Source organism: Pelmatolapia mariae, linkage group LG12 (genome assembly GCF_036321145.2).
Source record: "Pelmatolapia mariae isolate MD_Pm_ZW linkage group LG12, Pm_UMD_F_2, whole genome shotgun sequence".
Lineage (NCBI taxonomy): Eukaryota > Metazoa > Chordata > Actinopteri > Cichliformes > Cichlidae > Pelmatolapia > Pelmatolapia mariae.
Window position 1 is genome coordinate 22,930,771 of NC_086237.1, and position 133,103 is coordinate 23,063,873.

Below are 133,103 nucleotides of genomic sequence, written 5' to 3' on the forward strand. Positions count from 1 at the left end.
TAACCCACACAACCGTCTCTGGAGTTTAGAGAGAATGGAAAGAGAAAAAAGAAAATATCCACTGAGTGGCAGTTCTTTGGGTGAAAATGCCTTTTTGAAGTCAGAGATCAGAGGAGGCCAAACTGCTTCCTGCTGATAGCAAGGCAACACTATCTCAAATAACCACTCATTACAACCAAGCTATGCAGAATACCATCTCTGAATGTGCAACACGTCAAACCTTGACGCAGATGGGCTACAGCAGCAAAAGACCGCATTCTGTGCCACTCCTGTCAGCTTAAGAACAGGAAACCAAGGCTACAATTTGCACAGGCTCACCAAAATTGGACAAAAGAAGACTGCAAAAACAGATGAGTCTGAATTTATGCAGCAACCTTTGAATAGTAGGATAAGAGTTTACCATAAACAGCATGAATGCGTGGCTCCATCCTGCCTTGTATCAATGGTTCATGCTGATGCTGGTGGTGTAATGGGGTGGGGATATATTCTTGGCATGCTTTGAACTCCTTAGCATTGTTCAAACCTCACAATTTACCTTGGTATTGTTGCTGACCATCTGTATCCCTCTATGACCAAAGTGTACCCATCTTCTAATGGTTGCTTCCGGCGAGATAACGCACCATGTCATGAAGTTCAAATCATTTCAAACTGGTTTCTTGAGGATTAAAATGAGCTCACTGTGCTACTGACTGCCTCCACAGTCACCAGATCTCAATCTAATAGAGAACCTTTGGGAGATTTGCATCATGGATGTGCGGCTGGCAAATCTGCAGCAGCTGTGTGATGCTATCATATCAACATGGACCAAAATCTCTGAAGATTACCTTGTTGAAACTGTGCATTAAAAATTAAGGCAGTTCTGAAGACATAAGAGGTCCAATCAGGTACTGGCAAGGTGTAACTAATAAAGTGGCTGGGGACTATTATTAAATGCAAACTAAACAATAGAAGTCATAAACTGGTAGCAATTATTGACACAGAAAAAAAGGAATCCTTTCAGCATTTCCTCAGATGGATTAAACCACATTACCACATCTCACTCCTGTGGTCTAATGTCAGGTTTTATTTATCTTTGGGAGTAAAATAGCAACATGTGGATTTTTAATCATTCAAAACCTAACTGGAAAGTATTTTCTGTAGAAAAAGCACCCAAAAGACAAAAAACATAAAATACAGTCAGTGTTTACTGTTCTGTGCAGCAACGTACAAACAGTATAAAAATGAACAGTCATAGATTGGAAATGTAAACATAATATGTGACTTTTAACAGTAATGAATAAGTGAAAATGAAATGTACAGCCCATCAGCTGTTGTGTAATGCAGTAACACAAACACACAGTAGATGTGTGTTTAAAAAAAAAAGCTATATAGGGCAAGGAGCCAATTGCAATGAAAACACTGCAGCAAATAAGGGGAAGTACATAATGGAGGGACTGAGAGTTGATTATGCAAATACCCCAGCTGCAAAAGAACACGGAAGGCTATTGTCTTCCATTTGCATACTTGCTTGACAACTATAACCTGCTCATCATGCCCACCATGTTCAGAATAATGTCTCTGTATACGTGTAATAATGTAAATAGTGTTTCAGTTCAAATGAGGGCTGTGTCTGCCTAAGCTGGAATTCCTAGCCTGAGATTGTCAAAGTTTGGAAACTATTTAATTAATATCATATAAAAATGGAAAGAAATAGACTTTCTATAATAGATGTGTCCTCTTTGCAGACACTGCTCCCCTACACTTTAGAAAATGAACATTTAAATCAGCATGTGGAGCGTAATTAAGAACACACGGGGGAGGACTTTACAAAACACAAAGTAAGAAAATTAAAAGTGAAAAAGTTCTATTCTATAAGTCTATAAATATTTATTGATATGTTTTCATAAAGAAGTATCTCTTATTGTAAATATAGGTGCAAAGTTTTATTACTAGCATAAAAAATGCAATAATATTGTAATTATGCTTCTGCTAGCCTGCTACGATTGTGTTTTTGAAAGTATATGGCACTGTAAATGCTGAAATATTCTCGCTTTCTTATATCCCTGAGTATTCCGACACTGATGTCTGAAAAGGAGAGGTACAGTACATTTTTGTGCGATTGTCCATTCTTATGTGACAAGTACAAAACAAATTACAGCTCCCTGCTTACAAAACACATTTTTTGCTATCCTTTTTTGGTCTCAGGGTTAGTTTCTAACAGCATTTAATGTCTTTAACTCAGCAATTCTTTATCCAGTGTCTCTGCATGTCGTCTGTCCTGTTACACAGAGTGTGCTGCTTTTATATTCGCGACAGCTTTTCTGAACAAAAGGCACAGGAGACGCGTGCAAATTAGTACACTTATTGGCCAAATCGTTCCCTGCAGAGTGATTTCACTGATGCTGATGGCTTTCTGCTGTCTCCTCATAACAAGGACAGCGCTCATCATCTGCGGGAATCAGTGCCTGGGTGACAGCGGCTCCATCTCTACCGCGAGATCATGAGACTGAGAACCTTTGCTCAACTCCACCGCCCGCGGGACCACTGTGGACCAGCGATCTAAGGTTGATAACAAGGAAGATTAAATGAGTGTGTGGTCCAGATGAGTGTGCATTGTATCTGTCTGTTTATTTAACCATGAGAATTCAGCGAGAATCTCTCACCTCTCCTCAAAGCTCTAACGCCCTGCTGCAACCCGTTGGCTTGGATGGTATCACTCTTGCCCGGATCCTCGTTAATTATTGCCAGGTTCTGATTCCAGTGACACCAGTTAACCTCGTCCACCCTGATTACACAAAAGGACCCCATTAGCAATGAGATTTCTTAGATGTAGCGCCGGCGCTGTTGGGTGGCACAGATTACAAATCAGACAGATCACCTGAAACACCAGCGCCGATCAGGTGTGCCATCATAGTTCTTCCCCACCGTCACCATCTCTCCAACTCGAAAAGACTTGCGAAGACAGACCGGGAACGAGCGCTCGATGTCCAAGATAGTCGTTGCCCACTGGGAGTATAAATTATGAAAAATATTTGAAGTAAACAGAAACTATCATAACAAAGCAGATTTTGAAATTCAGCAGTAAAGGTGTAACCACAAGGGCAGCTTAATTACTGGTGGTTGTAAGTTAGGGAAATATAACACAACATTTTGTCAGTGTTCTTTTACAGTTAAATACTCACAGATTTGGAACACTTTGCCACCAAAAATAACAACATGAACTGATCTCATAAGTTTTAAAGTAAAGGCAAAATTATAGCCTAAAAAAAGTAAATTTGGGATCCCAGAAATGGGTCTTCTATCACTCTTAATTGTTCTTAACCCTCTCAGGCTCAAATTAACTTTTTGTTGCTAATGCACAACCAAGTCCTGCAGTGGTACTTCTGAGTAAAAAAAACTCATAAAATATGTATGTGGGGTAATCAGGTTGTTAGTTTTTAACTGTTGCAAATCGGCAACGCCTGCCTCGAGAGGGTTAAATGTTGGCATTTACTTGTAGAAGATGCTGTCTGTTATTATTATCAACATTATTATTATTTGCTGCTTTTTGAGTTATATTTGTATTGACATATTGTGTCTAATCAGGGACAAGGTCTGCAAATTAGCGAACTCCTACATCAGCTGCATTTTTGTTTAAAGCAATGTTAATATCTATTGTCCCTGTTTTATGTATATATAAATAAATAAATAAATAAATATCAACAAATTCTTGATAGTTTGCCATAAAAAAAATTTGTACATGTTATTATCATTATGTCTAGAGAATAAATCTTTGGCAACTATATGCTTCACAAACTGAAGATTTCCACAGGATGAACTGCAGCCTGATCTCACTGACACGTTTGAGGGATGCTGCAGCCCTCTCAATCACAACATAGTCATATTCTGAACTCTGTCATCTATTTGACTCCACCAGTGTATGCCCATGCTACCGTGTCGTTTTGTCAGTTTGTGCTGTTGGCATACTGATATGTTTAATCACAACGAGGAAAGTAAACAAATACGGGTGGCAGGTGTTCATACACTAAACATGGGTCATTTTAGGCCGTTGCTAGGTGGCTGTTATGCATGTATAATTCAACTTCTCTGGATATGAATGAGACGTTACTGTGTGAATTTAATACGACTCAGTGCTTTCATCAAGTGTTGTAGGTGCATTAAGGCAAAAAAAAAAAAAAAACAGGTGTGAGCTTGTTGCTAGGTGGTTGCCAGGTAAAGTGATGGTGTCATAATATATCACACATAATTCAACTTTTCTGGATTTCTGGATGACGTTAGTTTGGTGAAATGAAAAATGATACAATGGTCATATAAGGTGTTATAGGTGCATAAATGCTAAAAAGAGGTTATTTTATCATCATCATCATCATCTTTATTTATAAAGCACTTTAAAAACAACCACAGCTGACACAAAGTGCTGTACTAAATAACTAAATAATACAATTACATAAGATATAAATAAAAGCCAAATAAAAGAAGAAAAAAAGTAAAATAATTACCTAGTTAGTTAATAAATGGTTTAATTTAAAAAAAAAAAAAAAAAACTAAGTCTCACTATGGTCAAAAGCCAAAGAATAAAAATGGGTTTTAAGACATGTTTTAAAAGTGGACAGTGAAGGGGCCTCTCTAATGTGTAAGGGCAAGTTTTTCCATAATTTAGGAGCAACAATAGAAAAGGTTCTATCCCCTCTGAGCTTCCTCCTGGATCTCAGTACTTTGTTATATGCTCTCTTTTACGAGTTTCTGTTATGAGTCGTGCTGCGGGATTTTGAACCAGCTGCAGACGTGAGAGCAACGACTGACTGACCCCCACATAAAGTGAGTTACAGTAGTCCAAACAGGAAGAAATAAAAAACGGGAAGAAAAAAAAGAGCATTTTAGTCTGTTGCTAGGCAGATACTAGGCAACACGATGCTGTCCTAATAGCTGAGTTAGATAAGAACCTTCAGGGGCCTAAGATGCACCTGTGCTCAAGTCTGGTTGATCATGTAGGAGGAGCGGGCAGACAAAATAAAAAAAACACAGACACAGACAGAGGTGCTTTGTATTACAGTAAGTTATGGTTCTATAATTTTAAATAATCATCATGCTCTTTAAAATAAAACCTAACAGTAGACACTGAGATCACAAATGTGTTAGGAAAGTAGTTTCTTGAGGTCAAAAATCAAGTGTGCAGGAAGTTTATTTTCTCATTGGCTTCTATGTAATCAAACTTGTTTATGCAAGCAGAAGAGTTGCCCCCTACTGACAATTATAAGGCTTTAATTTCTTTTCCATTTAAATGATATGTCGTCTTCCACAAACAACCGACTCACCTGAAGCTTCCAGATTTTTTTGCTCTCCTTGGAGACCTGACCCACCGTCTCCCCCATCAAAGCGATCAACATGTTGAGTAGCAGCACGAAGGTGAGAATGATGTAAGTAACTAACAGGATGAGAAAGACGACTGGATTCTGCGCACTGTAGATCATGTCCAGGTCTCCCATCCCTATGGTGAGCTTGAAGAGGTCCAGAAGGAAAGTGCTGAAAGTGGTATTGTTCCTGCATGCAGAGGAGGTTGGTTGGACGGTTGGGCAACTACCATTACACACTGGGCACACTGTCAGCAGAGATACCAAGGCTGTGGGATGGAAACAAAAGGCAGGTTGGCTAAGAGTCTGTGAGCACTTACAGGAACATTCACCTGAGAGGCAGGTGAGAAGATTTCTACCAGTCTGATGATTATAAATATGATGCTACAGCCAGCAGAATGTGTGATTATCATAAGAATTGAGAGCAGTTACTAAAAGTCTGACAATTGTATAATTTTTTCAAGGTGCTGTTGTTTTTCTTTAGAGCCAGCGCTAGTGGCCTCATTAGACAAACATAAAAACCGGTAACCGATGCAAACCCCCGGTAGCTTACCTGATGCAAAACCGATCATGAAGAGCACATACACCAGCAGAAACCTGAAAAGGTCCTTGAAAAGAATCTAAGAAGAAGACAAACGTTAAGACACATGCAAGCCTTTGGATTTCATGCATTTTTTAAATTAGCTGTCCATTTTCACAGTCTAACCTTTTGTATCATGATGCTGTAGGTGCCCGTGAGCTTCAGGCCTCTGGTGAAGTAAAGTGTGTTCATCCAGCCCAGGGCGAGTGCAAACACCATGACAGAGACGTAGGCCTCAATGCCAGACAAGTAGAGAGCAGCTGTGACTATAATCAGTACAGAGTAGATGAAGCTAGAGAGGACAGAGAATAACTTTGTCAGTAAACCAGTAACACTGCTGAATTGTGTAATACTGAAGTAGGGAGGATGGCAGGAAGATACGACTGCTGGCATTTGGCATTTTAACAGAATGTATACATCACGGCTAATGATCTAAATCAACACAGTTCAGAGAGGATGCTCGACATCCTCTGCTCTGTGTTTGGATCATGGGTTTAATTAAAGATTCAAAATATAAAACATGCCAGCGAGGAGGCTGACAAATTAATTAGATGACTCAATTAAAAGGATGCGAAATTTGCCTCGGGTAAAAGCCAGCAAACGATATAGCGGAGGTGAGGATCAGAGCCTGCGAGTACAGAGGATGGAGACTTACTACAGCAGTTGAAAGGATCCATCAATAAATAAAGACTTCACCCCAGGGCACTTTTTCAGGAAAAGGTCCTTAATCTGCAAAAAGAAAAAAAAGTGAGAGAAACATTTCCACAGTGACAACAACACTGCTGAACAGGCTAAAAGAGACTGGGAGAAAGCAGCAACCAAGCGATGGTCAGAATATAACAAGAGGTCAGAGGGCACACACTAACATTTGTGAGGAAGAAGAAGATTCCTGATGCCAGTGTGACAATCTCCCCAGCCAGCCGCCAGTAGTCAGACGATGTGGTACGTGGGTATGGAGGCTGGAAGGAAGAACATCTGAACATCTTAGCAAAACACACACGAAAAGCATCATATGCAGAATATTTATAAGGAAAAAAGTGACTATGACCAAACGGTAAATTAAAGGATTAGTTTATCATTTTGGAGGCCTATGTGTCTTCACTTCCTCGCTGAGAGTTGGATGAGAAGATTGCTATCAATCTTATATCTATCAGAATAAACCCCAAGCCTGCAGCTTTTATCTTAGTTTAGTATTAGCATGTAATCCCCCGTAAGATGTCAATTTGTCACATTTTACTCTGGAGTTTCACATTTCAAAGTTTGGATAGAGGTATGCTCACTGTTTCCCCCCTGTTTATGCTAAACAAAGATAACTGTCAGCTGCCTGTAGCTTAATATTTATTGTAAAGATATGAGAATGCCATCAATCTCCTTATCTGCCTCTTGGCAAGGAAGCAGATCCCCCCCCCCCCCCCCCCCCCCAAAAAAAAAAAGTAAATATTCTTATAATATAGAGCACTGAACGTCCTGTTAGTGCAGAACTGGAGCAAATATGGAACATAAAATTGCTGCTATAGCAGAGGATGCATTGTATTTTATACATGAGACAGAACATAAAATTAAATCCCTGCAATGATAAATGAAAATATTCAAGTGGTGTCTTGAAAAGTCATTTTCAGTCATTTCACACCTACCATTCCATCTGTTGGTTGGTAATAAGCCACCAGGGTGAATATGATCATGGTGATGAGGTAGGAGAACACACTGATGTAAAAAGTGACAGCAGCAAACCTGTTCCATTTGGCCCTCAACAGCTCATTGATGGGCTCCACTGCCAGCATCTCATGGCGGTTCTGACAACAGAGGACCAAAAACATGATGTTAATAGATGTGATGAAAACATAAAAACATAAATAAATCCTGATATTTGTATATGTACACAATGTGCCAGGTTTCCTGTGTATTTTTTATGCTTATTTTAGATTTTTAATAATCAAACGGTGGGCTCAATAACCTTAATTTAAAGTTTTGAAAGAAAAAAAACTAAGAAAATATTGTCTTTGTTTACCTCATTGTGACTGGTGTAGACAAGGATTTCCAGCACAGATGGCTCCTCGCCACATGTATCCAGTGAAGAGAGATCATAGAGGGAGGAGTACACCGGACCATAAGCCCAGTCCTTAAACTTACGGGACAGATGACGAACTTCCTCGTCTTTGATCTCACGTCGGATAATGTGTTGAAAAATCTGGAGGAACATGAACAAGGTGGCCTAAGCATCTTTGATCTGGACTTTCTATAATAAGGGAAAATGATGCTTAAAACATTTTATCTACCCCTATCTTGCCCAATCTGGCAGCCATCATGAGAGGCGACATGCCATCATTGTTCGGCACTGTCTCCAGGTTGCAGTCTGGGTAAAGCTTGGCAGTCTTGATTAGCAGCAGGTCGTACATCTTTGTGAGGAAACGCGTGTTGTCCTTGGTGTTGTCTGCAATGTGCACCAGCGCGTGCAGCACCGTGTTTCCACGTGAATCCTGGCGTCGCAGGTCAGCTTTCTTGTGCGGATTCTCCGTCAGGTAGTGCACTATGTCAGGCTGGTTCGTGCAGGCAGCCAGAGAGAGAGGCAGCTCACCTGGGCAAACAGACAGAGGGAGTGTGTGTGTGTTCACTTAATTCTGAAATCACAGGAGATTATTAGGAAAGCTGCATTTCAGATTAAAAATAAGCAAACCAACAGGAGGGTTAATTAGGAACTGTAGTTGGTGTCTGTATGTCCCTGCAAAGCATACAAAACATGGATCAAAGATCTGACTTAAATCCCCCCTATGAAAACAGCACAATTAGCAGTTGTTTGAGGGAGGGGCGCAATGGGGCCAGAGTGCCAAAAGCAGCTGCTGAAAATGAGCCGTTGCCATGGGTGACAGATTACTTTGTCACCTCGCATAGAAACGCTCCTCTTCATGGATTTGCACGGGTGCATGCAGAGTGTTAGCGTGAGTCTAAATCCCATTAGCCATCAGCCCTGCCAGGTTCCTGTACACCTCACTGCAAAGCTCCGCAGCAAATTACTCACACTGTGCCCGGACACGCTGGGATTTGGGAATGACAGCCATGCTAAGTGCAAATAGAAATCATCCCCTGTTTGATGAGTAAGGAGTGTGATGCTCGATTGTGACCATACAGACAATTTTTAAATTTGGTTTGGGTAAAAAATACAAATAAAATTGAAAAAAATAAAAATAGAGCCCATAATGTAGCAAATCTACTTTTCTTTTGACGTTTTAGGAGAAAAACAATGTGCATCATTTATATTGTTCGATTGCAATTAAAAATTATAACATGTATATAAAGACATTTTTTTCTGGGTACTTCACACAGCTGATGTCAAACCTGTTATATACTGTCCCTTAGTAACATCTGAACATTACCCAGCAGAGGGCGGTGTTGGGTTTACTTTACCGGCTCTGATATAGTTTCCCTACTGCTGTTAGCAGGTCAATGAGGTGCTTTGCACCAGCAGAGGATGTTCACATTTCTCAAAAGCAGGACACAGACACCTTTCAATGGATGCAGTCCTTGAACAGCTGACATAAGGCTCGTCTTTTCATGTGTTTTCAAAGCGTCACTTATGAAAGTTCCTCAATATGTCAAAAAAAATCTGGGTAGAGGTAAAGGTGGAGCTCACCACTGGACCACAGCAGTACCCTGAGTGTATTGGCCCTGCCAAAATGTCACTTCATTTCTCCATGGAAACAGCTGTTTATTTGCCAGAAAAATACTCCATGCGTTAACTACTTGATCTTGGCAGCTCCTGCGTTGCGCTGATGTGAATTCTGCATTGTAAAAAAGCTGAATAACCGCTTATGAGCAAAGCAGTGAGAGTGGAAATTGAAAATGTGACCGGTGAAGTCATACAAACCTCAAACAAACCACCCAGTTATATAAATATTATATGCATTTCCAGGACTCTGTGTATGTGTGGCTGACTGGGACTGGGAATAAGTGTGCTAAAAGTAGAAAAACAGAAGCACATAAGTTTTTATGTGCTTACAAAGGTCTTTACCAAAGTAGAAGTAACCACCCTCATCTTTGGGCTGGAAGAAGCGTCCCCTCGCCTGGGCATGAACGTCAGCATCCTTTTCCACCAGCAGCTTCACATACTGCTTACAGCGTCGTTCGATGGCAATGTGGAGCGCTGTCTGGCCTGAGAACGCCACCAAACCCAGCAGAAGAAATATTACGTTATGTCATACCACTGCTTTGTGTTAATTAAATCAATGTGGAGTAAGGGTTGGGTTTGTGGACAGGTTTTCAGGAGCTCAAAGTTTTAGTAACTGTCTTCTACAATAACTCCCAAAAGTGCAAAAAGGAGTAAAAGCTCAGAGGTTACACTGAGTGGCCTAACAACTCATTTTTTGTCACAAGGTGCTACTGTCTCACAGCTAACAGTGTAAGGAGTGAAAGCCAAACAAATGGTGTCTGGACTGTAAACAGTTGTTGTTTTCTTCACCATTTCTTCAATTCAGGGTTCCAAGACATTGCAAACATATTAACTATAAACACATTTTCCCCTGCCAGCTGTAACTCAGGGCAAGAAGAAGGGACAGCAGCCCTATATACTAACCGCAAAATTCACATTAATTTAAAGCACAAATGCATTTTCTGCAACTGCATGTGGTCGTTTTGGGATTATTGTCATACCTCTGTAGTAGACGTCCCTGAAGGGCGTATTTATGAACTCTCTGAGACTCCCATTCTTCTCTGCTATGTCCACCAGCACTGGGATGGTGTTGTTCTGACGGCCATAAAGGTTCATCAAAGCTTTTGGCAGACATGTCTTACCTGTGTATGGCTCTGGTAGAAAGAAAAAATTCAAGAAAAAGAAAAAGAAAAGGCTTTAATCCGGACATAGTTTGTTTAAAAAGGGATTTTATTTCTTTATTTAATCTAATCTAAGTGTGATACAAAAGCTTCCAACACCCCTTTAGGCCTCCACCATCCAAGGCTACCCAAATCCTATCAGATGTACTGTAGTACACCCCAGAACATGTACACAATAAATTAGCCCAAGGTTTGGGAATTGCTGGAAATAAATCAGTATTTGGGATTTACAGTAACAGGCTGTTAAAGACAGGGGTCAAACAAGCCCTTTTAAACAAGCTATTATGAGATTCTGAGCCTAAAAATAAAGCACTATTTAAACTCTCTCACAGAGGCCACAGTTTGCTGTGATTTCTCTCTGCTGTCTGACATAAAGCTCCTCAGACACACACAGGAAGCTTTGCACTGGGTCAGACAAAGACTCTAACGTCATTCCACCTTTTCCCCTTAATATTGTCGGAGTCAAAACCAGATAGAGACAGAGAGAGGCGAGGAAGTGCAAAAGGTCAAAGGAGCCAGAGGACAAAGCTGAGTGCAGAGCTGACAAAACTTAAAAAAAAAAAAAACCATTGGAAAGAGTAGGAAACAAATATGAATCACCTGCATCTTAAAACTTACCTCTGAATTCCTCATCGGTTAACCTCTTGTTGTTACTTTGCAGGTACTGCAACAGGCCCTCAAGTTCCGCGGGGTCTCCACGTGACACACAGTCGAAGAGAAGCGAGCGGTTGAATACTTTCACGACTTTTGGAGGATCAGAGCTCTGGCTCTCGTCACAGGATGCCTCTGTTTTACTGAGATGACACAGAAACAGGATTTACGTTGCGTTACAAGAGCAGGAACTCCCTGTGAACCAGTGAATTTTTAATTATATTTCACTTATAGAACATTAAGATTTTTTTTTACTTACAAACTATATAAACAATCAAACAGCCTTCACTGCTCCAATAAATAGACCTCTGTGCGTATGGGGCAGGTAGGGCAGCCAGGAACAGACAGCAGCCTTAATATTACCTCAGCGGCTGCAGGGGAAACAACAACATGCTCTCTGTTGGGTTTTAGGGACTGTGCTTCACACACAGTGCGTCTCTATGTGTACAAACTGCACCACTTCATGTGGCACACCTCTGTCTACAGAGTGGCCAGTGTGGGAGGATTTTGTTTTTAATGACAAAATTTTTCCAAACTAGCCCTTTTGTCCACAGATAAAAATCCAGTATATTTTAACGACAGAAAGGTAAACGCCTAAGGCGAGATGTTTGAATCATTTTCCATGTTTCCTGGAAGCACACAAGTGCTGCAGTTTGAGAACAGCTTAGATCTTTTCTCTCACCCTCTTGGGAGCTTCTTTCTGCGTCTCTTCTGGTTGCTTGAGTTTCCGTAGGTGCCATAGTCAAAGAGTGAGTCCATGGGTGCTTTCTTGGGAGCAGGAACCACATTTGACTCATATATGGTGGATTCCAGGAGGTCCATTGGGTTGGATATGCCCTTCTTGAAAGCACCGTGGAACTTCATCCGTAGGTACTGTCTGCTGTCTGCGGGGTGGCCTGGCTGGGCCGGCTCCAGGACTGACTCCTGACTCGAGTCCTGAGTTGCTGGGGATCCATCCTGGCTCTCGAACAGGTGTGAGAGCTCAGATAAAGGGAAGGCTCCATCACCCTCAGGCTGAGCAGCCTCACTGTCTCCCAAATCCACCGAGAGAGTGTCTCTGGTTGGTTCAGAGCTGATGGTGTTGGCCTTGGGCAAGGCAAGGTGCCGCCTTTTGAAGATAGCAGATCGCCCCTGGAATACAAATGATAAAAATGTTGTGAGGAAGCAGTAGGTTCTTTAAATGTCACAAACGTCTTGTTTAAAACAAAAAGATAAATATTAAATCTGTTTATTTATGTAGAAAAATAACTTTTTCTAATATATTAAATAACTCAGAAAGTGCCAGCTAGAATATTTGATAAGGATCTTTGGTCGTTTCATTATTACTATTATTTTATTCCAAGCTCTTGCTTACTATTACAAGAGAGAGAGCTGAGCTGTATTTAATTATAGTGGACCTGATCATTTTCTCAGGTCACATTAGGAAGGAGGATATAAGACACAAGCACAGTCTCCAGTGGTCACCACCGCCAAGCTGCTTGCTGAAGGGTAAAAGCCTTAGAAAGGCGTCAGTGACTCCCATTTATATGCTGTCTGTATGAAATGGTATTAGACATGCAATTTTAAAAAAACAAGTTGGTAAAAATCCCAAGATACTGATCAATACATTTATAAAAACCAGATTAAATACTTTATATGGCATTTGCTGTGCAGGGTTAAAATAAACTGTAATATGCCAGTTTTATTTAACGCTGCACAGCAGTGCTTTTAACATTAGACAATATGATGAGCAAACTGCACTCAGCAATACATTATTCTGACTAAAGAGAAGATGTATTAAGACTACAATTACCACAGTGGCACTTGAAATCCACATTTAAAGCATAAAGTAGATTTAACATCATGCATTTAGGAGTGCTCTGTACCTCATTCATCCCTTTTATCACAATGATGTGCCAAATTCCTCTTCGGGGGAAAACTGGAAATGATGCTGAAGCATGTGGGCGCTGTGCAGAGCAAAGAAAAGTAAGCATCAAGTGAAACAGTGACAGAAGAGTACAGACGAAACATCGGTATGTCCCTAGTGATACAACAAGAGTGTCTGTGTTTAGAGGAGGGATGTATGGAAAACTTTAAAAAAAAAAAAAAAGGAGCAATGCCAACATCAGTATGAGTCTTGACTCTCATTGGTCGGTTGAGCGTGTTTTCTCTAGAAGGCAGACTCACACCACCTTCCTGTTTAACACAGAACATTTACTAAATGAATGCTCTGAATGTTTTCCTATTACAGATGCATATATTATAGTATCTCTACACAAAACACATGCACACACACAGTACAGCTGCAGCATACTCTCACACTTTGTGCAGCATGGACTTTAAAAAAAAAAAAAAAACAGGTCTTCCTGAATTTGCTCAAGACAGCCAACCAATCTAAGCCACACTCTGCTGTAAAAGAAGCAATACAAACAAGAAACCTGGGGTCCCACTAAAGCATGAGAAATGACTCACAGCCTCTTTTGACACACTGGATTATCATGCCTTTACACCTCAGTGGGCATTTGATGGTAAAAAGACAGGAATAACAAAAGGCTGCCCCTGATTATAAGAACACTGAAACACTAAGAGCCAAGACTGCATTACTAAGGGTTTCTGGATCAGAGTGATAGGATGGGATCATAAAACATCAAGTTGATCCAAGGCTCATATTATCCATTAATGGGGTCGAGAAGTGGAAATTCACTTTTGAAAGTTTCTCAGTGTGAGTGACACTGAGGGTCCCCTCAGGGATGTGGGATTTCCTGCTTTGCCAGCTCTAACGTGACATTATCCAGAGCCACAGAGCGTGACGACTGTGCCAAACGAGCGCACGAAAGACGAGCAAGCAAAAGAACAAGATTAGAATTATGATTTTGAGTAAGTCTTTAGCTGAAATAGATTTTAAGAGTTCGAAAGATAATAGCGTAAAAAAATACAAACATCTAATCTATATTTATTCATAAGTGAGAAAATAAAAGAACACGGGGAAATGTTTTCATATTTTAAAAGGCACAAAAACGATGTTAAAAATAAATTATAATGAAAACTAATAAGAAGAATAATGAACATACAAATTCATATCACTTTTTCTACACTCAGGTATTATTAAAAAAAAGTTTGTGCGCAACTCTCATTAATTATTCAGCTAACACAGATACAGTAAAATATTTAATTCTTTATTTCTTTAGCAGAACAAGCCGTTAAAGAGTATGGCATATTCCTTACCTTCCTCTAACCAGTAAATCCAGTTTTCATTTTCTTAGAAATGTTTACTGCCTGCTCCGTAACTTTATCCCGTAGAAAGTTTGGACGTGTTTTCTCTGATCTACTGTGCGCTCCTTGAATGCGTCTTCTGCTTTAATGCAACTCCAGGCATCCAGATGAAAGTGAATCACCTAAAACAGTTGCCCTCCCTCGCGTATACGGTTGCCGTTAAAGTGTCACAGAACAACGGCCGCTTTCACAAACTTTGGGTGGGACAAAGTGACCACATCCTTGCCTCAAAGCTGGAGCCAACACGGAAGTTTTAAGGTGAAGTACCACGTGTGGCCGCTAGGTGTTGACTCCAATGCCGCTCGAGGCTGACTTCACTGAAGTCTCCGGATTTTTCCTGGAATTACAAAGACACCTGAGCACAATTTACATGCCATTACAAGCCACTATGGTGCACCAGGAATTTTCTCCTCTTCTTGTACCGTCATAAACAACAGTTCCGAGCTGACTTTATCTGTTTCCTTGTTTGTTTGTTTTTTGTCTACACTACCTCTCATTCTGTCATATCAACATTACTGTGCAAAAGTCAGGAGTCATTCTTTATATTTTGGTTCCAGTGAGCGAAAATATAAAGAATGGAGCCACAATTCATGTCATCTTTTTAAAGTGGTTTTGAGCAATAGTTCTCCAGGCTTTCTGAAGGTCTTTTTAAAAAAATTATTTGGACATTGGATGCTTTTTCAGTCCAGTCCTTGCACCTTATCATTTTTACAGGTATGCTTTTTGTTTGTTAAGCCACTTAACACTGACCTATGACCCTTTCATGCATAAAAAAGACACCTAATTCAAGGGATCAACCAGTGTTTTGTTTGACAGCTTAGGAAAGAAACTATTTTAAATTCTATCTTTAGTCTCTTTGTCAATAGCAGCCTGTCACAAAAACATATAATTTGTGCTGATTTACTCAGCTGAATCTATTAAAAATGTCAAGATAACACAGTTTGACAGGCACAAAATAGTATTTTGCACTAACAATGTGGTCTCAGTGAAAGGGTGGCTGTCAAGAAACCATTCTTATGGAAGGGAAAGAGAGAGAAAACGGCTAAGGTATGCCAAATCATACAAGAACTGGACTGGGTAGGACTTATGGAGTACTGGATTTAAATGTGAAATTTTTGGTTCAAATCATCATTGTCAGAATGTACAGAGGAGGTCAGGGGAGAGAGGTGCAACAGTGTCTACACCCATCTGTAAAACACAGAAAAACTTGGTGCGTTTCAGGCCGGGATGTTGTAATCTTGTCAAAACTGATGAATTATGATAGCAGAAAAGTGCTGTCAGACTTTGATCCACCCTGCAAAACCATCTGGAAAGCATCTGATTGGCAACAGCTTCAATTTTCAGCATGACAATGATGAAAAACGTAAATTTGATAGAATTGTGCAAAGTCTGTTTTTTGCCTTATATGCTGTATTTCCATTAATATTTGCACATGGTTCAATAAATCACTGCACTTGTTTTCTTTTGCACCACACTATTCTGGAATTTTCATTTGATTTTGAAGGAGTCTAATTTTATGCTAAACCAAAGCAGAGACTGAAAGTTAAGTTAATTGTTAACCTGGCTTTCTGTGCCCCAAACACATGAATGCACTGCTGAAACAACATACCTTCACACAGCAGCAGTTTGTCAGATTCTGACACTCTATTCCACTCTTCAAACTCGCACAATGGAGCGGAGAAGAGTTTACTAAATTCCTATGAGGAGTGTGTGGCAAGCTCAACAAAAGGAACATGAGGCGCTATACAAAAGAATAAGAATGTCTGAGCAGCTATCAAAACAAAGAGCCACTTCTTTTGATGTTGTCATTTACTGCTTTTAAAGCTGCTTCACTGTGTATAGTTTATCACTGACCCCCACAGAATGTAAATAAGCTTTAGCATTCAAGGTTAGCCCAAGCACTGTGATTGCTGTAAAAATAGAGATGTCTTATTGTAAAAATATTGACAAACAAAACTGTCATTGGTGGTCACAGAGAAGATTACTATCAAAAAGTATTTCATTACTAGTATAGTACAAAATTTGAGCCACCCTTCATTTCTTTAATATTTTGCTAGAAAAATTGGAAACAAGTGCAGCGATTTAGTATAAACATTAAACGTGGAAACACAGTATATAAGGCCAAAACTGAGTTTATAAAATTCTAATGAGCTTGAAAGTCAGCATTTGGAATGGCCATCTTTTTCTTCAACATAACCTGGAAAGCCAAGATTTCCTGTATCTTAATCCATGTTAAAAAAAAATCCCGGTGAGGAAATCCAAGTAAGCTGATTCTGTTACTGTAACTAAAAATTTCACATTTAGATTCGTCACTCCATAAAACCTGTTGCCACTGATTTTCATTCCAGTTTTTGTGTAATTTTGGCTCTCTGTTTCTCTTCCTTAAGAATGCCTATTTGACAACCACCCTTCCACTGAGATCACCTTATTGGTGCAAAAATACTATTTCATGCCTATCAAACTGTGTTAGCGTTGGCATTTTTCAGCAATTCAGCTAAAGAAATAGGGAGAAATTATATGTTTTGTGACAGGCTGGTAGTAGACAAGTTCCTAAAGATAGAATTTAAGATAGTTTCTTTCCCAAGTTGTCTCTTAGGTGGAGTGACAACACTGGCTCATCCCTTGTGTCGGGTGTCTTTTTTATGCATAAATAGGTCATAGGTCAGTGTTAAGTGGTTTAGCAAACAAAAAGCATTCCTTTGAAAATGATAAGGTGCAAGGACTGGACTGAAAATGAGTGAAAAATCAGCCAATGGTTAAAGAAAACTTTGAAAGACCTTCTAAAAGCGTGGCGAACTATTGCTCAAGGCCTCCTTTAAAAAATGACAAGAAAGTCTGGCTTCTTAGAAGCAAAATATAAAGAAATGGGGGTTGAACAATACACATTAATTACACATTAATTACACACATTAATTACACAATGATAGGGAACAAATTAAAGAAGACAAATAATTTCATTGATAATCACACAAATTGTCATTTTTTAATACATAATATGAAAGAACAATATTCGTTTTCTTGTACAGTATACACACTGCAACATAATGCGAGAAGACACACCACACTCATCAATCATTTGACATTTATTTGAAATTACTCCTTTAGAGATGTCAAAAACTGCAATGAAAAACCTTTTTAAAATGATGCTTAAAGGGTAAAAAGCGCCTTTAGAATGAGAAACACTGATGAGGCACCGCTTTAGAAAGACAGCACAACTTAGCATAGCAGCTAAGTATATGTTAGGCAGACTTTGCCTTCAATAGTGACGGACGTATAAAACAATAAAAACAATCAAACACAGAAAAGCTGACACAGTCGCTTAAATGAGCCGTACCTCCAGCTTAAGGCACAAACAGGTGTGTGCAATAGAGAATGTTCATGTAGAGCAGGAATAGAGAGAGGAGCCCTAAATACTGGAAGTCATGATAGTGATTGCTGGTTATAGTGCAGGTAATGATTAAGTTTAACTCCAGTCACAGACAGCTATACAATACAGTGTTTGGTGGATAAGCTGAAACATATGGATTCTTCTCTCTGTGTATTCACTTCAGTGTAACTACCATAGAGCCCTTAGTTAGAGAGATATTGCTTAAAGGTAGCATGACACTATGATTGTCCCATTATAATGGCAAAATTAAACTGTTTCCCAATTGATATTGTTTCCTCCGTGTGATTAGAAACTTTCTAATTCATAATTAATCTTGTATTTTGTGATGACTTGTTACAGGCTGATTAAATATATCAGCATCATATATCCCACACATTAACGTCTTGGTCCTGTCTGGTTAAGTTAACTTTGATTCCTGGTATAGTTCTAACACATTTCTGTGTACTGAGTACTCATAAGAATAGATATAAACACCCAACAATAATTTAAAACCTGAATGCAACATGAATGTTCAAACACAGAGTAAAGAAATGCAATTGTTATGTAAAAACAATATTTACTGGATAGCTATATTTGGATTTCTCGTCCCAGAATCAAATAAGATTGAGGAAAAGATTCACCAGCAAAGCCAGAAGTGAATATTATGCTCTGTCACAGTGAGCTGTCTTTGAAACATGCGGACTGCAGAGCTACTGAACATAAACGACTTAATGATTACATCACTCCCAATGAGGAAAACGCAGGGAAGTCCTGCATTTACACTGTGTAGTCTAGATCAGCATTCATCTTATTGTACATGTCATATATAGCATCAACAGTTGCAGAGAAGTTGATGAGAAATTTTCTGATTTTTTCCAAGCAGTCCTCTTCCTTGACATCCCGACCCTTGGAGAGGGCTCTCAGGAAATCGGACTTATACGGAGCAGCAAAAAGAGCCGCCTATAAGAACAAGCACAGATTTTATTCACAAGCCTACGCGTCTAATGAGCTTATGACACATTTATTGTATAAAAAAAATATTTGTAGCTACTTTGAATGCACCTTGAACAGTTGTTGCACAAACCAGCCGTGATATCTTTTAAGTGCTATTTCATAGGCTTTGGTGACATTGACTCGGATAAGGTTTGGATTGTTCTCGTCCTTTTCACCGTCCACCAGGCTCTGAAGGAAAACTTGGATGAATTTTAGACCCCTTTTGGACAAGAAGACATGCACAGTGATTATGGACGAGGACTTTTCTCAGCTTGACGAAGCAAGTGCAGCACAACAGTCTAAAACAGGGATGTCAAACTCATTTTACATCACGGCCACATTAAGTGGGTCAGAAGAGTGAAACTCCACTTTCTGTCAATGTAAAGACTTTTAACTACACAGTCAGTCCCTAAGATATATTAATAAAAGATGAAGAAGTGTCGTTTCAACAGAAAATCTCAGTTTTTATAATGATAAATGTGTAAAATTACAGAAAAAGTTCTGCTAGCACTCTGCACAGACAAACGATGAATTCTTTTGCTGTGGTATAAATGGCTGTTGGGGATTCTTTATCAGCAGGAAAAGATGTAAAATTGATAGTTAAAAGTATTTTTAAAACTACATTTTAAAATATAGTTAAAAGTTTAAAATATATGCCCTCCTTCATGTTTTAGAAAATTGTCCACCGGGCCTACTTGGAGTCTTTGCTGGGTTGATTTTGGCCCCTGGGCCTTATGTTTGACACCCATGGTCTAAAATGTAGAATTTCTCACACCTTTTTAGCCACATAAGTGCCAAAGTTGCTCCAACTTTGGGCCATTCTCCTCCATGCATTTCCTTCTCTGCCTCCAAAATCTGCTGGAGAGTCTTGAACCGTCCGGGGTTGCTATCATAAACGGACTTGATTTTCTGTTAAATAAAACAGTTATTGTATCATTGTATCATCCATTAGCAATGTAGAAGTCAAGGGACATACTTACTGTGATGTTACCCGATATGTCAGCCTTGATCGGTGCGAAAATAGTAGAGCCGAGGCAGTCTGAGGAGGAATATTTACACAGGCTGTGACTCGCAATTAAAGAAGTCAAAACTTATTTCCCCACACATGTGAACAAAAACTACTGAGCTCATATGAGATGATGAACATTCTCTTTGGAGGTAATCAACATCTCCTACTAATTAACACAAAAGCTAAATTTGAATCTGTATTAAACTTGACTTAAACTCCAGTTTGAATGCACAGAATCATCTGTGGGGACTTATGAACAATCTCACAACCCCTTTAGCAACTTGCTGTTAACAAATGACAAGTTAGATTTTTTTTAAATTATAGTTGTCCTTCATGATTACAATGGTATCCCAAGAGCTTAATCTCATGTTTGCTATTTGACCTGTTCATACTTGTAGACTGTTGTCTTTAAAAACCTAAGTGGTTTACACATTTGCCCCTGATACGCTTCTGAAAGCAGACACAAATCCCTTTGGAGTTGCATCAGGCATCTGGTTTTTTAAAAGAACTGAAAACTACCAAATCAAATAAATAGAGCTATGTGCTGTGGCGACCCCTCGTGAATAATGATATAGCTTTAGTAAAATGATGGAAAAAGCATGTGCAAAGTGCCAGTGTTTTTTTTTTTGCACCCTCTGGTTAAAAGTTTTAAGCCTGTGTAATCTCTGACTGCACCCTGCATCAGTGCTGCACGGCAGGTATGTTGTAGGGTGACAGGTGAGCATTGACTCTACAACTATGATTATAAATAAATAAAGTGCAGGGTTGTTAACTGAACATTCGTTAAGAAAGTGTTTTTCCTTTATTTTCCCACCAGTGACAGGTCAAAATGTCTGCGGTGACAAAAATCTGCTGTTGGACAGCGAGTATCAGACACATCACAGTGTTATCATTTGGTGTCTGTTAATTAGGCGATGCCGAGTGAATAGTAATAATGAACAACAAGACATCTCGAGTGCGGACCTCACATGGCTCATGGCTGACCCGCTAACACAACAGACAGCCTTTAGCTCTTCAGCTGTTAGTGGAAACTACCCATGACTAAGCCTTTTCTATTGTGCAATGCAGTGTAATGCATCGCCACAACACTAATGGCATCATTTAATGTGTCAGATGCCTTTAATTTCCATACACTCCATGGGGAAAAGGTTTTTGTACTAAATATTGGACTTCTGAAACTAATTATTTATCTACTAATTATTTATTACTAATAACAAGCATAAAGTAAAACTTACTAATTGAAATGACTCAAAATGATTTGAGGCAAAGCCATGATGACATTTTACTACTAACTTTTAGTACTACAGGTTAAATAGCAACTCTCTATTTAGATATAAAGAAAAACAAAATACACTGGTGTGTTGAAACAAGACTAACAGGACAGTGAACGTGTCAGTGGAGTGAAGTCTATTAGGACACTAATTAGGCAAGAGAGTTTCAGACACCTGTGTGAATGTACTATAAGTGTGCGGGATGGTAATGGCCTGTAGGAAAGTTGGCTCAAAAATTTCTGGGTCAGGAAGAATAATGGTGACAAGGAGGAAAGAGCTTAATATCGACATCAGACTTGGTTCATCTCAAGGGTTTCACGTGGCAAATTCAATGGAGGGACTTTGGCATATTAATAGAGAATGAAGCCGCACAAAGATGCCCTGGCGTACCGCAGCACCGGTGAATGGGCATGGGGAACTCAACACCGTACTAATCAATTTTCACAACTTAAAATCCAGGCCAGTGGAGTAAATTATGCATGCTAAAGGATTGTGGACAGGTTGGTGGAGAGAAACACGATCCAGAAAAGATTATCATTAGGAAGAGCAACATCGTTTTGTTAAACGAGATGGAAGTGTTGTGACAGATTTATCCTCACCACAAGTTCAGTGTTTAATAATCAGACAAATTCTAAATGAAGATTCACAGCAGTGGAAAAACACGTCCATTGCATGGGTGGTAATTTTAACGTAAACTGCACATTTTGTGCCTACTGGACCAGTTTAACAGTCCTGGAAGTATAAAGCACGATCGGTCCGTGGCATTAATCTGGAAGCCTTTGAGAGGTTAATCATAAAAACCACCACAACTATACATTTTCCCTGCTGGGATCTATTTTTTAAATTCGCAACTTCATTTGCAGTCCCATTAACATAGTCTCCCCTGTGTCACACTGTGGAAACTTCACTTACCAAAGAATGGTGGAAGGTATGACACAGCTTCCAGAAAAGGTCTTGTTTCCACCTGTCTGTCAGCTGGCAGCTGTCTGAACTGGTGCTCCATTAGCAGAGCCATCTCTTTAGTCCGGATACACTCCTAACTGTTGAAATGATAGCAACAGGCTGTCAGTCCTCCACTGCAGCTTCACAGTGATAGGAGGAGGAGAACACACAGAGAGAGAGAGAGAGAGAGAGACATCTCTCTCTATTCAAACACACACACACACACACACACACACAAATCTCTCTCACACACACACACATAGAGAAACCTCTCTCTTTCTCGCCCTTACACACACACACACACACACACACACACACACACACACACACACACACACACACACACACACACATGTCTGGTTTGCTATCCTCGTGGGGACATCCCATTGACATAATGCTTTCCCTAGCCCCTTACCCTAACCCTAACCATTAAAAATGAATGCCTAACCCTAACCCTTACCCTAAACCTAACCATAACCTAATTGTAACCCTGACAGTAAAACCGCATTTTGAGTGTGAAAATTGCTTTCAACCCCAAGGGGACCTGGATTTTGGTCCCCACGGTGCAGAAAGTCCCCACCAGGATAGTAAAAGTCAGATTTTGGTCCCCACCAGGATAGTACGAACCCGTACACATATCTCTCTTTCTCTCTCTTACACACACACACACACACACACACACACACACGGAAGTCACCTACACTGAACTCCTGGCTGCAGAGGAGCTCATGTGATCGACCTGTTAGTGATAGATCCGGGCCATCGCCACCTGCCGGGGTAAGAGGGCGGATAAACGGTACCAGACAGAAGAAACAAGTCCAGAGTAAACAGCACCTGATGTGCTCCATCAGCTGACACTGGTCTTCCTCTGTGTTTAATCGCATATGCTGCTTTGCTGCCAACTAATGGAGTCTGGTGGAATATCGCTCTTTGGATCCACTTAATTTCTCTGTTTATCTGTTAGTTAGTTATAGTTATCCCAGGATTCGTGCAAGCATATAACAACTATGTAATATCTTACTGTAAGAGACAGACAAAATAGTATCACACATGAACTCCACAGTTTGGTATTTTACGTAGATTATTTTATTTTAGTCCTTTTTAGTTTTAACATTTTGTGTTCAATGTAGTTTAGTTTGCAGAGTAGGTTTGCTCGTTCTTACTGTTAATTATTAGTTTCATATAAGTTCTAATTAATATTATTAATATCGGTAGTAGTAATAGTACTAGTGGTAGTATCAGATAGATGTGTCGAATCATATCTAATGAAAATTTAAAGGAAAGTTACAAAATTTCAACACACTGACCGAAGAGATAATCACATAAAATCATGACTTATCGACGACGACAAAGACAAAGAAAATTCAGTGGCGGAAACAAACTTCCAATTATGCGTTTCGCGTTTTCCGCCGCTAACTAAATTTGACCTTCACTTCATCCCGTAGCGTGTGAGTAACTAGGAAGTGTATGTATCGGTAACTAAGGAAAGCTGTAGTGAGTAAATTTGAGCTTTCCTTGTGTGAAAGCAAAACGTCGATTTTTTTTTTATTAAAAGCCAAGGGGAGGCAATCCAAGGTACCACCGAGAGGTAAAGTGGCTGCTATCGGTGTAGCTAAACGCTCCTTATATCCGAGTGCTGACGGGTAGTTAGAGCTGGTAGTCTTTTGTTCTTATTGTTTTCTTTATTCTTTACGGCCGTGAAATTATAATTTTTTATGGGCAGAACACCTATAACAGTGGCGATATTGAGCTGTCTTCGGCGTCAGCATTTGTTAAGTAACTAATTACTTTAAAAAGCAGCATTAGTGAATATATGATGGGGCCAAGAAACCTTTGACTTGTGATGTCTGCATTCGCGCATATTGACTGGCTACATGCCCTAATGAAACTATGTCTGCACTGTTATTTTTAGCAAATTTAATATCAAGCTTTCATTTGTGCTAACTGTTCAGGTTCATGGCTCTGCCGACACTTTCGACCCGTGTGCCCAGTCGATCTCGGGTCCTGGCCGACCAGCTGGCCCGGCAGCGGGAGCAGGAGGCCCGGTGGCGGCAGCAGTGGGAGCTGCATGCTCAGTACTTCAGAGAGCAGAGCATCCGCAGCCAGAAACAGACGGTGTGGAGCTCCCGTCAATCCTACCAGCAGAGGTAACTTCCTCCAGCATAGATGCTGGCACTCACACGGTCTCCGAAACGTTACACAAATATTGAAGCAATCCAACTAAATAACTACACATTGCTTTATATTTGGTGATTTTATTTTTGTTGCCTCCTTTCATTTTCTTGTCATTAATTTTACATGATTGCCATAACGTATTCCAGCATTATCATCCTGTTTCTCCTTTATTGCCCTCGGAGATGGCTCTGTAAGTAATCACGCCATGTCATATATAAGTTCTGTGTTATGAAAAAAGTGATAGTACTTGACACTACTCCCTACCTTCGAGCAGCCTATGGCAAAACTAGGCTAACCTTTATGTTGAAGCCTCGATTTTACAACAGCCAGATTGGTCTCATCTCAGGCTGGGAGCAGACTGACGCCCAGACCCCGGCACTTTAAAAGTGATCAGAAAAAGCTTAAAATCTAAAACCTACAGGAATCCAATGTGGTGAAGCCAGGATCATCCTGGAAATACCATAAATACTGGAATTACAATAAATAAATGTTTTCATGAATTTCCTTGGACTATTAGAATATGCTGGTATGCTAAGAGAAGTAGTGTTCAGTTGTTTGTTGTATTGTGAGTATACCATAGTGTATCTTCCTTTAAATCTGTGTAACAATATATATATATGTATGTCATATTTGTTTGTCTGTATAAATTAGTTTAAAAAATAGATAAATAGCCTTATGTTATTATATTTATTGTGTTGCTCTTTGTCATCAGTTGACAAAAATGCTAGTATTTATTTATTTTATTTTTTTTTACCCAAGTATTTTTCTTCTTTTTGTTTTCAGTATGTCAGCATACCATAAAGACAGACTGAAGGAAGAAAAGAAAGCCAGCTTGGAGCAGCGCAGGAATCGACTCAGGGTAATGCTGCAAGAGGAGCAAAACCAACTTGAGGCAGAGCTCCGAGAGATGGTGCCCGACAGGAGCACGTTGGCAAGTCAGTTGGTGCAAAAAAGTGAAGAGCTTCGCACGGCAAGAGAAGACAGAAGAAAGAAAGTTGGTGGAATATTGACCACAGTGTTGTGCCATGTAAGTTTGCAATCCCCCGTTCATGTTTTTTTGTCATGCCTAGCTTGCACAGGAGCTGCTGAGGGAGCACTGGAAGAGAAACAACCAAGAGCTGAGAAAGGTAGGCAAGTTTAAACTATTGATGCAAATGTGACAAGTTGCCGAGCCCCATACCTCAGACCTCGAGGTGTTACCACTGATGAAGTGTTTGACAGCTTCAGGAATCTAGTGACCACCCCATACGTCTAGAGAGTTCACCAAGTAGAGGAAACAGACACTTTTTGTCAAGACATCCATTTGATCTGGAAACCTATATGGCCTGTGATGCAGATATTCCATGACTTTCTGTTAACCTGATTCCAGTGTTGACTTAAGAAAAAGAAATGTTCTGGTATCCCTTCCACCCAGGGTCAAGGTCATCAGTATCTCTGTCTCAGCTTTGTCACAACTCACTCTTTCAATCTGTCTGCAGCTGGAGTCAGGATTACATAAAGATCACGTTGTCAGCCAATGGCAGGAGCAGATATCTGAGAAGAAACAGGTAGGTGGATCATTCCAGGCACCAGACAAAGTCAGTTCTGTTCATTTCAGTGTTTTAATAACTTTGATAGCCAGTATTGAAGAAGTTGCTTCAGTACTTCATAGTATAGCCCTTCTCAGGCCGGTGTTGACACATATGACCCACAAGTCATTATGTTTTTATGTGGCCAAGTTTTTATGTAATGCATCTATTTTTAATTGAACAGTGCTCGTGTACTCTGTGAGCACAGTATCACGGCCGCAACCTACTCTGGTCAGCCCCTCAAAGGTGGTGCATAATTAAGAAAGCTTTGACACTTACTGTAAGTGACCCAGCTTGTCAAACATGCAGAAAGAAGTGGCGTACCAGGAGGAGACGAGATGCTTTGAAAACGAGTACGAGAGGACCAGAAGAGAAGCTCTGGAGAGGATCAAACAAGCGGAGGAGAAAAGGAAAGACGAGGAGCGTAAGAGAGGGGAGGAGCTACGCAAGCAGATGGAAGAACTGAAGCTGAGAGAAGAAGAGGTATTCAGAGCATCAGCAAACAATTTCTTCTGTGCAAAACCACCTTTGCAGACTTTTTTTGTAAACAAGATTATTTTTTATTTTTCTCTTTCAGGCCACTCGTCTGAAAAAGGAGCAAGAGGCTCTACTGTTGCAGCAGTGGGAGCTGGAGAAGATAGAGGAAGACAGGAGGAAGGCGGAGGAACAGAGGAAGAAGTTTGAGATCGGGTATGTGAAGCTTGTTTTCCAGATGACCAAACACAAAGAGTGGTATGATACTTCAATCTACTGAGGTACTTTACATATGGGATTCATGTTGCACTAGGCGTTTCTTGATCCGTCAGTATCGAGCTCAGCTGAGAAGAAGAGCCCAGCAAGTGCAGGAAGAACTGGTAAATCATTTTTTTACTTGCAGATTTTACTGTGTAATATTCCAGATAACCTCCCCAGACCTTTTCTTTGAAATCCTTTTTATGACACCAGGAGGCCGACCGTAAGATCCTGGCAGCCTTGCTTAAAGGAGAGGAGGAGGACAGGAGGCTGGAGACTGCAAGAAGGGAAAGAGCTGTCGCTGACGCAGCCTGGATGAAACGTGTGATTGAAGAGCAGCTGCAACTGGAGCGTGAGAGGGAAGCCGAGTTTGAAGTCTTACACAGGTGAGCGCCAAGATTTAGTAAGCCTCAACTCTCCAGAAAGGCACACGTGCGGCTCTGTGAATACAAATCAATGTATCCCATTTGTTCATAGGGAAGAAGCTCAGCATGTTTGGGAGAAACGAGAAGTTCAGTGGGAGAAAGAGAGGAAAGCCAGAGAACGGCTCATGCATGAGGTAAATTTCTCTTGGAGTAAAACTTGAAGTAAAGCTTAAAGACGTGAGTTCAAATAAAAGTTGTCCTGTTTTGGGTTTTTCCTGTCTTTTTTGATAAGGTGCTTGTGGGGAGACAGCAGCAGATAGAGCTGAAAATGCAGAAGAACCGTGAGGCTCAGGAGGAATCTCTAAAGAGACGAGAAGAGCTTATCAAGGAGCTTGAGTGGGAGAGGGAATTCAGACGTCGGGAAAAGGAGCAAGAAGAGGGCCGAAGGACAGCACGGATGCAAGAGATAAATGCTCAGGTTGGATACATTTTTTTTTTTTTTTATCGGGGGGGGGGGTTCCCAGGTTTTTTTCCCCAACTACGCATTAACCTCCTAGGACCTGGCGTCCACATATGTGGACATCCCATTTTGGGTTATTAAGACCAAAATACTCAATTTTGCTCTACAAGGGCCTTGATATCCACTTACGAGGACATTATACTGCTACTGTTCGATCGAAATTTTATACGAATATCCTCATATGTGGTTCTCATTTTTCTTAGAAACAAAAATCAGGTAAAAAAAAAAATATCTGGTAATTCTTTGTTTTTACATTCATCAGGTCCCAATCAGCCCAAATATCAAAGAGAAATTAAAATTGCATGCCATGAAAGAGGCAGGTTAAGAAATCATATGTGAAGTTGTTTGTGTTCATGTTACGTAGGTGGAGCAGCAACAAGAGGCGCAGTGGGAGGAGCGGTGTAGGAAAGAACAGGAGGAAGAGGAAGAACGGGAAGCCCTTCGAATCCAAGAAGAAGAGCTGAGGCTTGAGATGCAGAGGATCGCCAAGAAAGGATACCAGGACAAGGTAAAAGAAGAGTGAAGCAGCCGTATTCATGATTCCAAGTTTAAAATTGCTCTTTAATATTAAAATATGCTTGAATCGTCTCTTTCAGATTCACAGCAGGCCACGATCAGCCTGGACATGAGAGACCTGCCAGACTGAAGTGAAGCCGAACATGAGCTGTTGTATTTTTTCTGTTAGGAATTAGCCTTAAAGGATATTTCATGCTTTTTAAAACAGCCCTATGAAGACTTAAAGGCCATTTGTCACTGTAATTACGCTGTTGGTCAACACTGAGCATGAAGCATTATGTGTTGTCAAATGATTTCAAAGTGACAGATGCACGAAGAAACTCTCCGTCCAAATTGAGGATAAAAACGTCCAATTATAAAGTTAAAATGAAAGCTCTCACCCATTGCAGTCTTTGAACACATCCTGTTGAAGCAGGCCTGCAGTGGAATTTTGTACATCTTTCACTTCTGTTGTACATTAGTGTTTTTTAACAGCCAAAAGAAAACTTTGTTCTTTGAAAGGATAAAACGTAAAAAAAAAAAAAAAGTAGGCCACATGTGCCTCCTGTCATGCCATATTGATTTAAATTCAGTTTCCATTTGTTGGACTCGAATCGATTCGTCTCTGTTTTTAGAGCTCTTGAATGTCTATAAATTTTCTATTCTGTGTGTATTAAAGCTGTTGCAATCAAATCATTTGAGCATTTTGTATTTACAAACCACAACCAGTTTTAGTTATAAATTAAGTTTATTTAGAAAATAATTATTTCCCCAAAATGCACCTTCTGCTGCATCACGCATCCCTGCACTCCATGCAAGCACAGAGATGGACGTTACTTAGAACAGATTTCAGAAGGAAAATGAAATCTGCAACACCTGGCGATGATGAACATTGGCTAGCACAGTATTACAGGATCCCATATGTTGCACATTACACACAAAACTAGCAGCAACAGAACGGAGCACAATACACGTGGACATACATACAGTATGGTTACTAGCACTAAATATTAACACCAAGAGTGGCTGTAGTGTACAGTGCAATGGGTAGCCTATTAGAAACACACCAAATAATCCTAACTTGATGCAACAACATCTCGGTGCTGGTGAAGATGATAACTTGGCCCCTGAACAAGTGTTTCTTGCATTCATTGACTTGACAAATGGGCACACATAAATAGCTGCAGTAAGTGCACTGCAGACTGGATTACACTTGGGCAGGGAGCAGGTCATATAAATAACTTTTTTTTTCTCAGTGTAACAAACATTATCAGCATTGCACTGAAACTGAAGTGTGCGTAAAGTCTTCAACTTATGGAAGCTAACAAAACCATACGCTCGTTTTTTTTTCCTTTTTTCATATTAAAACTTTACAGTGTAGTGATGCTTAAACAGTGCAATATATTAGAGGAAGCTCCTTTTGCTACAAGAGTGTTTGTAATAGCATCCAATGATAATGATTTCATGGCTCATTTATGGTTTTTCAGCATCCATGCGTGGCTTTGGTTTGATAACACTGACCACTATCATATTAATTTACTGTGCTCTTTGTCCTAATGCAAGGCATTAACTCTTTAATGATATTTTGTAATTCTAATTATCAAAGACAAAACAAGCTATTTCCCCAGCATGTTAGCTGGAAGGTCACACCCCCCCCCCCCATCAGAAAATGTGCTTCTACAAAAGCTGGCTAAGTTTCCGACTTTTCCCTTGACGCCAAGACTTTGTCCAACTTTGTCTTTAAATATTTTCAATGCTTATTCATAAATAGTTAAAAAACAAGGCATGCATATACCACAGATACAAAAAACAAAAACAATAAAATAATTATAAATGTGTATAAAAACAAAACTGAGATGCTGACTTCTTTGCAGCCCTGTAAGTGCTGTTAGTTGGTATTTTCCTTTGTGGTGATGGTGACAAGCTGCTTGGCGGCCTTGGCAATGTCATAAGCACATTGGATGACCTGCTGGGTGACCAGCTGCATGTCCGGTCCTGGGCAGCCCTCCGAAGGCACCGCCTTCCGGCACTCGCCCTGAAGCCTGCACGCACTGGAGGTCAACAAGCGCAGAGAGCCTCTCACCGTCTCTGAACGCGGCTTCTGCAGAGGAAGATTAAATGATCTTAATAAACATAGAAAAAGTCTGCTCACAGGCCTCTTCAGAAAGGGGGTGCATCCAGGTGTCAAATAACAAACAAATAACAGATCCATTCTTTGCAAGAAAAAATCAATTTACCTTGGGAAATAGGGCAGCCATTTCTGTTACAGCCACATGTATTCTTTCTGAGCAGGGTATGAAGCTGTGAGGTGAAAAGATTGAAGTCACAGTCAGAAAGTAAACCGAAAGTAACAAATATGATGGTTATAAAAGTGATACAAATGATCAATTAGCTAATCACCACTGCAATCAGGTTACTTTAAAAAGTGAGGCGCAATTTAGTTTTCAGAACACACCATGCACCATCATCATCACCAGATTACCTACAACATGCCATTTAAAAGACATTTTAAACTCGTACGTAAACAGCACTTTAATTCTACAGTAAAAAATGTCAAGATCAAAAGTCAAATATGCTGTCAGCTATACATCACTGCACAGATGCAACTTACCTTTTTTACCTAACTAAAGCAAAGTCAAAGTCAGTGCTTGAAGATAAAACATGAAATGAATTGATGGTTGAAACTCGGCATACTCAAGCATGCAGCACAATATGAAAGAAAAAGAGAAAGCTTGTTAGCAGGTGAGGCAGACCAGAAGAAGAAAGTGTCTGAGGGAGAGGAAAATAAAACTGTGCCTGGGAGGCAGGGACAGAAGCCAGAGTACCAGGAGGTGGGGTCAGGGGACCGGAGGCTGAGCGGCTGAAGGGGAGAGGGGGCCTTCTCAGCCCAGGGTACCAGAGTGCTGAAACATCCCAGGCTGTGCCTGAGCCGACGCACGCCTTCACGTTCACATGGTCTGATGGCAGGAGTGATTGGTGGCGACACCAAAACAACATGATAACAGCGGAGCAGAGAGGAAGTAGAGTGAGGAGGAAGAGTGACAAGAGCAGGACAAAAAAAGGGGGAACTGACAGGGCTTAAACTGAACTAATTATAACAGAGTAGCTATGAATGTAGGAGGAACTTGAGGTTTAAAATGAGCGCAAGGAAACGAAAGTTTAAAAAAAAACACACATATATATAAATCTGATGCAGAACTAATAAAAAATAAAAAAATAAATTAAAAAAAACCCTTTCATCTCATTCTGACCTGTCATGTTTGTTCTCCTGAGCAGCTCGCAGCAACTCCTGGATATTCTTGGTGATCTGTTCGGTCTTGCGGATGACGTCCTCTGTGCTGGGAAGCGTGGGGTCAGAGTCCATCTCCAAATCATCAAGTTCAGGGATAGAGCTACCCTCCCCCAGCCAGCCACTGCTCCTCAGCCTCCCTCTCCTGCAGAACCTGCTAAGTGGGTGAAAAAAACAAAACAAAACAACAAATCAAGCCCCCTGTTTTTTGCTATTGAACTGGACATGAAGACCACTTTGCCTCACTGACTTCTGGGTGATTTTCTTACCCCGAGTCATCCAGCTCAGAGTCATTGAACGTGTTGTCATAGTCACTTTCTGGCATGCTGCTTTGCTTCTCCAATTTTGAAGCCTGGGAGGGAAGAAAGAACAATATGAGAGAGGTCCAGCATTACTGACGGCAAAACCCAGCAGCAGCTGTGGTGAAAATACATTTTCTTCATCTAAAAAACAAAAACATAAGACTCATCTGTGTGCTGTGCCAACATGAAACTGCACAGCCACATCAAAGTGGAGTATAAACAAGTAAAGGTGATGCAGAGGACTGAATCAAACAAGCCAGTAAAGCTGTAAAGCAAAAGCACATCTACAGTTTAAAGATTTCACATTAGTAGAGCAGATTATGCTGAGATCAAATCATTTATTTGCATTAGTATGACACTTGTTACCTTTCCTAATACCTTATGAAACCTCTTGAAATGCCAAAGCAAGGCTGGATTTACGTGTGACATTTGAAAACAGCCACACAGAAAGCAACAAACCCTAAAACGTTACTTTACAAGTGCGACACAAGATTTTCTCCTCCAAAATAAAGACAAGTAAACCCCAGAGAGCCCATACTTGCAGATGTGAAGTCAGAGCTCAGAGGTGCATGCCACACAACATAGGCACGCTATCTTCATACCATATAGGGTTTGCTGTGATCTGATAGCGTGACTTAACTTTATGCAAATTCACACTCAACACTACATCTAAAAAAAACAGGAAGTTCACTGTACTACACAACATGTTCATACTCTGACAGTCTGCGTTCAAGAGTCTGAGCAAAATCCTCTCTGTGCATGCAATAGTAAATGCAGCACATTGTGGGATTATCTCATGCTTACATAAATTGTCCTCTTAGCAGATGATCAATCGCTTCACACTGCAAACCACTCACAGATTTCCACTGTTTGGCTGTCAGAGAAGTAAAAGCAAAGTAGCCAAGATTTTGTGAGAAACAGGGCATAAGGAAACTTTGTCTTATTCTTAGAGTATTTCAAATGAAAAAAAAGTCCAACTAAAACAATATATAATGTGCAATTTCTTTCCTTTGTCTTCACATAGATTGCTAAAATACTTTAATATCATCTCGTATACCAGTTTCTAGAACACAAAAAAAGCAGTGCTGCATGACAAGCACAGGTTTCTGTGCAATGCTCAGCAGTGACGCAGAGGTTTTGCCTTTACAAAACCCCACAAATTGTTTAGTAGCACAATGAGGATGATGCTGATGAAGGCAGGTATCTGGCGGTGAGGACAGCTGATGGAAGGATGGCTCATGCAGGGCAGATAAAGAGCAGGAGAACAGAGGATGAACGGGTAGAATTGGGCTCCGAGGGGATTTGCGGCGTCCCGCGAGACGCAGACCGAGTTAGGATGTACTTAACCTTTTGAGCACTGTCGTCCTTCGACCAAGACAAGGTGGATGGAAATGAGGGAAGGGATGAAGAGGTGGTCACAAAAGCGCCCCTTTCCGTCTAAAGACAGGGTTCAAATCATAATGTAACACACACACACACACAGAGATTTCTTAAAACGAAAAGACCTGTTTATGCAGACTTACAAAAAGGCTGAATGGATATTAAAAAATACTGTGTATGGAATGGAGTCGATGCAAAGCTGTGCAAAGACCGTGAGCACTGAATTCAAAATAATAAAAGTCTTTCTTAGCTTAGGATAAATCAATAGTACAAAGACAATGCAATGGAGCTTAATCCTCCTATTTTTATTCCCTGAGCTCCACTGTTTCCTTTCGGTGTACAGTGCCCTAAAAAATATCACTGAATAGCCCAGAAACTAGCTGATAAAGGAAAAAAAAAATACCAGAAACTATAAGTCACGGGCTTGGATTAAAACCAAACAGAGCAGATGGAAAGTTAAAGTGAGTGTGTAAATGTATCATGCATTACAAAAACACAGAGTATTTGTATGGCAGTTTAATACTTTATCAACATAAAAAACACAGTACAAACCAACATAAACCATGACAGCATGTTTCTGCTTGTACAACTAAGTCTTGTCTAGCAAAAAAAATAAAAAAGCAGCACTCCCATTAACAACAGATGTTTGCAGATGTGTGCGTGTTATTAAACTGGACACATATTGTGATTGCTCTGGCTCTATCTAACATTGCATCGCATTGTGGTTTTTAATGAGTCAGTCTTTGAAGTAGCCAAAAATTTAAAAAAAACCAAAACAAAATAAAACGTGCGTAGTGGAAAACGAGTAAGGAGAGACACAAACACAGGCAGGGGAAAATGTCTGCAGACAGGATGAAGACATGAGGGACAGTCACTGAAGGAAAATGGCAAAGGAGAGCAGGGAACAGGTCTTACTTACATGAGGTGGGAAGGGTTGCAAGGTGGGGATTCCCTCCTCTGAGTAGGGAGTTTCCCCTTTAGGGAGATAGGGCTTCAGGCCTGAGCCGGTCTCATACATAGACATGGGCCGACTGGCCCGTGCAGACTGCCGGCGTTTCAGGGCAGAGGGACTGGAGGGGTCAGGGTAGTCTGTACCGCTGGGGATCTGATAGATATTGGTAGTGACCTGCCGCCTGAGAGAGGTGTTCTCGCTTTGCAGAGATTGCAGCTGGAAGAGATGTCAGCAATACACTAAGAGGGGCGCTTAGCTTTAATGCCACTGTTTCTCTAGATAGCACTATTTAAATTTTGATAGATTGTTGCCGCTCCTACTGCCAAGGATATAATTTGGCAGAAACCACCAATCTTTCCAGATACAGAGTTTGAAACATGTTCTTTTCTGGCACGTCACCAATATACAAAACCTGAAGCTGTTTTCACAACTATGAATGAATTACAAAAAAAAAAAAGTCCATAGCTATGCAGAGAATGCTCGCTCAAAGCTCTGATAGATTTTCATCACAACACCCCTCCTATAGAAAAGTGTCGTGCTGAGTACCCTTCACTAATCATTACTAATCATTGCCATTCATATTCAAACAGCTTTAGATTCCGTTTACTTGATGACAGTATCCAGTAGTTAGGCATCTATAGTGCGGAGAAATTCAAATTCAAGGTCTCGTCTGAAACAGCATCAAAGGAATAACATGAATTTTGGTTTGGGTGGATTCTTTTTGCCTATCAGTGCAAAGCAAGTGATAAGCAAGCAAAAGATCATTGTACAGGTAAGAAACACAGGTGCAGTTCAAGTCAAAGATTCAGCTGCAAGGAAAGGTTTGTGAACGCTTTGGAATAATCATGATTCCTGCATTAAAAACTAATAAACATGGTATGATCTTCACCCAAGTTACAATTATAGACCAACACAATCTGACAAAACCAATTAAAAAAAAAAAAAACTTTTTTATTTTATATATATCGAACACACTGAATAATCCCTCCCAGTATAAGCATGAAAAAGTAAGTGAACCTCTATGACACAGATTTCTCCAGAAGTACTTTAAGTCACGTGATCCAAGTCAGTCTATGAACAATATCTAGGAGGACTATAGAGGTTTAGGAGGACTAGAGGTGGACAAAGCTGGAAAATACTACTAAAGCATGGATGAAAAAACCTTTGGCTTAAATTAAACAGAAAAAGTACAAACTACATTAGGACTCTCTTTATGAATGAATCTTTAAGAGAATGGTGCTGATTGAGAGACTTCAAGCTGTCCTAAGTAATCACAAAACTTACATTTGATAGAAGACCACCTGGATGTCCTGTAGTACTTCAAGGATAATATGGATATCTTAAATGATATACTACACACCAACACCAGCTTTGAAGTATGGTGAAGAGAGCATCATGGTTTGGGAATGCTTTGCTGCCTGAGGGTCTGGAGGCTGAGGTTGAATGACGTAACAAGGCAATGGAGACAGGCTAATTGAAAAAGAGGACAAGGTTTTTCAGGTTTTTGAAAATGCTTCAACCTCTTCAGATGTTTGCTCTTCTTCTTGCACCTTGGGTGAAGTTGTCTCAGAAACCTTTACCCTGTTTCCCCACCTTTTTCAAAGATCACGTGAGAATCCGACTTAACCCAGATAAGATGTTGTAGCACAGCCCAATGCAGGCTGTTCAAGATCTTCCAGAAATCCTGATCCAGAAATCCTGAACTTTTGAAGAAACTGTCCAAAATTTCTCAATATTGTGCAAATCTCATAAGAAGCTACAGGAAACACCCGCTAGAAACTACGGTTGGTAAAGGAAGTTCAATAACATTAAAGAGTTCACTTATTCCCCCCCAAACCTGAAGTAAGTGCTAACTCAGTGTGTTCACTAAAGTCAACGAAAAATACAACAGTTTGTGTATTTTTGTTGCATTTGTGGAGAGTCATCGTGTTGGTCTATACCTGTGACTGAGATCATTATCGGACCACATTTTATAGCTTAACCAATGCAGAAATCCAAAGCTTTCCACGGTTCTTCTTCCAGGTTTACAGTACTAACAGACTGACTCAGGAATTATAAAGGGATTCAGGGATGCTCTAAACATCAAGATTTGATCAAGAATACTACAACTACTTTAAAACTGTGATGAAGATTAACAGCGATAAAGCTAAAGATTGTGCTTATGTGATCACGAACTGATATTTAAATATAAAAAGCTAACAAAATAAGAAACATTTGTCCTTTTGAAACTACAAGGTACCACCACAGTAAGCCAAGAAAAGCCACAGTGCTGCACGTTTTCTCTACTACATCTCTATCTAAATGATGCTGTGTGCTACCGTTTACTGCAGGGGGAGAAACAACAGAAGACTGAGTGCAGCTACGTGAATGCTCTAGATGCTCTTCATCAGCTCTAAAAGTAAAACGACAACATTGTAACATCACTGTTACTTTACCCTGGGTAAGCTTTATACCAGGTTTACTTTACCAAATAAGTAAATAGTAACTTAATAACTTCCAATTTGGTTTAGTTTTAGCAAGATAAAACTGTATAAATCTCAAATGTCTCCCATTAAATCATCAGTTGAGTGTAACAGTATAAGGTGAGGTGTTCTGTGAAAAATAGCCAAACAAAAAATCCACATGTGCTAAAGCATGTTCCCAAAACAGCTGGAAATCATCCAAAAACATTCATTGCAATAAACACAGTATATGTGACAAAGCAAGGCACACACATACAATTTCAGTTAGTCACTGTGTATTATCAAAGGGATTAAAAACAAAACAAAAAAAACAAAACACCATCATCAATTATATCATGCTTTTTCTTCAAACATGCTTGTTAGTAACATTAGACCGGCTTTAACTTTAATTTATAAATTAGGTGGGAAAAGTGACTTTGGTGTTAAACCAAAACACACACACACAAAAAGGAAAAAACAAAACAGAAATCTCTGGTTTACATTCAGACTCTGAAAATTGAACATGCTGGCCATAACAGAGGGTGGACCAGCAGGGTGTCACAGCAGCCTTATCGTACCACAGAGCATTCCTATTCAGGTGGTTCGGCCGTGATTACTAAACACAGGCTGGGCCTCCACACCAGAGAGCGTTCGCACTGTGCAGGAGAAGTGCTCTGCTGACCGCTGTGCCCCCGCCCCTTCTAGTCCGGCCCTCGATGTTAGTGATCTTACGAGTGGAGCGCGGTGGGTACCTTTTTCTGCATGAGCCTCAGCTCATCGCTCAGACTGTTGTTTGCTTTCATGAGTTGCTGGATCTTTGCTTCAGAGGCAGAGAGGGCGTTTTTCACCTCCAGGTATTCTTGCATAGTGATGGGTCCGTCTGAGAGGTCCGAGTCCAGGCTCTGTTAAAGACATGCCAAACAAAACAAAGAGGTGAATGATGCAAAAGAGATTTCATTCAGGGTTTTAGTTTGTGAAAATACTGTCTGGGTACCTTGGTCCTGTCTCCTTTGCTTGATGGGAGTTCTTGATCTGTATCCTCATCAGATGCCACACTATCATAGTCAGGCTGGTCATTGTCCTGGCTATCACTACAGTGTCTGACGGCCACGTTCTTCATGATAAGTTCAACATTGTCTAGGACAAACAAGAAAAAAACAACTTGTGCTTTTACTCTATATCTTCATGAGACTCGGGTGTCGGGGATATTTTTAAAGAAAGTAACAAGAAGACACCGACCTTTGGGACTGACTATCGGATTCCCTTGCTGTCTGCGCTTTGCTTCACTTAATATGTCAATGACCAAAGTTGCAAATTCATGTGCATTAAATCTTGCAAGCTTTTGTCGCCCCTAAATAACACACAGAAAGAAAGAAAAAAACCACAAAGAAATTACACAAACAATGCACAAACTTTAAGGTAACAACAGAGAGAAAACCAACACAACCACATGTTTGCAGGGGTGTTCTGCACAGCTGACTTGCCTGGTTTCGTGTCGATGAATACTCCGGATTCACAGGAAGGAAAGGAACCACAGTTGTCTCTGTGACCAGCGTGCTGTGATTCTGTGTTGCCAACCACACTGCAGAGAATGAGCAGAGTGCTGTTTAAGGCACGAGTACAGCTGCAATGCTAGTGGAGGTGTTGAAGAGTGCGTGTGAATACCACTATAGATGCATTTGAGTCCTCTGGTAAGGGGTAAAACTCTACCTGCATCAGTCTCTCGCCTGTCCACTTCATCATACACGTCCATGGCCAACTCCTCAAATAAATGATTACTGAGCTACATTAAATAGAAAAGAAAGAAAAATCACACCTGAGCAAACTTCAGGGGAGAATATTTAAAATGAAACACAGTGAAAACACTTACAGACTGCAGTTTCTTTTTCGCTGCCTTTGCAAGTTCCGATAAATCTGCACTGCTGCAAACAGAAAATTGTGTTTGTGAACATTTGTTAATAAATTCGTAGGTCTGTAGGTCTATTGCTACTATAATGCAGTTTATTTTCAGTAATACTTACATGTTCCTGATCCCAATAAATGAAAGCAGTTAAAACAGATCACATGTGTCATTTGCCGTGCAAAAGTATTTTTCTGCTCTTTTTCTGCTTTGAAATTAGAGCTAATAATGAAAACTACTTCCCTCGGTCTGTTTCCTCTAAAAGACTACAGCAAGCTTAACTTCATGTCAGAACAAGACTCACAACTAAAACAACCATCACTAAATGCCTCACTGCATTCACTCTGCTGGCTCAGTTCAACTTAAACTCATTCACTCAGGCGCATGTTAATTGGTAGACATGCATCATGCTGACGTACAGCTTCTGCTTTCTTACCTGTCGGCCATTTGTGGAACGATGAAGTGCTGGCCGCTTTTATGATCTGAAAGGAACAACATGAAAGTTCTGGATAAGTGCCAAAATCCTTCAGGGCAATTACAGGAAATGTATTCACTGTCTGTTAATCACAATTTCAAATCTGTATTTAGCTCATAAGCAAATTTGATCAGCTGTAGAGCCACATCACTAAAACACCTACAGCACTGTGCAAAAGTCTCAAGCCACCCCTTATTTCTTTATACTTTCAAAGTAAAAGAAGAAATAGGTGCAGCTATTATATAGTATTAATGCAAAAACAGAATTCTATTGAGCTTGAAAGTTAAAGAATAAAGGGCCTATCACCACCTTTATTCTTTAACACAGCCTGAACCTCTTAGGCAGCTTTCTTGTCATTTCTTGAAGTAGTCTTCAGGAATAGTTCTCGAGGGTCGTTGAAGGACATTCAAAGCTCTTCTTTGGATGTTGGCTGCCTTTTGTTCTGTTCTCTAACAGGATGATCACACACTCCTTCAATAATGCTGATGTCGGGGCTCTGGGGAGGCCAGTCCAAGACTTAGCATTCTATTGTGTGTTTTTCAATCCAGGTCTGCTTTTACTGCATTGCAATGTGTTTGGGATCATTGTCATAATGAAAAATGAAGCTGATGCCAATAGGATGTTTTCCAGATGGCACTGCATCTGATATTAATGTTTTGCTTTCATGAGTCCATCAATTTTGATGACTAACTAAAATAGAGCCCCAAACCACGACAGAGCCTCCGCCTTGTTTCAAGCTCTAGGCACTCACTTTTGTACCTCTCTCCTGACCTCCTCTGTATATATCAAAGATGCTTTGAACCAAAACGTTCACATTTTATTGACGCTATAACTGTTCTCACTGATTTTCAGTCCTGTTCTTGTGTAATTTTGCCTCGGCCTTTTCTCCCAGTTTGAGGCTTCAGTGAACAGTAGATGGATCAACTGAAGGGCAGGATGGATCTCTCAGGTCCTGTGTCAGGTCTGTGCTGGATTGTTTCACATTTCTTGAGGATATGACTTTTAGATACTGTTCGTCTGCTGTTTTTAGGTCTCCCACTTCTTCTTTTGCCCTCCACTAGTCCAGTTTCCTCAAAATTATTAAGTCCACACTGCACAGCATGCTCAGATATGTCAAGCTTTCAGCCAGTGGCTCTTAGAATCACTTTGTTGGTGCAAAAATACTATTTTATTTTTACAAAAACATTTGGCTCCTTGGAAGAAATTTTTTTTTTTTTTATTTTAAATGAGGAGTAGGTCAAGAGTTCTTGCACATTGCTGTTCACCCAGCAGCAGCAGCAAATACTGCTTTTTCAGCTTTTTTTAAAATTTTATTTTAAATGACACATCACCGCTTACCTGGTTTTCGTCCACACAAGTAAAACGCCAGTCGATCGGTTAGTTCATACTGAATTTCCACCAGCCTGTCTGCCAGGTCGTTGTGGCCAGCTTCTCTACAAAAACATATTTAAAACAACAATTAACAAAAAGTCAAATTAAGCTTAATATTTTGTCTTATATATAAAGAATTTTTTTAAATAATAAACACGTAGGCTTGCCTTGCACAGTCAATGGGAGTTTTGCCACTGCTGTCTGGAGCACCAGGATCTGCCCCATAAACGGTTAACAGTTCAACCTGAGATACTTGCCCAGCCTTTCCAGCTACATGCAAAGGAGTGCTTCCCTTTTCCTGCCCAAGACAATGATCAACATAACAAAAGCCAGAACATGAGCCAGAATTTGACAGAAAAAAAAAAAACATATGCAAAAACACGGAAATGATACTTTTAAATACAGAAGGTCTTACAGGATGAAAGAAATTTGCTTGAGCTCCCAGTGTCAGCAACCTCAAACAAGTCTCCAGATTACCAGTGCGTACGCTTGAGTGAAGTTGCTGGGGAAAAAAAAGAAAAAAACAAATTTAACTGTGACTTTAAAAAGCACAACAATAGAGCTCTGTTCAAAAACGTGCTTCATTTTTTTCCCCCGTGGATCACTGTACCCAACCATTTCTCCTCACCTTGCTTAAATCCTTGGCTGTTGAGCTGTCATCCTCTCGGCAAGGCATGCGATGGACAAACGCCAGCATTTGATATTTGGCTCTTATAAACTCTGATTTGTTTGGACTTTTGGGATGCCATGAAACACACACACACACACACAAAAGACATTGAGAGACTATGAATGAGAAAGCAGCAAGAGAGTCATTTTTGTTATTTTTTTATTAAAAAACAAAAAAGTACTCCATAATCATTTCCAAACATTTATGACTCACTGGAGTTTGTCCTGAGGGTTGGCCTTGCGTTTTCCACTCGTCACAGACGCAGGGTCCAGAAGGGAGTGCTCCCAAATTGAATTCGCACCGTTGTTGTATAATGTCTGAACCATCTAGGTTAGATTAAAAAGGAAAGCATCGTGTATAATTTGTCATATTGATTTAGACCTTCGAATGGTGAGGGGAAAATAAATAAATAAATAAATAAATAAATCCCCTTCCTGTGCTGCACTTGCTATATTTGGACAAAAATCAATACACCTCAGAGGATCTGCTGCACTTGATGTCATACAGCTCTACTGAATTTAAAACTGAAGTAATACTAACCCAAACCCAAGTATAACATGCTCTAATGGCTTTAGTTCAGCATCTAAGCACAGAAACTACAAGTAAGACAAGTTCACAGCCAGTTGAATAAATATGCATGCAACAGCTGAATGATCAAAATATTTCTGTTGAGGATTATTTACCTGCAGCTGTGTAGGGGGCCATGGCGTGTGCGTCAGGTGGCGCACTTGGGAGCTGTGTCTGCCCAGGCTCCGATGAACACTGCAGCACTCGTCACAGATCAACACGCCTCTGTTCACCGAGGCCCAGCGAGGTTCTGAGTGAGAACAGAAAACAACCAAGTCACAATTATGATAGATAAATTGTGCACTTAGAGTATAATCTTGGAGTTCGAGCAGTTCACTGGTTTTACTTCGATCAAGCCGAGGAAGTTAATCTTTCTTTCTCTTTTTATCATCATTCAAATCAACTCAGTGCTTCTCTTTCGACAACAAGCTGGACCCAAAGAGTCTCCTGTTACCGCTGTTGTAAGATGACTACTACAGGCAGGTGCTTACTTGGTAATAATTATGATATTTTGCTTTTTCGTCCAAGGAAAAAACATCATTTGATAGTTCTTACTCACAAGTACTGCTAATTTACCCAAAGTTTAATACAGTTTATTCTGCTGTGCCATAGGACTCTTGAAAATTATAGGCAAGCCACACTGATATCAGTACTTCACACACCATTATGCACCTACAAAAATGAGCTCTCAACTGTTTAGAGGCACAGAAGTAACCGTTTTACATGGATCCCTCATGATTCTGACAGATCTAGCTGAATTGGGCTTAAGACAACTATCTTTTAGGTTCCTAGCACCCTAAAAAGAGTTGTGATTTCATGACAGAAAGAGATAATATCGGAGTTTCGAGACAACATAAGAGTTTCAGTTGGGCCAAAGATGCCACAGAAGGAAATAATCGGCAGAATCTGATTGTTTTGATAGCATAAATAGTCCCCATATGTATAAGGTATTTAGTTTTTGATTGCTATGGCATGATTTTATGAGTTAAAGCATATTATTTTGAGGACCCCTTAGCACAAAGCTGTCCCCAGACCTGCTCTGAGAAAACAAACATATAGTTATCTATAGTTGAGAAAGGTCCCTGAAAAATATGCTGTTTAATCCTGCTCAAGTGGCATTTGCTGAAAACTAGAGTCCTGCTGGAAGAAATAGCTGAGGCTTTTGAAAATGGTTATTTCATTTTTTATTTTTTTTTTAAATCTTCATTGGCTTTCAACACATGGGATTAACAAAATGTTGGTGTTGGAGTCTTCATTACATTTCTGGACACTAGATCACAATGTAACGCATGTAATATAATTAAACATAATAATATCACAAGACGCTGAGTGGAGGCTTTAAGATTTAATGAAGACAAACACAATCCAAGAAAGAAAGAAAAGAAAAAGCCAAACTCAAAACAGGCTGTGAAAAAGGTCACATTCATAGTCATGTATCGCCTTTCTGACTGCAGATTTAGGTGAAGCTATGGGTTGTGTAAAAAGGAAGTGAAGACTAGCGCTTGTAGGTCGAGGCGCCTCATAACAGAGCAGCTTCCTCTTTCAAAGCACTATAAAGAAAATACCTGAAGAACTAATAATCTTAGAACTGAGCTGCAATATTAACCTAATGCGTGGTGTTTTTTGCCCTATGAATTAAAAGTGTACTATGACTCTGTGACCAAAATAAATGTGTTTACTTAACCTTGACCTATTTTGCACGGTTCATGCAGTGCAAAAGTCGCAGAGTTGTCTTCCATCTGTGCACAGACTCTTCTTGACAGCAAACATCAAGACTAGAAACACTGTAAAATGATACAACACTAAAGCCCACTGAGTTTTAAGCAGATAGAGTGACGGGACAGGCGCTGTAAAAATCCCAACAGCAGCTGCAGTGCAGGAGCAACAGATGCAGGAGGTCGCTGGACAGATTGTGGCTCCTGGTCCCCGAGTTTTCAGAATCTCCTTCTAACAACTCTCCCTCAGGACCTCCCGAGTCTCAGTGCTCTCCTCAGCACGTGCTGCTAAATTTAATACCACATCTTGAAACGCTAAAAATATTCACACCCAACAACTGGTAGCAGCCATATAGTGGGGCAATCCAGGGCAGTTGCTGAGGAGAGCTCAGGGTTAACTAATGACATGAGTGACATGATGACAGACGAGCTTCTTAATATTTGCGTTCCGCTGAATGATGCAAAACAAACCAATGTATTTTCTATTATTAGACTTTGTTTAATTTACAGTGCATTATGTCGCCACAAGAAGAAAAAAAAATAAAATCTCTCCTGCATTGAGTATGCGGTCAATTCACTCAGCATCCTGTTTTGCTTCCTGTGCCTGCTGAACAGCATCACGTCATTTCTATACAAGTGGAACTTCTGTAAGTACAGCCTCAGACACAATACAACAATTGTATGCTCAGCTCTCAGAGCTTGGTGCCATTGGTCCCGAAAAACAGAGCTCTGTTAGAGAGTGCTGGTGTACCCTGATGCCATATAAGTGGTTATAGCACTATTTTTTTTACTCTATTACATTACAAGTGACTGGTTACAGATGACACGGACTGCAGATTTGGGTTAAGGATGCAACGACTTTTTAAAATAATCAAATCTTTATGAATACAGTAGGAAATACAACAGTCATTACTCATTAACACCTTTAGTTCAGCTGAGTTACATCGTGCCAGAAGACCACTGTTATGCCCCCTTTTTTATTGCACTTTACTCATGAGAAACAGTTAATCCCAGCAGTTGAAAGTTAATTTTATAACGGGCATATAAAAGGGACATATCATATAATTATAATAGGGTTTTGGTTGGTTATTAAACCAAGCAGCACCCTAAAAACTCCTTTCATGAAGGGAGCTATGGCGTTAGACAAGAATACTAACTAGGTAAACTGGATACCCTAAATTACTGTAAAGAGAAACCAACGTGTTGCCAGCGCTGCTAATCGGATTTATTTAGATTTGGGGTGTTTCTTAAGCACCAAATGTCAGCTAACAGACAAACACTGCATGGATGGTGTGAGTTTTACTTACCTGGGACACAGCAATCTGCGCAGACCTCAGTGTTTCGCAGGCGTTTAGACATCCTCAACTCGGGAAGAAACGCCTTTTAAAACTGAGTAGAGGAAATTGTGTCCGTTATGCTAACCATTGATTACTCTGTTAAGATGCCTTCCGCGTTAGCTAAACCCAGCAAATTAAAAACAATCCAACAACTAACTATCGTACTTACTTCCTTTTAACCGTTGCGAGCCTTTTCGTTTTGGCTAGCGTTGGAGTTATGACCATGATAACATTTCCTCCCGCTACAACGCCGCTCGTCTGCAAGTGAGCTGACTGAGCAGCCACCTGATTAGCTAACTAGCCTGTGCACACTTGGTAGTTTACTCCTCTGCCTCTAGACAGCAGCATTTAGCGCTAGCGCGATCCCAGAGGCAGCTGTGACTGTGACCTATAAATGTGGTTTAATGTTCCCATAGTTTTGACTCTCAGGAAATAAACCTCTTAAAATAATACGAATAAGTCCTGCTTGAAATTTGTTCCGATTCTCTAATTTTATAGCTACGGGTAAACATGAAATATGAATACAACACAATACTTATGGAGCTCGTTTTTGTCGGTAAACAACCTGACAGATTAAAATCAGGGTTTTAATTTTCCCTAAAAGTGGTGAGTTTGATCTACTCACCTTGGAGTACACTGTAGTATTTTTTATATCTTAAATTAAGCTCCATAAATGTTCACCTACCGACGGCCTTTTAAATCGCGCTTTGTACATCTTTAACACTGATGCAATTTTAGATTAAAAAAATAAAAACGGCAAGTGACCGACCCAGATACAAGACATGAAAACAGTATTAAATCATGTATTAAATTTTGACTCCGTAGAGCAGAAAAAGGCACCGAACGTAACTGAGACAGAGGAGTTTTTAATTAATATTGATTTGTGAAGTTTAAAACAATAGGCCGGATACATACAACGTTATATACTAGCTTTAAATTTAGCAGGCGTAGTTATATACATTATAACCTGGCGGTACAGATTTAGATTTTTAACCCGCATCCGCCCCCTCCCTCAAAACGTAATATTGCCGATCCCATTTCAATGTTATAGGGCACAATAGGACAATTAACTTTCTGGGAATTTACATGGTTTGTTTAGCTGATGTCTGCACGATATAGCAGCGCTACATTTGAAGAATTCAAAATATGGGAACCAAAGTTAGACAATATAGAAATCACTTTATTTAGTCATAGTACTAACAATGAAGGTTCTGCAACCCCCACGTCGACATGCTAAATGGTTGAGTCCAGACTGGAACTGTCTATTATTTTTTTAAAGGCGATGATTTTATCTACGAGTGCTGTTTCATTTGTTTTTAGCCTAAAGGAATATTTTGTAAACCGTATATAAAGAAGGTATCACTTTAAAATTGACCATTAGGTTACCTTAATCAGGCGATATTTAATGGACTGCGAGTCTGTTTCTATATAGAACACCCCTGTCGTTGCTGGGAAATACTCCTGGCACTTCCTTGTTCAAAAGTTTTATTTAGGGGAAGGCTTGGGGGGAAAGTTGGTCACCGGATTGGTTATTACTTCGACGCTGCTGTCAGACATTAAAGGCATGGATCAAAGCTTTTTGGCGTAACTACTGTGGCTGTCCCAGCTTTTCTCATGGCTCCAGTTGTTAGAGGGTGGCTAACGTTGCACTGAAAGAAAGAGGAAGATGTCCATGGCTAACATTAGCGAAGACATCAGGGTGAAGTTTCCCCTACATTCCGCAGTGTGGGAGAATGACTACAGGAAGCTGGAGCAGCTATTAACATCAACGCAGGTTGGTTAAAACCACTGGAGAGGTTGGTAATCTTGGCACCAATACTCAGCTAGCCGGACTAAGCCAGGAGTGAGCTGCTGAATTTCCGCAGTTAAAGAAGGCCAGTGGTGTTTACAGATGCTCCGCAGGCAGCCACATACACATGACACTGAGTAGCGCAGCTTTTTACGCATCTATAAGTTTGAAAGCTTTAAAAGACAAACAAACAAAAAGTCTTCCGGTACAGACTGGTAGCTTGTTTCCAGTTAAAATGTAAGCTTCTGTCCCATTTCACTGGATTCCTCAAATACACTGATTAACAGACAGCAGTACGTGTTTTATCACTCGCATGCATAGATTTGTTGTTTATTTTGCACTACCTACAGTAACTCGGCATTGCTATTTAGCTTCAAAATGGAGAGATCCAGTAGCTCAAACAATAAGCAGTGTTAGGGATGGGTATTGATAAGAGTTTATTGATACAAATGCCATTATTGATTTTCTTTATAGGTCAGATTGGTTTTCACTGTCAGCACACAGTTTCATTTTCACTGCTTGGACAAAGTGTAGGGGAAAAAAGCTTGCATGTGACTCAGGTGTGTAAAAAGTGCCGCTATCATGAGTCTGGTGTCACTGTTGTGCAATCTGCAACTTTTGGAAAAACATGCCATGTGTCGTGAAAAAGATTCGATGTTTTGGGGAGTTTATGATAATCCGATGAATAGTATAAGCTCTAGAGTCCCATCCCTACGCCTCAATACGTGCTTGAGAGTGTATTTTATTTACTTAAAACGGACAATGCAGTTTGACATAGTTCCAGTACAGAGCATGAAACTGATGTGCCGCACAAAGAGTTTATAGCTGTTCCTAATTTTCAGCCCTTGTTGGGCTTATACATCCACACTATACAATTATTATGATTCCTCTGTACTGACTCCAGCAGTTTTATATCATTATTAGCCATGACCAAATTGCATGTTGTTGACTGCACTGGTTATAGTAATCGCTTGGAGGTTGTTATGTCAGCTCGGTAGTATTTAGTCTAAACAGGCACCTTATTATTTTTCAGAATGACATCGAGGCTGTGGATCCCAGAGGCCGAACACCTCTGCACCTGGCTGTATCACTTGGGCACCTGGAGTCAGTGAGAATCCTGCTGAGACATGGCGCTCAAGTGACTAAAGAAAATGCCAATAATTGGACAGGTTTGTTACAAAGCTAGCTACATAACAGACAAGGAGGGCTAGGATTTGGATTGGTTTGTTGGTTCATTTTCTATCCCTGCTGTCTATAACCCTACCCATCATCTGCTGTTGATGAGGTTTCTTGTAAATATACTTATCCAAGAATATCAACTCCTACAACAGCAGTAAAACGGTTTCTTTGGTCTTTAATTTCATTGCTGAGGTTTTTAATGGTTAATCGTTTCTCAGAGGAAACGGATGCTGTTGCATTAAAAGGTTTAGTGGTTTGTTTCTGCTTGACTTTCTATGGGCAGTGCTGCAGGAAGCAGTCAGCACAGGAGATCCAGAGATGGTTCAGTTAGTGCTTCAACGCAGAGACTACCTCAAAGCCTCCACTGCCCTGGGAGGAGTGCCTGAGCTGCTGTCAAAAATCCGAGTGGTGTGACTTCATATATTTTTCCCTTTTGCTTGTCATCATTTGTAAGTGTGCTTGGAAACATTTATAACATTTCTTTTCCCCTTTCTAGTCTCCAGACTTCTATATGGAGATGAAATGGGAATTCACCAGTTGGAGTAAGTTCTTTTTTTTGTGAGTGGAAATATATATTTTTTAAAGTAGATTTTTAAAGTAGACAAGTGTATAAATAGTATTATGTTCATGCAAAAACAGCTAGTTTATCAGAAATCCAGTATGCAAAAGAGGGATGGTTTTAAAAGTTTTTTTATTTAAGGCAGCACTCTATTTTTAAAGACTGACACTTTTCCTGTGCGGCTTCATCAGGTCACACAGGAAAAACTACATACCTGCCTAATGGCAGGTGAAGTATTTGTTTGCTTAAGTGGTGTTTTTCACGTATGGATGCTTTTTGTTTCTGTATCCTGTTGTTTCGCAGTTCCTCTCGTGTCCCGGGTTTGTCCGAGTGATGTTTGCCGCATCTGGAAAAGCGGCGCCTCGCTGCGAGTGGACGTTACTCTTCTAGGCTTTGAGAACATGACCTGGATCAGAGGGCGTAGAAGCTACATCTTCAGAGGAGATGGCATGTGTTTACACTCCCTCACACAGACGAGTTTTCTTTGCTGCTGTTTTGGTTAAAATGGTCTAAGCGACTCCCTGTCTGCGTGTCGGCAGATTCATTTGCAGAGCTGATGGAGGTGAACCACGATGATGAAGTCGTGGACATCGAACGCTTCAACATATCCCAAGAAATGGAGGATGTGACGTTAGAGTCAATGCAGCCAGCTGAGCAGGAAGTTGCTAAAAGGTTGACGACTCCTATTGTCAACACCTACTTGGACACAAAGGATATTGCTTTTGAGAGGTAAGAGGCATTTATTCTTCCTTGTTCCTGTTTTTCCTCATGTCAGGAATGGATCTAAATTTGTTTGATAAGCCGCGACAGAACTCCAAAGCTATGCTACTTCACGAGAGTTGGCTTCTCATGGCATCTTGTTTTAGTGTAATTACCGCCTGAGCCAGGTTACTGTGTAACCCATTAGAGTTAATGATCACCACCTCTGATCTATGGATGACATTTCCAGTAGTATAAGATAATAAATACTTTATTGAGGCCATACATATAAATGCAATATTTATCCCAGATTAATAATTGAAAAGTTGTCTGAGCATAAATTTTCACCTTTAGTAGTTTTTTTTTGTTTATTCAACATCCAGCTAGAGTAAATGTTATCACAATGATGATGACACAGGTGACAGACGGCATCTTATTTCAGCTATCCTTACATTAGTAGTTGCTGTTGTACTGTTGGATTGTGAATGTATTTGAATCTAAAGATCAACGATGAATCTCTTCTATTATGATATTTTATGTTTTCTGGAAATATACCAGTCTTTTGTTTTGTGTTTTTCCTACAGGACTAAGTCTGGCATTTGGGGCTGGAGATCTGATAAAACTGAAGTAGTCAATGGATTTGAAGCGAAGGTGCAGAGAAGTTATAAATCAAACCAAAATGTTTTTATAAAATGTGCTGGTTTTATTACCTGACATTGTATTTTTGTCATTTTCTCAGGTTTTCAGTGTGAACAATGTAAATGTAGTAATCAGGACACGGACGGAGCATCTTACAGACGAGGAGAAAGCCAGGATAAAAAGTACAGTTTTTAAGTATTTCAGTATATATATTGTTTTTGTTTGCTTTTGGGGGGTTTTCAACATATAGTTTAAATGAACTGATCAGTGACAGCATTAAGTATTAAGTATCCTTTGAAAGAAGCTCAACACAGCCAGGCTTTCTTTGTGTTAGCTGGCTCACAAAACCTAGAACCTAGTTGACGATAACGGATCTGTTAAGCCAGACTTTCTGCTTCAGGCTCTGCACAGCCGAATAAAGCAGACATGGAAATTTCTTTAATTTGTCAGTGGATCAAAGTTGTATTAATTTTTTTTAAATTTAATAAACATTTTTGGTGTTTGTTGTGTGTTCTAGCAGCTGCAATTCCTGCAGTGTAAAGGAGACTTATCAGCAGATTGGAAGCAAGCATAAAAACATTTATACGTTTTCTGCATCGCCAAAACAATATATGCAAATTTTAAGGGACCTGCTGTGATTTTACAGCTTTGCTTCTTTCATTATATCAGTAAGGTAGGGCTTAATAACTTCCACGTATAAAATTCCCCCATCCTCCCAGTGGAGAAAACAAGCTGTAAACAAGAGCACTCAGGGAGATCTACTTCTGCAGGGCGAGGGCTACACTAAACTTCAATGTTTTATGATGTCTTTATTACAGCACACTGTTTTCAGCCTGTTATGGTGTCATTGTGACATCATAGGGTGTCGTATTTGGTTCATAGCTCCCTCCATGCCCTTTCATATGATGTTATTACTCTCATGATATATTCTAAGAGTATATATTTTGACAAGTTCCTTGGAATGCGTTTTTCACAGTGAACTTTAGCCTTTGGTGCTAAGAATGAAGGTGAAGCCAACCTAGGTACTTATGTGAAGTTTGAAGATGCTCTATAAAAATTGTGGGTAATATAAAGTTTTTACAGTTAATTTTTCACACTTGGTGTGACCTTGACCTGATTTTTTTTTTTTTTTTTTTTTTTTACCAAAATGACATCAGCTCAAGAAAAAGGTATCTTGATAAGAATGCTAACAAACACACACTAAAACAGAACCAAATACATACACCTACCCTTCGGGAGGAGAAAAAAGAATCAATGAAGTCGTGGTATTTCCAGCTAATTTTTTTTAAACTGAAACTCTAAACATAACCTTTGCCCCACAAGATTATTCATTCAGCACAAGTTACCATGGTGATTTAGCCAGGTAAAACGAGAGCTGCTCTTGTCACACAAAAAACTCCAACTTTAAGCTTGACATAGCTCGCTAACCAATTGATCTCGCTTTGTAGTGCTCTGGTATTAATGTGGCTATTATTTTGCCTTGTATCACTCACCTAAACACCAGCACCAACACTGGCAGGGTCCTCCTCTCTGACATGTATCCCTGACTAATTGAGGCAGATCCATGGATGCCCCATCCACTAACCCAAAGGACCCAAAGTGTCAGCGAAATAAAATAATAGTAATAATAAAGTTTAATTGTTGATGCCTTTCAAAACAACATGAAATCTGCTGCCAGTTCAAAATGTCAGGGAAGTGGTTTGAATGTTGTTATAGTCAACTTTTCTTTACACTCATAACAGACTATATTTGCCTAGAACTAAATCTGAGTGCTGATTGGCTGCTTTTCTTTTGTTTTTGTTCTTTCCAAAGGTGAAAGAAACATCCTAGAGTCTCTGCTGGGGACTGTGGAGCAGCACATAAATGCGCAAGGAGTAAGTTGTTCCTTCAGCATTTTTGTAAACGTGATGCATTTTGTTGCCATGCACCTGCTTATTTTTTGCGACTTCATCATTCTGTAGGACCTGACTCTCGAATATGCAACTGCCAACAATCCCACTGCGATCACTCCAGAGGAATACTTTGATCCCGACTTTGACCTTGTGAAACGAGACATCGGCCGTCCTATTGAACTGAGCATTCGAACACAGAAGTAATTTCAAGTGTTCTAAACTCCAGTCCACTCATTTTCCTAGTTGTATTGTGGAATTTAATGTTTCACTTTATCTGCAATCTCCTCTCACGCAGATTCAAAGGAACATTGTGGATGAGTGAGGACCATCCCCTCTCCCTGGTGGAGCAGGTAACCCCCATTATCGACCTCATGGCTCGCACGAGTTCCCATTTTGCAAGACTACGAGACTTTGTAACCCTGAAATTCCCTCCTGGATTTCCTGTTAAAATAGGTATTTTGCAGTTTTGTGATTTTTATTTATTTATTGTTATTTTTTTCACTAGAAATTTTGCAGAAGCACTCTGATACCCTTTCTGTTGTCACTTTGGTATCTCATGTGGCCCTCTCTTTCAGAGATTCCCCTGTTTCATGTGCTTAATGCCAAGATTACCTTTGGTAGTGTAAATAAATGCAGCACTGAGGAGGAAGTGAACACATCAGCAGCAGCCACACCAACATCCACAGGAGACGATGAAGCAGCAGGTTGGAAAGCTGATGGTTTATCCAGAATATTTAAACACAAACTGCACGATTGTCATTTTAAACTGCTCAACTGCTGGTTTTTTATCCACCCTACCCAGCACCACCTCCTTTCCAGGTGTGTCCCTCGGTGTTTGAGGTGCCTGCGAGTTATCACCGTCGCGGGGGAAGCCGCCACATGCCTGTGTCCAATAACGATGAGGAGCTCTTACAGTACGCCATCCATCAGAGTCTCCTGGAGTCTCGTCAAGGCACTGGCCAGGTCAGAGCAATCGTCACTGACACAAACATCTTTTCATGCAATTTTTTTTCCCTACATGCTGAAGACTGTAACTTCCCCTGGTGGTTGTGTGTTTGTAGGAGGGGCTCTGGGATAATGTTGATGGGGACTTCGCTGATGTAATGCCGATTAACCAGAGTGACAGGTAGGAGCAGATTAACAGTGTTACAAGTAACTCTGTTACTGAATGTTTTAATAGAAGGTGCTTGCAGCTTAGGAGGCCTAGGGATTCACATGGTTGGTTTTGTAGTATTTTTAGTCAAACTTTATCACATATTTATTCTGTGCACCTTAAGTCTGTTCAGTGTCCACCTGTGAGGATAGTATTCTGCCTCGCTGCCTGTAAGCATCAGTAAAGGCAACAGAAAAAAAGGTGAATCTCAGTTTTATCCTGTTGGCCTTCTAGGAGCATCCCAGAGGGGGTGCTGGTGGATTATAGAGACACCTCCAGCCCTCCCAGCTCTGCCTCTGCCTCTAGCCCTGATTCAGACCTGCGTCTAGCAATGGAGCTTTCTGCAAGAGCTCAAGAGGAAGAAGAGAGAATGAGGAAACAAGAGGAAGAGGAGCTGGAGAGGATATTGCAGCTTTCGCTCACAGAGAAATAAAAGGAATAAGAGGGAAATATAAATATTAATAATAATAATGATAATAATACAAATTCTGCTGATCCAGAAAGCAACCACCACACCTCAGTTTTCCTTCCTAACCACTCTCATCAACTATGCAACTGCAGATCTCTTTCTACAACAGATAATTCTTACACAGCCAAAATCAAACTGTCTGTATCCAATATTTTTCAAAAGGTATTTTGGTAAGAGTATACTCTTTTTTTTGTATATTTCTATCTCAGTATAGTGTCTCCATCGTCACGCTTCTTTCCTGGACTGTTTGAGATCATTCTGGATGGGTTCTACTTTTTATTTATTCAGTTTCTTTGTTCCAATTCAGACTCACAGCGGCAACTTGCAGGTATTTCTGTTACTGTTGTCTCGGGTGAGGGTTGAGTCAGTGTAACGTGGTTCTGTGAACAAAAAAAGTTTGACTGACTGCTCAAAGGTGACTTCATATAGTGTCGGCACACAAATGTGATATTCGCGGCCCCGGCAAACAAACACAGCAGTGCTGTCGTTGTAAAGTCTCCCTACATAGTCACTTGGTTGAGGATATTGGACTCACTGAAAAGCAGAAAACTCAGGGTTTGCAGTTTTGTTTTTGTTTTTTTTCCTTTGCTTTGGAATAACTTTGTTAATCAGCTGTAAAACTGACAGAAGTTAGCCAGGTAAATGATTTTAATATGGTACCACTCTAGCATATCGTTCTATAAGAACACTATGCCAGTGTTAAGTTGGAAAGGTTTGTTGGGTTTGAGTCAGATGTTCATATGTAAATGTGTCTTCTTGTACTTTGTGAATGTACACTCTACAGATGGAGTAGAGCATGTTGCTTTGAGAGAAATTTGAAATTAGCCGCATGGTGTAGTATCTCTTCTGCAAAAAGGATAAAGGGGGGTGGTTGACTTTCCTTTCCTGTCTTGAGCTTCTGGTGAAAATTGACTTCTTTTTTTTTTTTTTTTTTTTGTAATCTCTCACTGAGCAACTTCACCTCAATTCAGAAATGCAATAGCAAAGACCAGTCTGTCTGTGGATTTATAATAGTCATGCAGCTGGGAAGCAGTAGTTCCAAAGGGCAGTCTACATTTTGTATCCACGAACAACTCAACACCTCTGTGCGGAAGAAGGAAAGCAGCACAGACCCTGAGGTCAAACATGAGCACCATACGTTGGGGTTTGATTTATTTATTTTTTTTTCTTTTCTTCAGCATGTGCCAAGGATTGCTTCGCTCTGATAACATGTGGTGGAGCTGAAGCGTGGCAAAATTTATATGCAGTGCAACTCAGACTAAATTGTTTAAATGAGTTTCTTTAAAATTTTGTAGTTTGAAAAACATGGTGTCTCAGCTGTGTGATGCCGAGTAACACTCATTAACCACTGTCGATGATTTTTACTGACAACCAACCACTTTATCAGAGGTCTGCGCGACTGACTGCATCAGAAGCTTCAGCTGAACAGCTACTAACTGTAAAGATCAAGTTGCCAAACTGCTGAAAAGTCAAATTTGAAAATGGTAGCTTTAGTTAATTTAAAGAAAATCTTTGCAGTGCGCCATTTGAGCTGTGAGGTTTTTTATAATGTGTTGAAAGTTTCAGAGAATGTGTCAGTTTTCAAAATGTTGTGAAATAAAAGCACTTTATTTCCATTACTGCATGCTTTTTTTTTAATGTGGTGTGTGTGACCATGAATGGTTGTCTGTCTCTATGTGTGAACCCTGTGATGGACTGATGACCACGCCGATGCATCGGAGTGTGAGTCTTAGATAGAAAGTACTTACATAGAAAAAGCATAGAAGGAAGTGCTTGTATGAATGAGGCAAGCTGTAGGAAAGTGCTTTGAGTGCGCAGAGTAACAAAGCACTAAATAAGAACCAGTCCATTTACTGTTTGATTTTATCCTGCACATGAGGTTCAGTCATGACCAGATCAAAACAAAGACAGCAATGACAACTCACTCTCACTTTTTAATCTCAAAGTTTAATGCTTGCAGAACTTTTGCTTTTCACCAAACAAAAAGTACAACCAATCACAAAATTTCCAGCTTTGAAACCCAAATAAATAACACATGGTGCTCTCTTTTTATAGAATACAGGCCCAGATTACTACTTGTGTCATTAGGTGAGCATTTTAAATCAGTTTTGTCTCATTCTATTTACAAAAGCAATTTTACATAAACTAATACGCAGTGGAGCCAAAAAGCCTTAAAAATGAATCTGAATTTCAGAATATCTACCCCCTATTTGAAAATGATAACAGCTTATAGGAAATGATTCAAGGAGTTTCTTGTGATGTGTATCCCTGTCTTCAAGTAGTTCCTGCAAGCCTGGTGTGTTGGCTCCTTAGCAGTAATAATATTCTCCAAAACCAGAAGGGTGAAGGATGTCTCTGATGAAACCAGTGGTTCTCCTTGGTCAGAGCACTTTGGGTTTAATGCACTGTTATCCTTCTCTCTCTCCGCATATACCCTTGTGCTACTGACACAAATCTCACATTTACACACCTACCCAACCCAAGAGACCACCACTCCTCCTCTGAGACCAGACTAGACGTTATTTAAACTGCACTTTTTATTCTTCTACTTTTTATTTAGAAATTTGCTTATCTGTGATGGAGTTGCTTTTAAGTGACAGTGAACAGCGAGGTTTAGAGCAATTTCTGGAAAGTTGTAATCTACGATCTTTGTCTAGTCATAAAATGTGATTCAGTTTCTTTTGCCACTATCACCTGAAGATGAAACAGGCGATAGTGGTAAAGCAATCTCAGATGTTTCAGCTCCACTGTAGGTGTATCTGTGTACACTTTAAATTATATTAATAATTGACCTGAGATCAAGATAAATTAAAGACACTAAAGATACACTGATCAGGCATAGCATTATGGCCACCTGTCTAATACTGCGTTAGTCCTTCTTTTCCTACCAAAACAGCCTTGAACCATCGAGGCATGGACTCCACTAGCCCCCTGAAGGTGCAATTTGAGCTACAGTAGCTCAAATTGCTGAAAATGTCGGATTGGGCCAAGCTGGCCAGCCGTTACTCTCAACGTACATCAGTGAGCCTCCATGCTTGGACCACTTTTGATAGAAACTGACCACCGTACACCAGGAAGAGCCCAAGAGACCCGCAATTCTGGAGATGTTCAGTAGAGTTGGCTATCACAAAGTGGCCCTGAAACTCACTTAAACACCTATGCGTGCACATTTTCCTGCTTCTAACACACCAAATTTGAGGACATAATGATTACTTGCACCCTAATATATCCCACACCCACCAACAGGTGCCACGATGAAGACATAATCACTGTTATTCACAGTCAGTGCTCATAAAGTTACGCCTGATCTGTGTTTATAAACTAACTGCGCACACTGGGCTTTTTGGCAGCTGCTTTTCCCTCAGTCCGTTCCCATCTGCACATGGTTACGGCAACAGAGCGGGTGTAACTTTGCAGACAGAACAGGATTGTCTCTCGGTTCATATGTCCTCCAGATTTCAGCGACGAGACAGCGGTTTGTAGACGCAGACAGCCATAATGATCATCAGCACCAGCACCACCGCCAGGACACTCCCCAGTGTGACTGTAAGGACAAAAACACAAGCACAGCCAATAAAAACAGACTAAGGGGCAGACAAGCGCGACGGGTTAACTGGTTACACTGGTTTAAAGGTTTCTGTTGCAGTATAAAATTGTGGTCGCTGGAGACTAAAGAGAAATAAACACCTTAAACCTTACACCTGGATGTCGGGATCATTGAACGGCCCCTCCACAGGCCTCACATTTGTTCTCACCTAAATTCTGCTTCTGCAGGACCACATAAGCTCTCTCGGCCACCCTGTAGTCGTCGGGCTGAGCGATAACCAGCGCATTAAAGCACATCACTGCAGCTTGTGTGAGAAGATGCAGCATCTTAGCAGTGGAGGATGGAGGAGGATGATGAGGATGAGGATGACAGCGAGGGGTTTCTTCTTCCGCTATAGGATCTGGGTCCTAACGCCGTCGGATTATTGTATGTTGAAACTGTCCAGAACAAGGGTGTCAAACAAAAGGCCCGGGGTCGAGAATGGACCCGGCAAAGAATTCAGCTGGACGTCTTTGGAAAAGACGAAGGAGGGCATGCATTTTGGACTTTTAATTGTTTTTTAATACGTTTGAGAGTTTTTCATATTGATGAAGATCCTCCCTACAGTCTTTCCTATTCTGTTCCTTCAGTCTTTTCTCAGTCTTTTTATCTTTCACACGTATGTAGGTGTCTACAGCTGTGTCCCCACCAACTCCCTCACCCTTTGTTGCCTTGTGTGTGAACATATTGTCTGAGTCTCCCCTAGGCCCTATTCCTGAAAGTGGATTAACCCTGGAGAGCCCATGGGGTCAAATTTGACCCCATGGTTTCCCTAGTAAACCAATGGGGTCGGATCTGACCCCATGGGTTCTCCAGGGTTAAAATAACAACTCTGAGCTTGTTTTTAAAATTTTGAGTTTGATGAACACGCTTCGTGGAATACCCCTTTGACTGGTTACAGCTCAACTATGAGACTGAGAGTCAAAAATCCAACGATATTTTATTTACCTTCCAATATAAAGTACCTTGAGGAGACTGATGTTGTGAATTGATGCTATACAAGTTCAACGGCACTGGATTATTCATCTCAGCCTAGTAAGCTGAGCTAACTGTAGACTCTCTCAGCAGCTCTGACACTAAAAGCTTCAGGATGGTGGAAATACAAAGTGTATAAACTCTTTTCTCTTCTCCGCAACATAAAACAGTCGTGTGGTGTCTCTCACACTCTCAGTTTCTGAAATGTCAAAGAGCAAAGAAGGCTCGTTAGAAAGGTTGAGCTCCTTGAAGTTATATTTTAATATAATTACTCTGCATGACTGGGGTGTAATCTCATCGTTTATAGACAAGTGCACACCATTGCAAACTCGTACAGCTGTTGATTACATGCTAGAAAGGCATAATGAGTGTTAAGAAATGTCAGTCACGGTGACCTGAACGTAAAATCAAAGGCTTCCTGGATACATTTATCACAACAAGACAGCATTTCATAATAGCATGAAGCCAGAAATTGTATTGTAATGGAAGGCATTTAAAATCACTAGAACACATTTTTATAAGTTATGACCTTAAGCTTAACACAAAAATATAAAAGGACTCATCGTTATCAAATCATTATTGTGTGTTTTTTAAAGGTTTTTCAGTACGATGCAAAGTGTCTTCAGATAACGGCTGACATGACTTAGCAATATAGAAACCGAATTAAATTAAATTTTAGTTTAATCAGTGGAAAGTATTTTTTAATTCAGCAGTAAATGAGATGATCAGTCAGTTGAGTTGCTTAACAGTTAGACCTCCAAGTGTCATCAGACCATCTGCTGCAGTTAGGATCACCTCAGCCATCTGTGAAAATCAGGGCTAGGCAAGTGAAAGGACCCTCTGGAAGGGGATGGAATCAGAAGTAAATGAGCTAGGGAGGTCACCGCCTGAGGATTTCGGTTATTTTGGGAGTTTTAATTCCTTTAATTGTTAATACAAGTGTTTGAAGTTTTGCATTCTTTATTCTAGTAGATTACAAGCTTTATTTCTTGTGGCATCTTTGAGTGTTTAAGTCCATTTTTTTCTTATAACTCCCCAGTGATAACTTTCAGTTTTTCATCCTGTGTTATCTTTCATGTATTTGTTTCATGTATAATAGTAGTTTTGATCATCATGGTTTCCCTATCTGTGTTTATGTCTTTGTCCTGCAGTGTTCCCTCGTCTCTGACTTTATGTTCAGTCCTCGTGTGTCCATGTTAACTATGTTTCCTTCTGTCGTATTTGTGAATATTCATGTAGTTTTCAGCCTCCTTTGTTTACTTCCTGTTTAGTTTTAAGATTTGTTATCTTTTGTCTCCTGTGTTGATTTTACTTCTTGTCTTTAAACAAAAAACCCAACAAATAGATGGCTCAGGAGATAACACATGTTGCCTACTAGTCACGAGGTTGGTGGTTTAGTCCTCAGCTTCTTTAGCCTACCTGTAGTCTTAGCTTAATATGCTTAGGCTAATCGAGGGTAGAAAAGCATAATACCCAGTATCAGTCCCTTTGTTGTTGAATCTCTTACAACTGTCAGATGTATTTTGTGTCACCACTGGTTAAATCAGCAGCTAGAAACTACAGCCATGTACAGTGGACACCTACAAGTCAGAGAAGAGTACAGTCAAGTCTAACTGCCTGCACGGGTGATGAATGAAAGTTATTCCTTTATTTCTATTATTCACCCCTTGTTAGAATTATTAGCATTAACTGGAGGGTTTAACAGTGTGTTCATGCAGTAATTCTTTCCATGTATACTGTTTCTAAAGCTGTCCATATCAAGCAGGGGAGAACCACCTATTTAGCGTTGCCTCTTTTATGTGTCTCCTGTGCTTGCCTGTTCTCTACTTCAATAGCAGTCACTGACACAAAAGGGCTTTGATCTGCACGTCCATCACCCAGCAGCTCATTGGGGAATCAAATGTTTCAAAACCACTTCCCACTCTTGTATATCTTCATACCTGTCAGCCTTGACGTGATGGAGCCGGGCTCAAATAAAACTCTGAAGGGTAGCGTTAGCAGAAATTGTACATGTGTGTGTGTCTGTGTCAGTGTGAGGGCCTGAGGAGATCAGAAGGTTTAAGCTGCTCTATTCCCCCGTATGTGGATGGATTGTGGATGTTGCAAATTAGCTTGTTAATTAGAATATCTAATAGAGGTGAACAATGACAGCCAACAGCCATTACAAAGACACGAAGATCATCATGTGGAAATTACAGTTCAGGAAAAGCACAGGGTGTTTGATATAAATAGTGGAATTTAACTGCCATAAATCTTATGCAGTGTTTTTCTTCTTTTTTGCACATTTAATTCGTTCAATTGAAAAGGAGTACAAACGATAAAATACGCCATTTATGCTATAATTCATTTACACACACATGTCTACAGAAACCGCACCGAAGAGAACAGAAAGCACACAACAATCATCAACCTCGGGCATCACATCGTTCCCTAATTGTAAATAAAGGTTAAAGCGTTTCAGATAAGGTAACACTAAAACAGAGCTACTATTTATATGCAAAACACAAACAAACAAGCAAACAAACATTTGAACAGTCTCAAATTAGAAAGTGGAAACATTGTCTGGAGAGGCACAGAATCCATAGATATCAATACAACCTTTCCAATTTTTGCAAATACAGTATAGCATGTATTCAAATTAAGGCAAGACAGGCTATCTGGAGTTAAATGAAGCTATCAGATGAAGACCAGAAAATATTCAACAGTCTCATTTAAATTAATCATGAGATTATTTTACATATTGTATTAGTGTCTACTTTAACTGTGAAACATACACTCACAGTTATGATAAGAAGATTACACTTTTAACATGGTCTTAGTCTGAAAGTCTCACTTGCCTCCACTAGTAGGGAAAAAACAACTTTTTCAACTTTTACTTCTTCAAGCTGCTGCCTTTAAAATCCTATGCAAGCACTGTATTACAGACCTACTGTCTAAATACAAAATACATCAAATACACTGTAATACACTCTTTTGTTATTTACCTCAGGTTTTGGTTGTAAATAACACGAAATTACTCACTCAATCGAGATTAACTATGATAGCCTCACTGCTGCTACAACTGCAACACTGATGATCCCACTGTTAGTAAAGCTGAGCATGCAAAGCAACAACGTACGTAAAATATAGAAATGTTCCCATGCAAATATTCCCATGTTCCTTGGCATCATCTATCTTTATAAGATGAAAAGAGACCACAGATTTTACCACTTAACTTGTACAACCACAAGAAAGCAAAATGAGAAAACTCTAAACTATCCTGGTGACGCAGGTCTGAATCGCTCTCTCTCTCTATCGTTTCTGTTTCTCTCTCTCTCTCACACACACACACACATAGGGCAGAGATATGAGTATTGCTATCTCAAATCCTCTCAAAATTAAAAATTTAGCAGCATTTACCTTTATACAGAGTGTACATACGCAGTGAGAGTTCAACACCATTAACTGGTAATCAGTCATAATGTTAGATCATGTTTAGGTTCAGCCATAAACAAACCTACGACTGTGGTTTTAATGGCAATCTAAAAGCACACAGAGATGTTTATCTCTCTATGGTACAGTGGCCATGTTGAGGTTCTCAGCGTGGATGTCTGGTATTGTCCTCTCGGGCCTCAGACACACGGCCAATCTCTGTGGAAAACAAGGGACCCGTGCAAACGAAGCAGAGGTTAGATTAGAAGAAAATGCATCAGAAACAGTTTCAGGACTTTGCACGCATCCACTGACCTGTTTGAGGGAACCAGGGGTCCACACCAGCTTGTAGACCATGTAGATCGGGACCCAAATGAAGGATGATAAGCCAACGATGTACCCGACTATGATGCTCCAGTCCGGGTACTTGTAATCAAACAGTGCGAGGGGTGGTGCTTTCAGCAGGGAGCTCACAATGATATACTGAGAAGATATGAGATACGCAGCATTTCCATATATGTTAATATATGACCTGTACTGAGTCCATTATTTAAAAATATGTAAAAGAAGTCTTATTGGTGTAGATTTCTAATTCTAAAATGTCATCAGGACAACAACCTTATAGGTGGATGTAAATAAGAGATTAGGGTATCAAACAGCATATGTCTGTGTGCATGCTAGAAAATATTTAAGGAAGCTACTTCACAGAGAGAAGAGTTTAATCTACAGAGGGGGCACTGAACTGTCTGCTCTCTTCAACTTTAAAGGCCACTGCTGAAGCTGTCTTTTGATCCTGCAATGAGCTTTCTCTCATATCCTTGTCTGCTACAGCTCACTGATCTCTGAGTGGCTTAACTGGATGATGCTCATTTGACCCAAAGAACTATGTGTTAAAGTATTTACAATGAGTGAAGATAACTAAAAGATCTTGTGGTTTTTATACAGCATAACTGCTGATGTTAAGACTGAACCTTTGGGTGTTCAGAGTATCTCTCACCGCCAGAAACGCAGGACTGATAGCAACCCAGCACACTTTCCAGAACAGTCCCGGGGCTTTCCCCAGCATAGCCTGAACATCATTGCTAAATCGATGGATTCCTGAAATCAGCAAAAATAATACAATCCATTATAGGTCACCAACTTATACTGGTGATAAAAGAAACAGAAAACTAGTCAATAGACTTATTTTTTTCTTTCTTTTTTTTTTTTTTTTTTTACCATAGAACCAGGAAACTGCAATAGCCTCAAGGAAACCCACTGCAATAATTGAGCATCCAACGCCAAACTCCTCCAGCAGCTTCACCACGTAGGCACCACCCTGCCAGTAAGATTTTACAATCATTGATCATCAGTCAGCACTCATTTCCCCTCATTTGAGCAGCAGACAGTAGATAACACTACTCCAATTTGCTACAATGTATCCAGAGCATTAATTATAATTGAAGGTAATTGTTTTAAAATATTGAGGCGATGCTTTTTGCTCTCTCTGGTTTGATGAGGATATAAAACACGAGTAACTTACATTGGTAAGGGTGCTCAGAGAGCCTAAAAAACAGACAACCACCAAGCACAGAACAAAAAGTTCCCGTCTGTGATAGAACTGATCTGGGTATTCATCCAACACAGCAGTGATGATCGCCTCCAGCCCTCCAAACTGAAGCACACAGAGACAGTCGTTATAATTAGAAACGTGTAGAGAAGTGTAAGGATGTTTGAAGTTCATGAAATAAGAAATATTTGACTGAATTTATGAATTTGAATCTGTGGTAGTAATCATCATGCACTGAATACTTCTAGGTTTCTCATCTCGTACCGTGCTGTCCAGTCCCAGCGTGATCATCATCACAAAAAAGATGATCGCAAAAAAGGTCGAGCCCATCATGTTTGCAATGGCCTCTGGGTAGGTGATGAAGAGTAGGCTCGGTCCTTAAAAGCACAGAAATGAACATGAACAGATGGGAGTGAGTGTCTGTAATTATAATAGTTGTAATAAATTTTATTTAAAACAATGTTTTATTGTTTTGCCTGCTGACCTTTGTCTCTGGCTACATCCTCAACCTCCACTTGCCTCATCTCTGCCATGTAGCCCAGCACCGTAAAGATGACGAAGCCCGACACAAAGCTGGTCAGACAGTTTACCAAGCTGGTCACGATGGCGTCGCTGCCGAGGAGGAAGCAGCGCAGTCATTTAACTTACTTATAGAAAAACACTTTCTTAAACAACAGGTCTGTTTGCAGACGGAGGCAGAAATGACATTTTCAACATTTCACCTGGTTTTCTTTACAAATTTCTTAAAACCTTGTCACATTTCTGAGACACTTCAATGCTTTTAGCTCACACACACCCAACAAGCCGACAAGATACTGTTTGCTTATAAAGTATAGAATAAATAACTTACAATTAACAGATAATAAAGAATACATTAATTACTCATGGAGAAATTAAAACTAGAAAACTTATTTTGGCAATTTATTGCTTAAAATTGTATCGTGCAATTTATCACATTTTTTTCTGAGGTAAAAGAAAATCACACCGTCGACGCAGAAGTCTCAAAAACTCAAATAGGATCAAATAGTGTATCAAATGTGACACACTAGGCGTTATGGGGATAACGTTTCCAAAGCTTGTCGTTAAAATGAAACATAACGCTCAAAAGGAGATGTGTTTTCACTCGTGCAATGGTTTCAGCATTTCACCCAGCACATCGGTCTTTACTTGCCAAAATGCTATTTAAGCCACAACCACAGTTTCAGACAATGACTCAGTGTCTCATACGTCAGCAGGCACTGAGGGATCTTACCGATAGCAGTTGTTTGTGAAAGAGTTGTAGCTTGAAAGAGCCAAGAGGACTCCGAACCCTGGGCCCAGAGAAAAGAATATCTGAGCAGCAGCGTCCACCCACACCTACAAAACACAGAGGCAAAAATGCTCTGGGATGCTGTAGATTATTGTGGTATTTAAGAGTATTAAAATAAATTGTCACTGATTTAACACCATCTAATTTTTCTTGTTTTTTTTATTTTATTTTGCCAAGCAGAGATTGGTTGTGTCAGTGGTACAGTGGGCGCACAGCTGTACGCAGGGAGATCTGAAGAGCAGCTCGCATTCGGCATTAAAAAGAAGAGGACAGCGTTGGATATCGGGGAGGGAGACAGAAAGGGAGGCTTTTGTTAATGGCAGAAAATCTAAACCAATTATGCATCTTATTATCCTGCTCTGTGGCTTATTTATGCATCTCATTTCATCTCATCCATATTCTCTTCTAACCAAAGCACTCACACGTTTTGCAAACAACAGCAGCGAGCTAAGAAGGAAGATGAGAAGGCGCGATAGATAGAAAAGAAATACAGGCTGATTCTCAGGGGACTAGTGGGTAGAATTAAATGAACATTTGGAAGATCCAGCTGTGCTGCATGTCTGAGTGTCATCATTTTAACAAGTTAAATATGCATCAGGATTTCTCCTCAGTGTTGGTTAAAATTATCAAGAATATCAACTTATTTGAGTCATTTCACCAGGACCTGCTAAGTGTGAAAGTTCTAAGAGGTTATAAGCACTTTTTTCATATTAGCAAAAACTGTACACTCAAAAAATGACCCTGCTTTAGATAAAATGCTGCTCTAAAAAGTGGCTGCATTGATTCTTCTCACATCGGTGAAAATAAATTATTCTTTTATTTACTTAATTTTTACACATGTCAAATGAGACTACAGGTAACTGAAAACGTATTCTCATAGAACAAGGGTTTTATGGATCATTGAAAAACAAACAAACAAATTAAAACATTAAAAACAAACAAACAAATGCTGTTAATTTATAACAGCATTTGTTTGTTTGTTTTTAACTTTAAATAATAATATCATTTATAACAAACCAGCTGGTCCCCCAGCTTCAACTCACACTGGTCTCCAGCAGCTTTCCCCACTGTGGTTTGAGATAAAACACCACACCTCTCCAGGCTCCTGGCAGAGTGGCGCCTCGAATGAGCAGGATAAAAAGCACAATATAGGGCAATGTGGCGGTCACCCACACTACCTGGTGCAGAGGAAGGCGATATATCAGAGTCGGAAACAAAGGTGTAAGAGAACCAGAAATCTAAGACAAAATCTGTGATTCAAGCAAAGAACGTCCATTGTTGTGGCAGTAAAGCGACAGCAAAAAACTACCTTCCCTGAAGTCTTCACGCCCTTCCACAGGCTGAAGTACACTATGGTGAAAATGAGAAAAAGGCAGAGCATCAGCTGCCAGCGAACCCCACCAACATCTCTCAGCCCAGATGACTTGTGGATCTCAAGAACATTCCTCCTGTTGAAACAAAACATGGAACATCACGTTTTCAGCAACAAGATCATATTTCCCAAACAAAACCACCAGCTTGACTGTGTCAAGGGCTACCCGCACAGCCGTGTACCTATGTGGTTTTTGCTACTCACACTTACATGCACTTACGTGTAAAATTCCTCTGCCGGAGACCTGGAGGCATTTGTCCAGGTGATGTTGTCCATGCCAAAATAGTTGGTGCAGTCGGGGGTGTTCCACACATTGTCGCAGTTAGTCCAAGGCAAGATGCTGGAGAACGAGGAATAGAAGTAGAAGAGGGCCCAGGCGATGATGGTGTTGTAGTAGAAGGACACATACAGAGCGATGATGCAGATGGCGTATCCTATACCTGAAACACACCAGAAGATGAAAAGAGCTTTGTAGCTGCAAATAACAAATCTGTTTTGTCCGCACATGATCTGTCGAGCAGCTCAGGCCTCACCTTTGAAAATGGGACAGATGTGTTTCCATATTGATATGGCTCCAGTTCTGTGAAACTGTCCCAGTGCCAGCTCCATGTAGAAGAGCGGAACACCACCAAAGATGGCCATCAAAATGTAGGGAATAAGGAAAGCACCTGCACAGAGAGATGACATCTGAGGACATTTGTAAATGTCAAAAAACACTAACTTAAACCTGATTTTAGTTCCCATCCCAGCTTAAAGAGTGAATCTGCACGATTTAAGTGAAACTGACCCACTTGTTAGAGCAGTCAAAGAAAGAATTGTCCACATAGTCCTGTGATTCTTTTCCTAGTTTTTGTCCCCTGACCTAAAACTCTTATCTTAATATGAACTTGTTAAGCTCTTTTATTTTTTGAAATTATTAACAAAGACCAAATGCATTTCAAAGACTTTTTAATTGGGTTTCTAACGGATGGATGCTCTCTTCAGCACCATGGACAGTTTCTGCTGTCATCTTTTTCGAGCAGAAACTGTGAGATTAAAATCATTTGAAGACATAACAAGTTTTACAAATATCCTAACTTATGGATCGACCTGCTTTTAAACCTTTAGCCTACTTACCGCCACCGTTTTGATAACATATGTACGGAAACCTCCAAACATTCCCAAGGTCCACAGCAAAGCCAATCACAGACAGGAGAAAATCCATCTTTTTGCTCCATTTGTCTCGGGATTCCGTCTGCGTGATGACCGGCACCGGGACCGCGTTGTTGGTGCTATAGCCGGGGTTCGGGGAGCCGTGGTGGGTCAGACTGCCGGCCATGACCGCTGAGTCCTGTCGGGGCACCGGACTGTGAAAAGTCAGGCAGAGGAGCAGCTCCTCAGAGAGGAGGATGCTTCTCCTGTGATGATGACAGGGCCGAGTGGGAGGAGTTGTTGGTGCTACACTTGGGGATACCTGTTAGTAGAAATCATACCCCCCCCCCCCCCTTTTTTTTTTTAACTGCCTCACTTTTTAACCGTCTTTCAACTAAAACGTCCAGGATGATTTACAGACTCTAAAGCTAGAGTTGATCAATGCGATAACTCACTTTAAAGGGCGAAAGGCCTGTCTTTGAAGTTTTTGTAGCTAACTGAACACGGTTGAATTTCACCAGCAGCGAAGACTGATGGGATTGCAGCTTTACTCACATTATTTTTTTTATACTCCTTTCCCCTGAACGCATCATAATGTGCAGTAAAGTGAATGTTGATGTTTCGCTGTGTAAGCCATCTCTTGCACATCACACCATCTAAATTCAAAACTCTGCAACCTCATATTTTCTCTTTTTGTCAATATGAACTAGAATTTTTTGTTGCCTGAAACTCAAACTTTAGAATATAAAGACTGAATTTGGATAAATTGGTACATTATGATCCGCATTTTCTAGGGATATCAGTGTCTTTATTTTTGCAAAAAGGCCAAGGAAAATTGATTTCAACATCTTATAGCTGAAACATGAGTGAAAGATTAAATCAAACAACAGGCTTCTGACACAGTGTAACAGTAATTTTAACTAGTGTACAGTCAGTCAGTTTGAACTTCCACAGATTTAATACAGAAAGCCATAAACAGCACCTTGGACCATCTTGGTTTGCTGGTCCTGTGGCATCATATAGTTTGGTGAAGACAGCAAAATAGAATCACAGCAGCTTAACTGCACTGATTAGGGAAACCTAATAAAATGAACTTGTAATCAAATCTACCGCTTTTAGCACTGAGTAGTTTGAAAAGGCTACTAACTGGATAGTCAGAGAGCCGTGGTCATGTAGGTCTGTGAGCGGAGAGAGTGCATCAAATGAAGTTACTTTGGGAAATGGATATGACACAGGATAGGACAGGAGACATCCAGTAATATCATAAAATTGTCACTTAAGAACCAAGTTGCAGCCGCACTGTCTGGCCTGGTGTCACATGGTTTACTGCCCAGCTTCACCACCTGAAGCTGGGGGAACATGCTGTGCAGAAGGATTGTTGAACTGTTGTTTTGGCCCTTTCCTGCTAAATGGACATCAAAGGAGAAGCAAAGAATAATATAGATTCTTTCCCCTTTAAGTTAGGGCCTCTCCGGGTAATAGACAGAGAGGGAGAGGCAGAGAAAGTTAGAATACAAGTGATAATATTATTGTCAGAGCTAGGATGGGGAAAAGCTCGGAGGGAAAGGCTGTGGTTATCCAGCCAAGGTGTAGGGGCCCCTGAGGGCCAATAACATAGCAACAAACCATACATTACTGGCCTTCTCAGACATACAAACCTGTCAATCTGCATTGGCATACATGTGCAGAAGAGCATCAGACTGACAGGAGCCTCCCTCACATGCCCTGGTGTCTGTTAGAGCACGTCGACTCTAATCACGCATCGACATGTGCATGTTGGCTTCTGCCAGAGGCTCTGCTGACAGGCAAAGAGGCCTGTATGACACAGCACTGTTATTTCTAAAGCTGGTGTTGGTGTGGTTTAAAATTCCTTTGAGTTGTTGTCATTTAGAAAATCATGAAGTCCCTAAATTTAACCTTTTTCATCTGTTTTGTATATTTATATCAAAGTGTATTTAAATCAAGTTTTATTGCAACCCCTGTTATTTGTTATTTGACCTGTCCACTTGCACCTTGATTCATAGGAACCTGTCCAATTTTTTTTATACATTTTTCTTCCTACACAGAACAGCATTACACTAAAAGGCTGCAAATAAATGTGGAGTGTTGATATTTGTGTGCATTGAGCTGTGGTCTAAAGACAAACATTGCTAATTAGGCAGAGTATAGCTGGTGAGGAGTTTGGTGTGCTGTGTCCTGTTATGACACTTAACACGACATCTTATTACCTCACATTAACTAAAGGTGTGAGTCACCCCAGCCGGGGAATCCTGGGTTAAAGAGGATGCTTGTGAGGAAAAACAGCAAGGGGGGAGAAAGGGGCCCAACCCTGCACCCGTCAGTCCCCTCAGTCTGTCATCTTGTGTTATCACTCCATCCTTTCACCACCTGATTCACCTGACAGCTCAGTCCTCCAGGCGTGGCTGGACTCATGGCCTTAAGATCTCCCACTCTATAGTTCACTCAAGTCTATTGTGGTTCTCCAACTCACATTGCAGGTTTCTCTAATGTGTTCTGATTTGGATGCTATGAGAAAAACGTAAAGTAAGTGCAAAATTTAAATAAAAGGTGAAAAATGGTGATTCATATGGACCTGCTGGTTCTTTTCCTTCTAATCACTGGGCATAAAAATAAATTACACAGTCGCCATCTTCTGGACAGTGTGAGTTATAACTCTTATTTTCTTGTGCAGAATGACGGGTTTTTGCAGGGGTTTTTTGTTTTTAATTTTTCAGAAAAATAATCAAGAGTCATATCTGGTTTGAAATGCAGCAGAGTGTTACAGTAGAACAGATGAGGGGAAGAACGGATCTTCATATATGTTTTATTTTTATGTATTTATGTATGTATGTTTTTAGTTATTGTTTTAGTCAACACATTAATGTTTGTCTCTACAGTTTATGTTGATCCAGAAATATGGCTCACAGGGAGTTTTAACTAATAAATAAATAAATATTTTAAGGATTCGTGGTTTTATTTTTCATTTTATTTCTTTTTATTTTCTTTTGCCCTTTTTCCCTTTTGTTTTTATTTATTTATTCATTTAGTTAGTTAGTTATTTACTTATTATTTTAGTAGTTACAGTTAATCAATGAATTTTATTTTATTTTATTTGTTTATTATGTTAATAACTGATTTTTATATAATAATTTTTACCCAGAATTTTATTTCATTTTAGTTTTGTTTGGTATCTTAATGTAACCGTTCTTCTACATTTTGACCACAAGATGGCGGAAGGACAAAAGATTTCCCCACCTGATAAATTTACGCAAACACGAAGCTCTGATATGTTTTAGTCATGTCTTAATTTCAGTAATAGATTTCATCCAAAATCTCGGTTAAACCAAATTATTTTTACTATCCTTGAGTCAGATTGTCGCTAAGATTTCTTGTAACTAAAGAGCGTTTGTAATACGTTGTATCCATACGGGTTGTATCCGTAAATAATACAGTCCACTCCGATTTTAAGGCTAGAAAGTTGTCTTTCGATAAATATGTGGCACATTTATTTCTCTTCCCTGGCTCTGACCCGTTCCCGGAGGGAGCGCAGCGTGTCTTTAAGAGGCGTGTGCTCGGAGGAGGTGGAGTCGTGATCCACATTGTACAAGGAGCTGATGGGAGGGTGCTGCGTTCAGACAGGAGACAGGATCCATGGCAACAATCATGGCAGGTGGGAGCGAAAGAACATTTTTTAGTAATCATCTGTTGTTTAAATTTATTTAAGTAACATTTGGCTCTGTTTGGGAACGTGGAGAAAGTTGAGTCGTGTCAGAAAGTAAAGATGCGCTGTTTGGGTTTATTTGTGTTTCAGAGGCAGAGACCCGTCAGCGGCTGCTGCGCACCGTCAAAAAGGAGGTGGGTGTTTTCAGCTCAGCAGTTATCGAGTCGGAAAAACAAACATGTTGGTTCGTATGAAGCTCTGCAGTTCAGCCTGTGCTCGAAGAGGCTTGCCAGGTGATCCCTAACAAAGACTGGCTGGCACCGTGTCCGCTGTTTCCTGGTGATGATTACAGATGTGTGCCTGTGGTGCTCATCTGTACCTCAGCCAGAAAAACACCAGAAAACAAGCTGATAGTAAGGGAGAAAAAGTAGAATACTAATAATAGTTATTAAAGTGCAGTAACAGTTTATTGTTGGTTAATTTGTTAAGGTTTGTTCTCAGCATGAATGATGTAGTGCTGCACCTCACTAATTATCTGGGTGGAGAAGCAGCACGAAGGAAGCAGATTGTCTTTAGTCAGTGTTTGTTGTGTTTATGGCACAGCAAACCATCAGCCTTCTGCCAAACCATTTGGTGATTCTAGACTCAAACTGTGTGTGTGTGTGTGTGTGTGTGTGAGTGAGTGTGTGTGTGTGTGTGTGTGTGTGTGTGTGTGTGTGTGTGTGTGTGTGTGTGTGTGTGTGTGTAATGAGTTTTGTGTATATGAAAGCTTCCATAAATGTCACTGACATGTTAATGACTGTTTAGACTGTCACATAAAGCCTGTGTTAATGAGGCTGGTGCGGGGATGCAAAGCTCGACCTGCAGGAACATCTGTTTGGAGGAAGGTGTTATTAGATTAGCTAATGTTTTTATGGTTCATAGTGTTAAGCCTTTTGTTCCACGAAATGAATGCCTTAGTAAGGTTATAGAGTTTCATTAGATTATGATGAACGGCCGAGGTGATTGTGCTGCCAACACTCCCCTATACAGTCTTGAAGATAAGCAGGCACACTACATTCAGCTCAGTAAGTATTAAAGTAAACTGCAGGTGAAATTCTAAAGTCTGAGAGCCAAATGTCCTACATGTCACCAGTCATGGAGGGGAAAGGTTGAAAATAGATAGTATCTATTGGCATATTGGCTAAACCTTTGCCTTGATGGAGGAAGCATGATGGTAGTGAACATGTTGTGAGATGTCCAAACTGATGGGCCGTGCCTTTGCGAAGAGCCTCCTTTCGTATAGATGCTGAAGGTAATCAAGAGTGGCACCATTTTTTCCCCCCACTTTGCTCCTTTTTTTAAGACTACCAAAGCAGCAAAACATGTATTAAATCTCAGCAGCTTCCTTAAAGTAATAACACCCTTTTTTTCCACACATAGCAACCTTATTTAAATCAGCAGCAAGCTTCTGGGGTCGTAATTGCATCCACCCAAACATATTTAAATTCTGCTTAGACTGGCAGGAAACTAAAACTCCCCAACAGGAAGTTGATTTATCCTAACAGAGACACGTTGAAATATTCACAGTAGAGCGATAACATTTTGACAGCTGAAATCTAAAACGAGAGCACATCCAGTGTATTGGAGATAGATGACAGGTGCATATCTGTTAGCAGACTGCTGTGTGTTACCTTATTGTGTTTCCATTGTCCTGTAGTGGTGTATACTTTACAGTTAAGCGTTTTTGTTGCCCTTTGTTTGTACAGGATAGGTTTTCTCAGTGTCATCCACGCCTTTCTAATATAACCCAAACCCTCCGAGTCTTGTTGGTTTTGGTCTCTAAAAGAATATTCAGGGGAAGAGGGACAGTAACAGCTGTTTGATTGTTGCATGGAGACATTTTCAACCTTCATTCGATAAAAATGTTTATGTTTTTTTTTAACTTTCCTCTCTAATTACCTCATGCTCTACTGGGCTTTATTCCTTTAAATCATCACATCCTGAATGTTGTGAAAGGAAGAGTGTAGAGGCGGTGGTCTGATTTGTTTTCCTCTGCTTCTCCAGTGTTTATCTGTGGAGACCAGACCCTTCCCATGATTAAATATGCTCTCTGTGTGCGTAAGGCCTCTCAAAGATTCATTCACTGGGGCTCTTTGTTAGCGTAGCAGCGACTTTATTCTCAGACAGCTTTTTAATGAAGAGCAGCATTTTTAATGATGTAAGAATCTGAAAAGAAAAAAGAAGAGTGGAAAGTATTACTTGTAAAGGAGGTCCTTTTAAAATCTTTGACATCTGAGGTTCTCTGTGCCGATGAATGTCTAAGAGTGTGGCAAGTGATTTAAAAAGATATCTGAATTATTTGCAAGGAAAACTATTAGATGTTAAACATTTCACTTTGCCCTCCAGCAAATTTAGCCCACAGGCAGGACATTAGATGCAAAAAGAAGCCTCAGAAACCCAAAATGTCTTTGCACGACGCGCTGACAGTCTTACAGAGCCTGGTGTCAAAATGCATATATCTACAATCAGAGCAATCAGAAATGTAGCCTGTGTGGAATTTTGTCAGGAAAGGCCTTTGCTGTCCAAAAATAGCATCAAAGCTAAGCTACTGTTTTCAAAGCAGCCAAAGACCAGATCATTAGGAATGGAAACATATACACATATGTTTGTTTGGCCACAATATCAATAATGTATTGTGTTGTACTTATGTAGTGCTTTTCTAGTTTCACCCACCATTCAAACCACTTAAAGCACTTTATCTAGATCACAGCCAAAAGCCATTTAGAATCACCAGTTAACCCAACATGCTTGTTTCTGGATGGAGGGAGGAAGCCCAAGTACCCGGTACAGCAGATATGTTTGGTTCACAACAAAAACATCCTTTAGCAGAAGGTCCTCTTTCCAACTTTGATTGGCAATGGAAATGTTATAGTTTGGGTTATTTCATGCAGACTACAGTCATTTAGTCAACTATGAATTCAGCATCATATCACAGAGTTCTGGGTCAATCTATCCAAAAACTGAACCTGAGCCAGAAATGGAGCTTTCAGCAGAATAAAGATTCTGATCACAATAGAAATCCACTAAGGAATGTCTCAATCAGGAGAAACTGATGGATTTAGAGGAGTCTAATAAAAGCTAAATTGAGACATCCTTCAACATTTTTCAGCTGAAGAGTGGCCAAAATCAGAGATAGTGGAAACTTATTCAGAGGTTTTTAGGGTTTTTTGCTACATCTATTAAATCTGTTGATAACATTTTTGAAAAAGCTGTATTTACTTCTTCACTCCCTGAAAGGAAAGATAGATGTTGTTGTTGTTGTTTGTGCCATTTTCACATCAGTTTATGGTTTTTATTACTCAGTGTGGGCCGTGCCATATGGTGACTCTATGCTGTGTGTTCTCACACTCTCCTTGCCCAGCTGGTTTTGTGCCATCAGTCTGCTCAAATATACCTGGATGTAGGCCATTATCCAGAGAGCGCAGGACGTCTGTGACAGCTGAATTGCCTTCTGGCGCAAAATTGTTTTAAATGAGAAATCTTATTTGCCTCAGCTTTGATACAGAGCCCCACTCTGTCTGGCTGCATTTCGCTCTGATCGTGCTGCTCCCTCCGCCTTCTTGAAAATCGCGTGTGCACGTGCACGTGCACATGCACACAAACAGAAATACACACCTGTGTTTGCTAAAGGAGAGAAGGGGCAATAGAGAGAGGGAGAGAAACTGAAGAGCTGTGTCATTTAGTTTCCTGTTTAATTTTTTACTGTTGGGTCTTGAGTTCCCCCTGTCTATAAATGAGATTGCACAAAAACTACCAAGCTGAATTTTATAAAACTAGGTGGAGAGGTAGAGCGCGGTCAAGGGAAGAATCTAGTAAATATTTATGCACATCCGGAGTACTTTCTTTGAAATTGCTAAATAGAGCTTTGGCCTTGGCTTAATTACATTTTGAGGACAAAAAAGCAAATGAATCAAAGTGAGAACTTTTGCAGGTAGTCAAACCGAATAAACTGAGAGATTGACTCTGTTTATAGAGATTTTTCACTTTAACTGTTTGTGCAGCAAACACAGTGGAGGTCTGTGAATTTCATCGTGTTGTGTTGATTGCTTGTGTGTATACTCCTGGTCTCAGGGATTTGTACAAGAACCAGTTCTTTACAGACGTTGCGAGACGGAGACTCTGACTCAGTAGTGAGCAGCTACTAGATACAAAGCAGATTATGGAGTGGCTACAGCATTAATCCAGGGCTGATGCATTCATATTGCAGGGACAAATGCAGGGAAAACATCAGATATTATTATTGTATTAGAAACTAATATTACTGAGATTGTTTCATTAAAAACTAGCATCTCAATTCCAAAAAAAGTTAGGATGCTGTGTAAAATGTAATGACCTGCAAATCTCATAAAACCATATATTATTTTCAGTAGAACATAGAAAAGATATCTATGTTATATTTAAAAAAAAAAAAAAAAACTTTCTCATGAAAAAATATTAGCTCATTTTGACATGCGTCAAAAATTTGACAGGGGCAACGAAAAGCTGGAAACGTAAGTGGTAATTGCAACTAATTAGTTTGACTGGCAGCAGGTCAGGAAGATGATTGGATATAAAAAGAGCATTTTAGAGCGGTAGAGCTTCTCAGTAGGCAGAGGTTCATGAATCTGCAAAAAGAAATTGTGGAAAACTTTCAGTATAATTTTCCTCAATGTAACATTGTGAAGACTCTTTATATCCCATCGTCTACGATGCATAAAATCATCAACAGATCGGAAAATCTGGAGAACTCTCTGTGTGCAAGGGTCAATGATGAAAATCAATATTGGATGCACGTGATTTTCTGGCTGTCTGGCAGCACTACATTAAAAACAGAAAATTTCTGTTGTGGAAGTCACTGCAGGGGCTCAAGAACACTTACAGAAATCACTGTCTGTGAGCACAGTTGACTGTGCCATCCACAAATGCAGGTTACAGCTCTGTGACGCAAAGAAGAAGTCATATATAAACATAATCCATAATAATGCTGCCATCTTCTCTGGGACAAAGCTCATAAAAAACAGACTAAGGCAAACTGGAAAACTCTTCTGTGGTCAGAGAAGTCAAAATTTAAAAATCTTTATGGACCATCCGATTTATTTTCAGCTCTCAGTTCAAAAGCCTGCGTCTCTGATGGTATGTGGGTGCATTAGCGCTTCTGAAATTGGCAGCTTGCATATTCGGAAAATGCACCATCAATGCTGAAAGGTGTATAAAGGTGACTTATTAAAGGAACATATGCCTCCATCCAGATGACTTTTTTTTTCCAGGGAAGGCCATCCACATTTCACCAAGACAATGCTAAACCACACATAGCAGCTGTTACAGCAGCATCGCTTCCTGCACTCCATGCAATGCTGACCTTTAACCACTTGAAGACATTTGATGCATCATGAAACGAAAAATATAACAAAGAAGGCCCAGGACAGCTGAGCAGTTAGAATGCTATGTCATTCAAGAATGGGACAACATACATCCATCCATTTTCTTCTGTTTAGCCAATTCAGGGTCACGGGGAGGCTGGCGGCTGTCCCAACGGCCATAGGGCGAGAGGTGGTTTACATCCTGGACAGGTTGTCAGTCTGTCGCAGGGCTAACACAGAGAAACAGACAACCAGTCAACTCACATTCACACCTATGGGCAATTTTGAATCACCAGTTCACAGTTAACTGCCTGTGTTTGGATTGTGGGAGGAGGCCGGAGTACCCGGAGAGAGACAACAATTCAAAATGAGCAAATATTATATATGAAATAGTAAAATGTCTCAGTTTAAAGATTTGAGGTTTTCCATGTTCTTTTGTGAACAAAATGCCAGTTTATGACATTTGGAAATGTGCATTCTGGTTTTATTTACATTTTGCACAACATCCCAAATCTTCTTTTCTTTTTTTGAAAGTAGTCCTAGTGACACTTTTAAATCGATAGGATAGGATTACCTGGCTTTGCTGAGGTGCACTGCTGCTACGCTGCTTATAATCAAACTGAACTACAGTACTTCATGCTGTTTAGTATGGCAGTTGAGGCAAATCTGCACAAACTGGACCATGTTATGTGAATGGAGGGCCCTGCTTCCTCTAAAGCTGTCCTGCCTCGACCTCGAATGATACAGTGTGCGCCGTGTAAAATTATTTCATGTCAAGACTGAATATTGACACTGTACAATCAGCGCTTAAAAATCCCACAGCGTCCTCGTAAAGGTGACGTCATCAGAAAGAAGTTTTAGAAAAACCACCCCATGGTTAGAGTACCTTGGAACTATTTTGGGCTGTGTTTTGGTTATATTGACCTTTATGGTGGCATCACATTCTCTGCCATTTTTACAGCTGATCACTCTTTTCATTCGGTATTAAGCTGTAATTCACATAATGGAATCGTGATTCAGCTGGACCTCTTTATAAGAGAACTGCAGCTCTGTGTGCCGTAGATTAACATGAATAACAGTAATTATTTTTTTTATTGTGCGCTCCCTTCATTCAGCATTAGACTTAGTGATTATGAATAATGTAGGATGGCGATTTTAATGCAAGGAGCTTTCTCTCTCCCTCTTATTTCCTTGCTCTGCTCTTGGATGAGTTAATTGGAATACTCAAAAGATCCTTTATCACTCTGGCTGTTGCCTTCAAGCAGACTCATCGTGCTTTGCTGATGAAACGAATCATTTTTTTCTTTAAATTTTCAGTTTTTTCTTAAATCTCAGTGAGAATATATTGTTTCTTGGGTGATATTCTAGCAGATATGGTTACTTTAAAAAGTAAAGTCTGGGTGGTATTTCTGCTTTATTGATGCCAGAGTAACAAGATGACGACAACACGGCGCATCTAGATATTAATAGTGACTGTCGGAGAGCCGCATTCAGCCTCTTATTTCAGAGATGAATGAATGTTTGTGCGTCCTTTTGGCGGAAGTGATCCACTGTGAGACTCGTGACGTCTCCATAGAAACCTGTAGGTTGTCTGTGCTTAGACATTTTACCATATAAATTCCTCAGAGGCCTGATCTGTAGCCCAGACGAGAGAGATGAGGACGCAAGAAGAGGAGGAGGAGGAGGGTGCTTCCTCAAGTTAGCAGTCAGTTTTCTGTGTGTCAGATGCACTGAGAAAGAAAACTGGTGCATATAAAAGCCCTCTGTGTTTTAAGCGTTTGTGTGTTTGTGTGTGAACGCAGGCTTTTATATAATCATTAACGGAGCTGGTGTGCATCACAGTGACTGCCACTTTCTCTGGTGTGTCGGCAGTGTGAATCATTTCTGTTGATGCTAAAGAAAACAATGCTACTGATGCGAACAGTCCAAGTTTGAGTAATGACTGCTGTCTAATTAGTGAGTTGTTTTGTTTTTTTATTCCAGGCTTCTGGGTTCATTTGTCTTCCAAGTATTTAGAAAAAAAAAAGATTTGTGGATTTAATTTGTCATCTTGCATAAACAGTGAGAGCTCAGTTGGCAGATTTTCTTAGCAGTGTTTGTGCATCTGTTACATTTTCGTGCCTGTAGTCTCCATCTTAAAAATAGGGGTAGGAAATGCAGTGTTGTACACTATATTGCCAAAAGTATTCACTCACCCATCCAAATCATTGAATTCAGCTGTTCAAATCACTTCCATGGCCACAGGTGTATAAAATCAAACACCTAGGCATGCAGACTGCTTCTACAAACATTTGTGAAAGAATGGGACGCTCTCAGGAGGTCAGTGAATTCCAGCATGGTATTGTGATAGGATGCCACCTCTGCAACAAGTCCAGTCCTTGCTACTAAATATTCCACAGTCAACTGTTAGTGGTATTATAACAAAGTGACAGTGACTGGGAATGACAGCAACTCAGCCATAAAATCACAGAACTGAGGTGATTTTACGTGGAACTGAGATGCTGAGGTGCATAGTGCCCAGGGGTTGCCAGCTTTCTGCAGAGTCAATCGCTACAGACCTCCAAACTTCATGTGGCCTTCAGATTAGCTCAAGAGAAGTGTGTAGAGAGCTTCATGGAATGGGTTTGCATGGCCAAGCAGCTGCATCCGAGCCTTGCATCACCAAGCACAATGCAAAGTGGGATTATGGGTTGTTTTTCAGGAGTTTGGCTCAGTCCTTTAGTTCTAGTTAAAGGAACTCATAATGTTTCAGCATACCAAGACATTTTTGGACAATTTCATGTTTGTGGGAACTTTGTGGGAACAGTTTTGGGGATGTTCCAACACGACTGCACATGTGCACAAAGCAAGGTCCACAAAGACATGTATAAGGGAGCTTGGTGTGGAAGAACTTGACTGGCCTGCACAGAGTCCAACCCAACAGAACAGCTTTGAGATGAATTAAAGCAGAGACTACGAGTTAGGCCTTCTTGTCCAACATCAGTGTTTGAGTTCACCACAGGATCTGAATAATTGCATTGTGCTTGGTCATTGTGCTTGCCTGCAGCTTCTAGAAGAATAGTCAAAAATTCCCATAAACATACTCCTAAATCTTGTGGAAAGCCTTTTCCAAGCAAAATATAAAGACGTGGTGGGTGACTCAAGATTTTTGCACAGTATTAAACATCACTATATAAACTTACCAGTACTGCCAAATGTCTGAGTAACTTTATTCAAGTATAAAATTTAAGTACTTTTCAGTTATTATAGTTAACCTATCACTTAAAATCAAATTTAAGTGAGAGGTTAACACTTTTTACCTCATTTGTTTGAGAACTAGATTAGCATTTTATAAATGAACAATAAACATAAACGTCAGATGCTATGCTTAGAATAAATATCAACAGTAAGGTAGCTAAAATTCTTGATTAACAGCAGTACTTAAATTCCTCATAGCCAGTAGTAATAGTTAGATAATCGCCAGCCTTTAAGTACTGTGTGCCTTCATATTTTAACAGCTCATGCTTGCTTAAATAAAGATCTGAATGCCAAATGGATGACCTGAAGTGATTTAATTATCTCTGTTTTCTTACAGTAAAAATGAGATCAAAATACAAGTGGCATAATCCATTTATGTATAGTGAGTAAACTAGTAATGAAATTATTAATCAATTTAATTGTGCCATAGTGGAAAATCCAATCTGAAGATAGAACTTTATCTAGTGGAAAATATTATGATCACGCTGTAAATTTCATTGCCTTACAGTTGCAGAAGTGCCACACAGAGAAAATATTTGCCCATGCCACCGTAATATAGAGTTTATGTGCTGGAGAAGGAGTATAGAAACAGAGCAGGGGAAACCTCTGGATCGTGTGTGTGTGTGTGTGTGTGTGTGTGTCCGTAAGTCAATGTCTTTGTGTGTAGTGGGTGAACCTGGCAGTGTAATATGGTCGTTGTGGACAGACTCATTTCAACAGGAAATTACAGCTATCTGTGTGGCCGTGTCCAGGGCTTGATACTTTCCATGCATATTGCAGACCAGTGCCCACACAGTAGGATGTCTCCATAGCCACCAGAGCATCTGATACACCCAATCATCTTAACTATTGGCTGTACAGTTAGTGCCTTATATTATCTGACTGCTTACCTTTTTTTGTAGTTTTGCCTCTGTGCACCTCCACAGTGGATACAATCTTTATGTGATCGATATGCAGATTTTTAGCTTTAACAAAAATCTTAGCAGTAAATGGTTTGGAATTACAACTATTTTTACCCACAGTTCCCCACTTTCAGAAGATCAAAAGTAATTAAACAAGCTAACATCATTTTAAGTACAAGGATTATTTTAATAATTGGATGAAAATCCTTTGCAGTCAGAGACTACCTGAAGTCTAGAAAGACAGGGACATTACCAAATTCTGTTTCCTCCCTTTAACTGTTATGTTATACCTTTTCTGCAACCACCTACTGCAGTTGTTGCTTGTTTGTGGGTTTTTCTGGCCTTTGGCAATCATGTTCTGTTTGACTGAAACAGGTGACTGATTTGGCCATTAAAGAATATTTTATTTCCCTTGAGAAAACCTTGGGTTGCTTTTGCAGTCTGCTTTTGGCTGCTCTTTATTTGCACTGTGCAGTGTTGTCTGTTCATTTCTGCAGCATTTGTCTGATCTGAGCAGAGGGTATAGCCCTGTACACTTCTGAATTCATCTTTATAGACTGCTTCTATCAGCAGTCACATGTTCAATAAACAGTAGTGACCTGCTTCTACTGGAAAACATAAAGTGCGTGCCGAAGCCTCCACCATGTTTGACAGATAATGTGGTGTCAGATCATGAGCTGATTCATCCTGATTTCATCTGACCAAATAGTTGTTCTGAACCGTGCAGGCTGGTTTAGATGTTTTCTGACAAAGTCTAATCTGGCCTCCTTCTTCCTGAGTGTAACCAGTGGTTACAGCCTGATGATGGCCTCCCTCATTTGGACCTCATATTGAGAGTTCCAGTGAACAGCTACCAATTGCAAGTTTAGTCAACCCGGGGTCATCTATCTACTTAATGCATTGTGGAATAACGAGGCAACAGGCCTCACTTTGTCATGAAACCAGGTGTCAGACAAATGTCCAATCACTTTTCATCCATACTTCCCTTGATAACATGTATGTGTAGAACATGTTGCTATTCTTAAGCAGTTAATGCTTTTGTTAAACTCCTCGATTAAAAGCCAAAAGTCTGCACATCAGTCTGTTGATCGATTTTGTTTTGTTTTTTTAATTCCACTGTGGTGGTTCACAACTATAAAAATGTGTCATTGTCCAAAATCTTATGGCTCTAACTGTAGCTGTTGGCACGTGATCAGAGAGAGGGACAGACCCATTGATGACAAAACCTAAATAATAACCATTTCTGATGTCTGACCCTCTCTATCCTTATTTAAAAAACAAGTTGGGCTTTGATTCATTTGGATGTGAAAAGTAAGAAACAGGGGTCTGTGATGAACTGCCATCCCTTCCCTTTTCTCCTTCCACACCCAAATATGTCACCTTCATTTCCCAGTAGTTTGAGATGAGAACTGGTGGTGACTCATCCACCAACTTAACATGCATTCTTCCTTCTTCAGTGTTCCCCCCCCCCCCCCCCCTCTTAATTATAAACCCCAGTTCATCACTGAGCTCACTTTTATGCACAAAATTACATCAGAATTGAAATATATATTTATCTTCCTGTGTCACCAAATGTTTTTTGCCTGTTGTGGCATATTAATGAATGAGTCACCCAGCATCTGCCATGTCATTGACAGGTGAAGCAGATTATGGAAGAAGCTGTCACCAGGAAATTTGTCCACGAAGACAGCAGCCATATTGTGTCCTTTTGTGGTGAGTAATCAAACAAATCGTGAAGCTTTTGCTCTCCAAGTAATTCTGCAACGCTGGAAAGGCTTAATGTCAGCTTATTTCAGTCAAGTTACTCAGAACTCTTTATCTTGTTTATCTTTTGCTCTGAATGTCTAACTATACAACCTGATCTTACATTTCTCTTAAAAGTTGCCTAAAACTCATGATTAATTTCAACCATTAAAATATTATCAATTATACATGATGCCTTGCTCAAAATTACTTCACCCAAATCATACTTGCTTATATCTCACAAGTCATTTATTGATTACAGGACAAAATTAAAAACAAAGCAATCGCAGTGATACGTCTCTTAACCATTAAGCCACTTCATTGCACTTTTTTCTGCTTTTTTTTCTTTTTGCTTTTTTTGCTTTATTTGCTTTTTTCTGCTTTTTACAACCAAACAACTACTACTGTTATAACTTGCACATTATGTTTCTCAGTTTATATATATATACTAATTTATTGGAAGTTACATGTCTACTTTTAATGCACAGGTACGATACACAACCTGTACTTTTCAAGTTATTCTAAATATTCTTACTACTTAAACATCTTTCAGTATCCTGCTCTGTTTGCACACTACAACCTGGGTTTGCCACTTATCTGTACTTTAATTTTAATAACTGTATAGTATTGTACAGTTATTGTACAGTTAACTGTACAATACTGTACAGTTATTACTATTGTCCATGATGTAAATATGTAAAGATTTTGAGTGCTTCTGTTCTGTGCCCTGTGTCCTGTTCTGTTTGTATATGCGTCTTTTTGCTGCTGATACAACCAAATTTCCCCTTGTGGGACAATTAAAGGATTATTCTATTTACACTCATTCCAACGCCACTAACTGAATAGAAGGGTTTCTTTAATTAATATTAAATTAATCAATATTCTCCTGTAGAGTTATTGATAACAGTGAGATGTTCAGTACATTCAAAGAAAATTTGGTTGTTACAAAGAAATTATCCATTGGTCTACGTTATAGAATTAGTTTTTCCACAGGGAGAGATGGTGTATGGTGGATGAGTGTGTCAATGCCTACTGCATTAACAGCAGGCAGTGACACACTTTTAGCACAAGAGTATATTTATTGTTCAGTACAAATAAGAGATATTTAAAGTTCAGTCCTTTACCAAGTGTTTTTGTTCTTGCCTCCAAATCACACTTCTGGATTGCAGTATGATTAGTGCGAGAAACACACTGCCCACATGCAGGTGGTCACGCTCATCGGATGTCTGGCTCAGACCGGAGCTGTAATCAATAACAAGATATATTTGTGGATTTAAGTGTGAATAAAATGACTCTCAGCTTGCAGAAAAAGTGATATTTTTACTAGCTGTGTGCAAAGACAAAGACTGTTGGGGGAAAAAAGGCATGGCGTAACACAGACCATCATTATTAGTGTGAAATAAATGAATTCTAATGGTGTTCAGATTAGAACCTAAACTCTGACTCTTGGGATGATTGGTTAGGCCAGGACAAAGCAACTAATGCGTATTTATGGTTTTTAAAAAAAAAAAAAAAAAAAAATTAAGAAGTTACTCTGAAGCTCGGGGAATCAAACCATGAATAAAGCTGAACACTGGCAGAAAATAAGGCATGTGACAGAATAACAACTAACAAAGGGAAAGACAGAGCCGTTAATACCATATACTGTATTTAAAAGATGGGCTTCACCAGCGTGACATCACCCATTGGACTCAAGCATTGGCATTTTGGCCATGGTTATGGTTTGTTTTTGTTTTTTAAACCAGCAGTGGCCATATTTGGAAAAGAAGGTGGTGTCATCAGCAAATCTGGGTAGCAAGCTGCATCCATGAACTGTACGACTGCACCACAGAGAAATTAATTAGTGATGAGACTAACAAAAGACTAAAATTTGACTCACCAAAACTGGAGCAAAAAGTCTGTGCCATATTACTTGTCAGATATTTTAACTGAAAATGCTTCAAAAGCACCAACAGCACAAATGTAGCAGAGAAGTCCAGTTCAGTGACTCCAGTTAACAGAGGTGAAGCCTAGCGGACACCAGAAGGTTTCAGCTGCCTGTGTTGTGACACTCCCATAGACCATTAAAGGATAATTTCCACACTCTTAATTATAAACAGATTAAGCCCAACCTAAAGAAGGAGAAAACTATCTATAGGGACAAAAACATCCTTTTGATGATTTAAAGATAAGCTTTTTCACATTCTTGACTTTGACTTCTTTGACTTGACTTTTTTTCACTTTAGCACCTGCCTCGTGTGGCCACTAGAGGAACTGCACGCGGCACACCCACACTGGCTTCATTTTACATGACCGGAGGCTGTAAATACTCAGACTAGGGAAGAGAATTAAGTAGGGGAAAAAGATTAAATAAGAAAAGTATCCCACTAAAAAAGGCCTGTGGCGTAAATGATATCATTCTACTACTGTATAAAAAAATGTGCAAGGAGGTGTACCAGTGATAATAAAGAGAAACTGGTGTTGTCTATAGGCTTGTAATTGTGCACTTGCATTGCTCAGACTAATTGGATCAGACTAATATCAAAGAAGGAAAAGTAAATTAGACGCTGCAGAAACAGTGACTTACGTCTTAGTGTCATTGTTTGAAGAAAATAAGCTGATTTAGAAATCAATGTTGTTTCCTTTTTGGGTTCTTATGTAAGCTCACTCCCTCATAATGTCCGTGTAGAGCCTGTTTGGGTTATTATCATAGTAGGAAAAGAATTTGCAGCACAGCTTGAACATATTTAACAACCATAAGTGAATAATGTTGGACATCCTTCCCATCCAGTAATCAGCTTACCCCAAATCTCTTTTTTGTAGTTTTATTTTTCTGCAGGAGGGTTATGAAAATAATTTGTCACAGAGCTCAGATTTTTGTTACAGTGCAACTAAAAGACTTCTTTAATACCTCTCAGTGTTGTGTTGTGTTGTGGGGGGGAGGGTTGTGCCCTTTATGTGTTTCCAGTGGTGCTTTCATGTTTCATTTCAACGGTCTCAGCCTGCACTGTGGACATTATCTGTTGGATCATCTAATAGCCTGATTTAATAGCTGCTGTTCTGTCTGAGGTACATCTTTCATCTACTGCTGTCATACCAGTACCAGTGGAAATTCAGCAGCAGGATGACCCTCTCATCTCTGGGTTGTTGGGTTTTTGTTTTTTTTTTTTGGGGGGGGGGGGGCTCCTGCTACTACATGTCTTTCAGATGTGGTCTATACAGAGAGTGAGAGTGAGTGGAAGATGGGAGAAAAAACTCAGCTTGCTCACTGGGGAGCAATTAAGTTCCAAAGCCCAGGCTAGTGTGATGAGCTGCCCAGGCAGAGGCTAAAATGCTGGTAGTGCAGAGGGAATGCAAAAGCTGTTCACTTGAATTTTTAAAAAAATGTCATAATAAAGATAAAATGCTTTTGAACAGACTGAACAACTATGATTTGTTTGGAAGGGCTATCTGTTCTCTCTCTAAAAAAAAAAAAAAAACATGACAAAGTCCAGACCTCATTCTGACTGAAATGCTATAATACTACCGTAAAAGAGCTTTGCATAAACGAATGCCACAAACACCAATGAACGGAAGCGAAGGTGTAAAGAAGAATGCCGAAAAACTCCTCCACCATGATGTGGGAGAGAGTTATCGCTGCTAAAGGTGATTCTATAAGCTCCTGAATGATGGGGTATACTTAATGGTAGTGAACAGATCTGAAACACTTCATTGGATTTTTGCTGTTAGAAATACTTCCTGAAGCTAAAGTAACATTGTCAACAACTGTCCTCCACTTTTGCTGTTGGTAGTGGAAGAAGTATTTTGAGTACACATACACTGTTTTGTTGCCATACAGTTTTAAAGAAGCACGGTGTTATAAGCAGTCAGGCCAGCAGTATCACATCAAAGATTATCCTTGGACCCTAAGACTAGCTTTGCATGATTCACAGTTCAAAATAATGCTCATATGTCTTATGTTTACCCTTAATGCACCCTCTCGGTTCATTCACTGTCCAAAAAAAGCTATTTTAGCTTCCCTCCCCTTCCCTTCAGGCAGTTGTTCTCTGACTCCTATTCTCAAACAGAAGGTTAGATCGGCAGGTGGGTATTCTTTTTCAGCTTACAGCCAGAGTTAGGTGTCTACGATTTCCATATCAGGGATATGGTGACACACACACAGTAGAAAGAAAAATGCCTAAAAGTGAGCAGAGAGGAGGAGGCAGAAGTTAACAGGGGTTACGTCATTATTGGAGATGTTTAATACGAGCATTCGTGGTGTGATATTATTTATGTGACAGAAATAAAGGGAAAAACAAACACATTCTGCTCTAAATATTTCACTAGCAACTCTGTTTTAAAACTCAAATCTTACTGAAATTGGGCTGCTAATAACTTTTTAGAACCTCGTGCTGACTCATTCCCACAAACACAGAGTGTAGAGGAGAGGAAACGATGCCCAGACTCTCTCTCCCGTTCATTTGCTGAGATCCACAACACAAATGCCTTGGACGAAGTGTTGTTCAGCTGTGTCACTGCCAAGAGTCTCCTAATGCACTCAGTTGCCACAGATACAGGATGATTAGAGGCAATTTTCTGTATTAGCTGTTTTCACCATTAGGGACTGAATCCGTGCATGTGATGCTCATTTTCTTCACACTACATGATTTTTGTGATTGTAATTGCATTAAATAGTTCAGATAAAACTATTCACTTCACTAAAGAAGTTGAAATTCCAGTATTGAAAAAAGTGAGTAACAGGTTTCCCTTTTTCTGAAACTATGAGTACTTCTGCCACAGATGTTGGTTGTAATTTCAGAGGATTTAATTTAAGTGATGCTGCAGAGATTGTGACATAAGCTTGGTAGATCAGTAGTAACTTCCACAAAAGTGTAGAGGTTTAAAGCTTTATTGCTTTTAGCTTTGGCATCGAAGACGACTTAGCTGAAATGGTGAAAGGGTAAAGGGCATGAAGTATATTTGGAGGCCTTTTAATATAGTCATGACATTCAGCATGTTGCCCTTAGAAAGATCTGAGGGATAATGAGCAAAAAATGTCCAGGGTGGGGAAAACTGAGCCTTTTAATGCCTGTGCTGGAGTAAAATCTTGCTAACCAGATTTTAACAGTGACAGAGAAAGTCCATAAAAAAGGAGTGGGGTGAAGGAAAGAGTGACAGTGTTTAGTGGGGTGAAGATGGTGGAAAGACAATGATCATGATGCCGATGATTTGGCGCTGGCCCTCCCTCCCTCTGCTCATCTCGCTCTCTCGTGAGTTGCCATGGCAACCCCAGCCTTCCCCCTGAACCCATGTGAACAGAGCTACGGGATTAGTCCTGAAAGAGAACTCAAATGTCAACACAGCTCCAGGCGCTGCCACGTAGACCTGAAAGGGAACGGGGGGTGTCTTATTCTTTGCCACGGTCAAGTGACTGTGCAAGTGTGTCCACATGCCTTTAACTTGTGGGTAAACCTTTACTGGGTAAACTGGAAGATTATCTGATGGTTTGGCATATTTAATAGTGTATTGTGACCAGGGAAACAGGTCATTCATCAAATAAGAAAACAAACAGGTCACATGACAGATACTAGATCTCTACAGTGTAAATGCACTGAACGTGCATACATGTAGACTATACAAATACACAGTATTAACAACTTCTATGTTGTGGAGTACAGCTTAGAAACCTGAGCTTTAGAACGGTCATCTTGGTTTTCTCTTTCGATTTGTAAAACTAAAACAGAACAGAGACTGAAGTGACCACACACTAAATGGCCATTTCATTAGGTACACATATAACACTTTTTACACAAATACCAATCACATGGCAGTAGCTCAGTGCATTTAGGCATGTAGTCATCATGGTCGAGATGACCTGATGAAATTCAGATTGACCATCACAAGAAAGGTGATTGAAAGAAGATTGATAAGGTTGATGGTCTGATGAGTCTCTATTCCTGCTGTGGCATCCGGATTATAGGGGCAGAAAGTGGTATGAACAACATGGAGACATGGATCCATCCTTCCTTGTATCAATGGTTCAGGCTAGTGGTGCTGTGAAAGTGTGGGGGATATATTTTCTCGGCACACTTTTGGCTACCTTAGTATCAGCCAAGCGTTGTTTAATCACCACTGAGGATTGTTTCTGACCATGTCCATCCCTTTATGACCAAAGTGTGCCCATCATTTAAAGGCTGCTCCCAGCAAGAAGACAAAGCTCGAATCACCTGAAAATGGTTGCTTAAACAAGACAATCAGTTGTACTCAAATGGCCTCCACAGTCACCACATCTCAATAGCATAGTGCACATTTGAGATGTGGCAGATCGGGAGATTCACATCATAAATGTCCAATCCACTAGCCAGGTATAAAAATAAATGGCCGGTGACGATATTTCAGCTAACACAAACTTGATTAACAAGGGGGATCCTCGGATGCCTGCTAATTATTTGCCAAGTAACATACAAAAGAACAATTTCACACCAAATTTGGAGCCCAAATTTAAGGTGTTGAAGGTACTGTTAGTGCAATTAACTGTGCAACAAGCCACATTATTTGTCAGCTAACTGCTAGGCTGAATGAGAATGAATGATAAAAGCTACCCATAAGATAATATTTTGTGTTACCAAACACATTTCTGGGTGATGTCAAAATTGCATTAGTCATTGCCGATCAAAGTTGTGGTAATATTTAATGCAGCTGTAGGTAAAGTTACTCTTATGTGAAAGCTTTAGGTGCACAGTATGCTGCCCACACATTCCTTGTTTTAAATGTCAGATATCCATCATAATCTGCCTGTGCATCCATGTGACGTGTAAATAGAAAATTATGTAAAACAACTTAACATGTGAGCTTTCTTTTTATATTTTTACTGTCCCGGCTGATTTAAAAATGCTAAAATAATATTTTCTGCTATTTAAAGTAAAATGAGTTTTGCTAACATAATAAAAAAATTACATTAAACTTAAAATTTTGTGCAACAGAAGCATTTTCTGCTTTACATTTTGCCTGTCTCTCTGTGGGGTTTGATGATTTTGTTGTTATGATGGATTCACGTGTCCTGTGTTGTTATGCTTTTCTGACATACCTTATTAATCAGTGCACCCTAATAATGACATCGTGCTTTTGTACACACAGCTGCAGTGGAGGCGTGTGTCCTTCATGGGCTGAAGCGGCGAGCGGCAGGCTTTCTACGTAGCAACAAGATCGCGGCACTCTTCACCAAGGTGGGGAAAAGCTTTCCCCCAGCCGAGGACCTGTGCAGGAAGGCCCAGGAGCTCGAGCAGATCATTGAGACAAAGTGCGAGACGCACACATCACAGCTCATATCACACATCACAGCAGACTTCAAAGCTTGCACCAAAGCCTGTTTGTTGTTCCAGCGAAAGCACTGAAAACAAATGGCTGTCTCTCTGAAGGGCTGGGGTTTATTTTTATGATGAAAAGCTTCTAAATAATTCATGTTTATAGGCATTTTTATTCATGAGTTACTTATGCCACTGTATTTGTTTTATGCAGATGGGGTTTTGCATCAGGAGTTTTAAAAACACGTCTACTTCCTAAAATTATAACTCTTTCCCTTCTGCAGACGAAGTCAAAGCTTGCAAAGTCAAGACAGCATTCGCAAGATGCCCCGACTGCCCAGCCTCAGCCCGCCTGTAGTCAAGAACCTGTGGATACGGACGGCTCTTTTTGAGAAGGTGCTGGACAAGATTGTCCTCTACCTGGTGGAGAACAGCAGGTAATTTGAGACGGGAAACAGCATCTTGTCCAAATGAGTTACAAGAATTCTGTCTTCCCGCATAATTCCCCTTTCATATTTGTCTTTCAGTAAATACTACGAAAAAGAGGCTGTTCTCATGGACCCTGTAGATGGACCCATCCTCGCATCTCTGTTGGGTAATTATACCAACAGTGGTGGTTTAATATCATTTACATGAAGGTTTAAGATTATGACCTAGGGAAAAGTAGGCAGAACAAGGACGTTATGTTATCCCGCCCTTTCTTACAAGACCATTTCTTATATTTACTCATTGTCCAAGCAAGGAAACTGTTCTTTGCTCTTTATATTCTTTCAACTTGTCCTCGTGACCAAATGCTAAACTGCTGAGACATTAACCTGTTGACATCTGCTGTGCAGCAACACAGGCATAGTCCCGCAGTTGTTTCCCACCAGTGAACAGTGAAAATTGTTTTCACTGGAGGCAGAAGTGCTCCCTGTCTCTATCAATATGCTTGCATGCTTGTCCCCTTATCCCCAACCAAGAGAGTCAAAGTATCAATCTGAGGGGCCTTGAACTGAATAACAAGACAGGACAGCAGCAAAAAAAAATGTTTCTGCCATTTTATTTTTGTTTTACTACTTTTTTTCAGTTGATTTTTGCTTGACAGGTCCTAGACAATATACACACTCTAGACAAGACAGCTTGCATTGAGGGATTGCAAGGACCTTCATACTTTCCAGTGAAAGATTAATAAATAGATTAATAAATTCAGTTCAGTCTTTCCCAGCAACTTGATCATTAATCGTATCAACAGGTTTCTGGGATTTCCTTATCTGGATGATTGAACATGCATAAAGTCACTCTTCTGTCTTTTATTTATTACACAACGTGTTTAATGCTTGATTTTCATAGAGATTGTTGCTTAACAAAACTGTTCAACAGTTGGACCTTGTGCATTGGAGTACACAAAGATGAAGACAGCTGACCACTTCTGGACAGACCCGTCTGCTGACGAGTTGGTACAACGACATCGTATCCACGGTGGCCTCTGCAGGCAGGATTCTCCTACTAAGAGGCCCGCGCTGTGTGTAAGTGCTAAATGTATAGCGCTTTATTTTGAAAATGGACAGGCTGACAGATGAGGTCAGGCTTGAGTTTCTGTGGACTATGATCTTTACAGATGACATTGTGATCTATAGTGAGAGTAGGGAGCAGGTGGAAGAGAGCTTGGAAATGTGGAGGTATGCTCTGGAGAGAAGAACAATGAACGTCAGTAGAGGCATGTGTGAGTGAGAGGGACACAGTGAGAGGTGTAACAGTGAAGGTGGATGAGTTTAAATATCCAGGGTCAACCATCCAAAGCAACTGACAATGGACCAGACAGGTGAAGAAGACAGTGGACAGAGGTGGAGTGGATGGAGACGAGTATCAGGAGTGATTTGTGACAAAAGTATGGTTTTCAGACGATAGCACTGACAAAGTCAGGAGGCCGAGCTGTAGGTGGCAGAGCTGAAGATGTTGAGATCCATCCTGGTCATGAGGTCATCAGTGGGGGGAGCAGATTGAGCAGCTTAGAGACAAAGTTGAGAGCAAGGCTGAGATGGTGTTTACATGTACAGAGGAAGAATGGTGGACAAACAGAAATTGAATATCAAGCTTCCAGGCAGGAGGAAAACAGAAGATTTATGGATGGAGTGAAGGAGGACATACAGAGGGATCATCTGACAGAGGAGGATGTTAGGGATAGGGGGAGATGGAGGAGGGTGCTGTGGTGCCCCCTAAAGAAACCAGCCAAAATATTGTAAGGGAGTTAGGTTGTTTATTGCGATGACTCAGATCAGTGAAATTCAGTATAAATGTATTTGATTTTGGGAATAGTGGGTTTAAATAATCTCTATAATCAGTATTATGGATTATCTGTATGGCCTTTATTTTTTGCAGTATTGATAAGTATAGCTCCAGACCTCTGCACAGTAATTCAAACATGCTAAAACCAGTGGAGAGTAGAGAACATGGAGTGGTTTCTGGTCCAGTTCACTCAGTACTGAAATGCTTCTTGAGCCTTTATGTATATGTCATGTATGAGATTTCCAGGTTATTTTATCCTCTATTGTCAATCCAAGGAACGTATTTTCATCAACTCTTTCCATTTCCACTCCATCTATATGCGTCTGCACTTGTGTATTTCTTTTACAGCTCCCAAAGAACATAAATGTAAGTTTTACTTAGATTTCATGATCATTTGTTCCCGTCAAACCACATTTTCTGCTGCAAATTTCTAAAGTAAATATATCCAAAACAATAAAAGCTGTATTTTTCAGCAGATGTGAAAGCAGAGTTAGTTTCAGGCTTCTTTTGCTTTTTCTCTGTACATGTATAGTGTCCATTTATGCTGAGATATGAGCTGATATTAGCTTCGGCAGACTATCAGTTACGTTCCCATCTGAGATGCTGTTTATCTGTCTGGAGGCCTCGCTAAGATTGCTGCAATGAGTGGAGCTCAGTGTGTCCCAGGAGAAAGAACAGAGTGTATTGCAGACAATCACATTTATTTAGTTGCCAAGTTAAGAGCGAACCAGGTCAACTTGGCCTGTCCTGTACGCCGCGGTGCTTACGGATGCGTTTGTGTGCTCCAAGCAAAATCAGACTGGTTTTTCGACATCGGGAACGACTGAAACTGCATTGGTGCACATGAATGAATAAATGTAAGTCATAAGTTTTTGATCTGATTTTCTATATTTTGTGTGTGTGCGTGTGCGTGTGTGTGTGTGTGTGTGTGTGTCTAGATCCAGAAGCGGCACTCCAGCAGCAGCATGGATGAGCGCCCCTCCCCCTCACCATCAGCTCGTGAATATGTGGAGTCGCTGCATCAGAACAACAGGGCGACACTACTGTTTGGCAAGAACAACGTGCTCGTACAACCGGTAACTGTCTCGGTCCACTTCAGCATTTATATAGCTGTGAGATAAAATCTTTAAAACCTGACGTATATCCTGTTACATTGAAGTCCTGGATAAAAGCTGGTCTACATATTATGTTGTCATCAAAGCACTCTAGCAGATTTTTTCTCACATCACTGTGATACAATGTGAATGCACACATCTTCACTTCCTTCTTTTTTTTGTCTTTTACACATAAAACTAATAAATGCTTTGCTTTTATGTGTTATCAGGGTAAACGGTGGATAAAATTTGCATTATTTATTACATTTATTTATTATTACGTACAAACATATCCTCAGTTGAATCCCTGTGGCTCTTTCAGAGGGACGATATGGAGGCTATTCCAGGTTACCTTTCTCTGCACCAGACTGCTGAACTCATGACACTAAAGTGGACGCCCAATCAGCTCATGAACGGCTCTGTGGGAGACTTGGAGTATGAACGCAGGTGCAAATTTACCTATCTGTAAAAATAACTCTGAATCATTATGTAAAATGTTGGAAATACTTTTGTAATACCAACTTCTATAGTAATACATACTTTAATATTTCACTATAATTGCTTATAGTAACTATTATAAAAAAGCAATAATTTTGTATAGGTGTAGTTAAATAATTATAGATCTGTTAATAAAAACATATATATTAAAATGACATGAATCTGTGTATTAGACAGGCATATTTATTTATAGCATATATGTGATTGTGAACAGATATATAAGATGAGCTGGGTAGGGGTAGGAATTAATAGTCCTTTTCAAACAGAAAATGTTCAACATTTGGTTTTGTTTCTTTTCTCGTGTGAAGAGGATAACTTTCAATGACTTCATGTTTATTTGTTCTTTATGTGTATTAAAACTTGTTACTTATATATTTAAAAAAAGATTTGATTGATTGATCTTAGCATGTAAATTGCCTCCACACAGACGTGTAAGCACCGCATTATTTCTTCTCTGCTGTGTTGTTTGTCTAACACTCGGCTGTTACTGAATAATGCAGTGTGTTTGTGCGCTGCTCAAGGGCTCAGCACACTGAATAAATGGTGCTGATCTGATGAGGCTGATATTCACACACCGGCATCCAGCAGATGGTTTATTGACTGAGACACTGTAAAAGAGACCTGTCGAATTCGTAAATCATGTCATACCTCTGAGGTGTATTCTCTCTCCAAATGAATTGATTGTTCCAACTACTTTTTTCTGGCAGCTGTAAAATAATTGATTTACATAAATATTTACAATGGGTTTGTGTGTCGCTGTTATCTAGTATCTAGTGGTTAGACTAGTCTGGGTCACAGCATTTTGTCTCCATATTTTTCAGCGTTTACTGGGACTATGCCATGACAATCCCTCTAGAGGAGATAGTTTATTTGCATTGTCATCAGCAAGGTGGGTGAAATTGTATCACTACTGTAGCTTTGGGTTTGCAGGTTATTACTGTTGATCTGTTACATCTGCTGTTTACCTCGTAGTGGACAGTGGGGGGACGGTAGTGCTGGTCAGTCAAGATGGGATCCAAAGACCTCCACTTCGCTTCCCTAAAGGAGGTCATTTGCTCCAGTTCCTCTCCTGCCTTGAGAATGGCCTCCTTCCCCACGGCCAGCTTGATCCTCCACTCTGGTCGCAGAGGGGAAAGGTCAGCACAGAGGGCTCTCCCACAGCACGCATCATTTATTCTAGTGTTCTTCCACACAAAAGAGCTAAAGTGTGCTTCAGTCTCCTCTGATCAATAAATCAATAAAGAAAAGACATCTGGATTTAAAAGAAATGGATGCACAGCCTCTTTAAAGCATTGTGTGGAGAGATACTGGTGAACGAGTGTGGATTAGTGTCTACTTAGACCTTGAATGGCTTTGTTAATGTTTCTTTAACTGAACTGAATAAAGAGAACCACCCACGCATGTTCAGCCACTATTAATAGGCTTAATCATACAGACACTAAACAGGTTCATCTTCACAGGGGTGGCTTCTCTAGGCTTTAGCGGTTCAGCATATTTGTTATTGCCATTAGTTATTTTTCTTGTTGCAGGGAAAGGTGTTTCCTAAGCTACGAAAGAGGGTTCCTCAGGGATCTGGATCCTCAGACTCGGTCTCCGATAAGGAGGAGGACGAGGCCACGGACTATGTCTTCCGAATCCTCTTTCCAAACAGTCAGTCAGAGTTTGGTGAGTCACCAAACATAAGCAGGCCCCAGGGGCTTCTCCCTGCTGTTGCATTTTGATAAAAATGTTGCCGATTGTTTGTTACAGTGACTGTAACTCATCCTCCCCATCTGACTTCATCCCTGTCCTTCCAACCGATTGGAAAGTGCCCTACCAAAACGGAGACCCTGGTCGTACCCAGGGAGTCCTGCAGCTGTCCTGAAGAATCCCCCTCACTCACAGGAAGCAGCTGTAACACTGTCACACTTTGGCTCGTCTGTCCATCTGTCAGCTTTGCCTTGCTTTAATTCCTTGCGTCTAATATCCTCCTGCCCTGTCCTGTGCCTCAGGAAATGTTTATTGGTGTGCCGTGTCAATAAAGCCACAATGCTTCACACCTCTTGTACTGCACCACAACACAATAGCCTTTAATCAGGTGAACAGTGGACAACTAATCAAACATGGCAACCGAATTGAGAAAGGCGCTTGCTTAATTGAACTTCCTCCCTATATTAATGTAATTAAACCCGATGGCTTCATTCTTCACGATTATCATAGTATCATAAATGTTTCTGTTTGTGTGCCTTTTCTTTGCTCTTACAGGAATCGAGCATAAGCAGGTCACTAGTGATCAGCAGAATTGTGCTTCAGCAAAAATATTGCAAAGTGCAAATATAATTGTTCTCGAAAGCCTCAGCAGTATGCTGCTCTAAAGTGATTATGATGGCGCGTGTTTGTGTGCGTGCTGCAGTGACTCCTCCAGATCTGATGGATCCGGGAGCTAAGATGTGGCATCCCACTCTCAGGAAGTCCTCGTGTTCCTCCTGCTCTCAGGGGAGCTTCTCTGAAGCGGCGACACCCAAGGGGTGCAACCATGAGAGGTGAGAGATAAAACACGCCCCAAGATAGACAGAGCTGTGTTAAGACTGGGGAACTGTGAAGCTCCTGAAGGCTGCTGTGATTCACTAACACACCTGACAACCTCCGCAATACAGAGGAAACCGGGGATGGAAGCAAGATACAAGAACCCAGCAATTACCCAGAAGACAATTGTGTGACATTTACCTCAGTGAAATGAGAACGTGTTGGGAGAATTAGTGATAAGCTGTGCAGATAAAATGGTAGAGAGCTGTGGAAAGAAGACAGGCTGCTGGCTAATTTGTTCTATATGGCAGCATAACAGTTTATCATTTTATAAAAGGTCAGCCCCGACACAGTAATGAACTCTACATTAGATAGAGGATATCATATATTCGGGAGAATATGAATTACCTGCACTTAATAATTGGTCTAATGATAGTGTATAGCTGTCTGTGTTTTCTCTGCATACTAATGTGGGTTGTGTCTTTCTGCAGGACTCCTCTGAAGCTGCTATGTGACAACATGAAGTATCAGATCATCTCCAGGGCATTTTATGGCTGTATGTAAATGCTTAATGCTGCAGTCACACTAGGGAAAAAGATGGTTGCATGACGATGTTGACTTCATTTTTTTCACATCTTTTGAGGGTGAATTTTGTGTTCGGTGTGTCTATACATTACACAACAGGTTTGGATCTTACAATTCTGAATTTCATGTCGCTTTTTTGCATCGCGCTCGGTGCGTAATGACCTTCACTCATAAATCAGCAGAAATCACAAATTCATATGAGAAAACTACTCACTGAATCAGACTACGATTGTTAGGACACAGCTTGCCTCCTACGCAGTGACCTGTGCAATCACTTTGCAATTAAAAGCTGCAAGGTCAACCTCTGGGCATCTCCGCAAGTCTTTGCATCCGGTCACTAACAGCAAAGAAATTAAATGCGTTCACCGGTCAACCACTGATTGTTCCTCATCACAGCGAGGTTGCCGTCCTATTTTTACTCTAGTGTGACTGAGCCATAGTGTATACCCTGAAAAATCCCTTCACATTCAATTTGAAAATGTATTTTATGGCACGCTTTAGCTTCTTCAATAACAAACTGCATTGTCAACCAGGGCTGGCATACTGCCGTCACCTTTCTACAGTGCGTACGCACCTCTCAGCTCTCGTAAATCACACCATTGTGGCGCCCGACGTGCCCTGTGCTGCCTCCGGAGGCCTCACCACAGACGTGTGGCAGACTTTCCTCAAAGACTGCACAGTAAGCACCTCTGACATCCCTTTACTGCAACACAAACTTAATATTACCTTTTTTCTGTTCACACACACAAGCAGCATCCCCCATCACTCAGTCAGTCTTCATATTAATATCAATCCTCTCCTAAAAAGTGGTTCACACTGTTAGTCTCTCGACAGTGTGCATGACAGGCGACTAATGGCTCTATAAATCTCAAACTCCTTGTCTTCAGGTTATTTGAACAACTGTTACATTCTTGGATTCAAAGAGAGTCTGAATTAAAAATAAAAAAAAAATAGTTTATTAGCCAAGCACTGCAAACTGGTTTGTTCTTAATAAACCAGTTGACACTGAAGTAGCTATTTCAGCACCAGCAGCCTGTGGCCTCTGTTGTTTTGAAGCACTGATGAACAATTTAAATATGCAGTTAATCGACTGCCTGTCTTGTTTCTTCAGGCCTACAAGGAGCAGGAGCTGCTGCGCCTGGTGTACTTCGGTGGTGTGGACCCATCACTGAGGAAAGAGGTGTGGCCTTTCCTGCTGGGTCATTACCAGTTTGGCATGTCAGAGGCTGAGAGGAAGGAGGTTTGTAGTTTCTATGCTTGTTTCGAACCAGAAGCCTTTTCCACCTAAACACTGATCCTTCATCCTTTACTTTTTCATGCAGGTGGATGATCAGGTCAGAGTGTGCTACCAGCAGACCATGGGGGAGTGGCTCAGCTGTGAGGAGATTGTCCGCCTGCGAGAGAAGGAGCAGCACGCTGCGGCTTTGGCAAAGTGCTCCTCAGGTGCAAGCATGGACAGTCACAGTCAGAAGATGAAGCATCACGATTCAACTGTGAGCAATGAGGTAAAACAACGCATACACATGCAGACTCAAATGAAAAACACAGTAACCTTCGGTGTAGACCAGTGTATGTTGTGACCAAAACTAGTAATTCATCCAGGTACAATGACAGAGAAGATGGAGAATTAAACATTAATGCCAGTTTTACACTGAGCTTGAATTGTGCCTTTTTATACTCTTATTCGCACCTTTTATTCTCCGATCACAGTCCTCCCAGAGCTCAGACAGGCAGAGTTTGGCTCGCCTGCAGAGTGATTCCAGCAGCAGCACACAGGTATCAGAAACTCAGCAATATTTGGATGTCAAAATAGTATTTTGGTCTTTTAAAGATGGTGAAGATAATGTTGCATTTCTATCATCCATTTCTGTCGCTCTGTCCGTTTGATCTCAGCATTTTGAACCAAAACTCCTCACTGCTACCTTCTCTCCTGCTAGTTCTTTACATCCTCCCAACCCTTCCCCTGGAGTAGCCTGCTTCCCTTTGGCTTGTTCTTTCAGGTGTTTGAGTCTGTAGAGGAGGTGGACCAGATTGAGATGGAGCCCAAGAATGGAGAAACCAAACAGGTGCCTAAGCTGCCCAATGGAGCTCTGCAGAACGGGACAAGCTCTCCTGACTCTGGACATCCTTCCTCTCGCAACTTCTCCATCACCTCTGGCCTGTCGGACGGCTCCTTCAGCACAGAGGACAGCGCTGCACAAGATACAACCCCGAGACCTGCAGCTGTCCCTCAGGCGTCACAGAGCTCTGTCAAGCCTGCAGCAGGAGAGAGCGAAGATCAGTCATTGGAAAAGGACGGCCAGGTGGAAGGTGAAGTAAAGGACAAAAGGGTGGAGAAAGAGAAAGCCTCCGATGTGACCAAAACTTCAAAACATGCTGCAGAAACAGGTGATAAAATAGACACGAAAAAGACGAGTTTAAAGCCTGAAATGAAAGATAATATCGAGGAGTCACAAGCTGTTAAAGCAGCGGGGACAAAGCTTGAAGATAAAAGCCTCGATAGGAACATTAAAGGTAACCAATCTTTAGAGACACTAGAAGCGGCAAAAGCATTGAAACCCGAAGAAGCGAATGTGGAAAAGATGGAGGAAGTGGACGAATCAAAAGAGGTTTTAGTGACAGGAGGGAAAGAGAAAATATTCAAAGGTCCCGGAGCTCCTGAAATGGAAAATCTCACTCTCTCAGCAGACACCAGAGTGGTGAAATCAAGAGAAGCCTACAGTGCCACTCAGAAAGATGAGCCTCACATCATGACTGAGTCAGATGAGTCTCCCTCAGCCATAGAAATGGAGGAGATCCCCAAAGCCAAAGTTTCCATGGTGCCTTGGAGCAGGAAAGGACATTGTGAAACCTCGTCTTCCTCTGAGAACTCGCCCCCTCACGTAGAGCTCAGGCAGAAGGAGGAACAAAGAAAGCTCAGTCCAGAGGGCACAGAGTCCAACCTGTCGGAGCCGGAGATGGAGAGCCTTTACCCTCCCTTTGACTCTCTGGCTGCATCTGAAAACACAAAGAACCAAGTGACCTCTCAAGTGTCAACTGGGAGTCCTTTCTCTGTATGATAATATCATATGAAATTAATTTACATTAAATAAATTCAAATGACCGTAACTATGTTTTAAACATAAATATCATTTCATCTATTTCAGCAAGAACTTTTGGACCTGTATACACTGAATCTGCACCGCATTGAAAAGGACGTCCAGCGCTGTGATAGAAACTACTGGTACTTTACTCCTGCCAACCTGGAGAAACTACGCAACATCATGTGCAGGTAAAACACTGAGAGCAACGCTCAAGGGTAATAAAAGGAAAATGGAAAGGAAACGTGAGGTTCTCATCATTATTGGCTGTTAAGATTTGACAAAATCTTGAAAAAAGTGATGTCATTCGTTAAGCATTTTACTCCTGAAGAGAGCTCTTACGGTGAAAAAGATATAGAAGAAGAGTGGAGGATTTGTCTCTGTTTAGCCTTAAATAAACCACGTAAATGCTCTATAAACGTCATATATAACTGTGATCATATTTAAACACCGTGAAAAGATGAACACCAATAAGACAAAGCAGCAGGCAATTCTTTTTTTCAAGAGCTGAATGACTCACTCTCATTCAGCTTCCTTTGTCAATTTTCCGACACAATAACACTACGAAGCCAGGAATACAAGTGATCACAACACTAAGATGTAACACAAGGAAAGAAAATCCAACAGTGCAGCAGAAATGACTTTGATCTGAAATGTTTTTATAGCCAGTTGAGCTAACAGGCTACACATTCTTTCTCCCTCCAATTGCATTTTCTAGTTTTTATGTCTGCTTCTATTGTAGTGTGCCTAACTTTTTTTTTTCTTGTAACTAGCTGAAAATAAGAAAACACACAAAGACGTTTTCTTAAACAGCAGATTACATGTCTTTATTTTCTTTATGCTTTCACTCATGATGAGCCACTCATCTACACCTTTCTAAGCCCTTCTTATACAAAAAATATATTTTTACAGTTTTAGCAGGCCTAATTACAAAGAATAACACGTTTTGGAGGAAAAACATACAGTACTGTGCGAAAGTCTTGAGTCACACATCATTTCTTTATATTTTGCTCCAAAGATGCCAGAACTTTTTTTTGAGCAACAGTTCAATATTTTTGTGTTTTGAGGTTTTTTTTTCTATTTTTTTTTTATTTGTTAAGATCCTTAACACTGACCTAATATTAATCTGCAATATATGCGGAGGAGGTCAGGAGAGAGGTAGAACAGTGAGTGTCTACAGCCTTCTGTAAAACAAGGTAGAAGGGCTTTTCATAGTTCGGCCAGTGGTGCTGGAATTATGATATTGTGAAAAACTGATGGAATTATGAACACAGAAAAGTACCATCAGTTTGTAATTCACCAAAAAATACCAACTGGAAAGTATTTGATTTGCAGTGGCTTCATTTTTCATCATGACAGTGATCCTAAGCATACTGCCGATGCAGTAAAAGCATACCTGGATAGAAAAACACACAGCGGACTACTATCAGAGCCCAGACCTAACATTACTGAATCATTGGTATCATGTTGAAAACAGAATAAAAGGCAGCAAACATCCAAAGAAGAGCTTAAATGTCTTTTAAGAAACCTGGAGAACTATTCCTGAAGGCTACTTAAAAAATGACAACACAGGTTGCCTAAGAGAGTTCAGGCTGTGCTGTATATACTGTATTTCCACATTTTGATAAATCCCCACCTTTTCCCCAATTTCCGAGAAATATATATGAAGAAATAGAATGCAGATCAAGATTTTTGCAGAGTACTGTAGTTGTCCTAAAAACAGTTAATATTATATGTTACAACTTGAGTGTGGAAACAGCTGTTGGCATTAGTGTAGCTCAGAGAGAAAAGCAGCCAAGTGGAGTCAAGTTCACTTCTCTTGGTTGTATATTCACAGCTATATCTGGAGGCACCTTGACATCGGTTACGTGCAGGGAATGTGCGACCTGCTGGCTCCACTTCTAGTCATTCTGGATGATGGTGAGTCAACACACTGACTCACTATTTATTTTCCCTCCTCTTTGACACTTGGTGTATTTTTACAGTATTTGATGTAACAGCAGAGAAGAGTTTGCCCACTCGATTTTTCACTCCCGCTTCCTCTCTCTCTGTCCTGTCAGAGGCCATGGCTTTCAGCTGTTTCACTGAACTCATGAAGAGAATGAATCAAAACTTTCCACACGGAGGAGCTATGGACACTCACTTTGCAAACATGCGCTCATTAATCCAGGTCACACAGCATCTACAAACCCCCATTTCTTCTTCACTTTTTTCTCACACAATTGCTGTCTTAATTTTATTTATAATTATTTAATTTACTTTGATCCGCTCTCGGTATAGATCCTGGATTCTGAGCTGTTTGAGCTAATGCACCAGAATGGAGACTACACCCACTTCTATTTCTGCTACCGCTGGTTTCTCCTAGACTTCAAGCGAGGTAAAGTGACAGCATAGCCTGACACAGTTTGCACCAATTAGAGAAGATTCCTTTCTTTAAGCCTTGCTTGTGGATAAAATACCAAACAATCTGCCAGCTTGTTAGCAGCACATTCAGCTGGAAGAGATTTTGCATGAATGATCGCTAAATGTTCTGGCTTTACAATTCACAGTACTTTAGAATGAGGGTTTGCCATAGTTTAGCCGTACTTTCTATTATCGTATTTGCTGTATCTGCATCGTCTCCTCTATCCACTGAAAGCTCCACGAACTCACCTCCCACCCAACCCTCCGAACGCCGCTACAGTTCAGCTTTTGTTTGGGCGCTTTGTCTTGCAGAGCTGGTCTATGATGACGTGTTTGCAGTCTGGGAAACCATCTGGGCAGCAAAGCATGTCTCTTCCAGTCACTTTGTCCTCTTCATTGCACTGGCGCTGGTGGAGGTGTACAGGGACATCATCCTGGAGAATAACATGGATTTCACTGACATCATTAAGTTCTTCAACGGTAAAGCCTTGAAGCTGAAGTTCACATATACATTGCTGTGCAAGACTATTTGGCACAATAAAACAAGAAGAGTTTCAAAACCAACATTAATCTAGTAACTATCTGGTTTAATGAGGTTTTGCATTAACATTATGCTACTCTGATTACATTACTCTGTTTTGCCTTGTTCTAATACTGCAGATTGATTTTTTTTTATCCTCCAGACAGTGAAACTTCCATTTCTGTCAGTGTAAAGACATTAAATGAAACATTTAATCCCTGAGATGTCTTAATATATGAAAAAGAACTCCAATTTCAACATTTAGTGTTTCTACATGATAAATGTGTAAAATTACAGAAAAGCCTCCAGTAGCTTATTTCCCAGCCTGTCCTATAATTATGAAATATAAAGTTTTTATTGTCATCAGCCTGTCGGGCACGCAGTCGTTGCAGTCTGGACATCCAACTCTCTGAACTCAATAACTCGAAGCATCGTAGGATTTTCAAATTGATACCATAGCCATACCGTGCATTTCATAAAAATCAAGAAGTAGAAAATCTATGCCTTCCTTCACATTTTCCAGAACCGTCCAGTCGACCAAATTTAAGTCTTTGCTGGGCCAATTCTGGCCCTCTAACCTTATGTTTGATATTTTACTTATTAAAGTTAATCTATTTGTTATTGTATTACTATTCAGCCTGTATACTACAGCAGATTAATTTCAGCTCTGTATCTTAAAGACACTGAAGAAGCAGCTACATTATAGAGATCACCATTTCAACAGCCTGACTCATACAATAGATTAGATGTTGTAATATTGCAGCCTCTCCCATCCAGTTTGTCTCATGCTGAAGTCTCATGTTTTAACAGGAGAGTTTCTTGTGAGACTCAACCTTTTCACCCCTCCAGGTCCCTGAATCAGGACCAGGCAGTATTTGACACCACACATCATTTTTCGAGGGTTGGCAAGCGTGATATTCAGTGAATAAGCCTCAGAGTGCTGCTTTGACTAAAATAGCTGTAGCATGTTTTGTGCTCGATTTCTGTGGAGCAGAACATTCAAGCAGACGATGAACTTACACTCAGCCCAAAATCCCAGTGACAGCAGCTGATTTCAGTGCCAGCACACATCAACTGATGCCACAGCTGATATCTCCTTGTACACATCTAAATGGCAAATCAAATATAGGCACTGTTATTGAGATTGTTGCACACTGCCTACAGTTACTGTTGCAGCCCTCCTCTACCTGAGATTCTCTTTTACACATTGTGTTTGACTTAATCAGTGCTTTGTCCTTGATGCCTGCTCTGTTCTGTGCCTGCTGGGCTTTCACTGCCCTCAGACTGTCCATGTACGTTCATGCAAGGGCAGTAAGTCTCACAACAGAGCAGCACTGCTCAATATAAACTTCTGCAGCTAAAACAATGAATCTTGAGACTGGATTGCTCCCTCCTGAGGTTTAAAACATTATTTACTGACAGTAAATAGTTTCCAACTCCTACTCTGGCTCACTAAAGATTCATATTGTATTTCAAAACGCTCCCACAGGTTTGTCTTATCCACAGAGCAAGGCTGGCATCGTGCCCTCGTAGTTTTGTAGGTGTTACTGACATATTTTTAGGTGAAAATGTAATTTAAAAAAATATAGCCAGGGTTAAGGAGGAGTGAGGCTAATTTTCAGGTAAAAATAGCTTTAGACTGAATTATGAGCAGCTGAATACAATTATGTAAATGAGTCAGAGATATTATTTGCTTGCCAGCATGAACTTACAATGTCATGTCCACAAAAACATTTAATTAGAGCATGACTTGCAGAGTCTGTTATGGATGACTGCAAGTGTAAAGTCTGTGTAAACAGTTTTCTGAGCATGTTTTCAAAAAGTTACAGGATCACGAATACGGACAATTACAGAGATGATCTGTGCAATCTTGCGTGGGTAAAAATGTTCAAGCTGTTGTTTGTTTGTGCCTTTCAGAAATGGCAGAGCGTCACAACATCAAGCAGATTTTGACCCTGGCCAGAGATCTTGTGTGCAAGGTGCAGATGCTGATAGAGAACAAGTGATTGTGCTGTTTGTCTTCTTTTCCTTCCGAGCAAAGTGTGACCGGCTGTAGCAGCACAAGAGAAGAACGCACGCTCTCACACATACATGAAGCCTTTACAATCATTTTGCTGCTATGAGCCTTACTGACTATATCCTCTATGTTATTCGATGTTGTTTGTGTTGTCGGCAGGTGTGTGAGAATATTACGCTTAACATTTGTCAGTACGTTGAAGTGAAAACAAATGTAAAGCTGTTTAATTTCCAAATATTTCTCTCTTTTTTTCTCAGAAATCCCTCAAGTGTCAACTTTAGTCCGAGTGCACTTAATATTTTCAGATAAAGATGGTTTTAGCTGCACATTTCAAACCAAAAAGCAGAACTGAATTCAACCAGAGACTATATTTATGGGAAAAATACATTGTGATAATAGTTTATATTGATTATTTTTCGTCTACAAGATAGAGCTATTAAAGAAATACAGTTATCCTCTTATTCTAACGAAGGAAAGAATGTCTGCAGACTTTTAATATGCTTTACACCCTAAAGCAAAAGTAGTTTTTACAGACTGATTCAGGACACTGGCTTGGAGCCCAAAGTGTAACCCAGTCCAGTTACGTTTCACACACAGTGTTCAGGATAATTCAGCTTTTAGCACCACGTTATTGGTTTAGCCAACGGTGTTTCCAGTGTTTTTGAACTGCCTCGTCTGCCAAATAGTATGTCTTTATTTGTTATGTGTGTTAACCGTGGTGTACCGGGAGAAGAAAATGTGTTTGAATTATTGGAAATAAATTCTCTTGTAAAATCATAATCTGACATTTATGTTACCGATTGATGTCTTAGCAGAGATTCGTGTAAAGAAACAAGCTTGGTTTGATTAACTTCTTCTTTTTTTTTTTCATTATCCAGTGAACCAAGTGTGAACTTTGTAAATTGTGATTACTCATCTTGATTTTTTTTTCCTTGCGTTGTCCTGTATCGTCCGGTGCCTATTTTAAATGTTAATTTTAGCTGAAAAGCGGAGATCATATGATTATTCAGTGTGAGGATGGTTTAAGCAGAGAGCTAAGAATGAAAGTTACAGTATGGCAGATTTTTAAAAGTGCATTTTTTAGTTTTTTGGCAGATTTGACAGACTTATACTCGTCATTTAAAGCCTAAAACTTCAAGTGTTGTTTCAAGGGTGTGGTAGGATGAGCTGCATTTAATCTTGGTGTTTCTTTGTGAATGCTAAATGCTGTCAGAAAGCCTGTTTTAATTTATTGTAACATTTATGCCAAAGTATTTATTTATTTATTTATTCATTCATCCATTTCTTTCTTTCGGATGCTGCTTTGTTTGTAAATCGAATATTTTTATTTTGTGGCCAGTTCTAAATGTGTATTGTAAAACAATCAAATTCTATACTTAGGTCATATATACAATATATTAAATGGTATATGTTCTAATAATAAAAAAATAAAATGGAATCATTATTTTTCCATAATTGTAATGTGCATTTTACTAAATATAATCAAAGTGAGGGGGGCTGATGAGGCAGAACACACAAACAGGGCTCTGTTCATTAGTAAGAAAACAAAAACCAAGATTCAGGAAGTCATGTGAAAAAGAAATTACCCTTTAAATAGGTTTTATGTATCAGGACTTAATAAAATAAATCACCCGCTCCCTAGCAGGGTCTAATTTATTTTCTTACTAAGCCAAAATGCAGCAGCAGCAGTGTGGAAAAACTAAATACACCCCGTCATTCAACAGGTTTTGAACCAGCTTTAGCAGCAAAAACATGAAGTAATCGAGGCATTTTGGCTCACTTGTTTCTTTACAACATTGCTTCAGCTATGAGGTTTGGAGGCATTCGTTTCATTTATATACATCTCCAGTTGGTTTGAGGTGGCTGTGTTGATATGCTGTGTTTTTGGTTTTCATCAAACATGGTGCTGTGCATTATGGCCAGGCATGAAAGCAGATATGTCCAAAGGAAATTGTTCCAGAAGACTTCTGGAGGTTTCTTCAACTCCTCCAAACAAGTGATAGATGTTGAATCCTTTTGTTACATTGCACAGTTGCATTGAATTTGCTGGGACGATGACTCTTGGTGAAGACAACAACTTTCTCACTATAGAATGACTGACTTCAAACTGTGTTCAAAGTGCTTTATAACCCTTCCCAGACTGATTTAACTGATTTCCCAGATCAACATTTGCTGCTTGGTATTATGTTAACACACTTAAATGCTCCAAACTGCCAAAGCTTCTTCTTTTACAGAGGTGCTCACGCTTTCCGATTTGCATTTGATTGGCTAATAGTGAATCAATGTGTAATATGTCATCTTGTGACCTAGATAACTTTAGAACTTATTAAGGATTCAATTAAGTTTTCATTACTCCCTGATACTAAAACCCTTAAAAATGAAAGAAAGTGTACTTTCACTTCACATGAAAGTTTTTACAAATGAAAGAGCTCTTTTTTTTCCTGAGGGTGACATTTGTGGTGGTGATTAAATTGTGACTTATTTTGTCAAGAGACTATGTACAGATTTTAAAGTCAAGAAATACACCTTAGTGGAAATCAGCTTCATTGCATTCATTTTTTTAAAGCGAGCTTCTCAGCGCGTTTGTCCCCTTACAGGATAAAGAACGCCGCTATTATGTCAGCAGGGTTGGTATGTATTCTGAGTAGTTTGAAAACTGGAAACAAAAATTGACGCCCGAACAGGGACTTGAACCCTGGACCCTCAGATTAAAAGTCTGATGCTCTACCGACTGAGCTATCCGGGCGCTCGATGCGAAGATACACGGCTGTCGCCAGCTAAGTCAAAATTGTACTGAGGTCTAATTCGTTTTCGTATTTAAAATTGTTATAATTTAAGCCTTGCATCTATTAAGCCGTGTTATACGTGTAACAGACTTAAAACACTCATTCCTTATAAACTAAAGAAAATAAGTGTGGCGGTGCCAACAAGGAAGTACGTTCAGATTTCAAACTCTCGCTTCCTCTCGTTCTTCCTGCTAGCTACAGCAGGTCCTTAGCTAGCTATAGCATGTGAAGCTAGGTTAGCCTGGAGCTGACCTTCCTAGTGAAACTAGACTAGAAGGAAATGCTTAATTTTTCTACTACATCTTAGACATAGCTGACTGGCAGCTAGCTGTGTTAAAAATGTCCGTGTTTAGCCTCGCTGCTTCGCGTACATTCCGTGGCGTGTCGGTAAAAATCCCTCGGATGTTATTTAGCCTGCTACCCAATGATGGATACTCAATAACAATCCTAAACAGCAAGAGAATCAGCTGTCCGCAGAGCCACAGCGCAAATACACCGCGTCTGCTCAGCTCTCAACCACTTAACCAGAAGGTACAGTACATGTGTCACAAGTAAAAGTCCTGATTAAGTGCAACGTATTAGCATTAAAACGTGGCTGAAGTGTTAGAGAAGGGCTCTGGGTTATCCCCTCTAATTGAGACATGCCGATTAAAACTGAAGCGTGGATTTTGACGATATATCTGATCATTTCAACATTTATGTGCGAAGTCTGCAGGAAAGCTACCGCTATTTGGTGGCGCAGTCAACATGAGAGGTCAGAGGTCACAAAGTTTGAAAGTTGCACAGTATTTTAAGCTCCTTAGATCCAGAGATCTTTTCTTTGCGATGTAATTTTAATTTCTCCTAGCTATTTGGGATTAGTTGGACCTGATAACTATAAACTAAAATTCCTGTTGGACCAGAAAGTTGTTAGTTACAGTTTGTTTGTATTTTATCCCCTGGCATGGAGATAATGATAATATTTTGCAGTATAACACAATAAAGTCCACATTGCTTGACAAAGTATAAAACACCACTAATCAAAATGAACTGTCTTCTTCTTTCTGCTGCTCCCTTTGGGCATTTCATCTCCCTCCATCTCACCTTATCCTTCACATCCTCCTCTATCACACCAAACCTCTGTATGTTCTCTTTCAGTGTATCTGTGAACCTTCTCTGTAGTGTTACCCTTTTTTTTTTTTTATTCAACATCATGTGTCTAGTTTATCCACTATCTCTTCTCTGTACATGTCCAAACCATCTCAGCATTGCATCTCTGACTTGGTCTCCAAACTGCTCAACCTCAGCTGTACTCATTTCTAATCCTGCCCATCCTGGTCCCAACATAATCTTAACATCATCTACTCTGCTACCTCCAGCTTGAGCTCCTGACTTTTTGTCAGTGCCAACGTCTACAAACCATACATCACAGCAGCTTCCCTTTCACTCTTGCTGCTGTCCTGTCATAAATTACCCCTGACACTCGTCTCCACCCACTTCACCCGGCCTGCACTCTCTTCTTCACCTGTCACTTATGCACTGTCCGTTGTTTCGGTTGACCCCAGGTGTTTAAACACATCTACCTTCACTACCTCTGCTTCTTGCAGCTTCACTGGTACACCTGTCTCCCTCTCATTTACACTCAGAAAATTCTAAATGTAGTGTCTTCATATGAGGAGGGTCACAGGGTCTGCTTTGCCTTTTCATACTAAAAGTAACTAATAACTAAAGCTGTCAACATAAATATTAAAAATGTAACCTTTACCCCTGAAAGAGGGGTATATAGTACAGTTATCTCAGAAACTACTTTACTACAGCATTTGAGTAAATGTACTTAGTTTTTGCTACCCTCACTATATCCAATATAGCAGCATCTTCTATTCATCAGTGGCTCAGTCTTGTTACCAGGTTGTCTCTTCTACAGATACCAAAGGTGGCAACATGGGAACCAGTACCAGAGGACCAGCTTCCTCCGGTAATCCCCTTAACACAGCACAGCACAGTACAGTCATGACTGAATGTCTGGAAATCCACAGTAGATGTTAGATATTTAGCTGACAGATTTCAGTCATTCATCTTTAGGATACTGGCCATTGAATACCTTCCTAATATCAGTTTAGTTGATAGTGGGCAGATCCCACAATTTATTTTTCAGTGAGTTATTTGTTGCCATGAGGGTTTAGGGTTTTGTATGACATCAAAACAATGTCATACAAAATTAGCTTGGATATGATAAAGCTCTGCAGCAGTGACAGACAGCTAAACTCTTCAAAGAGGAAAATAACTTGATGAAAAAACTTGGTCATTATAAAGTTGGCTGAGAATAAATGATTGATGACTTTATTCAATGATTATGTAGAGTACTGGGCATATTTAAGTGATGGTTGAAGTAAGCTGTCACCCATACATTTCTAAGCAATACACCATTTATCTAACAGCCTGCCCATATCCCTGCTGACCTGGTGGACAAACTGGAGCGACTGGCTTTGGTGGATTTTCGCACCAAACAGGGACTGGCCTGTTTGGAAAAAGCCATACGGTTTGCAGACCAGCTTCATGTCGTTGACACAACAGGGGTTGAACCGATGGATTCAGTTCTGGAGGACAGGTATGGCTGGGGTTGATGTCAGGTATACACCTGTCAAGAAATTAATGGCTGTGTTCACTTGCACGTATTAGCTTCAATGCTGATTGAAGATTATGGCTAAGATACTCAAATGTAATCTGATTCTGATTCAATATATGTTTCCATGAGCAGATGGACCTAATCAGTGACAGTTTGATGCATTTGTCTTGCTCAGTCTTACATCTCAGTCAATCTATTCCAAAACCCACTGTAAATAGTATGGAGAGTTAAAAAGTAAAATGAGGCTGTAACTGCAGTGCTCCAAACCTGCTCTGGCATTAACATCAGCACAAAAACTGTGATCCAGGAGCTTTATGGCATTGGTTTATAATTGCAAAGAAGCATAAAGTGTGGGTGGCACAGTACTTTTGTCCATATGTGGTATGCATTGACATTTCACTGCAGTAATTGATGTCATTTTGATGCTTTTTGGAAAGTGCAGAAGCGTATATCCCCACACGTTTAGGACATGACTGTAGAGAAAGAATGCAGAGCAGTGGGGAATGCACAGATGAAAAGAATTCAGCTTCTTTTTCAATTGTTTTTTGGGGGGAGAGGGGTTTATGTTTACACCACTACACTGAAACCAAATGATATTTGAATCTGTGCCTGGTTTTTATGATTGAGGTGTTCATACATAGTATTATATTCTGTATTAATGTGAATATCAAGGTCCGTGTAAATGTAGTTGCTGTTTTTTCTTATGTCTAAGCCTTAGTTGAGATGGGAAAATGCAGTTAAAATTGAATGAAGCACATTTTTGTCGTCTCATTGTGTTTTATCCCTGCACAATCAGGGTTTTGTACCTGAGGGAGGATGCTGTGATGGAGGGTGACTGTGCTGAAAAACTGCTTCAGCTCTCAAAAAGCACAGTTGAAGAATATTTTGTGGCACCACCAGGTAATAAAAACCAAAATTTCTTGTGGTTCTGTAAATTAGTGTTGATTTTAAAATGGTATGACTGGATTAATGAGCAGAGAAATTAATAAAATTACCCAATATGTTTAATATCTTATTCATTGTGTACCTGCAGGATCCTTAACTATTGCTTGTTTTCTTACCACAGGAAATATTCCTCTACCTAAGAGGGAGGAGAGGACTGCCATGCTGAAAAACTCAGAGTTTTGATGTTTATAAATCTATAGCCTTGATATTTATTACATTTTTTGAAGACTGAAAGTGTCGTTTAAGAGCTGCTGTATGTGTCTGATCTGCTGGTTGAGGCCCGCTTGACTTCATATCTACAGTCATAAACACAGTGTGATGTGTGTGTTTTCACATTTTTTCTGCAACAGGAAAAATAAAAAACTTGTACAAGTTGTGTTTTTCACTTTCATTTGCCGCCCATGTTTTATTTAGTTTCAGTATCGTTTTATGGAAATAGTGAGTGGACGGTTTATTTACAGCCTCTATGAGGACAATGAGGTCAATGGTAGTACATTATTTTGATCTGCAGTAAATAAAATTAACTGTGCTTAAGTACAGTTTGAGATTCTTGTAGTTGAATATTTTTGTTTTGTGTGTAATTAAATCTTAATTCCAGTACATTTACTGGGAAGTTCTAAATACTTTACATATTCAGATTTGCATGTCCAGTAAACATGGCTCTAAACAGCTAAATTATTCAAACTGTTTTTTGTAACTGTTTAGAAACTGTTGTGTGTTTCTTCCCCCTGTGATTAAAGCTGTCATGATTTTTACTCTAGGTCATTAGTGTCAAATATAATTTGGCTCATGGGCCACATAAAGCCCAGTTTCCTCTCATTTGGGCCACACCAGTGAACCTAATGTATAATAACCTGTATGCAAAGCCATTCAGTGGACCAAACTGAACCACCTGGTGGGTGGTCCTGACCCTTTGGCCACATGTTTGATACCCCTGCTTTTGAAAGAGCAATATACATACTCTCACTGGCCATTTAATTAGGTATGCCTTTTCAACTACTCATTAAGGCAATCATCCAGCAAATCTGCATTAACTATACATTTCTGAGGCATGTTTCCAAAACCTCAAGTCTGTGCTACAAAGAACTACAAAAGCAGCTCTGAAGCCAAAAGGGGTACAACCAGGAACTAGCAAGGGGTACCCAATAAATCGGAGAGTGAGTGTATATAACATTCACATGAGACATTTTAATGTGTCAAGTACTTTGATTCTCATCTAGAACAGGACTTTGCCTCCAGGTGTTTTACTTTATTTAAAGTAATTTTTCTATCACACTTGATTTATGATTTACACGATGATCTCTTTATCTATTGTAACAATATTAATCAGTGCATAATGGCTTATTTTCCTTTCTGTTTTGATTCCATACAATCCACACCCCCCAAAAAGTACAGGTAGCTAAAAATAGAGCAGCTTTTCCCTGTGATTTGTATCAGTAGATGTTTTCCAGCTGGTTTTCCCCTACCTGGCTGATAAACCTGTTAGGTTATGTTCATAAACGCGTCACGGGGTGTGTTGATCAGTACACCTGTAATGCTGTAAGCATCACGCCATTAGTCAGTACTGGAGAATAGAAACCGAAACTTATAACAACAGAGATGGAAAACGAATCTTAAGTGAGTGGGCGGGCGCTGATCAGCTGAGCGGGAGTGTATATAAAGAGCTGAGCTGAGGCGCTCAGCTGTTGTGTGAGCATCATTGTTTACCTAAACACGGTTGAAGACTTCAAGTTTCCGGAGAAGTTTGTTTTGCCTCGATAAGCCATCGCAAGGTAAGAAGCTGAACAAGCCTGTGAGAAATAACTGAAAAGTCTTTTATTTCCTGAGTGTTTGTATTATAAGGAACTATTTTTGTATTCTTTCAGACTACAGCCAACATGGATATAACTATCACTATGGTGGGTGGGTCCCACACCGTGAGGGTGAACCCACAGGACACAGTTGGCTCTCTGAAAATAAAAATCCAGAGCATGCTGGGAGTCGACCCCCAGAGGCAGAGGCTGGTTTTCATAAACGGCCAGAAGACCCCTCTCAACGACGACTCCAAACCCATCAGCTACTACGGCTTACAGCACGGCTCCCAGGTGTCCCTGCTGGTCACCGAGCCTCCTCCCACCCAGGTGTTCCTCAGAAATGAAAAGGGACAGATGAGCACCTACGACATCAGGCTCGACGAGACTGTGAGCAACTTCAAGAACAGAGTCGAGAAAAGAGAGGGGGTGCCAGCGAGCCAGCAGAGGCTCATTCACCAAGGCCGGGAGATGCAGGGTGGCAAACTGGAGGACTACAACGTCAGAAACCACAGCACCATCGACTTGACTTTACGTCTGAGAGGAGGCTGAGGACACTTTAACATGATTCATACACCAGAAAGCCCATGTATGTTATTTAATTTTAATGATATCGACCAATCTTGTATATATTTTTTAATTTATTAGTGCTTTTATTTTGAAGAAAAAAAAACATTCCTCCAGATTGCACCATCTGTGTTCATTAACCATTCAGTGTTAAAGTTTGTGATTAAGTCATACAAACCACTGTGTTACAGATTGTGTCATGACAAATTCATGTTAACTGGACTAAATACAAACAATAAAGTTTCTAACAGAAGTTTATGTGTCTTCACATTTCCTGTGTCTGTGTCAGCTGGGGAAGGGGGGAGGGGGGGCTGTATGCCGTATAGATCACAAGACAAACGGGTCCCATTAAAAGTAGTTCTAAAATCACCGTTTCAGTGTTTATAAGAGACTCAGTCATATAAATTTCCAAGTCGAGTATTTCAAGTGTTACAACAGCATGATGTAATGGTGCCAGTCCACTGTTTAAGTGTTAATCACAATAGTTTCTGTATGTGGAAATTATTGATCAGATTAAGCAGATATACAATAAACAGTCTGTTGTATTATCTCAGTTATCTGGCTTTTATTACAGTTAGATACATTTATATACGAGATGTTTCCTGAAGATTTATCTTCATATTTAATTTTACAAACTTGGAGGATTTCGAAAAATGTGAGCAAAACTATTCTCTGATTCAAGCCTCAAAATGAGAAGTTACTTTCTGAAAAATCACCATAAACTGAATATTTTAGAGTATTTGGTATTTAGTCACTGGTAGGCCACAGAGTGTGAGAAAGAAATATATTCAGTGGCCATATTATTAGGTACACAGCTCAACGGCGTATTATTGCTAGTAACTAATAAACCAAACACACAGCAGCAATTAGATTGAATTAAACTGCATATCTACATTTAAAACTTGTAGATCTGGTCAAGGTGACCTGCTGAAGTTCAAAGTGAGCATCAGAATGTGGAAGAAAAGTGATTTAAGTGATATTAAACATGATATGTTTGTTGGTGCCAGATAGGCTTTTCTATGGGCTATGCTAGTTTATTGGACATTAAACTAGTGTTCATCCTGTTAAATATAAAAATATTATAATAACAATACTAATTTCACAAACTTAGAGCTTAGATTTTGGAAGACTGAGTCAGGGTCTAATGGAAGAGAGTCAGCAAACAGAACTTAAACTATTTAAGTAAAAACACAGAAAAATATTCTCTGATATAAACATTTAAAATTGGCACATTTCCTTGCTGTCCTTTCTGAAAAATCATTTAGTCAGTGATAGACTACACATTGAAAGATCAAGAGCGATACAAACACTCAATGGGCTCCAGTTCAGCTATTCATTAACTGAAATATCTAAACAGCCAGTCACATAACAGCAGGTCACTGCATTTAAACATCATCAACATGCTTTGAGCTGATAAGAAGGAAACAGTGACTCAAACAACCCCTCTTTATAACCAAGGTATGCAGAAGAACTATGAACACACAGCTCATCGAACCAGATGGACTACAGCAGCAGAAGACCACACCGGGTACCAATCCTGTCAGTGACAAACAGGACACTGAGGCTACAATTCACACGTTCACTAAAATTAGACAATGGAAGGCTGAGTCTCTATTTCTGCTGCAACATTCAATACACTTTAAGAATTTTACACATTTTAGTCCCTCACAGACTTTACTATATCATATATGTGATCTGACGTGTGTTCCTGCATTTATCACTGAAAGCAAAAATTTTTGAAACAATCGATTAATAACTGAAAATGAAATATTGTGGCTGATGCCAATCTCATTAATTCAAAGGATATATTTACTAATATCCAAGGCTCTTTATATTACACTGCTGCAGAAGTGTGGTTTGACACTGGAGTATTGTTAGCAGTAGCTAGTTTAGATTTGCATTTATAAAAGAATTTAATCCATTAAATTGGCAAGACTATCCAAATCCTCAGTAGGAAGACTTCAGCATGTTCAGAATGCAGCAGCCAGTCCTTACATACACATTACCCAATACTGACATCACTATAACTTCCATTTAAGCAGAGAATGACTGGAAGTGAATTCACCATTAAGAGTGCTGAGGGTGCTGACATTACTGTGGTCTTTGGAACAAGCTTACCGCTGACCTGAGGTCAGTTACAACTGTGTGCACATTCAAAAGCAGACTCAAATCAGTTTTATTTTCACTGTGTGTGTGTGTGTGTGTGTGTGTGTGTGTGTGTGTGTGTGTGTGTGTGTGTGTGTGTGTGTGTGTGTGTGTGTCCACGGCATCATAGGATGCCTATGATGTCTGTGATATTTTTTATGTTAACCACATTGACTTTATTGTGATGATATTTGCCATATAAATAAAATTACCACTGACATTTAATTATGGAAAAATTCGATGCACCGAATTAACTAAGAACGGTTCTCTGTGCTGTGTTTCATTGGCCATAGCGATAACTCTCATAAACTCCATTAACAATGAAGAAATCTTACAAATGTGCTGATTCTCGGTCAAGTTCTGTTGCTTGAACATTGCTGCCTCGGTGCACATATACAGACAGAAGTTTTTTTCAGTTTTGAAGAAATCTGCTGATAGTTAGCAATCCAGTGGTATACAGCAAAAAAGAAATGTTAATTTAAAAATGCATATCTTTGTGTTCAAAATTAAACAAAATAATAATTTATTTCAATCTGAGAGATCTCATAAATCGATATTTCCATATTTCTTAACCGAACACGCCCTTTGACGCACGACCGCTGCACGTGGCTTAATTTGTAGGTTGGTCTTAGAAATGTGTTTTGTTTTGTTTTTAAGGAAGGATAGTCTCTGATCAAAACACCCCAAGCACCATACCATTGCAGCGTGATGTTTGGAGACTAGAAACCGAAAGTTGTTATAGCAAAGATGGGAAAACGAATCTTAAGTGAGTGGGCGGGCGCTGATCAGCTGAGCGGGAGTGTATATAAAGAGCTGAGCTGAGGCGCTCAGCTGTTGTGTGAGCATCATTGTTTACCTGAGCTGAGACTTTAAGTTTCCGGAGAAGTTTGTTTTGCCTCGATAAGCCATCGCAAGGTAAGAAGCTGAGCAAGCCTGTGAGAAATAACTGAAAAGTCTTTTATTTCCTGAGTGTTTGTATTATAAAGAACTATTTTTGTATTCTTTCAGACTACAGCCAACATGGATATAATTATCACTATGGTGGGTGGGTCCCACACCGTGAGGGTGAGCCCACAGGACCCAGTTGGCTCTCTGAAAATAAAAATCCAGAGCATGCTGGGAGTCGACCCCCAGAGGCAGAGGCTGGTTTTCATAAACGGCCAGAAGACCCCTCTCAACGACGACTCCAAACCCATCAGCTACTACGGCTTACAGCACGGCTCCCAGGTGTCCCTGCTGGTCACCGAGCCTCCTCCACCTGCTCCCATCCAGGTGTTCCTCAGAAATGAAAAGGGACAGATGAGCACCTACGACATCAGGCTCGACGAGACTGTGAGCAACTTCAAGAACAGAGTCGAGAAAAGAGAGGGGGTGCCAGCGAGCCAGCAGAGGCTCATTCACCAAGGCCGGGAGATGCAGGGTGGCAAACTGGAGGACTACAACGTCAGAAACCACAGCACCATCGACTTGACTTTACGTCTGAGAGGAGGCTGAGGACACTTTAACATGATTCATACACCAGAAAGCCCATGAATGTTATTTAATTTTAATGATATCGACCAATCTTGTATATATATTTTTAATTTATTAGTGCTTTTATTTTGAGAAAAAAAAAACATTCCTACAGATTGCACCATCTGTGTTAAAGGTCGACAGTGTTAGAGATTCTGTAATGACAAATACATGTTAACTGCACTGAATACAAACAATAAAGTTTCTAAAGGAAGTTTATGTCTCTTCACATTTCCTGCGTCTGTGTCAGCTCGGGAGGGGGGGGGGGGGGGGCTGTATGTCGTACAGATCACAAGACAAACGGGTCCCATAAAATCACCATTTCATTGTTTATAAGAGACTCAGTCATATATATTTCCAGTCGAGTATTTCAAGTGTTACAACAACATGCTGTAATGGTGCCAGTCCACTGTTTAAGTGTTAATCACAGTAGTTTCTGTATGTGGAAAATCATTCACCAGATTAAGCAGATTTACAGTGAACATAACAGTCTGGTGTATTATCTCAGTTTTCTGGCTTTCATGAACATTTATATCATTTATATACAAGATGTTTCCTGAAGGTTTGTCTTCATATTTAATTTTAAAAACTTGAAGGATTTTGAAAAACATGGGCAAAATATTCTTTGATTCAAGCCTCAAAATGAGAAGTGACTTTCTGAAAAATCACTGTAAACTGAATATTTTAGAGTATTTGGACATTTGGTATTCAGTCATCAGTATCTACAGAGAGAGGGAAATATATTCACTGGCTACCTTATTATTAGGTACACCGCTCAACTGCATGTTTTTGTTCATAACTAACCACAGCAGCAATTAGATTGAATTAAACTGCATGTCTACATTTAATCCTTGTCGATCTGGTCAAGGTGACCTGCTGAAGTTCAAAGTGAGCATCAGAATGTGGAGAAAGATACAAACACTCACTGGGCTCCTTGTCACGATCCTGGGTCTTTTGACCCAGCGTTTTGAGTTTTTGTTTATTTTTGATGTTCATGGTTTATGTTTAAGTTCATTATGTTATCTAAGTTCATTTGTTTATTAGATTCCCCTTGTGTCTTCTACCCCTCTGTTTTAGTCTCCCTTTTCCCTTTATGTGTTTCATGCTGCATGTCTTATGTTGTGAAGTTTGTATTGTCATGTCTGCATCTCATGTTTCCTCTTTTATTTTGAAGGTCAATGTCCTACTTCAGTGTAGTCAGCTTTGCTTCCTTTGTCTGGTTAGTGTCAGCTGTTTCCCCATGTGTTTCCACTTCCCCTAATCACCCTTGTGTGTGTTTCTGTTCATTCTTCATCAGGTTGTCTGTTGTTCACATCATGTTTCTAGGTTTTTCATGTTGTTTGTTTAGTTTTCCCAGTTTAGGTTAATGTTAGTTTTACTTCAGTTTGCCTTGCCCTTTGTTTGTACCGTTATTACCAGCCTCATTAAACGGCTCGCTTTTTGTTAATTCAAGTTTTGTGCCATGTTCCTTTTGTGTCTGCTTCATCAATACATACAGTCTGCCTCCGCCAGACTGTGACACTCCTGTTCAGGGCCCTGTTTCAGAAAGCCGGTTTAGTGCAAACTCTGAGTAAGTATACCCTGAGTTAACGAAAACTCTGGGTTTTCGGTTTCACAAAGCGAGTTTAGATTAATTCTGAGTGAGTTACTATGACGACACACTCCGTGAAGCTAACCTGCCCCCTAGCAGGTTTACTTCAACTAACCCTGACTTTCTCCGCCTCTTTGTCGGAAACCTGACTGTAGGAAGTGTCAGACATGGCGTGCCCCTTCCTTGAAGAGCCAGTAGATGTTGAAGCCCAAATTCTCCGCAGAGCTCTCCGCCGGGAGAGAGTGATTAGAGCGCGTTTGGACATTTTATCATTTCCTGATGATTTTCTGTGTGAACGTTACCATTTTTCAGCACAATCTATAATTTATTTGAATAACATCCTCAGGCCTTATATTGCTCATGTGACACATCGCAGACATTCTCTCAGTTTTGTACATATTATTTGTATTGCACTTCGTTTTTTTGCAAACGGGAGCTTTCTGTATAATATTGGTGACGCTGAGCACGTTTCCAAGGCTACCGTCTGTCGGGCAGTCAGGAATGTTACAGTTGCACTGAAACGTCTCCTGTACTCGTTTGTGGTGTTCCCCGGTCATAGACCCAAAAGATTTATCAAAGAGGGATTCCACAAAATTGCAGGTATCAGGATGAACAAAACTTAATTCATGATGTGGTGATACTTGAAGTACTACTTAAATTTTACATTTATTTTCAGGGTTCCCAGGCGTGATTGGCTGTATAGATGACACTCACATTCCAATCATTGCTCCTTCAGTAAATGAAGGAGACTATGTGAACAGGAAGTCTTTCCACAGCATTAATGTACAGGTACATAGTTCCCTGTAGCATTTCAAACTAACAAATTATTTCATTATAGTAATGGATGCTAATTTGTGTTCTCTGCACTGTGAAGATCATATGTGATGCTGCCAACATTATCACAAATGTGGAAGCCAAGTGGCCAGGCTCTGTTCATGACTCACGAATTTTTCGTGAATGTACACTGAGCACAAAATTTGGACATGGTGAGTTGAAAATACTTTAAAATGTATAAAGACCAATTGCTACAGGGACATTTGAACTGAAGTGTATCCTTCTGTCTTAGGAGAGTTCACTGGCTACTTGCTTGGTGATAGGGGGTATCCATGTTTACCCTATTTGCTTACCCCTTACCCTGACCCTGAACCGGGCCCACAGCAGCGATATAATCTGGCTCATTGCAGGACAAGAGCCAGAGTTGAAATGACTATCGGAATGCTTAAGGCCCGGTTCCAGTGCCTTCAAAGACTCAGGGTCACCCCAGAAAGGGCATGTGACATTATTGTGGCATGTGTGATTCTTCACAACATTGCCACAATTAGAGGAGAACACTGTCCTTCTGAACCAAACATCAGCAGTGATCCAAACCATGAACAACCTGACCCTCCCACAGACATACAACATGGAAGAGCAGTCAGAGACACCATATGTCACAATCATTTCCTTTGACCCATCACCTCAACATGTTGAAAGAAGAATAAACAGATTTTTTGTTCAACTGGCTTTATTGGTCGCCTGTATTTCCTGTACACAAAGTATTAATAAGTATATTATTATGTTGTTCAAACACTGAAATAATTTGTCCATCTCTGACCACTTCACCCACCCTTAACTGATGTTCCAGCAGTAAAATCTCAATCTTGGTCTTTTGGATCTGCTGCTTGAAGTGTTCCATTTCCAAGTCGCATTTTTTTATTTTCTTGATCAAATAGGTCTTGTACAGCTGCTTTACAGGGAGCTATTGAAACACAGAAAATAGCATTGACATTCATAGTACATGCCTACTTAGGTTGGTTGTAAATCAGTGCTGAACATCTTACTGAGGACAGGTTTGTTGGAGAAGTGGCTGGACCCTCTTCCTCTGCATTTCCATCATCACCCTGTTAGAGACATAGAAAGTCCATGGTTTTATTATAGTACCACATTTTATTCAATTGTTATATTTTCCATTGTAAGATGTAAACCTCAAAGTGTCTCTGTTGCTTCCTCCTCTGTAACAGCTGTCAATGTTTCTTCATTATTTTCCTGTAGTAAAGACATTAACAACATTGCTGTTCTACTGTAAACTCATATAATCTGTGGAGTATTAAGAGTACTCACAACTGCATGTTGGTCTGGCTCAACAGGAGGCTGCACCAGATGCAGTACACCATCACCATCAACTGATAGAATATGAGGTTTATACAGGTCACTTATAACTTACAAGGGACCAAATGGCAGTTAACAAATATATACCAATCACCTTACACTTCATTGTCATTATGCTCTCAAAGACAACCAAGACTGAGGGAAGGCAAAATCAGTAGGAAGATAACTTCACTACAAAATAATTCATTATGGTAAAGAGTTTATCAAATGAATGAGTAGCACTGCAAAGGTGACTGTGAAGAAAGGATGTATGCACATCATGTATTATTTTGAATTTACCTCTTATGTAGGCACTTGTGTCTTGCGGGGTTATTGACTCAGAGGATGTCCCCGCAGAGATGCCTTCAGCCACAGGGCGCCCACTGTTTTTGGCTGAGGGCCAACTGCTCAGCCTCTGTGAGTGGTGGTGGTGGAGGACCCCCACCTGTTTTTCGGGCCTCCGCTTTTTTTCTGTTGGCTATAACGGGTCACATTTGAGCATACAGAGTAAGCAAATATGTACTTGTAATGTGCTCAGATAATTTCAATAAGTGCTTACAGAAAGAAAATTAATGTAGCCTCTAACTGCAATTGATTTACATAGGACAAACAGACCAAGCACTATGGCTCATAATACAATTACACCTTACCTGTTTGGACTATATTTTTATATTTCATTTTTACTTGCTGCCAGGAACGTTTGGGGCCTGTTGGGTTGCACCTGCGCTCACATCACATCACAAAATAAAATGTATAAACTAAAAAATAAAATGAAATCTAATAAAATAACGTGTTAAATGGGTGGAAATCCCTAGATCAATGTTTAAAATAGCACTCACGCATTGACTCTGTCGGCTATGTTTTGCCATGCATGCTCCCTTTCTTTTGCAGCTGAGGCTGTGTTACTTTTTTTCCGCAAAGTTTGCATGTTATTGGCATATGCTGCCATCAGAATTTCGGCCTCAAGCGCTGTAAAATACATTGACCGCGCCTTCTTTCCCTCCGTCTCCATGGTGACTCGCTTAATCTGTGCTCCACTAATCAGGGCTTTATGTATCCTCGTGCGCGCGCTTAACTTGGGGTTAAAGCAACTCCGCGTTGATTGAACTAATTGTTATCAGCCTTTCTGAAACCGAATATTCCGAGTTGGACAGTTCGGGGTTACCAATCCTGAGTATCATTTTTAACTCTGAGTTTTCTAAACCCGCTTTCTGAAACAGACCCCAGGTGTTCATTAACTGAAATATCTAAACAGCCAGTCACATAACAGCAGGTCACTGCATTTAAACATGATAGCAAAAATTTTGAAACAATAAATGAATAACTCAAAATGAAATATTGTGGCTGATGCCAATCTCCTTAATTCAAAAGATACATTTACTAATATCCAAGGCTGTTTATATTACACTGCTGCAGAAATGTGATTTGACACTGGAGTATTGTTAGCAGTAGCTAGTTAGCATTGGCATTTATAAAGGAATTTAATCCATTAAATTGGCAAGACTATCCAAATCCTCAGTAGAAAGACTTCAGCATGTTCAGAATGCAGCAGCCAGTCCTTACATACACATTACCCAATACTGACATCACTATAACTTCCATTTAAGCACAGAATTACTGAAAGGGAATTCACCGTTAAGAGTGCTGAGGGTGCTGACCAATGACTGTAGAAAACATGGACAACGCGACAGCTCCCCAAAAATGAAGCCAAAGCGTCTCTATTGCCCCCTGGTGTCTGGCTGCAGTATAGGTCATAAACCCCCGCCTCCTCCATGTTAGCGGATGGGACTGGGGTCAGACTAAAATAAATAAATTCTCCCCAGATAAATTTTTTCCAAAGATTCTTTCTTTTGTTATCAATAGTTCTCATCACGCTGATTTATGTCCAAGGGGTCTAGTTCCCCATAAGTTTGATTCTAATTCCTAACGCGGCGATGTTAAATTGGGGTGTAACGTCATCATAACAGCTTTGACTGACAGCTGCAGTCACGGAGAAACGTGCGTATATCTGTTCGGGAATAGCAGATAGAGCGTAGGCTCTGAGAGGAGGGCCAGCGTTTACGCTACGAAAACACGACCGACTGTTTTAACCTGACAGCCTGAGGTGTCCTTCAGTAAACTGGACTACCCGACAGAAGGACCCGAGGCCCCGCTGCACTTTTTCGGTAAGTTAAACGTGTTTGTAAGCTAATCCGTAACTACCGTCCTTAGCTAGGTCCTGAGACCTAGCTAGCTAAGATGAGCACTCGGCTGTCGGGGAAACTTGTTTTCGTTCGTTCGTTTAGCTAATCCGTGCAGGTGAATGAATTTACCCCGACTAAAGAAATCAAGAGAAACGTCCGGGCTGCTCAGTCACTAATTACCGTTACTGTACTTTTATTACAAGTATTATACTGTAAATGCAACAGGCTGCATTCTGCTTCAGCTCCTGTGCAGAGCTGATTATTAAATATGTGCAAACAACAGCATGTCTTCAGTCTCCACATGTGTAAAGACAGTAACACCAATTTTTTTTAAGCTTGTACTTCAGTAACTCATTAATCAGTAACTGTGGATTAAACTGTAGAACTGAAAAAAATGTAAGAAGAACTTCAGATCCTGAGTGTGTGAGGACAGAGATTTGAGAGAAACTTTATATTTCAGTTTGTGATGATTCTGTTCTCTTTGCGATTACAGGAGCTGCCCTCAGATTCAGAGCTCAGCACCAACCAGTGACAGCAGACAGATCATCCAACATGTTCACATGTTAACTGCAAAATTAAATAATGAAAACAGTACAAAGGTTAAAGTACCACATGTGCTGTCAGTGAAAGCTGCAGCTGTTTTATTGATAAAGTTAAAGACAAAAAGTCAAAAGGATTAATCGCCAGTATATATCAGCATTAACAGGACCTTAGCTTGGTGTTTTACAAACCTGCTGATCTCAGACCTGCATGGCTTCTGTTTTAAACACTTGATGTACTCAGCTGCATGAAGAGCACAGCTGATTTTCTCTGACACAATTAAATAAAACCTGATGAAGGTCAAAGGTCGTCACTTGTATGTTGAACTTGTGATCTGGAATTCCTTTACAGTTTTTGCAGATGGTGTGTTATTTACCATAAAGTGATTCAGAGTTATTCATACCAGAGTAAACAGAGAGGATAATATATTTTTATATATATTACTTTCTACAGGACTAAATATAATATCTTTATGTAAAAGCACGGAGCCTCTGGGGAGTATCTGAGTATTTATAACATTACACAAACCAAAGGTCTCATCACAGTGTTCATGAAATGCATCTTCTGAGCTGGGCCTTCGGTGGAGCTCTGAAGATTTCCCTGTGAGGGAGCTGCTGGTGAAGATCATGAGTCCTGCTTGATCAGTGCAATGAGCTTCAGTCTTCCTGGTGTTTCTTAAATGAAGCCTCTCTCAGTGGATCAACAGAACATCTGGCACAGGACAGCTGTGATGAAAGAAAGGGAAGAAGTTTCTCCAAACCTCTGGACCCAGGAAACCCAGCTTGGTCCTCATGGTCTCCCTCACTAGTTTCTCCCCAGGGTGAATGTAGCTGTTGATATAATATGGACTCCATTATTAAATGAAAATAACAAATTAGACTACACTACTGAAACCTGCTGCTGTTTTTAAAGTTACCATGTTACCAGACTGTAGACGGCTCTGAAGATTTAAACCGTTTTAGATCCATTACACTCACAGTCTTAAATGTTAAAATCTCCAAGGACAACATTACATTTTTGATATTAACAGTAACTCTGGACCTCTGTAGAGTGTGCAGCTGATCTCATTGCTGTCTAAAAATGGATAACAAAACCTAAGCAGTGCTGAATCCTTCAATAACACAGACTATTAGATTAACAGGTGTGTGGCATCACTAACTAGCTTGCAACGAGCCCCCAACACATTGCGTATGCTAGCGGCTAATCTAGCAAACGAATTAACAACAGAGTGATTTTAGAACTATAAGATGATAAGTTGTGTGTCTTTTTTATAACAGTGACGTGGTTGTATTTACCTTAATTAAACGAGTCGTCAGTCGCGGTAAACCAGCTCAAAACTGGAGCAGCCGGGCTACGTAAAAAGTGTAGGGGGGCGTGTTTGCGGTCACGTCCAGCGTGTGTGTGGGCGGGAGCGTTACACAGGTCGTGTCCAAATTCATGGGCTGTATCCCAATTCAGGGTCTGCAGCCTTTTTTTTTTTTTTTTTCAACTTTATTGGAAATTATAAAGCGAACAGTCAGTCATTCCAGTTCAGTTTGTACAGTAGATATACAGGGCAAATAAGAGTAACAATATACAGTACAATGAAATAAGAAGGATAAATAAATAAAGGAAAAAAAGGGGGAATGTGACAGAGTTCATAACAACTTTGTACTTGAAAGTTGTATCTGTGACAGCTCATTCGTTAAACATTTCTGAATAAATTTCAATCAATGATAAACCTTTTTTATTGGAAATTAATTTAAGAGAGTTTAAGTAATATTCAATTTCAATCAAAAACAAATTAAATGATGGGGTTGAGTTTTGAAATTTACATTTATGTATATGGAATTTCCCAAATAAGATATAAAGATTGACAATGGTACATATATTTTTTTTCTTTAGTTTCAAAATAAGTGATAATGTTCTTCCCTTCAATTTTGATTTCGTATGTTGTTTTGCACAGTATATTATTTTCAAGCTCTCTCCAAAATGTAGCACTATATGACCAGCCATAAAACAAATGAGTAAAGGGTCTGCAGCCTTAAAGGCCGCATTTTAAGGCCGATTACGTCACAGCGACGCGACGAAGGCTGTCCCAATTCGAAGGCTGCTCGAAATGCGGCCTTCAAATGCGTCCTTCATTTCCCTGAATTTTAAGGATGTGGCGGTGTAGACTTCATGGCCCAACATATCCCAGACTTCATAGCGCGGCCGTGGGTGTGGATAATTTTGCCGAAAAAAACGGCGGAAGCGGAGTGGCCAAAGAGTAAACTTTTAAAAGTAAGTACTGAATATTATGTAAGTTATTTATGTGCAAATGTTTAATAATGAAGAACATTAAAACATTACTGTTGGCCACATGTCGGGAAAGTTATGTGACATTAGCAATGTTTGTACTTTCAGCGTTTACTTTGTTTTAAAGCCTTTACTTTAAAATATACGCCGTTCAATAGTCGACTTTAATCCTACAGAGAATGTGATGATTTTATGGATTATTAAAGTCAGTCATATATCCACAAACACAACAGGCTGAAAGTCAGTGAATGCTGCTCGGTTTGCAGTCCTGAATATCACGGCACAAGCAGGATTCACTGCACTGTTAATGTCAGCTATGTTATATTGCTGCCTCTGTTCGGTGGTGTCGAGCCAAACGGACTTTAACGTGTTTGAACGAGCTGACGGTTCACTGAAAGAAAGATGCTTTAATCACAGGAGTCACACATGTGTCCACTGTACCATCTGGGAACTCTTCTTGTTTAGCACTCGTAATAACACAAACACTAAATCCTCCTTCTCTTGTGCTGTTTTGTAGCAGTGTGTACACCTGAGACTGTCACCTGTCTGTCTGTCCTGCACTCTCTCTCTTTTTCTTTCTCTCTGATTGTGTAATAAAAGTATGAACATGTATTTATAAGTTACACTTGTGTTTGAATCCTGCAGCTTATCACACATTTGATTTCCATGTGTGACAACTGCAAGTGTCCAGAGTGAGGACAGACTGAGGGACCCACTGCTGCACATCATCTGTGAGGCTTTGCACCCCTGATGATCCACCAGGACAAACTCAGCAGTGTGTGAGGAAGAGGAGGAGGAAGAGCCAGCAGCAGCTGACAGATGGAGAGAATAGACAGACTGTTCCCTGTTTGTGAAGGACTGCTAGAAAAGTTTAACATAACTAATTATCTGTCCTGAATCAGTCTTATTAGGTAATTTTATCATTCCAGTGTTTTCAGTGTGGGAGAAAGTACTCAGAGCCTTCAAGTTACACACTATGAAAGGCAGCAACAAGTTTAATGTTCAGAAACCTAAAGTATGTATCAGCAGCAGAATGGAGCTAAAAATAAATGTTTGTTTCAGTTCTATGAAGCTTTGAGTATTTTGGATTAGTAGTACTGCTGTGTTTGTTGCATCATATTGCTGTAATTGTTTATATGCTTTATATATTCTGAGGTAAGTTGATCTATAGTGTTACATCATATTCTATAAGGATGTTATGTGTTTGTATACTTTCTGCCCAGTTTGACCCATTTAGCAGAAGTCAGCCTGTTTAAGGCTCTGATATCTATTCTGTATGACTTAAAGCAGTTATGACATGGTATGATTTTCTCACCCAATAAAGGAATATTTAATATATCAGTCTATTCTTCATTCTATCAGAAACAGTTTTCACAGCTCGTACATTTTGTTTTTACACATATTTGTAAGCATTGAGCCAAACTTAGTAATGCCAACATATTAAAAGAACAATATTTGTCTCTTATATATAATACATCTATATATACACTGTCAAAGGTATTTGTCTTTGAGTGAAGATTTAAGGTGATAGGAAATAACTGCAACTTGAATCTTTGACCCAGAGTTCAAGCTCACTGCTGTAATATATATATATATATATATATATATATATATATATATATATATATATATATATATATCATGATAATCTGACAATACATATAATATTGTCCATATTATATTTACATTACCACAGTGAGATGATTTTAGTCTCATGAACAACATTAGCTAATTGTTGTTTACTAACTAATCTTGAAATGACTGTTCAGTACAGAAATGAAGCCCAAGTATCATGTTTTACAGTCCTGTGGTCTCAGCCTCAGATACTCAACTAATCAAAGTGATGTCATGACAAAAATGAATGACCAACAAAACATTTTTTCTCCTTCATTGATGTCACACAGTCGCTCCACCTCAAGTCACTACTGCGCAGACTCTGGCTCCAAAAATGCAAGATGGCAGCCTCCACAAACGGGATATTTTTTGGCTTCATTTTTGCACAATGGGAGGAGGCGCTGTCGCGTCGTCCATGTTTTCTACAGTCATTGGTGTTGACATTACTGTGGTCTTTGGAACAAGCTTCCCGCTGACCTGAGGTCAGTTACAACTGTGTGCACATTCAAAAGCAGACTCAAATCAGTTTTATTTTCACTGTGTGTGTGTGTGTGTGTGTGTGTGTCCACGGCATCATAGGCATCTTCTATGCCTATGATATCTTCTATGTTAAGCACACTGACTTTATTGTAATGATATTTGCCATATAAATAAAATTACCACTGACACTGACATTATGGAAAAATTCGAACGGTTCTCTGTGCTGTGTTTCATTGGCCATAGCGATAACTCTCATAAACTCCATTAACAATGAAGAAATCTTACAAATGTGCTGATTCTCGGTCAAGTTCTGTTGCTTGAACATTGCTGCCTCGGTGCACATATACAGATAGAAGTTTTCTTCAGTACTGAAGTAATCCGCTGATACTTAGCAACATATCCAGTGGCATGAAGCAAAAAGGAAATGTTAATAAATAGTTTGCATATCTTTGTGTTCAAAATTAAACAAAATCATAATTTATTTCAATCTGAGAGATCTCATAAATCGACATTTCTATATTTCTTAACCGAACACGCCCTTTGACGCACGACCGCTGCACGTGGCTTAATTTGTAGGTTGGTCTTAGAAATGTGTTTTGTTTTGTTTTTAAGGAAGGATAGTCTCTGATCAAAACACCCCAAGCACCATACCATGGCAGCGTGATGTTTGGAGACTAGAAACCGAAAGTTGTTACAGCAAAGATGGGAAAACGAATCTTAAGTGAGTGGGCGGGCGCTGATCAGCTGAGCGGGAGTGTATATAAAGAGCTGAGCCGAGGCGCTCAGCTGTTGTGTGAGCATCATTGTTTACCTGAGCTGAGACTTCAAGTTTCCGGAGAAATTTGTTTTGCCTCGATAAGCCATCGCAAGGTAAGAAGCTGAGCAAGCCTGTGAGAAATAACTGAAAAGTCTTTTATTTCCTGAGTGTTTGTATTATAAAGAACTATTTTTGTATTCTTTCAGACTACAGCCAACATGGATATAACTATCACTATGGTGGGTGGGTCCCACACCGTGAGGGTGAACCCACAGGACACAGTTGGCTCTCTGAAAATAAAAATCCAGAGCATGCTGGGAGTCGACCCCCAGAGGCAGAGGCTGGTTTTCATAAACGGCCAGAGGACCCCTCTCAACGACGACTCCAAACCCATCAGCTACTACGGCTTACAGCACGGCTCCCAGGTGTCCCTGCTGGTCACCGAGCCTCCTCCACCTGCTCCCATCCAGGTGTTCCTCAGAAATGAAAAGGGACACTCCAGCACCTACGACATCCAACCCGACGAGACTGTGAGCAACTTCAAGAACAGAGTCGAGAAAAGAGAGGGGGTGCCAGCGAGCCAGCAGAGGCTCATTCACCAAGGCCGGGAGATGCAGGGTGGCAAACTGGAGGACTACAATGTCGGAAACCACAGCACCATCTACATGACTTTACGTCTGAGAGGAGGCTAAGGACAGTTTAATATTATTCATACACCAGAAAACCCATGTATGTTATTTAATTTTAATGATATCGACCAATCTTGTATATATTTTTTAATTTATTAGTGCTTTTATTTTGAAGAAAAAAAAACATTCCTTGCACCATCTGTGTTCATTAACCAGTCTGTGTTAAAGGTCGTGTTAAGTCATACAAACCACTGTGTTATGGATTCTGTCATGACAAATACATGTTAACTGGACTGAATACAAAAAAAAATAAAGTTTCTAACAGAAGTTTATGTGTCTTCACATTTCCTGTGTCTGTGTCAGCTGGGGAAGGGGGGAGGGGGGCTGTATGTCGTATAGATCACAAGACAAACGGGTCCCATTAAAAGTAGTTCTAAAATCACCGTTCCAATGTTTATAAGAGACTCTTAGTCATATAAATTTCCAAGTCGAGTATTTAAAGTGCAACAATAGCATGATGTAATGGTGCCAGTCCACTGTTTAAGTGTTAATCACAATAGTTTCTGTATGTGGAAATCATTGATCAGATTAAGCAGATTTACAGTAAATATAACAGTCTGTTGTATTATCTCAGTTATCTGGCTTTTATGACGATTATATACATTTATATATAGGTGAGGATTTTGAAAAATGTGAGGAAAATATTCTCTGATTCAAGCCTCAAAATGAGAAGTTAGTTTCTGAAAAATCACCATAAACTGAATATTTTAGAGTATTTGGACACTTGGTATTTGGTCACCGGTAGGCTACGGAGTGTGAGAAAGAGAAATATATTGAGTGGCCACATTATTAGGTACACCGCTCAACTGCGCATTATTGCTAGTAACTAATAAACCAAACACATGGTAGCAATTAGACTGAATTAAACCTGCATATCTACATTTAAAAGTTGTAAATCTGATCAAGGTGACCTGCTGAAGTTCAAATTGAGCATCAAAATGTGAAAGAATAGAATAGAATAGAATAGAATAGCTCTTTATTGTCACTGTTACAAGAACAATGATAGGCAGTTTGGCATCTCTCCGTGTGAAATACACAATAACGTAAGTATTTACATAATAACACAGACAGATTTACATTTACACAAGAAAGATATGTACAACTTATTCATACACCTTCAGACATACAGATACACCCATACATACACATACATACATGTATATATACATGCATATATGCATGCGTACGTACATACGCACACATATTTCCACATACACGCTTACATATATATAAGTGATTTAAGTGATTTTAAACATGTTATGTTTGTTGGTGCCAGATAGGCTTTTCTATGGGCTATGCTAGTTTATTGGACATGAAACTAGTGTTCATCCTGTTAAATACAAAAATATTATAATAACAATACTAATTTCACAAACTTAGAGCTTAGATTTTGGAAGACTAAGTCAGGGTCTCATGGAAGAGAGTCAGCAAACAGAACTTAAACTATTTAAGGGAAAACACAGAAAAATATTCTCTGATGTAAACATTTAAAATTGGCACATTTCCTTGCTGTCCTTTCTGAAAAATCATTTAGTCAGTGATAGACTACACATTGAAAGATCAAGAGAGATACAAACACTCAGTGGGCTCCAGTTCAGCTATTCATTAACTGAAATATCTAAACAGCCAGTCACATAACAGCAGGTCACTGCATTTAAACATCATCAACATGCTTTGAGCTGATAAGGAGGAAACAGTGACTCAAACAACCCCTCTTTATAACCAAGGTATGCAGAAGAACTATGAACACACAGCTCATCGAACCAGATGGACTACAGCAGCAGAAGACCACACCGGGTACCAATCCTGTCAGTGACAAACAGGACACTGAGGCTACAATTCACACGTGTTCACCTAAAATTAGACAATGGAAGACTGAGTCTCTATTTCTGCTGCAAAATTCAGATGACAGAGTCAGAATTTGGTATTAATGATATAACAACATTGATTAATGTTTCCTGGTATGAACAGTTCAAGCTGTTACTGCTAGTTTAGTGGGAGATATTTTCTTAACACACTTTGAGCCTCTTATTACTGCCGAAAATCATTAAGTCAGCACAGATTACTTGATTACTGTTGCTGACCATGTCCATGCCTTTATGACCACAGTACCTGTCAAGGCTGGGGCATCAATCGTTGTGGTGTGTGGGAGGCACTTACTGAGATGCGAGGGAGATTTATTATAAATGACAGAACACAAAGTGGGGATGACAAAAACAGAACTTAAGATAATCTACACTCAGGGAAACTAAACTAAAGAACAGCAAGGGAGGACACAAGGGAGAGCACACAGTGGATGCAAAAAGAAGTTCACAGACAGTTTCCAGGAGATGAACACAGACGGACCAGTCACGAGCACACCAATTCACACAACATAAATACAACAGAGGGACACTGGGAAATCAAACACAGGTGGGAGACAGCTGGACCTGATTAACCTGACGAGACAGAGGAAACACTAACACCAGGGACCAACAGAGGGAGCACCAACCCAGAATCCCAGAACCAGAAAATCCCAAAACACAAATCATCCCAAAACTAGAACATGAGTCCACAAATAATAATAATAATAATAATAATAATAATAATAATAATAATAATAATAAATACACCAAACCCAAAATCACTGAGTCCACGGACTCAGGACCATGACAGTATCAATCTTCTGTTGTGACCATTCTGTTTTGTTTCCATGTAATTCACATCTTAAAAAGAACATTTCAGGTGTGACATCAATACACTGTAGGAATTTTACACAACGTAGTCCCCCACAGACTGTGTGAGATATGTGATGTGACATATGTCCCTGCATATATCACTGACAAGAAGAATTTTGAAACAATAAATTAATAACTGGAAATTAAATATTGTGGCTGATGCCCGTCTCCTTAATTCAAAGGAGCTAGTTCTGTTTCGTAAACATTGCTGCCTCGGTGCACATATACAGTCAGATGTTTTCTTCAGTACTGAAGTAATCCACTGATAGTTAGCAACACATGCAGTGGCATAAAGCAAAAGGAAATATTAATAAATAATTCGCATATCTTTGTGTTCAAAATTAGACAGAATCATACTTTATTTGACTCCGAGTTACCAAAAGAGAGATCCGAAAAAATCGGTATTTCCATATTTCTTAACCGAACACGCCCTTTGACGCACGACCGCTGCACGTGGCTTAATTTGTAGGTTGGTCCTAAAAACGTGTTTTGTTTTATAAAGAAGGATAGTCTCTGATCAAAACACTTCAATAGCAGTGCTGCGTGATTTTTGGGGACTAGAAACTGAAAGTTGTTACAGCAGAGATGGAAAATGAATCTTAAGTGAGTGGGCGGGCGCTGATCAGCTGAGCGGGAGTGTATATAAAGTGCTGAGCCGAGGCTTTCCGCTCAGCTGTTGTGTGAGCATCATTGTTTACCTGAGCTGAGACTTCAAGTTTCCGGAGTTTTTCTTTTTTTTTGCTTCGAAAAGCCATCGCAAGGTAGGAAACTGAGCAAGCCTGTGAGAAATAACTGAAAAGTCGTTTTTTGTTTTGAGGGGGTGTAATTTAAAGAACTATTTTTGAATTCTTTCAGACTACAGCCAACATGGATATAACTATCTCTATGCTGGGGGAGTCCCACAACCTGAGGGTGAACCCACAGGACACAGTTGGCTCTCTGAAAATAAAAATCCAGGAGAAACTGGGAGTCGACCCCCAGACGCAGAAACTACATTTCATAAACGGCCAGAGGACCCCTCTCAATGACGACTCCAAACCCATCAGCTACTACGGCTTACAGCACGGCTCCCAGGTGTCCCTGCTGGTCACCAAGCCTCCCATGGAGGTGTTCCTCATAAATAATAAGGGACAGAAGAAGACCTATGAGTTCCGACCCGGCGAGACCGTGAGCAACTTCAAGAACAGAATCGAGCAAAGAGAGGGGGTGGCAGTGAGCCAGCAGAGGCTCATTCATGACGGCCGACAGATGCAGGATGGCAAACTGGAGGACTACAACGTCAGAAACCACAGCACCATCGACATGACTTTACGTCTGAGAGGAGGCTAAGGACACTTTAACATCGTTCATACGCCAGAAAAAAATGTACATTATAGAATCTTAAAAAGTTTGACTAATCTTGTATTTATTTTTTTAATCATTGTTACTTTTATTTTGAAGAAAAGAAATTCCCACTATGTGTTCTGTTACCTGTTCGCAAATCTGTGTTTTCTTTTGGCAGAACAAACAACTGTAATTCATACAAATTAACATTTTAGGGATTCTGTCATGACAAATAAATGTTACCTGCACTGATTACAGACAATAAAGTTTCTAATAGAACTTTATGTCTCTTCACATTTCCTGTGTCCATGTCAGCTGGGGGGGGGGCTGTTATTCTTCACTCAGAAAAATTATGGTTCTTAAATGGTTCTTCAGATGTCTTCATAGTTCTTTAAAGAACCATCATACGTCAAAGAACCTTTTTATTTTGTTGATGGTTCTTTGGGTATTACAAATGGTTCTTTAAAGAACAAAAGGTTCTTCATCCTTAGCTATCTAAGTTTGATGGTGTAAAATGGCATAAATATTTATTCACTATAATGAGGTTGTGAATTATACTGTGTGTTTTGTTTGTGTGCATGTGTGTGCGAAGGGGGAGGGCGGGTTACCCTTTAAGAGCAGATTATAGGAAACTGAATATTCAAATAAAAGTTAGAAATACTTGCTTAAAAATATACTGGTGGCAGGGATGGGGGCAGGGATGGGGGCCAAAGCCTAAAGAGCCAACCCCCAACACCCCTAACCCCGCAAACCCACTGATCACAAATAATGTGGTAATAGAATATGGAATTTATATGGACTATGGAATTTATGGATTTATATGGACTATGGAATTTATTATTAAGAAGTTTATGAATATGATGAGTAGTAGTAGTAGACACAATACACACATTCAAATACTGTACTTTAGTTTTAAATTTTAATAAAGTATTACTATTTTCTGCTTCAAGGCATTACTTTTGAGATTATTATATATATTAGAAAATATAGCATAATGATAATACTAGTTATTGTAAACTTTACAAACCACCAAGTCAAATTATAAAATACAAGTAAATAACAATTGCACAACAGAATGTCAGTGTAATGAACACGCTTACTTAATTTTGACAAA

General features: G+C 40.0%; 13 protein-coding genes and 1 non-coding gene across 28 annotated transcripts; 9 read left to right on the forward strand and 5 right to left on the reverse strand.

The window, feature by feature from the left end:
- Positions 1-1,060: 1,060 nt before the first annotated feature.
- Positions 1,061-14,755, reverse strand: trpv4 (transient receptor potential cation channel, subfamily V, member 4). The gene is made up of 17 exons (XM_063489394.1): positions 14,590-14,755; positions 13,251-13,331; positions 12,068-12,516; positions 11,353-11,528; positions 10,555-10,707; positions 9,917-10,057; positions 8,187-8,485; positions 7,919-8,098; positions 7,545-7,703; positions 6,777-6,869; positions 6,566-6,639; positions 6,037-6,202; positions 5,884-5,950; positions 5,295-5,599; positions 2,858-2,985; positions 2,643-2,764; positions 1,061-2,538 (listed from the first exon to the last, which is right to left on the reverse strand). The coding sequence occupies exons 2-17, from the start codon at positions 13,257-13,259 to the stop codon at positions 2,438-2,440; spliced, it is 2,622 nt and encodes an 873-aa protein (XP_063345464.1). The 5' UTR covers positions 13,260-13,331; positions 14,590-14,755; the 3' UTR covers positions 1,061-2,437.
- Positions 14,756-17,689: 2,934 nt separating this feature from the next.
- gltpa (glycolipid transfer protein a) lies at positions 17,690-23,017 on the reverse strand. Its single transcript, XM_063489447.1, has 6 exons — positions 22,921-23,017; positions 22,190-22,317; positions 19,978-20,036; positions 19,773-19,906; positions 19,067-19,217; positions 17,690-18,964 (listed from the first exon to the last, which is right to left on the reverse strand). Exons 2-6 carry the CDS (start codon positions 22,290-22,292, stop codon positions 18,782-18,784), a joined length of 630 nt encoding a protein of 209 aa, XP_063345517.1. The 5' UTR covers positions 22,293-22,317; positions 22,921-23,017; the 3' UTR covers positions 17,690-18,781.
- Positions 22,938-28,750, forward strand: tchp (trichoplein, keratin filament binding). Of its 4 annotated transcripts, none has more exons than XM_063489444.1 (13): positions 22,938-22,996; positions 24,172-24,366; positions 25,178-25,388; positions 25,465-25,521; positions 25,873-25,941; positions 26,272-26,445; positions 26,540-26,652; positions 26,750-26,816; positions 26,908-27,080; positions 27,172-27,253; positions 27,352-27,537; positions 27,944-28,087; positions 28,176-28,750. In XM_063489444.1, the coding sequence occupies exons 2-13, from the start codon at positions 24,176-24,178 to the stop codon at positions 28,206-28,208; spliced, it is 1,500 nt and encodes a 499-aa protein (XP_063345514.1). In that variant the 5' UTR covers positions 22,938-22,996; positions 24,172-24,175; the 3' UTR covers positions 28,209-28,750. The 4 variants fall into 4 exon arrangements, with proteins under 4 accessions (XP_063345514.1, XP_063345513.1, XP_063345515.1 ...); XM_063489443.1 differs by lacking the exon at positions 22,938-22,996 and adding an exon at positions 23,684-23,807; XM_063489445.1 differs by lacking the exons at positions 22,938-22,996; positions 25,465-25,521 and adding an exon at positions 23,684-23,807 and having other exon boundaries at positions 25,178-25,421.
- A 53-nt stretch (positions 28,751-28,803) lies between these two features.
- git2a (G protein-coupled receptor kinase interacting ArfGAP 2a) lies at positions 28,804-44,850 on the reverse strand. Of its 8 annotated transcripts, XM_063488941.1 has the most exons (22): positions 44,643-44,850; positions 44,444-44,525; positions 41,538-41,671; positions 41,068-41,180; positions 40,813-40,918; positions 40,600-40,686; positions 40,352-40,482; positions 40,152-40,246; positions 38,775-38,820; positions 38,309-38,360; positions 38,149-38,221; positions 37,923-38,020; positions 37,678-37,789; positions 37,433-37,575; positions 37,191-37,340; positions 33,965-34,213; positions 33,013-33,102; positions 31,633-31,715; positions 31,326-31,517; positions 30,900-31,031; positions 30,312-30,375; positions 28,804-30,175 (listed from the first exon to the last, which is right to left on the reverse strand). In XM_063488941.1, exons 2-22 carry the CDS (start codon positions 44,493-44,495, stop codon positions 29,963-29,965), a joined length of 2,415 nt encoding a protein of 804 aa, XP_063345011.1. In that variant the 5' UTR covers positions 44,496-44,525; positions 44,643-44,850; the 3' UTR covers positions 28,804-29,962. The 8 variants fall into 8 exon arrangements, with proteins under 8 accessions (XP_063345011.1, XP_063345005.1, XP_063345004.1 ...); XM_063488935.1 differs by lacking the exon at positions 30,900-31,031 and having other exon boundaries at positions 44,643-44,841; XM_063488934.1 differs by lacking the exon at positions 30,900-31,031 and having other exon boundaries at positions 31,326-31,520; positions 44,643-44,839.
- Positions 44,851-45,855: 1,005 nt separating this feature from the next.
- Positions 45,856-54,440, forward strand: ankrd13a (ankyrin repeat domain 13A). Its single transcript, XM_063489310.1, has 15 exons — positions 45,856-46,247; positions 47,296-47,431; positions 47,725-47,849; positions 47,938-47,983; positions 48,304-48,447; positions 48,540-48,729; positions 49,284-49,350; positions 49,439-49,520; positions 51,151-51,212; positions 51,300-51,430; positions 51,526-51,683; positions 51,806-51,934; positions 52,033-52,193; positions 52,292-52,356; positions 52,618-54,440. Exons 1-15 carry the CDS (start codon positions 46,140-46,142, stop codon positions 52,814-52,816), a joined length of 1,803 nt encoding a protein of 600 aa, XP_063345380.1. The 5' UTR covers positions 45,856-46,139; the 3' UTR covers positions 52,817-54,440.
- Positions 54,441-59,702: 5,262 nt separating this feature from the next.
- Positions 59,703-66,435, reverse strand: slc6a4b (solute carrier family 6 member 4b). The gene is made up of 13 exons (XM_063489076.1): positions 66,171-66,435; positions 65,588-65,722; positions 65,275-65,494; positions 64,992-65,130; positions 64,726-64,860; positions 63,626-63,729; positions 62,858-62,985; positions 62,638-62,750; positions 62,347-62,478; positions 62,043-62,142; positions 61,822-61,922; positions 61,140-61,307; positions 59,703-61,043 (listed from the first exon to the last, which is right to left on the reverse strand). Exons 1-13 carry the CDS (start codon positions 66,370-66,372, stop codon positions 60,963-60,965), a joined length of 1,758 nt encoding a protein of 585 aa, XP_063345146.1. The 5' UTR covers positions 66,373-66,435; the 3' UTR covers positions 59,703-60,962.
- A 3,359-nt stretch (positions 66,436-69,794) lies between these two features.
- Positions 69,795-105,714, forward strand: sgsm1a (small G protein signaling modulator 1a). Of its 4 annotated transcripts, none has more exons than XM_063489072.1 (26): positions 69,795-69,855; positions 69,997-70,040; positions 81,004-81,079; positions 88,205-88,367; positions 88,656-88,808; positions 88,899-88,966; positions 89,734-89,879; positions 91,578-91,715; positions 92,056-92,180; positions 93,053-93,120; positions 93,204-93,367; positions 93,761-93,896; positions 93,981-94,124; positions 94,624-94,753; positions 95,228-95,292; positions 95,855-96,000; positions 96,433-96,561; positions 96,644-96,826; positions 97,032-97,097; positions 97,259-98,374; positions 98,468-98,592; positions 100,239-100,321; positions 100,462-100,571; positions 100,682-100,778; positions 101,117-101,284; positions 103,242-105,714. In XM_063489072.1, exons 1-26 carry the CDS (start codon positions 69,837-69,839, stop codon positions 103,328-103,330), a joined length of 3,951 nt encoding a protein of 1,316 aa, XP_063345142.1. In that variant the 5' UTR covers positions 69,795-69,836; the 3' UTR covers positions 103,331-105,714. The 4 variants fall into 4 exon arrangements, with proteins under 4 accessions (XP_063345142.1, XP_063345143.1, XP_063345144.1 ...); XM_063489073.1 differs by having other exon boundaries at positions 97,322-98,374; XM_063489074.1 differs by lacking the exon at positions 93,981-94,124.
- Positions 105,715-106,014: 300 nt separating this feature from the next.
- Positions 106,015-106,087, reverse strand: trnak-uuu (transfer RNA lysine (anticodon UUU)). The gene has a single exon. It is a non-coding gene; the product is annotated as a tRNA-Lys (tRNA).
- Positions 106,088-106,299: 212 nt separating this feature from the next.
- On the forward strand, positions 106,300-110,053 carry gatc (glutamyl-tRNA amidotransferase subunit C). The gene is made up of 5 exons (XM_063489788.1): positions 106,300-106,658; positions 108,031-108,081; positions 108,545-108,714; positions 109,529-109,632; positions 109,799-110,053. Exons 1-5 carry the CDS (start codon positions 106,467-106,469, stop codon positions 109,858-109,860), a joined length of 579 nt encoding a protein of 192 aa, XP_063345858.1. The 5' UTR covers positions 106,300-106,466; the 3' UTR covers positions 109,861-110,053.
- Positions 110,054-111,010: 957 nt separating this feature from the next.
- Positions 111,011-112,261, forward strand: LOC134638909 (polyubiquitin-like). The gene is made up of 2 exons (XM_063489860.1): positions 111,011-111,449; positions 111,543-112,261. The coding sequence occupies exon 2, from the start codon at positions 111,555-111,557 to the stop codon at positions 112,017-112,019; it is 465 nt and encodes a 154-aa protein (XP_063345930.1). The 5' UTR covers positions 111,011-111,449; positions 111,543-111,554; the 3' UTR covers positions 112,020-112,261.
- A 2,757-nt stretch (positions 112,262-115,018) lies between these two features.
- Positions 115,019-115,765, forward strand: LOC134638975 (polyubiquitin-like). The gene is made up of 2 exons (XM_063489955.1): positions 115,019-115,094; positions 115,188-115,765. The coding sequence occupies exon 2, from the start codon at positions 115,200-115,202 to the stop codon at positions 115,671-115,673; it is 474 nt and encodes a 157-aa protein (XP_063346025.1). The 5' UTR covers positions 115,019-115,094; positions 115,188-115,199; the 3' UTR covers positions 115,674-115,765.
- Positions 115,766-116,240: 475 nt separating this feature from the next.
- On the forward strand, positions 116,241-118,731 carry LOC134638275 (putative nuclease HARBI1). Its single transcript, XM_065471809.1, has 4 exons — positions 116,241-116,253; positions 117,959-118,071; positions 118,157-118,268; positions 118,349-118,731. Exons 1-4 carry the CDS (start codon positions 116,241-116,243, stop codon positions 118,729-118,731), a joined length of 621 nt encoding a protein of 206 aa, XP_065327881.1.
- Positions 118,732-126,370: 7,639 nt separating this feature from the next.
- LOC134638590 (polyubiquitin-like) lies at positions 126,371-128,190 on the forward strand. 2 transcript variants are annotated; one of them, XM_063489321.1, is made up of 3 exons: positions 126,371-126,505; positions 127,116-127,373; positions 127,467-128,190. In XM_063489321.1, the coding sequence occupies exons 2-3, from the start codon at positions 127,206-127,208 to the stop codon at positions 127,950-127,952; spliced, it is 654 nt and encodes a 217-aa protein (XP_063345391.1). In that variant the 5' UTR covers positions 126,371-126,505; positions 127,116-127,205; the 3' UTR covers positions 127,953-128,190. The 2 variants fall into 2 exon arrangements, with proteins under 2 accessions (XP_063345391.1, XP_063345392.1); XM_063489322.1 differs by lacking the exon at positions 126,371-126,505 and having other exon boundaries at positions 126,947-127,373.
- Positions 128,191-131,339: 3,149 nt separating this feature from the next.
- On the forward strand, positions 131,340-132,203 carry LOC134638592 (polyubiquitin-like). The gene is made up of 2 exons (XM_063489323.1): positions 131,340-131,427; positions 131,522-132,203. Exon 2 carries the CDS (start codon positions 131,534-131,536, stop codon positions 131,993-131,995), a length of 462 nt encoding a protein of 153 aa, XP_063345393.1. The 5' UTR covers positions 131,340-131,427; positions 131,522-131,533; the 3' UTR covers positions 131,996-132,203.
- Positions 132,204-133,103: the final 900 nt, after the last annotated feature.

Coding starts and splice junctions, on each gene's coding strand:
- trpv4 (XM_063489394.1), bottom strand. Junction 8,486..9,916: donor GGGTGGTTACTTCTACTTTG/GTAAAGACCTTT, acceptor CTGTTTGCCCAG/GTGAGCTGCCTCTCTCTCTG. Junction 2,539..2,642: donor CGTTAGAGCTTTGAGGAGAG/GTGAGAGATTCT, acceptor TATCAACCTTAG/ATCGCTGGTCCACAGTGGTC.
- gltpa (XM_063489447.1), bottom strand. CDS start 22,292: ATGGCTCTGCTAATGGAGCACCAGTTCAGACAGCTGCCAGCTGACAGA. Junction 20,037..22,189: donor ATACCTTCCACCATTCTTTG/GTAAGTGAAGTT, acceptor ATTCCTCCTCAG/ACTGCCTCGGCTCTACTATT. Junction 19,907..19,977: donor ACATATCGGGTAACATCACA/GTAAGTATGTCC, acceptor TTTATTTAACAG/AAAATCAAGTCCGTTTATGA.
- tchp (XM_063489444.1), top strand. CDS start 24,176: ATGGCTCTGCCGACACTTTCGACCCGTGTGCCCAGTCGATCTCGGGTC. Junction 25,389..25,464: donor GAGAAGACAGAAGAAAGAAA/GTTGGTGGAATA, acceptor TGTCATGCCTAG/CTTGCACAGGAGCTGCTGAG. Junction 27,081..27,171: donor GAGTTTGAAGTCTTACACAG/GTGAGCGCCAAG, acceptor ATTTGTTCATAG/GGAAGAAGCTCAGCATGTTT.
- git2a (XM_063488941.1), bottom strand. CDS start 44,495: ATGTCTAAACGCCTGCGAAACACTGAGGTCTGCGCAGATTGCTGTGTC. Junction 33,103..33,964: donor TGCAACCCTTCCCACCTCAT/GTAAGTAAGACC, acceptor CCCTGTCTTTAG/ACGGAAAGGGGCGCTTTTGT. Junction 30,176..30,311: donor TGGCTGCCCTATTTCCCAAG/GTAAATTGATTT, acceptor CTTCCTCTGCAG/AAGCCGCGTTCAGAGACGGT.
- ankrd13a (XM_063489310.1), top strand. CDS start 46,140: ATGTCCATGGCTAACATTAGCGAAGACATCAGGGTGAAGTTTCCCCTA. Junction 48,448..48,539: donor CTACATCTTCAGAGGAGATG/GCATGTGTTTAC, acceptor GCGTGTCGGCAG/ATTCATTTGCAGAGCTGATG. Junction 51,935..52,032: donor AGGAGACGATGAAGCAGCAG/GTTGGAAAGCTG, acceptor CACCCTACCCAG/CACCACCTCCTTTCCAGGTG.
- slc6a4b (XM_063489076.1), bottom strand. CDS start 66,372: ATGGCCGGCAGTCTGACCCACCACGGCTCCCCGAACCCCGGCTATAGC. Junction 65,723..66,170: donor ATGTTATCAAAACGGTGGCG/GTAAGTAGGCTA, acceptor CTCTCTGTGCAG/GTGCTTTCCTTATTCCCTAC. Junction 61,923..62,042: donor TGCAGTTTCCTGGTTCTATG/GTAAAAAAAAAA, acceptor TGCTGATTTCAG/GAATCCATCGATTTAGCAAT.
- sgsm1a (XM_063489072.1), top strand. Junction 89,880..91,577: donor CTAAGAGGCCCGCGCTGTGT/GTAAGTGCTAAA, acceptor GTGTGTGTCTAG/ATCCAGAAGCGGCACTCCAG. Junction 98,375..98,467: donor CAACTGGGAGTCCTTTCTCT/GTATGATAATAT, acceptor CATCTATTTCAG/CAAGAACTTTTGGACCTGTA.
- gatc (XM_063489788.1), top strand. CDS start 106,467: ATGTCCGTGTTTAGCCTCGCTGCTTCGCGTACATTCCGTGGCGTGTCG. Junction 106,659..108,030: donor CTCAACCACTTAACCAGAAG/GTACAGTACATG, acceptor TCTCTTCTACAG/ATACCAAAGGTGGCAACATG. Junction 108,082..108,544: donor CAGAGGACCAGCTTCCTCCG/GTAATCCCCTTA, acceptor TTTATCTAACAG/CCTGCCCATATCCCTGCTGA.
- LOC134638909 (XM_063489860.1), top strand. CDS start 111,555: ATGGATATAACTATCACTATGGTGGGTGGGTCCCACACCGTGAGGGTG.
- LOC134638975 (XM_063489955.1), top strand. CDS start 115,200: ATGGATATAATTATCACTATGGTGGGTGGGTCCCACACCGTGAGGGTG.
- LOC134638275 (XM_065471809.1), top strand. Junction 118,072..118,156: donor TCCACAGCATTAATGTACAG/GTACATAGTTCC, acceptor TGCACTGTGAAG/ATCATATGTGATGCTGCCAA. Junction 118,269..118,348: donor GAGCACAAAATTTGGACATG/GTGAGTTGAAAA, acceptor CTTCTGTCTTAG/GAGAGTTCACTGGCTACTTG.
- LOC134638590 (XM_063489321.1), top strand. CDS start 127,206: ATGGGAAAACGAATCTTAAGTGAGTGGGCGGGCGCTGATCAGCTGAGC. Junction 127,374..127,466: donor CCTCGATAAGCCATCGCAAG/GTAAGAAGCTGA, acceptor GTATTCTTTCAG/ACTACAGCCAACATGGATAT.
- LOC134638592 (XM_063489323.1), top strand. CDS start 131,534: ATGGATATAACTATCTCTATGCTGGGGGAGTCCCACAACCTGAGGGTG.